Below are 114,941 nucleotides of genomic sequence, written 5' to 3'. Positions count from 1 at the left end.
TGATTTTTTTTTGATCGGATGTTCACTCCAACTTGTGGTATAGCTATTTGTTCATCTGATTGTAGACTTTATTTGGAGATAAAATGATTTTAGATTACTAAAAAATTAAAATGTTTTAAAAATGTGGAGTGTTTAATTTCATTTATAGTTTCGGACATTTGTGTTATTTATAGAATTTATTGACCTTATGATGATATGAAATTTTTGGAATATTATTGCCAAATTATGTAATTTGAATATATAATTCCACTGGCCGACTTGAAGGATGCATAGTGGTCGACTTATGAAACGGCCGACTAGAGAGTACCTTTACCTTATGAGAAATTGGAACAAATATGGAACTTTCTCGTTAGAGGGTCTATTAGATTTTTTTTGGCTACGAAAGCATATGGAATGATCGTGAATATCATAGCTGACTACATTAAATTACGATAATCAATAATCCATAACACAATATAGTGTTTACGTAAACATAAAACATGTAATTTTGGTTGCCACCAGTTCCACGGGCCAATAGTATTAAGAAAACAACAACAAATGGTTCAATGTGTCAAAATCAGTCTAATACATCATAGTAAGGTATTCCATAGGAAAATTTTAGTTAAAAAGTTCCTCAGATAAGTCGTGACTGAGTTAGAAATAGATTTTGAATAGCGAATTTGAACAAATTTTCTTTAAAATGAAATGTGAAAATTATCAACAAAATTTTGCGCCCAATTTAAAAAGAGCCGATTGAGCAAGAGTCTACTGTACTTGAAATAAATTTTGAGTTTAATACTTAATTAACTTTTTAAGTAATATTCTTCGTTTTTTTTTTAATTTTTAAATATTAATTTTTAATATTTACATCGTAGTGAAAAGAACGATTTCAAAGCTTTCGAATCATTTTTTTTTATATCTAAACCTGAAGTGCATTTAGTTACGATTAGTAAGTCTAATCTCACACTATAGATAGTCATTGCTAGTTACTAAAATTTAAGAAAAATAGCAATATTTCAAGATATCTAATCGATTTTATTGTAGAAATTAATTTTATAAATTTTGACATTATGTAAATTGTGTTTTTGTAAGAATTAATACACACAAAATTAGAAAACCTGTAGTGGAATTCTGTAATTTTTGTAGCATTGGCACAAGTGAGCTCGAAACCTGACAACGCCAATCCAGCTTTTTTCCCATATCACATGAGCTCGAAAATGCATCTTATTGATCTTTTATTGAAATCTGCGATGCTTATTGAGGATATTAGGCAAATATATTCCGTCTTGGTTTATTTAATAAAATTCATTGTCATTTGAATTGCCAGAAACTCGGCCAGATATCTTATTATGTGACTTCTGATAATGTCACGTGATCTTAACTGACATTGTCACGGATACAGAATTACATTTTTGAAAAAGCTCTCCTCAGATTCGAATGCAATTTGTAATATAGTATTGCCAGAGGTTACAGGATTCTTCTACTGGGTCTTACAGTAGACTCTCACTCAATCGGCTCTTTTTCAATCGGGCGTCAAATTTTGTTGACAATTTTCACTCTTAATTATGAAGCTAATCTGCTCAAATTCGCTGTAGTTCTTCCTATTTTATCGTGATTCTTTATAATTGAGCCTTTTTTGTGGAATTTACAAAGGCTTTGACACCCAAATCTATCGATAAACCGGATGACATTTCGCCCCATATTCCCGATTGAGAGAGACTCTACTGTATTTTCCAATTTTTGGGAGCTTTTAAATCCCATAATTTCAATTTGAATGCTTATAAACAACATTGTTCCCGCCATAAGAAGCGCACCAAATACAATGTCGCTCTGTTTAGCGCTCTACTGGAATTGCGCAACTCCTCTGTCCCAAACTTCCGGCGTGACACTTTCCTACTCCCTTATTTCAGGATGTTCATTTTTAAAGAAATTCTTTTATTTTTTTTATTAATAAAATATTGTTGAACACTTATAAAGTCCTTCAGAAATGCTAATTTACCTTTTCAAAATGTTTGAAAAAAGAAAATGAAAAATATTAAAAAGGAGAACCAAAAATTTTAAATTACATTTTAATAATTTTGCTCTACGTCTTGCTCATTGTCAGCAAGCTTTTTTAAAGCTACAGTAGACTCTCGCAAATTCGGCTCTTTTAAGATCGGGCTACTTTTTATTTCGGGCAGCGGTTACATTTGAAAAATGTTTGTTGTCATTTTTCAAGTTTGATTATGATTATCAAATGAATCAAATATGCTCAAATTTAGCATGCTTTGTCTTAGTTTTGATGTGATTTTGCATTATTGAGGGATTTTCATGCAATTTACGATATATATGAGTGTGTAAACTCAATATCTATAAGCACATTTCGCCCGAATTTCTGTCTAATTCGGCTGACATTTCGGTCCTATATGCCCGAATTTGAGAGAGTCTACTGTATGTTAAGAAAAGTACATTTTCATACAAATAGTATGATTTTTTTTATATATAAAATATGAAGTGAGTACTGATATTGTGTGCAGGGTATAATGGCTGCATGTTCAGCCGGGGTGACGAACAAACACGAGAAAGCGACTCTGATGAAACGGGCTGACGTCGACTGGACAGAATGAGAATATTGTGATTTTCAGTGCTGATCCGGCGAGTGTTTGTGACAAACGGTGCTCTAGTGCTTGCAGTAGTCTGTCCTGACCTGCCTGAGTTGGTGCTGGTGCCGAGATTTGCTGCAAAAGTCCAGGAAAACACAAAGTGGAGAAGAAGTTCATCAAAACATAACCTCCAATTGTGTAACTGTATTTCTGTGGGTGTCTCTGTTTGTCCGGTGGAGAGACTCCTGGAGTGTTTGGTGTGTTGTGAAGGTCGAGCAGGAGCCTGGAGGAAGACACGGGGATGGCATCGTGTGTTGGTGAGGAGATCCGGGCACCGCTCACGGTGGACACGGAGCTGACCCAGAAGGCGAATGGGACCCAGACTCCCAGATCACCATCTTCTCCGGCTGCCCTCATGAAGATCAAGACCTATTTGCTGGCTCTGCGTCCGTGGTCGCTTTCAGCCAGCCTCGTGCCCACATTACTGGGCTCAGCCCTTGCATATCGCTCATCGCATGTCCACGACTTCAATCCCTTCACCTTCCTCCTCACCCTCTTCACCATCATCTCCGTTCACTGTGCCGGGAATGTCGTCAACACGTACTTCGACTTCGTCAAGGGCATCGACAACCGCAAGTCCGACGACAGGACTCTTGTGGATCACATTCTGACAAAAGACGAGGTAAGTCTTCCCTCTCATTATTTCCATATTCTCCAAAAAGGGTTGATGATCTCATGCTGAGATTTTCATCTGATGCAATAAAGCACATGCGAATCTCAGTGTTATCTCTGCTAATTGCAGTATTAGTTGACTCATTTCTTAGTAAGGATATTTATAGATTTTTTTTTATTAAAAAAAAATATTTGCCAGAGAAAGATAGGTCAAAAAGGTTTTTATCGCCTGTCTTACTTTATTATTTAGAAGACACAAAGAAAATACGGAACTTAATATATTCTTTGTCATTAATTTAAATTATATGTAAGTTTTTTTTTGACAAATATATCTGCTCAATTTTTTTCTTAAATTGAAAATCTTTAAAGAAATTCTAAAATAAAAAAAAAATAGCACCTAATAACTTTTCTTTCGAAAAAGTTCTTAAAATTGAGTTTTTTTTAAATTCTTTTTCAATTCAAAAGAAAAGCTGTATTAGTCTATTTTTATATTTTATTATCTATTTTTTTTCAAAGTATTAAAATAAGATTAATAATAGTTTTGTTGTCATTCAAAGCTTTTCAGGGTATATTAATATTAGGATTTTATTTAATCTGTGAAATAATAACAGATTGTTGTTACTTTGAATAAAATATTTTATTTCCAGAAAAAAAGGAAATTAAAGAAATTCTAAAATAAAATAGTAACCTAATAACTTTTCGTTCGAAAAAGTTCTTAAAACAAAGTTTTTTTTTTTAATTCTTTTTCAATTCAAAAGAAAAGATGTACAGTAGACTCTCACTCAATCGGCTCTTTCTCAATCGGGCGAAAAAATTTGTTTCCAATTTTCACGTTTAATTATGAAGCTATTTGCTCAAATTCGCTGTAAATTCTTCCTATTTTATCGTGATTCTTTATTATTTTGTGGAATTTACAAAGTCTTTGGACGCCCAAATCTATCGATAAACCGGATGACATTTTGCCCCAAATGCCAAATTGAGAGAGAGTCTACTGTATTAGGTTATTTTTATATTTTATTATCTATTTTTTTTTTCAAAGTATTAAAACAAGATTAATAATAGTTTTGTTGTCCTTCAAAGCTCTTTTCAGGGTATGTTAATATTAGGATTTTATTTAATCTGAAATAATAACGGATTTATGTGCCTTCTGTTTGCTCCGTTTGCTCCTTTTTTGTTACTTTGAATAAAATATTTTATTTCCAGAAAATAAAGAAATAGCAAAGTTTCATAACTTTGCGGAATGCTCGAACTAACAATATTATAAAGCTATCCGTAAATTATTTTTCTGCATAACCGAAAATATAATGGTTTTGGAAGGGACAGATGGGGGTTAGAGAGAAAAAGAAAAAGACAGTCCGAGATAATGTTGATTTATGGGGGATCACCGAAGATCGAAAGTCGATATCTCTTACCGTTTGACCTCTAGCTAGGTCAAATAAAAACATAATTTCCGAAAGAATGGTTCAATTGTCGGTACTGAACCGATTCATTACCGATGAAGACCGATGCAGCCGGGTTTGAAATTTCTATACCTTTTCAAAAAATCCAAATTTATCCAAGTCGATTGCAAAATGGTCACTCCAAAGTAGTTGACCCTAGACCTAGACCTTCAGTAATTCAAAATGGCGAATTTTCCGGTCAAAGGTATGTTTGGACGAAATGTTCGCCTGGACTAGCTCTAAAACTTATCCAAAAATCATTGAAAAAGCTTGGGTCAATTTTAGAAAAATCCGGAAAAACGTGGTTTTCTGAAGGGTTAAGGAGAAAAAGGAAAAAACATCTGGAGATTAAGTTTTTTTTATTGGGGGTCATCGAAAACCGGAAGTTTGATATCTTTCAGTCTTTAAGTTCCAGCGCGGTGACAAAAAAGCGTAAAAAAGCGGATTTAAATTGCCCTCTCTTTGAGTTCGAGCAGTAATAATACAAACAACTAATATTTGATGTTAGAAGGACATATCGTTAGTCACAATTTTACTTAGAATGGAAGAAATTATAATTCTTTCCTCCCTACAGAGCGAAAAAGTAAAGAATAGGGAATACGGGTATAATGAAAACTCTTCTACACTAACTAAGAAAAAAAATCTAAAAAGTTGAAACAACTCTATAGCAGTGTTGAATTAACTCTACGAATATCGATGTATAATTGTTACTCGTTTTCGTTGTATATTTTAGTAAATAGAGTTGAAACAACTCTTCGTGCGAGTTGAATTAATTCGTCGGATATCGATGTATATTACTCTTTTTCGATGTAAAATTTCATCTCGACTGAAGTATATGCTTAAGTGTTTTCGTTTTCAGAATATACTTCAGTTAAGAAGATTTTCGTGTGACAGAGTTCATATCGAACATCACTTAGAAATATGCCTAACAGTGTTTCATGAAGACATATGCGTGCATCTTATGTGATATTTCGCTCGGAACATAGGGAACTTGAGGTCAAGAAAATATTAATAAAGAAAATTATAAAATAAAAAAAACATAAAATTGCAAAACATATTTATTTTGGGATTTGAAAGAGTTATTTTAACTGTAAAAAAACATTCTTTTAACTCTTGAAATGAGTTATTTTAACTCCTAAAACGCGTTGTTTTCAGTCTTAAAAAGAGGTATTTACACTCATTTGTCATGTAAATTTTGGGAAGAAAAAGTTAAAACAACTCTTCCGAATATTACACCTAAATAGAAGTAAAATGAAATCTAAAATATAGTTAATCGAAAATCACAACGAAAAAGAGTTAATTCAACATCGATTCGAGTAAATTTTACTCGATTATTTTTCTGAGTGTTTGCGGTGAGGGTTTTGTGTCCCTGCTATTTTAAAAGAAGAAAATAGGGGAAATATTTCTTCAAAATGTTTAAGTAAAATTGAACACGAATATACTATTTAAAAAAGGATTTTTGTTTTTTTTTTTTTTAATTGTAAAGCAACTCAGTGAAAAGTTGGAGAAAAAGTGATATTACTCAAGAAAAAGAACAAAATATATATACAATTGAATAAAATTCACATTTTGTTTTGAGTCGCAAAAACAGTAATTCGAATAAAATTAGAGATGACAAAGCGTTCCAGCACTTTGTGGAGTGCTTGAATTCACGAAATAGAGCACTACGTGAATTATATTTTTCATAATTCACGGATTATTTCATTTTATTCAAATTGCATTTTTTTTAAAAGAATGTAGCTTTTATTAATTAAACATTTTTAATACATAAAAGTTTTGAAAAAAATTGGAGTTACCTCACCAATTAATATTGGAAAATTTTTTCGGTCATAGGTGTTTAAAGGTTTCTACACACTAGGAGTAATTTCTTTAAAAAATGCCTTTTTAAAGAAAATTTCCCCTATCCTTGTAGGCAGAAACGTCAGAATAAAAAAAAGGATATTTTTGACGAAAATTGCTTCTAGTGTGTAGACACCATAATGTGAAAAAAAGTCTTGTGATATTAATAAGACAAGTTCGTCAAGAAGATGTTCTTCCATACAGAATATGGAAAAGTTTTGTCAAATCGCAGATAACTGGATCTTGTTAAAAGTTTGTCAAAAGGGTGTTTTTGCATATAAAATGAGAAAAGTTTTTTCCAAATTGATAAATAACATACTTTTGTCAAAATTTGAACAAAATTCATTTGTTCGTTTAACAAGAATTTTTTTTCAGAGTAGGGGGAAGTGGGGCATCTTTGAAATTGGGATTTTTCATCTATTTTTAAATAAAATTGAGCCATATTATAATGTAATTTAGCTTCTCAATCAGTTTGTGCAGATAAATTATATCACGATAAGGCTGAATTTTATTTAAAAATAGGTGAAAAATCCCAATTTCAAAGGTGTCCCACTTCCCCCTATACTGACGGGATATTCACCTGAGTTATTTCAAATACATGTCCGAAAACTAAAAAAAAAATCGCAAGAGTCGTTTTTACGAAATAAACTAAAATAATATGGTTTTGAAGGGGAAGGACGAAGTTAGGGGAGCGGTGAAAAACATCTCGAGATAATATCGAATTATGTGAGGAAAGAGGTTCACTGAAAACCAAAAGTCAATATTTCTTGCCATTTGACCTCTAGTCTTGCAGCCAGCTTGGAAATTTCAAGACCTTTCCAAAAAATCCAAATTTAAGAAAATTGGTTGAAAAATGAGCCCTCCAGTAAGTGATTAAAACTTTAACTTTCGAAAATTTAATGTCGAAAAGCTATCGGTCATTGATAGGTATGAACGAAATGTTCACCGGGGCTACCTTCAAAAGAGCCTTAAGTGGATTAAGTTGATAGAGTAGTGTTTCTATGACTTTGAGATACCGGATCCAAAGCTGAGCAACAGTAGAATATTTCTCAGAAGAATATTTCTGAGAAATATTTTATTATTTTATTTATTTATTTATTTGGACTCTCATTAATCCAAAAATTCATCAAGATGAGCTGCTGTGATATAAAGCGGTTACTCGTATTGGGGAATAAGGTTAAAATAGGAGTGGAGAAGCATAAGGGTTCCAATTGTGGCCAGTAGAAGAATTCGTAATACAGTAGAGTCTCTCAAATCTGAATCTCTCAAATTCGAACGCCGTTTGGATTCAAAATGTCAATTGTTGGGTTATGTTAAAAAATTCGTGTTGTGGATGATTGAAAATCATATTTCTGTGCTGTTTTCTGAATATTTACTTACATTACGAGAGAATAAAATGGAAAGGAAGTTCGTCACCACGAAGATTTGTGAGAAATTCTGGGCATTTGATTCAAAGTGCAATTTAATCTCACGTAAATTCCGTTAGTTTTGAAAATATCGTTCGAATTTGGGAGGTGAGAAATGTCAAAAATACCCCCCAATCGTTCGAATTTGAGAGACTCTACTGTATCACCAAGAATAACTCTATTGAATTTTGCAAACTTCAGTGAAAAATATTCCATCTTTTCTGACATAGCTGTCTGGAAAGTCTGGAATGTAGAATAATCTACAGAAAATCGGTAAAATATCTACAGAAATTCGTCAGAGCGTGCACCAGGATTCGTCAGAAAATCTGCAAAAATTTCTGACGAATTTTGTCCCAAGTCCAAATGAAATTCGTAGGAATATCTACAGATTTCTCAGCAGATTTTCGGCAGAGGTGTAGATATTTTCTGCAGAAATCTTAAAGATATCTGACGAAATTATTTGACGGTTTTTTTTATTGAGGATTATCGAAGAGCAGAAAATGATATCAGAATATATATCTCTTATACCTTTTAAGCCTTTTAAGCTCAAGTAGGGGATTTCTACAATATTCTGGCAATGCTATATAAAGTGTTCTGTAATCGTGACGTGACATTACCATGTCTCATTCTCAGAAGTAATATATTTGACACTTCTGGCAATTCTGATGAATTCTGGAATGATCATCTGACCTATTCCGATCGGTTATGAATCGGTAATGAACAGATTCATTACCAAAAACTAATTTTTATCCGAATATCACCTATTTTACTTTTAAAACTATTTTGGGGGATCTTTTTTTAAGTGATTTATTATAATTTCGTTCAAATCGGTCGAGTGAGAACCGGTAACGGTAAACGGTATATAATGCGGAAGGACTTTTGTAGTATAGTATCTAAGTTACGAGTTCGAGTACTTCGCAAAGTCTGGGATGCTTTGCCACCTTTTTTTCTTAAAAAAATTGTTTACTTTAAATACGAGACTTCCGAAAAAAATTACAAAATATATATATACAGGTAATTACAAAACAAATAAAACACATAATATACTTTATTATTATACAATTAATTTACAAGAATTTAAAATTTACTTTTGATCAATCAAAACATCTTTCTCATTTTCATGAACATTTTTTTATCAATACACTAACGTAAAGTTGCTTAAAAAGATTAAATTTGAGTGTTGAAATTACAAAAAAAAAATCTTGTGAGAAGTATTTAAGTTTCCAGTACATTGCAAATCGTCTCTGCATTCATTCATTTTTCTCTGTTTTCAATACATGCTGTAAGTTCTCTTGAATGGACATAAGTGAGAAAAGAAAACCACTTGGAGTGTGTACCTTATTTTTAGACAATTCATCTGAAGATGTGGGAAATTTCATCTTCACATTGCGAGAAAAGGATGGGGAGGGGGTGGGGCAGGGTGGAAGGTGTTTGAGGAATGTGCATGTAAACAGAAACCTTAATTTATTGTTTAGTTAGGAATAATCTGCGGGAAAATTCCAGAATGGGGTTGAATTCTCTTGCTAACAAATTTTTGGCAAATTGCTGTGAATCTTTGCCTTATGGTCAGAAAGATATGAAACATCTGGCTCCACTGAGAGAGAGAACAATCAGCTGGAAATAGTGCGAAATTTTTACTTGATACAGAGAGGAAGTCCGATGAGTCTGTGTTTGAGAAGAAGCTCCCAGGGTCATCCAGAAAGTATAGAGAGTTCAGATTCAGAACAATACCGTATAGACACCTTTTTGTGACTTTTATCGTGACAATTTTTGTGCTTCAAGCTTTCATTTGAGTTATGTTCGGAAATCCCGCAAGTGGTGAATATGCAAAAGTTCCAAAGGCAAATAGAATTGGGCAGAAGACCGCACAGACAGAGATTTCTGGATATCTTAATTGAATCGTAAATAAATATGCCGAAAATCAATAACATTTTCACGAAATATTTGTATATTGTTGGCAATATTTGTAGACCGCTGCAATAATTGTTATTTGTAAATGGAAACGTGTTTCTGTAAATATTTACAATGCAGTGAAAAATCTCTTTGTATTGTTTATTAAACGATACATTCTACTATATTTACAAATTGTTGTTTAGTTTGGAAATTTATTGACAATATTTTTAGAATCTGAAATATTGTTGATGATTTTAGTAATTTATTTATACAGAAATGGGAGTATAGAAGGAGCATCTCAATTAAAATGTTGCGATCATGGGCAGTTCCTTAAAAAGCTGTATATTTTTTCCCTATAAGAATGACAAGAATAATTGACTAAAGAATAAACTTACAAAACTTGACACGATTTGTATTAATAATACGATAATATTTTTTAATTATGACCTTTAAAAACCCTTAGTAAGAAAGAGTAGAGATCATTGATGGATTTTCTAGATAAAACATTGACTTACACACATTCGAAATTTCCGGAAAAACACAAAAAAAAAACTATATTTTTGATTAAGAGCAGAATCACATTGACAATAAAATGCTCGCTGTAGTCTCACCGTATTTCGTTAATTTACGCATTTTCATTGCAATTCTTACGGAAATTTTCCTTTATCGTATTACCTTATCTTACTCGGTGACACAATGTGAAAATAATACAAGAAAATTGAAGAAATAAAACGAAATTCGATAAACGGTGAGTAAAAAAACTGTGAGATAAATTTATCGTATAGTTTTTTTTGCTCACCGTTTTTCGCATTTTCGTTTTATTTCTTCAATTTTCTTATATTATTTTCACCTAGTGCCACCGAGTATGAGATAAGGTAATACGGTAATCAAGAATTTGCGTAAGAATTACAATGAAAATGCGTAAATTAACGAAATACGGTGAGCATTTTACTGTCAATGTGATTCTGCTCTAATTGAAGAGATGGAACGCACCTTACTTGTCCCAGGAACGACATATACAATTCTCCCGAAAACCAAAAGACACTATTCCTTACCGTTTGGCTACTAGATCTCAAAACGAATACACAGAGTTACTCCGGTTACTCCAATTTTTACAAAACGTCAGTGTTGAAAAATCGCATCAAATTATGAGTCTTTGAAGGAGAGGAATGATACTTTCAAGGTTTCTAAAACTACTGGGACTCCGTGATACGGAGTAGAAACCAAACTGTTAAAGATTGCAACTTGAGTTTACAACAACGGGCAAAAATATATGGGAGCTTGTCCAACCCTTCGCCAGAGATGGGACTACAAGAACAAAATATTTCCAAAAATTGTTGGTAAATGTTTGTGAATTCCGACTGAGGACTTACGAAATGTTCGTAAATCGTATAACCCACTAAAAAGTTTTTAAAATTTCGTATTTTTTTTTACTAACATTGTGCGTAACATGATCACTTAACAAGCATTTTTTATTCGTATATTTTTGTTTGTTTGACAAAACTTTACAAACAAATGACAAAATTTTGCAAACATTTTACTGTGTGCTTACGAACATTTACCCGTTTAACCGTTAATGAACAGTTTTTATAAGAGATTCCACTATATTACTCACAAGGTGTACTGTGAGCAATACTTCGAGTGAATTATAAATCGATTCAAATCAGTTGTAAGCCGGTAATGTACCGATTATGAACCGATAAGTAATTTTTGTCCGAAAATCAATTTTATTACTCTTATTATTTTGGACAATCTTTTAAGTGTTTTATGAATCGGTTCAAATCGGTGTAACATTTACACTCAGCTCTTCGTTATCCGGCACTTCGTTATCCGGGTGACAGCTGCCAAACACTGGCGATTGATGTATTCAAAATTATTTTCACTAAACATGAAGTTTGTCCAGAGTGAATTAAAGTATTATTATCATTGTATCGAAGTTTTTAACACATAATTGTGATAAAAAATGAAACATAAGCACACCATGAAGAAAATTCTCTTGTTCTTTCACAGCAGAAAATAAATTCACACAGCACAAAAGAGAAAAACCGTTGATAATTCAAAAAAACCTAAAAACCTTCATTTTGAAGAGTCGAGTGTAAGTGACGTGTTCGAGCACCGCAAGGCCTGAGACGCTTTGTCACTCTTTATTTTATTAATAATTCACTAGTCAGTCTTTTGAAAGTTTTGCAATAGAAGATTTCAGATTCAGAGATTTCCATTCATAGGACTGGTTACGATCTGTACCAGTCCTATGATTGGTCCGTCCGGCTGTCACCAGCTCTAGAGGTTAAACGGTAAGAGATAGCGACTTGAAACCTTTGGGGGACCCCCCATAAGTCGACCCAAGGATCGTTAACATGCCCCTCCCCTTCCCCTCCAAAACCATGTTCTTTTGGGATTGCTCGAAAACGCGTCGTGCGATTTTTTTTTTCATTTTTGGATACCGTCGTTGCGGGTGACTTTGCACGTTTTTTCGCTATTTTTCAACTTTGCTCTCTAAAAGTGGATAGTTAAAGTGAAGGGAGGGGGGTTTTTGAGTAAAATTATTTGTATTCAGTTGTTAATGAATGGATTTTGTGCCACTAGCATTAATTTTATAAAATTTTACTATGTTTAAAAAAATCAAGAAAAAAGGCTTGCACTTGGGATAAGGTGCGGGTGACTTTGCACTTTTTAAGAAATACTAAAAAATCAACAATTTCTGATAATAAACGACAATGAAAATCTTTACATCTAAGGGTAATATGCACGAGATCTACAAGATGACATGATCGCCATCTTGATTTGACGTTTCTGTCCGCCATTTTGAATGACTGTCAAAACCTAAAACTGGTCCGATTGAGTTGAAATTTTAGTATGTTGTAGCTGATGTCAAGACCTTTTCAGAACGTATCTATGTCCCAGTCTACGTCAAGTATTTACCTAGATACATAGGCTCAAATTTTAAAAATTTGACATATTCATATTTTGGCGATCTTTATTTACTAATCCTTAATTTTAAAATCTAAATGAAATGCCTCAGTAACCGTTAAAAATGGTTGAGGCTTTTATTTTATATATTTATTTACTCTTACATAATTAAAAAAAATAAATGAAAAGTGCATTTATTAATTTTTTTTATTTTTTTCATTTTTGCGAAAACAGTTTATAAGATTCTCAAATAATGCGCTGTTATAAAGAAAAACATTACTTTTCTTTTTGTTTGTTATTTAGATCTCATCGCCTAACGATAGTACTGTCTTTTTTGTGATGATTTCGATAAAAGAAGCTCTCCGTAGTTCTGTATTCATGAAAATGTCAAAATTTTGAACTTGGAGCTCCTGTATCCAGGCAATCGCTTGACCTAGGTCGTATGTTATATATGTTCTGAAAAGGTTTTGACATCAGCTAGAACATACTAAAATTTCAGCTCAATCGGACCAGTTTTAGGTTTTGACAGTTATTCAAAATGGCGGACAGAAACGTCAAACCAAGATGGCGACCACACCATCTTGTAGATCTCGGTCACTTTATCTTAAATTATCAAAAAATTGGATAATTTTTAGCCAAATACTTTTATAATAAAGCTTTAGAAAGACCATTACATGCAATTTTATAACATAAATCATGCGTTCTTAGAAAGATAATAGGGAAAAAAATATTATAATAAAAATAATCAACAAAATCGAAGTGGATTATTCTATCCAGATAAATTTAGAATAGATTTGGGCAATTTACTACTCTGAAATCGATTTTAAAATTGCACCTTCAGATAACTTTTTCACGGAGCTGTTTTTTGACAAAATACCTATATTAGCATTTCATTGACTATTACTGAAGCCACAAGAATCCTTTTGAGGATCATTGTACCTTACTTGGTACTTAACATATCCCTATATACTTTGACATGGTAGACCGGATCGGCGAAGACTATCAATAAGTGCTAGAATTGTTCAAAGTCTCACGAACAGCAGAGTGCAAAGTCACCCCCCGAGTGCAAAGTCACCCGCAACGACGGTATGTTTTAAAGATTACCCAGGCGAACATTTCTCTGGTGTCTACACACTAGTAGAAATTTCTTTAAAAAATGCCTTTTTTAAAAAAAATTCTGACGTTTCTGCCTACGATAGAGGAAATTTTCTTTAAAAAGGCATTTTTTAAAGAAATTTCTACTAGTGTGTAGATGCAAGACGAAAATACCGTTGAATCATTCTTAATAACGGTTTTTCAAGACCAAAGGTTAAAAAGACGCAAGAAAGAGCATTTATCAAGCGAATGAGGCCATTTTTGGGTTCGTTGGGAAGGTCTTCGAATTTCCTATAAAACTGAACCGGTTCCAATCGGTTTTGAATCGGTAATGAACCGGTTCATAACCGATAAATAATTTTTATCTGAAAATCAATTCTATAACATTTAAAACTATTTTGGGGGATCTTTTGAAAAATGTATGAATCGTTTTAAATCGGTTGAGTACCGGTAAACGTTAAATGATGCGAAAGTACCTTTTAGGTATAGAATCTAAGTCACGAGTTGGAGCATTTCGCAAAGCCTAGGACGCTTTTCCACTTCTTTTATTTCTTTTTTTTATTTTTACGGCTATTAAGAGATAGCCAGACTTTCCGGTTTCTTTAGGCCCGATTGTCAAATATTAATTTTCGTAGAAAGCCGCTGGGAATTCTGAGCGTGGAATTTCCATCACGCTGCTTATGCCCTAGACACACTTACGACTTAAGCCGAGAGATGACTTAGTGGAAAATGATGGAAATGTAGCTTAATTATTATTTCGAATATAATTACGCTAAGTCGTCTTTCAGCTAATCCTCAGGTCTGTCGAGGCCCTTTACTCGCCTTATCCCCTAAGGATTGAGGCTTGGGGTTTGTCTGATTAAGAAATTGTTCAGGAATTAGGAAGTGGTTTCTACTTTAAGTCAAATAGAGTTGTTTTAAAAAATCAAGACTTCTTGTGGGCGTGGTTTTTTTTTCAAGAGGGAGAGGCCTACATTGCTCAAGAATAAAAGGAAGATAAGATTACGGGGACATAGTTGTAGTTACTTTTTTACAAAACATTACAAAATATAAAAAAGACAAATTTAGTTGGTTATTGTCCTTCAAGGGGCGTGGCCTAAAATTGTTTAAGGGCAGGGCGTAATTAAGAAGTCAATCAGGAAGGATTAAGAGTAATAGGAAAATTTTTCAGAGCAGATTTGCAGAGATATCGTGTAAAAACAAAACCTGATAAATTTTCAGGTGGTGTCTCTGGGCGCTGTGCTGTATTTGGCAGGATGTGTTGGCTTCATCCTATTGGCGATGTTTAGTCCGGCCCGAATGGAGCACCTAGCCCTGGTTTATTTTGGCGGATTGAGTTCTAGTTTCCTGTATACTGGAGGAATCGGTCTCAAATACATCGCCCTCGGAGATGTACTGATTCTCATCATCTTCGGGCCTATTTCAGTATTATTTGCGTTCATGTCACAGACGGGCTATTTTGAGTGGACCACAATCTACTATGCAATCCCATTGGCTCTCAACACCGAAGCCATTCTCCATAGCAACAACACGAGGGACACGGAATCGGACAAGAAGGTAGGAATTGTGACATTGGCCATTCTTATTGGTCGAACAGCATCACAGGTGCTGTATGCCCTGCTCCTCTTCACACCATACAGCATGTTTGTTGTGCTGGCGGTGAAGTATTCAGTGTGGTATCTCCTGCCCCTGGTCACACTGCCACATGCCTTCCGGATCGAGAAGCAATTTCGCAATCCGACCAGCATGCACAGCGTCCCACGACAGACGGCAAAGTTGAACCTCTTCTTTGGGCTCCTCTTTGTCCTCACGATATTCTGTACGCCCCATTTGCCCTTCATCACCAGGAAGTAACTGTACTACCCAGAGATATCCCTCCTTTAGCAATTATAATGGCTCCCTTCCCATCCCAAAAACTCATCTACTCTCATTCTTATGATACTTTTCATTTTTTTTTAAATGTTACTTTTTGTTAAATGTAATGTTTTCACCAAGAGCAGTTGAGATTTTTATTGGGAGTTTTTTTTGTCGCTGGACTCCTCATGAAAAAAGTGAATAGATGGAAAAATATAAAATTTACTATAAAGAAAAAGAGCATCACATTTAATTAATGAACTTTTTGCAGGGTTCGAGCGTTTTTTTTTGGTCTTCTGAAATTACTAAGAAAACTGGGTCTTAATGGTCTTAATTATCAGTTTTTATTTTATTTCTTTGATAAAAACAATAAATGTTGGTTGATTTCTCAATAAATTAATTTATAATTCAACTCTTTCCGCCGTTTTAGCACAGCTTTTGGTCACGTGGTTACATTTAAAATACTCAAAAAACGGTATACTGTTTAATACATTTTCTGTTATTTTTTGATCTGCAGGGGGATTCTGTATCAGTACGACAATGTCATATGACAAATTTAATTTTTTAAGGGGATAAATTCGGAATATTAATTAAAAATCCGTCTCATATCAATTACTAAAAGCTTTCTAGAGCTGTTTGCAATGGCTATTCAATAAAATATGGGATATAATGTTGTCCTACTTCGAATTTACTACAAAAAATTGTCATATGACATTGTCATACTGCTACAGAATACCCCTCAAAGTGACGCAAAGTTGTTATTATTAATCATATTGAGACACTTTATTTGGTATTACATTGTAATCATTACAATGAGCCTTGTGTTGGAAGAATCGTCTGATCGTAGATCGCCCAGGAACGCCTCCTCCGTGGTGAATGCTTCTTCCGTGCTCCTGAAGGTTTTTGGGCAGAGGCGGTGCATTTAGGTGTGATTCCTTCATAATCACACATATTGCAATCCTCGGATTTTCTCAAAGTGCTCCGATCGAGCTGAAATTTACAGGGTATATGTTTTGAACATCCCTGATGCCGAAAATGGTAGGGCGGCATTTTCGGGTCCGGCGGGTCGTCCGGTCGTCCGTAGTACGCAATATCTCCGGTTTGGAAAGAGATATCTTCATAATTTTTTTTTAAATATATCTACTTGCGCGTACGACGATTTCTATACTATTAGTTTTTTGAAAAACCGGTTCTAAACCGGTTTAAAACCGGGTTTTCTAGGTTTTCTCGAAATTGGCCTATGCAATTTGAACCATTTTATGTTCATGTTGTAGCGCTATTGGAGTAGACCAATTGAAAAAAAGAATTGGAGATTGCTCCATGATTTCTCGAGATATTTCAAGTTGAAGATTGCAATTTTAAGAAATTTCGTGGATTTTCCCGGATTGCAAAATTTTTCGCGGATTTTCGCGGGTCGCGAAAAATTTCGTGGATTTTCCCGGATTGCGAAATTTTCCAGGATTTTAACTGTCCGCGAAAGTTTTCGCGGATTTTCGCAGGTCATAAAATTTTTCGCGGTTTTTCGCGGGTCGCGTATTTTTTCACGAACTTTCGCGGGGCGCGAATTTTTTCGCGGATTTTGCGGGACGCGATTTTTTTCGCGGATTTTCGCGGGGCGCGAACTTTTTTCGCGGATTTTAGCGAGGCGCGATTTTTCTCGTGGTTTTTTCACGGAATGTATATTTTTTCGTATAGATTTTGCCGGATTGCGAAATTTTCGAGGATTTTCGCACAAGCTCTACTTTTCTATGAATCAAAGAAATAAACATTCGCGTGATAAAATTAATCATTTTACAAGTATCATAAATTTTCTAATAGACAGATTCAATCAAAAGTTCAATTTTCGATTTATTAAATCATTGAGATCAATGTCAGATAAGATTTGGATTTCTTTTGGGTAGTGCAGGCAGGAGATAAATGGATTTTATAGAACGTGGGGCTATGAGTAACCATGTTGATAATTTAAAATTTTGATATTTTCCAAAAAAAAAGAGAGCGAGGCGTCAGAGTTGTATCCTAAATAGTCTCTTCTCAGATCTCTTGTAACGTTCAAAGTTTTTAAGAAGGCATTCGAGCAAGGGCAGTGGAAAATAAAATAAATAAAAAATGTTAAGTTCTCTTTTCAGCTTGTAAGACATTTTTGTCAAAATGAAGCGTTCTTATGCATTTACAAGATATTTATGTGCACATTGCACATCTGCAAGCGATTTACTTCAAAATGCTTTTTTTAATGGACTTTTGTGAGGGAGTGATGGGTATTATCGTAGACCAGAAGACGATATCTTCTACCGTTTGATTTATATAATCGGTCTTCCGACTAGAAGCTTACCCCAGTTCCGAAAGGTCTCAAAATCTAAATAATATTTTTTCCAACTAATCTAAATTGTAAAAAAAAATAGAGCAGTTAAGCCATATGGTTAAGCCTTAGGTCTGAAGCGTCCGTATCAGATTAATAACAATTTTTTGTACTTATAAAATGGAAACTCGATGCAGCCGGATTAGAAATTTCAAGCCCAAGAAACAGTAACCTAAAAAGAAAAAATTATTTCGTAAAATTGTTCGTAAATGTTTGTAAATTCCTATTGGGGACTTACGAAATGCTCAAAAATCGTATAACCCACTAAAAAGTTCGTAAAAGTTTGTACTTTTTCACAAACTTTGTTTGTAACTTAAGCACTTGACGAACATTATTTCTAAATTTACAAACATTTTTCGTCTGACAAAACTTTACGAACAAATGACTAAATTTTTCAAACTTTTTTTGTGTTTACGAACAAATGTTCGTAAAAAACACAAAAAAACTGTTCGTCCAAGTACAAACTTTTATGAGCTTCTTTGTGAGTGATACGATTTACGAGCATTTCGTAAGTCTCCAATAGGAATTCACAAATATTTACGTGCGTATTTGCTTAACGACAGTTACCTCTCGGTAGCGCTCATTGTGTAGGCTCCGGAATCGTCCCTCCTCGCATACGGGGCCAAAAATCTATCGTAAAATCCTCCTCTCAAACGTGGCTAAGAGTCTGCAATTCTGTTTGCTGAGGACCCACGTTTCAGACGAATACGTGAATACTGGAAGGATCATAGACTTATACAGTAGTAGCTTAGTCTTCATTCCTAAGGTTCTGGACCGGAAAGGAAATTCATTAGACATACTAAAATCAATGAAATTGCAACAGAAAAAACGACATGGAAGTTTCTGATCGAGTCGATTAGTTTCCAAGATCAGCAGATCACGCTGATTAATCACCATGATTAACTGATTGCACCAATCAGTCTTTATGAATGGCTAACTTTCAGTTAGCCGTTTCCAAATCAGCTGATCACGCAGATTAATATTCAAAATCGATTAATCACGCAGATCAGATTTCATGATATTTATCACTCCAATCAGTCTTCATGATCAATTGCTGATTGCTGCAATCAGTCTCCTAGATAGACTGATCGCATCGATCGGTCTTCAAGATCAGATGATTTCGCTGATTAATCACCCTGATTAACTGATTGCACTGATTATTCTTCATGAACGGCTGATTGCACCGACCAATCTCCAAGATAGGCTGATCACGGAGATTGATATTCAAAATCGATTGATCACGCAATCAGCCTTCGTGATATACTTATCACTCCGATCAGTATATTCATGATCAATAGTTGATTGCTCCGATCAGTTTCCAAGATAAGCTGATCGCATCGATAGGTCTTCAAAATCAGATAATTGCGCCGATCAATCTTCATAATCAACTGATTGTATTGATCGGTCTCCATTAACGGTTGGTTGATTGCACTGATCAGTCTCCAAGATTGGCTGATCACGCAGATTGATATTCAAAATCGGTTGATCATGAAGATCAGCTTTTATGATCAACTGATTGTACTGATCAATCTTCTTGAGCAATTGATGATTGCTCCGATCAGTCTCCAAGATAGACTGATCGCATCGATCGGTCTTTAAGATCAGCTGAGTGCGCTGATTAATCTCCCTGATCAACTGATTGTACCGATCAATCTTCTTGAGCAATTGCTGATTGCTCCTATCAGTCTCCAAGATAAACTGATCACGCAGATTGATATTCAAAATCGATTGATCACGTAGATCAGCTTTTATGATCAACTGATTGTACCAATCAATCTTCTTGAGCAATTGCTTATTGCTCCGATCAGGCTCAAAGATAGGCTGATCGCATCGATCGGTCTTCAAGATCAGCTGATTGCGCCGATCAATCTCCATGATTAACTGATTGCACCGATTAGCCTCCATGAACGGCTGATTGCACCCATCAGTCTCCAAGATCGGCTGATCACGCAGATTGATATTCAAAATCGGTTAATCATGTAGATCAGCTTTTATGATCAACTGATTGTACCGATCAATCTTCTTGAGCAATTGCTGATTGCTCCGATCAGTCTCCAGGATAGGCTGATCGCATCGATCGGTTTTCAAGATCAGATAATCGCGCCGATCAATCTTCATAATCAACTGATTGCATTGATCAGTATCCACGAACGGCTGATTGCACCCATCGATCTCCAAGATCGGCTGATCATGCAGATTGATATTCAAAATCGATTGATCATGCAGATCAGCTTTTATGATCAACTGATTGTACCGATCAATCTTCTTGAGCAATTGCTGATTGCTCTGATCAGTCTTCAAAATAGGCTGATTGCGTCGATCGGTCTTCAAGATCGGATAATCGCGCCTATCAATCTTCATAATCAACTGATTGTATTGATCAGTCTCCAAGATCGGCTGTTCACGCAGATTGATATTCAAAATCAGTTGATCATGCAGATCAGCCTTCATGATCTACTTATCTTTCCGATCAGTATATTCATGATCAATTGTTCAAGATCAGATAATCGCGCCGATCAATCTCCATGATCAACTGATTGCACCGATCAGTCTTCTTGAGCAATTGCTGATTGCTTCGATCAGTCTTCAAGATCAGCTGATTTCGCTGATTAATCTCCCTGATCAACTGATTACACCGATTAGTCTCCATAAACGGATGATTGCACCGATCAGTTTCTGAGATCGGCTGATCACGCTGTTTTATATCCACAATCGGTTGATCACGCAGATCAGCCGTTATGATCAGCTGATTGTACCGATCAATCTTCATGATCGATTTATCGCTCCGATCAGTCTTCACGATCAAATGCTGATTGCTTCGATAAGTCTCCAAGATAGCCTTATCGCGTCGATCGGTCTTCCAAATCGCGCCGATCAATTTCCATGATCAATTGTTTCCACCGATCAGTATCCAAGATCAGCTGATTGCACAGATCAATCTCTAGGGTCAGCTGATCAGTAGTCGATCAGTCTCCATGATCGACTGATTGCACCGGCAAGTCTTTAAGCTTTACCTATCGCGTCGATCTGCCTCCATGATCGACTTATCGTGGCGATCACTCTCCAAGATTAGTTGATCGCGCCTATCAGCCTCCATGATCGGCTGATTGACACTCTAAGTAAATCGAAAGTGGCAGATCTATTCACCCCACAATCTTTAAAATTTTAATATTTCCTTAAAGAGGAAGGCTTCAAAAGTACCCTTTATTTCATAAAATAAAAAGTCTGTCATTTTCCGTCTGCAAAACTTGAACTACATTATAATAAAAGACTATAATTGATGGTTCAATTGCTGTAATTGTTATTCCAAATACCAAATGTGTGCGGTTTAGTCTAACTTCGATCACTTTGAACTTTATAGCTTTGATGAAGGTTCTGTAAATCGACTGAGACAAAGTAATACATCAATTTCTCATGATAACACTTATTATTAATTGAAAGAACCTTAAACTGATCAATGTTTCTTCTTTTTATTTTGTGCTATTGTGGCATTTTTGTAATAATTTCGCAATATGTTGTAATTTTATTTAACTTGACGGATTTTCTTTAGTTTAGAAACTAGTTTTTTGTACTATGTTGTTAAATGTTTTACGTAAAATAATAAATAAAATGAAAGACTTAAGTTTCCTCTTTTCATCTAAAAAGAATGTTAAGAAAAGCTCGAACTTTGAAAGATTAGGGGATAAAATGGGAAATTTACGGGAATTTACTTGGGAAAAAAGGGGAAAAAGTATCTTTTAGGATTTGAGTAGATTATTTTTAAGAAAAAAAAACAAACACAATAACCTGCATTTCTCGTACCTTTAAGTACTCACAATTATCTGTAATTTGTTAATTTTCTCTTTGTTATTACTTTTTTTTGTGTCCCTCTATTTATTTGCGTCGCATTGAAAATATCTCACCCCAATTAACTTATTTGCACAAATTATCATTCTTTTACCCTCATCAACTTTATTTGTTCTCCTTCCGCCTCCGCAGATGAAAATCAATAAAGTGTTTGTCCTTTAGGAAATCCTCCCACGCAGAAAATATCAAAAAAATAATGATAAAAAAAACAACAAATAATATCGACAATATCTGAAACTTTAAGAATGTTTCTTTCTTTTTTATAAATCTAGGAATCAAACATACTCATTCCTCAAGTTGTAAACTCCTGTCGCCCCATTTAACTATTAAAAAAAAACAAGAAATATATCTATTATGGAGAATTATTACCCAATTTTGCTACTTAATTTATTAGTTGTTAAGAGAAAATGAAGAGAATAAAACAAAACAAAAAAAAAACTTTATATATTTTTTAATAAAATAAAATGAGAAAAGAAAATCTTCCCAGATTTGGGGCAAAATACAAAAAATGATACTTTAGAAAAATAAAATTTTATGCATTAAAATTATGTAAAAAAAATGAATAAAAAATGTGGTTGGTTCAATAAAGAATTTCTTTGTACAAAAGAAATAAAACAAAAGACTTTTCACTTATAAATTTTCTCTGTGTATTTTCTCTCCGTAAATATCGCAAAAATTCATTTTACATTATAGCGTTTTAATTACAACAACTTATTTATTTATTTTTATTATTTTTCTTTTTGTCTCACGCTCAAAATTTCAAGGACTCAGCATCTCTTGGAACTTTCTCCACCAGAATTTCCCTTGTCGCGCTTCTCTCGCTTCCAAGCCTGGATCCTCTCTTTCAGTTCAGTTGCTAAAAAAATAAAAAAAAAAAAATAAAATAAAATTCCAAGAGCTTTTCAACACCTCTAAATTAACTCACCAGATTGCAGCATATCTTCAGTCAAGGGTTGCCGATTGAAGGGATCGGTGCTGCTGTTGAGGAGATGCCTAGTGATGATAGAACGATCCATGATGGCACCTGAGGGCAGAATCACAGGGTCACTCATTAGAGTATCCATCAGAGGATCCTTAAACTCGTCCGGAGCGTCGGCAAATTCATCTTCACGCTGTTGATTTGTTACTAAAAAAAATAAATTAAATTATTTAACTGGCAAAAGCTTAGAATTTGCAAAATCTACCGTAAATGTCATGGGCTTTAGCCAGAAGAGCTCTAAATTGTTCCACTTCAACTGTCGAACGGATTTGAAGGCGTTCAATACGATCGGCAGCGTCATCAAAGAGGTGCTTCTCAAATGATCGCTGAAATAAATTCATTGCAAATTGGAATTTCAAAATTAAAATTAAATAATAAAAAAGGGGTGACACATCGTCCCAGGCTTTGCGGAATCCTCGAACTCGTGACTTATAATTATACCTCACAAGTATTTTCGCATGATCTATTATTTACCGGTTCTCAACCGATTTGAACCGATTCATAAATACCGGTTCACAATTGATTTCAACCGATTTAAAAATCACTTGAAAATATTGTCCAAAATACACATTAAGAGTAATATAATTGAATTTCGGATAAAAATTAGTTATCGGTTCAGGCTCGTTAAGAATTCCAAGACCTTTCCAACGAACCGAAACATGATACCATTCGATTGAGAAATACGTTCCCTAGAATCTTTTAAACCTTTGACCTTGAAAAACCGTTATTAGGAATGAATCTTGAGAGTAAAGAATCGCGTCGAGTAAACTGTTCCTGGCGGGTTAAATGGATAAAATTGATTCGACGCGATTTTTTATTCCCAAAAGTCAGCTCAAAATCTAATTTTCACGCATTCAGAGTTGCAAGCACTCCGATGTTATCTGTAAAGAATCTCAGCTACCATAAGCTTATCTGGACATATCGCTAGTCAATTTTTATTTAAAATAGTTTGAGTCACAGAAGGTCAATAAAAGAAAAAGAAAGTTCCTTGAAATCGGTTATTAAACATTATTAGGCATGGGAGAGATAGAGTTCGGTCAATTTAGGTATAGTAAGGGTCAGAGTTTTGTTCGGGATGCCGAATTCTCCCATGGCTTCGTACAGTTTTACCCTGACTATGCGATTAGACTGACTAGGATGACCATGACCGATGTGAGGAGTAAAGTAAAGGCGAACGGATCACTGTCACGAGAGTTTTGCGTGAACAACGGATTTAGACATGGGGACGGACTATCGTGCGTCCTCTTTAACCTGGCACTGGAGAAAGCGATCCGTGACTCCGGCGTGAGCACGAGGGGGGTCATGCTCTATAAGTCCACGCAGCTCCTAGCCTATGCTGACGATATTGATATTATGGGATGCAATCCCAGAGCTGTACAAGAGGCCTTCATCCAGATTGAATATGCGGTACGAAATCTGGGGCTACAGATAAATGAAAGCGAAACGAAGTACATGGTGGCCTCGTCAGCAGCAACTCCGGCAACATCTACGGAGAGCATCGGTCAAACAGGGCTCCCGATGGGGGACTACAACTTTGAAGTTGTCAACTCCTTCGTGTACCTTGGGTCAACAATCACAACCGACAACAACATCTCAACAGAAGTCCGCGCACGAAAGCCAACAGAGCCTACTTCAGTCTATCAAGAGTTTTCCGGTCCAGAAACTTAAGCATTAAGACTGAGCTACTGCTGTATACGCTGTATAGGACTATGATCCTGCCAGTCCTCATGTATTCGTCTGAGGGAGACGTGGGTCCTCAGCAAACAGAATTGCGAACTCTTGGCTGCGTTTGAGAGGAGAATCCTACGACGGATTTTTGGCCATATATGTGAGGAGGGATGATTCCGGAGCCTATACAGCCATGAGGTGTATGAGCGCTACCGAGAGGTAACTGTCGTCAAGCAAATACGCCTCAATAGGCTCCGGTGGGCTGGTCATCTGGTTCGCAAGGATGAGGACGGCCCAGTCTGGAAAGTCTTTAGGGGCGGACTCTATGCTACGAGAGACGAGGTCAACCCAGCCTCAAATGGACCGATGGCGTGGACCAGGACGCCAGCTCATTAGGGGTGCGGAATTGGAGAACAGTGGCGCGTAACAGGCTCGAGTGGCGACGGGTCCTGAATCAGGTCAAGACAAGACCAGTAATTGGTTATAGCGCCGGATAAGAAGAAGAAGAGAAGGGTCAGGGTAAATTGGGGTGGGGTAGGGAAAGATGCGTCCTATCGTCCTAAAGGTTTCAATCTCAGAACATCCTAAAAATTCATCGAAATCGCTTTATGAACAGTGAAGGTATGGTCTGGTCTCTGGTCAGGATAATTTCAGTGATACCTCAGGTCAGGGTAGACTGAGGGCAAAGTTCAATAAATCCTTGAAAAGCTCTTGACTCGACCTCAGCAACAACACATACTAAAATTTCATCAAAATTAAAAATAGAAGTTCTGAAAGATATTCGACATCGAAGTTTCGAAAATCGATTTTTCGAATAATCGAAAAATCAACATTCGAGATGTTGATCTTTTGTTTCGTTTGGTAGGTTACAGTCAAGACAGGAGTGTTATGGTTTTGTTAGTGTTAGAGATATTGGTTCCGTTCAGCAATAACCCGAAGCGAGGGTTGGCGCGATACTACGGGTACCTCGTCCAATCATTAGAAGCCCGGGCTTCACAAATTGAAGGTAAAAACTCGGTTAAGCTAAGAGGAACCCTCCCAACACAAGCCTCCAAGATAGACGACCTAGTAGACACTGAAAGTACCAGACAGCGCACAACCTAAGAAAGTCCCGCCGCACATGGATACCCGGAAATCTACCGGTACAGAACCATGCCGGCGCGCTAGAGTTCAATGGTTTCCAAAGCCGAGAGAATCCTCTCGTTCAGTAATAACCTTCCCGATTTGAGAGTTCTCTCCGGTTGAGGTTTTTCGAGTTTTTCCATTACCGATTCGAAGGTAATATCAGAGAGAACTAACCCAAAAATCCGTTAGAAGTTCGAACGTTTAAACCGACGAGTTATACAAAAGCGAGAAAATTAATCAAAAGGACATTTCTTTGAATGAAATTGCAATTAAGACGTTCTACCATCCTGAAATTCCACAAAACTACACAAAAAATCACTTTTTGCAGCAAAAGTTTGCACACTGTTGCTGACATTGTTGACGATTGAAGTGTCAAGAATATCAAAATTCGAAATGGCAGAACAATCAGTGCTAAAGCGGCGGGTATATGAACTTGTACTTTAGGCTTCCGGGAGATTTTCGAATAGGCTTGGCTTGGCTTTGGAGTGGCTTTGTCTTTTCGAAATGTTATTACTGAACGGAGTAGAGTTTCGAGCTTGAAAAATTCAGAATTTTGAATTTTCCAATTGTAGATCAGCGGTATCGGTATAATTGGTTTCCAATAATGGACGAAATATTCGTCAGGGCTACCTCCTAAACATGTCCGAAAATAAAAGGAATCGCTGGAATCGATAAATCTTAAGGGTTACCCATGCGGGCATTTCGTCTTTATACGAAAAAACTGAATCACTCCTAATTACAGTTTTTCAAGATTACAGGTTAAAAAGGCTGTAGAGACCGTATTTCTCAACCGAATGGTATCATATTTGATTTCGTTGGAAAGGTCTTGGAATTCCTGACAAGCCTGAATTCAATCGGTTATAAATCGGTAATGAACCAATTCGTAATAGATAATCAATTTTTATCAGAAAATCATTTTTAATATTTTTTTAAAACTACTTTAGGCAGTTTTTTGAGTGATTTATGAATCGGTTTAAATCGGTTGAGAACCGTTAAAGGTTAAATTACGCGAAAGAACTTTTGAGGTATATATAGCGTCTAAGTCACGCCCGTCAAATCATTGCTCTACCTGCCGATTTTACTCGGAGGTTTTTTTGAATTTTAACGGTATATTCTAGTACATTCAGAGAAAATCTGCAGATTCTCGGCAGAATTTCTCCCTAGAAAATCTGCATAACCTCCATTACTTCACAAAAATATTGTTGATTTATGAAGAAACTGTAGAAGTTATAAAGAAAATTGTATGCTCTGCTTAACAAGGATTACCGAGTACACATTTTAGATAAGTAAAAAAACTGCGAGCAAAAATACTAATTTCTTAAAAATCGCCAATCGAATGATACAAAAACACGAAATTTTGGTCGACACTCTGTTTAAAGTTTTCACTTCACTTTTCTCTACTTGTAACACGGCGTCGCAGAATTCTTTATTTTATATAAACACCGTGATATCACTAAGAATAACTCTATAGAATTTTGCAAACTTCAGTGAAAAATTTTTCCATCTCTTCTGACACATCTTGTCTGGAAAGTCTGGAATGTAGAAAAAATCTACAGAATATCTACAGAAATTCGTTTAGAGATTCGTCAGAAAATCTGCCGAAATATTCTGACGAATTTTGTCCCAAGCCCAAATAAAATTCGTAAGAATATCTACAGAATTTATCTGCAGATATTCTGTAGAGGTGTAGATTTTCTCTACAGAAATCTTAAAGATATCTGCAGATATTATTTGACGGGCGAGTTCGAACACTTCACAAAGCCTCGGACGCTTCACTATCCCTGAAATTCGAAAATTAATAATTCTTCCTCGTTTTGGATACCCAATTTCTAAGCCTACTTGGTAAAATGATATTCACTTCGGATGATTTTTAAAGTTACAAAAATGTCTTGACTTACCTCATCAGCCGCAAGGGCTGCTGCGAATTCATCGCAACTGAGATGCAGGTAGATGTCAATAATTTGTCCGAGTAGTCTTCTTGGTTCCCAGCCATACTTCACAGGAGTCCTGACCTTGAGATTGTTGCACTTCGGCCCACAGAGCTGCTGCAAGTTGAAATTGAGCATTGAACTGAGCCTGTCCACCAATTCAGGTCTCAGGAAAGGTTCCTTGATGTCCACAGTGAGATAATGGAACATATCCACGGTCTCCCTGGCCAGAGTCAAGTAACTCTTGCACTGTCTCTCATCCTGTGACAATTGCCTCTGTCTACTCTGTTGTATCTCCTCCGACAACTTTGCCCACTCTGGCTCATCCAGCATCAACACTTGAGTCTCATGGATTCGCTTGAGGTACTCCAAGCATTCGTCGAGCAGAAAAGTCGTATCATTCATCAACATATTGATGAACTTGACAAACTGTTTGCCCGTCTTGGATTCATTGATCATGGCCAGACGATGCACTGGACTCTGCCACATGCATTTGAACAAATGACTGATGTGGTAGCGAATTGTGAATTTATCATAGAACTCTGTACTCTGGCCAGTGGTTTCGATATCCGTGTAGAAGCGCATGAGGGCAGATGGGAGTACAGACAGGGAGATGTCATGGAACATGATATTGTTGTGGAGACTTTGGGAGGTGGTTTGAATGGTTGGTGTGGTGACAAAGAGCACCTCCACCAATTTGGCAGTCACATAGGGATTCTTAATGCAATGGGGAGCACAGACGCTCGTCAGCAGCCATGTGATTATCGAGTGATCCATATCCTCAACAATCACATCCGTTGCATACTGCATACAAAACAGCAGGAAGTCCGCAATATCCTCCACATACCTTTACGAATATTGTACAAGGTCAGAATTTGCGCCTCTAACTTGCCTTATTACTTCATTTATTAAGAGAAATTCTTAAAGATAAGTTAAGCGACTATTCAACTTAGACGTCTTCTTCATCTTTAGACAACTTCAGAGAACCTACAATTCAAAGACCGTAACATACTTAACTTCCAGTGCAATATCTGAGAATTTTGAAGTATTCGATAGCGAAATTTCGAAAATGTATTTTTCGATACTCCATTTCACGAAACCTATGATTGAATTCGAAAATTTAGAACAGGAGTACGCCCTAGGATCTATTATAGCCTCAAAGATCCGTTTTGGGGCGAAAATTGCAGAATATTAGCTTAAGAGTCATTTTTATACTTTAGTCCTATACTTCGGGAGAGCTACACATACGCGTTGACATGACAACGAAGCTATCATAAGAAGGGACGATTGCATTGCTCTTTGCTGTGTCTGCTGTGACACACTTATAGATCATTTGCCAATCCTTCCTCTGCCAGATTTTCTGGTAGTTTTCCTTGCTTGTGTCCTATTCTACAGTCTGTGATTCTTTGCATAAACGCAAAGAAAAATCATGATTTAAGTGCGATGAGCCAGCTAACGCTATCGACAAGCCAAGATTAACTATCAAACAGGATTTCTGTATGTTTAGTGAGATTGAAAGAAAATCATCCAGTATGATCCCCTGTTCAATGGTCAAAAACTCACTTCTGACTTCTACTATCAATAAATAGCTAGAATGAAGCAAGTGATCGACCAAAAGCGCCCAGAAACAGCGAATAGGAAAGGTGTTGTATTTCTTTGAAATAGCGCCAGGCTAGGTCGAACACATCTTCAACGACGGTACTAAAAGAAAATCTTCTTTGTGATGTTTGTGTAATATTTAAATGTGATGTCCTTTGTATTCAGGAGACCTATAAGGGCCCCACGAAACGTCGATCAAGGATTAATGGCGTGAAGTTGGTTATTGAGAGGGCCCATGAGAAGTATGGTAGCGCCGTTTTTGTAAAATCGGACATTGATGTCAAATCGGTTGCGCTCACTGACTCTAAAGCCTAAAATAGACACAAGGATCGACTTAGGGATCAGCGCGAAAAAATGAGGATTGGTGTCGATACACTCAGGGATCAGCTGAAAATTTGGGGGATCAGGCTGATCTTCTAAATTCGTGAGATCTTGTGAAATTAAGGGGATTAGGTGACCATCAGCGCCAGTGCTGAAAATAAAAAGCCTCACCTTGAGTGTTTTTGGATGCTTTTCAAAATGTCAAGTGGGTGAAAAAACATGGAGAGTAATGGTATGCAATTGTCGCAAAATCTTAAAAAGCATTAAGATTGGAGTAATGGGAAGGTCATAATGCATCTTTCTGTACGAAAAATCCATTGATATTGCACTTAAGAAGTCTTTCAGCAATCAAAGTGTGGAGATTTAATAGAAATTTACGCTGTAAACGTTAATCCTTGATCAAAAATCCTCAGTGTATAATAGTTTTGGCTGATCCTTTACCGTCAAATTTTTCGAGCTGAGTATTCTTGAGGATCAGCATGTGTCTATTTTCGGCATAAGTTGTTTCCATCTGCGTCACAAGTGGACCAAGACTCGCTTGAATGTAAGATGGGAGGGGAACCTTCTGAAACACAATTTCACGCCTAAGTACCTTGGATTGTATTCTCGGTCTTTGGTGGATAATTTGGAGTTAAGAAACACGGTATAGACCTTTTTTAAAAACTTCTCTATTTCCTCCTTCTACGACGTTTCGGAGATTGGTTGTCTCCTTCCTCAGGTTTACAATGTTTAATATATCCTAATTTTGTCCATAGAAGTTTTTAAAAAAGGTCTATACCGTGTTTCTTAAGTACCTTGGAGTCATTCTCGATCGAACTCTCACGTACAAGACCCACTGCAGTAATGTTAAAAACAAGATCAAGACACGAAATACTGCGAAAACTTGTCAACGCTCAGTGGGAAGCTCAGCCGAACCTGATGCGTACGTCTGCTCTTGCGCTATCATTTTCTGTAGCAGAGTACGCAGCTGAAGTATGGCAGAGATCTGCGCACGCCAAACAAGTTGACGTCGCTCTTAACGATACCGCCCGTATAGTAACAGGGTGCTTAAAGGTCACGCCAGTGGGCAAACTCTATCCCTTAGCAGGAATTACTCCACCACGGGTGAGGAGACAAATCATTTCCAGTAGAGAGATGTCCAAGGTTCTTTCTGAACCGAGGCATCTTCTCCACGGTCACAGAAAACCAAGAGCAAGGCTGAAATCTCGCAAGAGCTTTTACCACTCTGTCAAACCACTTGACCAATCTCCAGAGGAGACCAGACTCAATCTGTGGAAGGAAGTCTTTCCACCAGATTTTGTCGAATTAAGGGAAGGCCTTCCTCCTGGTGGTGACCAAAACTAGAAGACATGGAAGTCTCTCAATCGTTTGAGAAGCGGCGTAGCGCGCTCGAGAGGCAACAGACGGCGATGGGGTTTCTCCAATTGTGACGTTCTTTGTGAATGTGGGGTGATCCAAACCACCCCGCACTTCTGTGTTTGTCCGTTGTCCCCTGCTTCATGCGGAACAGGGGATTTGATGTCGGCAAGTCCGCTTGCCATTGACGTGGCCCGTTTTTGGGCAAGACAAACTTGATTTTAGGCCTCGACGCGGTTAATAATAAAATAACTGCGAACACGTGGCAAAGTTGGCAGGCATGGAAACTACTAGAAAACTGCCCGAAACACAGTTGGCACTCATGGGAAATTCCTCAAAGTGCTTTTATGGTTCAGAAAACTAATACGAACGAAAAATATCTTACTGATTGTATTACTCCAAGTGCACCTTTTCTTTACACGTATTTTTTCATTTAAAAATTGGCATACTACTCCTCTCCTATCTTAATAAATAATATAAATCTTATGGTGATTATAAAATAATAAATAATTGAAGAAAAACTCACCATTCGGGCAGTGCTGAGAATTCTGGCGTGGGCGTTAGAAGTGGCGGTGAGATACTGGTGATAAATGGTCCTGAGATCTTCCTTCCTTCCATGTGATAGAGAATAAACTCACAGACAGTGCTGTAGAAACGCATGCACTGCCTCAGGAGATTCTCATCGAGCAACCCAATGTCACAGCAAGCTTTCGATCTGTTCAGCTTCATCAGTTGCAGTGTCCATCTGGTTCTCACCTCTTCATTTCTGGCTGCCAATCGCGTAAATTCCCACTGAGCCTTGGTATTATTGAGTTCTGCCACCAGTCGCTGCAGCTCCTTAATCACCCTCAAACGCTTGTTGTAGCGCTGAATGGCCGGAATTATGGCCACATGGTGGGCATGGAGAGTTAGGAACCAACACTGTGTCTGGAAATTTGTCGGTTCCCAGACATGAGTACCTCTGTATTCCTGCAGCCATTCACTGTACTCCTCAGATTCATATCGAAGCTTCGTATCCTTGACAATGTGAATCAGTGAATCCCAGTGAAACGGATACATCATGTCTACACGTTCAAGTTTAATCTTTGCCGCCAATTTCTGCAGTGTACACAGAAAATTGAGCATAAAGCCATCTCTGGCCAGAACACGCTCATCCGTGTGGATTTGTGCCCTCTTCTCATTAGCCTTGAGAATTGTGGACATGTACATGAGAACGGAGTTTCTGGACTCAACATTCTTCAGTAGTGCATGAAATATCGCATGTAGATAATTCCGGATGCAACCTAAACCAGCTTGAAGGCTTGATTGAAGAGAAGCATCAACCAGGACATTGTCACTGGTGAAAATTGTATCAACCAACTTGGGATTCTCCTCCACGAAGATTGTGGGGGAGAGAAATGGACCCAGGAAGCTAACTTTGGCAATTTCCCGCCCAGGAGCCTTGCTACACGAGATCGGGAAAAAATTGTACTGCTTGGCAATAAGATTGCAAATTGGCCGAACATTCCCCTCAATTGCAATAGCCGTCAATTCATCCAATTTGGCCAAAATCTCCACATTCAAATCCTTCGACACAATTGCCTTTTGCATATCCGTGAATAAATCTCGGAGAAGTGGCTCAAAAATATCCCGGAATACTTCAACATTTTTGTAGGTTAGGGCAACAAAAGCCTGCAAAAAATCACTTTCCACCGTCTTTTCGTACATCAATTGCAGAAGAGGCGACTTTTCTGGCTTCTTTGACACTTCCACTGCATCTTTGCTACCCCTAAATGTCCCATTGAGCACAAGAATTGAATGCTGAAGAATCTGCTGCTTCACCATCTCCAGAAACTGCACCAATTCCGCGGTATTTAATCTCTTTGACGAAGTCAGATTGTAACATTCTCCCCTAATGACATCGTAGCATCTGATCAAGTAGTCCAGAGCAGCAGTTCTACGTTCAAAAAACTCCATCTCCTGCTTACCCTCCCCATCCTCCCCAGCAGCATCATCCGAACACCCAGATGATGATGGCATAGTTACATCAAAATTCGAAGAACTCTTCTTCAGAAACCCCTCCAAATAGTACTGAATCACATTCAACAGAACCCTAGATGTGAAATCTTCAATATTTGACACTTCTTCGAAGCTATCCATATACTCAGTGGCTACTTCCTTAACAATAATCGCCCCCTTGCAGTGCTCTGCCCATGTGGCATTGAGCACCTTGGACAAATAAATCTCCATTTCCAGTTGCGTATTGCCCCGATTGTCTAGCAGACATTCTGCATTGGGAGCAGCTTTGGTGCTCTCAGAACAATCTTCTGTCTCCATATTCTCAATTCCCGAATCACAGTCACCTAATTTGTCTGTGTCCATACATTCATCTGTCTCCATTTGCTGTACCTCCACTTCCTGATTGTTATCTGTCGTAGAACTCGCAGAAGCATTCTTCACATCATCTCCTGCAGGAGAAATACCTCAACTGAAGACTTTGCTTGTTTTACATTTGCAAAGTCAAATTTACAAAGATAACCCGGGTCAATACACATTTTCATCGCTAAAACTAGAAAACGGTAAGCCGAGACACATATCAGGCGTAGAATGATAACTTTTCGACACTTATCGAATCGATAGTATCGATAAATCTATATCTGTTAGATTAAGGGCCTTGACAGACATGAGGATTAGCCGAGAGACGGCTTAGCGTAATTATAAAGTGTGTCCCGAATTTAAATGATAAGTTTTCGACATGAAGTTAGTCACAATAGGAATTGAGTTTTGTTTTGAGTTTTTTTTTACGTTTCAAGAGAACTTCGTCAGCTTTTCATTTCTGAAAAAAATATTGAAAAAGGTTGTGTTTTGGCTGAGAAAAGTGATAAAAATGGAGAACCTGCACAAATTGATCGTGGACACGTACCTAAAGAAACCAAAAGCGAGCTATTCTGAAATCGGAAGGATCACCGGAAAGTGTCCATCCACGGTGCGAAGGGTTATATTACGCTTCAAGGAACTCAAGACTGTTGTTCGAAAGCCAGGATGTGGCAGAAAACCTGGAGCTGTAGACAAGAGGATGGAAAAGAGTGTTGGCGCTTTTCCAGAAGCAACCAGAGTCAGAGTTGACTTCAGTCAGAGATGTGGGCAAAAAGCTTGGTATCTCTAAGAGATTAGTGCAGGGAATCGAAGAGTACAATTAACGTATTGACAACGTACAAAGCTCAAGCTGCTACCCATCGCACGGACAAGCAGAGGCAAAGTGCCAAAACGAGGTCGAGAAATCTGAGTGATCGAGTTTTGAAATGCTTTCAAGGATGCATTTTGATGGACGACGAAACTGTCGTAAAAGGTGAATTTACTCAGTTGCCCGGCCAACAGTTTTACACGGCGAAGACTCGTACGGGTGTAGCCAGCAAGTTCAAGTTCAAAGAGTACGACAAGGTCCCGAAGAAATATGTGGTTTGGATGGCAATCTGCTCTTGTGGACGTCGCAGCGAAGAATTTTTCATGACAGGGACGATGAACGCGGATATCTACCTTAAAGAGTGCCTCCAAAAACGACTTTTGCCACTCTATCAAAGCCACGACATCCCTCCTCTATTTTGGCCTGATTTAACATCATGTCATTACGCGAAAACCACCCTGGAATGGTTTGCCAACAACAATGTCAAATATATAGATAAGAATGTCAACCCGCCCTGCACTCCAGAAATCCGCCCCATTGAGAAATACTGGGGAATTTTGAAAGGAGACTTGAAGAAGAAGGCTAATCCAACCAAAGATTTGCAGGACTTCGCACGAAAGTGGAAGAAAGTCGTCAGAGATCGTGGGAAGACCTTGTCCAGAGCCTTATGAGGGGAGTAAAGAAGATAGTGCGAAGATTTCGCGGAGAAACCGCTTGAATAAAAAACCATAAAGTGGATTTGAATCACAATGAAATACCCTTTCAAGAGATATATATAGTATTTTTATATATACTATAGTTTTTTAATGAGAGTCATTTGTCTTCTTGTCTTTTAAATTCGGGACACGCTTTATTAGAAATAATGGTAAAAGTGCATTTCCAACATTTTCCACTAAGCCGCCTGTCGACTTAAGTCGTAAGTGTGTCTAGGGCATAAGTGAATATCGACTTTTTATGAATTGTTGGACCATTCTTTGTGACATTCTTAAAAGAATGAGACTGTTGATAAACATCTATATTAGTTTCAGGAAGGGCAGTTATCGTTTAAATTTTTCAGAATCGACAGTCGATAGTATCGAAAATGAGTTATCATGTCACCCCAGGTCTATCATAATAATCATAATAAGGGTGGCAATCTTCATCGTCATCGTCAAAAGTCTTCACCGTTTTTCGAAATTTACATAATTAATTCGAAGGATCCAAAGCTAAATCTGAATGAAATATTCACGGATATGTCCTGGTATTTTTTCTCCTTTATCTTCTCCTACGACGTTTCGGAGGGGTTTTCCTCCTTCTTCAGGTATGAAAAATTTGAAAAAAAAAAAAATGTCAAGAGTTATAGTTGACCTGATTGGCAATTTTGATTCTCTCACCGACACTCTCATCTCAACCTTCCCACAAAGAAACAAAGATCAAAGCTAAATCATTATAGGGAACTCAAAACGTTTTTGTCGAGGAAACCCTGGGAAGGGTTGGAAACGTTTAGGAAGCCAAGGAACCTATACACTTCCTTTGAGGACTTGAGGAATCCATGGCGAACTGAAGAAACCCACAAGTAACGTTTGGGAATCCAGGAACCTACGGGAAACCTATGAATAACCCACGGGGAATACGCTAAAACCAGAGGAATCCACGAAAAAGTTGAGGATCCTGCGAGGAGATCACGGAGAACGTTTCGAGAGGCAAAGATTGTACGGGGAACGTTTGGAAACAGAAGCGCCTCATGAACAATTTGGGTAAAAAGCGAGCAACCTTAGTAACACATGAGCTAGGTTTTTCAGGACAATCTGTCCTTCCGGTGAACTGAAAATTTCGTCTCCTGAAAAGTTATCAAAAGGAAGTTACGACAAATGCTGATTTAACTGACGTATGTAATTTTGTTTTCCAATTCATCCGAATAACAAAGCGGGCACTGTAAATTGAACCAAGTTTAGCTCAAAGGGTTGTTACGAATTCGATTTTTGATCTTTATCAAACTTAGTATAATCTCTAAAAAACAAAATCGTACAAATTAAACTGGATTTCCACCTTTCTTGATATGTGTCTTGACTTACCTAACACATTTTAACGAATTGAATCTTTCGTTAAGTTTGTTTTTTTTGGGGTTTTGTGTTATATTTCGTCATATTTTCAACTAATTGCTTAAATAATATCGTATTGTTTTTGCGAAAAAATATTTGGTGTTTTTATGGTAAATATTATTAATTTAAATTACTCAAGGAAGTATCACATTAAACAATGTGGTTAAAAAATTCAGAATGAATAACTGACACGATAAATTTATTTAATTATTATATTAACGTTTTGAATATCACATTATTTGTACTAAATAAGAAAGAATTAAATATATATATTTTTTATTTTTCTTGTTTTTTTTAAGGAAGTGGTTTAATTTTAAAGATAACACCACACTATTTAATTTATAAAATGAAATAATGTAAATTAAATATGAATTTTAATGAATTATTGCTTCTGAATGGGGCGCGGCTATAATCTTTTTCTTTATTCATTTATGATTTTAAAACGTTTTTAGAGTATTATTTCTGTCTTACAACAAAATGTAGAATTAATAAAATTTTTAATGATATTCTTGTAATATTGTATTTGGAATAAAAAAATTTGCATTGAATTTCTTTCAAAATAACTTAAAATTGTAATAAGTGTCATGAAATGAGGCACTGTAAAAATGTTTGCACATATGACAAAGCATTGCAACTTTTGTGGAACAGACCATTTCAGAACACCGTGTTCAGAACAACTTCTGCAAATATTTTATAAAACTTTCGAGAATTGATTCAGCTTAGGAAATTCGAACCAATTTGCCAGTTCCCAGTAAAGGTAAATATAACCAGGAGGTAATGTGACTTTTCCTGATGGGAAAACTTCTTTCATTTGCCACGGAGGTCATTGAACAGGGGAAAAAGCAAATCATGCCCATAACTCACCAGTCGCCTCAATGAGATTTCCCCTGTAGTTATTATTAACTCTGTGCTGATCCACGGATGAGGTGGTGAGGACTTCATTGCTGAGTTCTGTGTCAATTTTCTGCTGTTTCTGCCTATGCTCCACCAGCTCCAGGCTCGATTGACGCGCCTCTGAGCTTCCGGACACCTTTTCCGTGCCACTGCTTGAGTTGCTGCTCTCCGTGGAGGAGGACACAGTGGGCCCCTTGGCTGCTGGCTCCTGCAGAGCCCCAGCTCTCGTGGGGTCCACTCCCAGGCGTCTTAATCGACGCTGGCGTATCTGAAGAGAACAAAAGTTCAATTCCATTTCCCACTATTCTTTCCACCCTTTCCATATGCTCACCTCCTCGGGAGTCAGCTCACTCATCTTCCTCTTGGATTCCAGGACTTTCTAAGCAAAGGAATCTCCTGGATTTCCGTCTCTTCTCGGAGTCTCAAACACGGAGAAAATAAAAAAGTGATAGTCAAACTTCCACGTCAAAAATCATCCAAATTCACAGTTTCTGGATCTCCACTAAACGCTCTGTTCACAGCATCAACGGCACTAGTCACTATTAGCTCAGAAAATGCACTTGGATCGAGAGAAAAAGGATTTTCAGAACAAAATTTTTCCACTAGAACGCTTTTCTTCTTTGTGTGTTTTTTTCCGCAATGATGATCCAAAATTTGAAAGCAATCTGGCAGCCCGATTTTAAATGTCAAAAGGGTATAAATTACGCGTATAATTATAAAGAGGGTACTCATTAAGAAACTCAGGGCTTTCTTTTTTAGATTTTCATCAACAAAAACGCATTTTTATGTAAAGGTAATTGGTAAGTTTCATTTTTTGTGAAAGTTTTCACGGAAATTTTATAAAGCCTAAATGGGAATTCTGTAACAATGAGAATGTCATATGACAAAATTTCCATTATAAATCCGGGAGCAAGATAACATTAAGAACAAGATCCTATAAAAAGGTGTTCTCACGGTGTCGTACGAAATTTCTTAGGATAAAATATAAAGAATGTCACCCAACCCCAGGGGAAAATTCCTTTTCTCGTACCTGGTGAATTCTTTGGGAGGTCATCAATACAAAAGCTGTAAAGGAGAGAAAGCAAAAAAGGCTATTGTAAGTCTAAAATGCAACTTTTCAGAAAGTAGTTCAAACAAAAAGATTCAACTGTTTAATGGAAATGCATTAACTAACTGAATGAATTTTCGGTCTGATGAGATGTAGCAGATAGTGGACGGAAAAATAGACCTCTCATGATTTTTACTCTTTAATTCTTCACGACGTTTCGAGGATGAATGTCCTCTTCATCAGGTTTCGAATTGGAGGAAAAATCACGTACAGGTGGGAAAATTTACTGCTTTAATTTACAAAATTTTTCTGTGTCAGCCTTTTTGATGGTGAACATCTCAGTGAAAAATTGCAAAAAAGTTCAAGGGAAGTGCAGCAGTATATTTTCCCACCTGTACGTGATTTTTCCTCCAATTCGAAACCTGATGAAGAGGACATTCATCTTCGAAACGTCGTGAAGAATTAAAGAGTAAAAATCAAGAGAGGTCTATTTTTCCGTCCACTATCTGCTGCATTAACTAACAGTACTTTTTGGCCGGAGTTCTTCAATAAATGGTTAGAATATTTTAAAAAAAATACCTTAACAAAAGAAATTAAAGTTTTATTCTGAAAAAGTAGAAAATTGTTTTAAATTTCCCACGTCGCAAAGTAGTATACATTCAGGAGTATTTCAAAAATGATTTCATAAATTGACTCCTAATGGTAAGCAAACTTGCATAATTGTATGTGATTAATTCCGTCAGGTGCATAATTCCGAAGTACCTAATGCCGGGACTGAGTGTAATATTGATTTTAATTCCATCGCAATTAATAAGTATACTTTCAACTTTCAAGTTCTGAAAATATTTAATATCTTCTGGTTAACGCTATTTTATTACCAATTATAATAAAATTATGTTCAAAAAGTTCGATAAATGTGCCGAGTGATTTTAATTTTTTTTAAATAAATTTTGCAGAAATAACTTAATCAATATAATCTTTTTTGGTGTGGTATATTTAAGGTTTCTGCATCCAATGATATCATCTTTTTATACTATTGTAAGTAGACTTAAAATAGTCTTATTTGGATCCGACGACTAAAATAAGTGTCGAAAGAGAAATTTTTTTTGATTTTTTCTTTTAAAATATTCCGATTATAGTTTTATAGCACTTTCATTTTCATTTAAGAATTAAATTGAGAGTATCCTACAAGCACTCACTGGGTCAAGTGGTAGAGCACTCGCTTTATGATGCAAGTGTCCCGGGTTCGAAGCCCCTATAGGTCACCAGGAATTTTTCTGCCATTAAAGGTGTTCGGATTGCATCCAGTGAACTTCACTGCTTTTGATCCCACGGGGCATGGGACTGACAATCTCATCCGGTATAAAAAAAATTAATAATACATGTCTAGAAATTCTGTTCTGTAAGATTTTCTGATTGAATGCTTTTCTTTCTTTAGCTGTATAGCGTAGTGCTTAAAGAATTACTGACGCTTTTTAAAATTGCGCCACATTTACATAATAAGGGCCTTTACGACCATATTATGTAAAAAACCCCAATTAACCGGAGGATTATTAATTAACCACGACCGAGTCACCAACGTGTATTCTAGAACTCGCGGGAGATTTATAGTTACCCATTGGAGGGCTAACCCCAGCGCAACCCCAAACGCACTCTTTGACGATCGGCGCGAGACTGACTGAATAGAATAGACATGCGCATAGCCCTCCTCAAGACGTCACACCTCAAGTGACGACTTCTATCCCAGCGAGCATAGATACGAAGGTGACTATGATACTACTCTAGAGGAGACTAAATTCAAATTCAAATAAAGCCGTTGAGCGATGTTCTACATTCGGCCATTCCTGACCACGTTGCCGTCCCCTGGCAACGGTCAATGGCGAAACTACGTTTGGTTAGGTTACTGTTAAGGGCTCAATAAATTTAAACTTTAAAAGTATTTTGAGTGCTTCTGAAAATTCAACAATTAAGCCAATTAACAAAACTAGTAGAACAAACGCTGCAACTCGTAAGGTAATCCAGCCGTAAAATCCACGACTGCAATAATCTTTGATGCCGGTTCTTGCTTTTTATATACAGCAAAACCGATTTTCCGCATCATTTTCCAGTGATGCCGGTTAATACAACCGATTTTCCGCATCACGTGTCCAGTACACAAATATCCGTGTACTGTCCAGGCCTGTAGGAGCTCATTTTCGTTGTCCGGCGCCGGATGTTCTGAAACGATACAATCTAAATTTGACATATAAATTTAAATATTTCCATCGACCAGCCTTTTCCCTTCCAAGCTTAACCAACTGACCAGTCTGCTTAGATCCAGACTTAATAAACCGGCCAGCCTATTTGCTTCCAGGCTTCCGAATCAGCTAACCAATTTACCAGAGTACCAAAATAAATATTTTCAACTCTGAATTTATGACATGAATAGTTTTTCATGATCAACGACATCAATGGACATTTTTAATGCTCGTCAATAGATGTTCGCCGACCAAGACATTGAACACATTCATAGATTCACATCAACTTCAACCAACAGTTTATTTCATCACTTCAAACTTGATTCAAAGCATACATGTTTATCAACATTTTCCTGGTCTAGCCTGTAAACTTAACCTCTGAACTAATTCAACTCAGAAACAATAGTTTAAATCTTAGGAATATAAGGCCAGGCAGATATTCAAATTAAACATATCAACAGAAATTTCAACACCTTCTGTACTCACACACCAGCATAAACTTCCTGTTATTCTTGGGACTTCATCCAAATTTCCAGATTCAATGACTTCACTAACGATACTATCCTTCATGTCTGTATCCATTCGAGGCAAAGATTCGCATTTTAACAAGTTCAAAACCAAGTTGAAAGTTGCTGGTGACAACTTCGACAGGACATTTCTCACCAATCTGACCAGTGAATATTTTTATATGACACCCATAAAATATTGCACAAATACAGAGATTGGTATAGAAAAATCCTCCAACTTGTTTCCTTAACTTGTCTTTCACGTGAATCTTAAGTCCATCCAGAATTTCATGAACGCCCGGGCGAGTATTGATGAGATCATTCCTCAAGACAACATCTTCTGGTATAGCAGGACCCCCAACCATCAGAAAAGTCATTTTACGTCGGATATTGTCGAAGACCACAACCATCACTTTACAGCTCAACAAGATTGCACTACCATGTCCGAATCTTTCCAGCGTTTCTGATTCTGCATAATCTACCCAAATAAAGTCTTCCTTACATAAGCTCCTTGTCAATGATCTCAGAATATTCATGCCAACAAAATCTCCGGAAACAACAGTTGTCTTAATTAGTTCTGAATTATTTTTGTTACGGGTGGCCAGAACTCCCATTACCACCCTATCGTGAAAATCCCTCCTTCCATTTGCTTGATTGAAACAATCCTTCTTCAAGTGACCTGCTTCTTTACACTTGTAGCAACGACGCTTTTCGGAATTGTCAATACGTTTCTGGTTATCGCCGTCGATTTGTTTAGCATGCGGCTTCGTATTTCCCTTCAATCCACATCCGCCATTTCGTGCCTTGTCAAGCTTGGGTTTCTCATCCTCTCTTTGCTCAGAATTGTCACCTGGAGCAGTCCATTGCTTCGATCCTGACTCTCGAGGATGAGATCTGTCAGAGTCTTCGTCAAAGTCTTCAGAACTGTCGGCCATATTTGATTTTTCCAGATCATCATCATCCTTTTCAAGTTTAAGCATGTGCCTCAAAAATTCCGGGAGACTGCATTGAGGGACTGCACGTAAAACTTTGCGATCGTTAACGCCTGGGAGTCCCTTGATGAGATATTCTTTTATTGTCTCATCCCCCAAGCGGATCCTTTTTGACATCCTAACCATGTCATGATAATATTCCTCCAATGCCTCATTATACCGGCGCTTCCTGTTGCTCAACTGCTCATGCACCACGGACTCACGGATATTCTGGGGAAAATTACCTTTCAATTCGGCTTTAAAAACCTCCCAAGAGATGATGTCTCCCTCAGATGAATCCAACCAATTTAGTGCTGGCCCCTTGACTCTCAAAGAAGCATACAACAACATTTGGGGAGACGTCCATTTGTACACCTTGCCGAGGGATTCAATTTTATCCAGCCACTCGCCGGCAAATATACATTTCTCGTCCTTCTCAATTCCATGGAACTCCGGAATCATCAGTTCAACCTCTTTGATACCAATGTACGAGGAATGAGCTTGTGTGCTCGAATCAAGGGAAAGATCAGTGTCAATGGAGCCTCCTATATCGTATAAAAAAAAACACAAAGGAAACAAGAGACTATTAGAGACTTTCCATGTCTTATTTGGCCCACCTCATCAGCAAAATCACCATAAAAATTCAAGAAAACTGATTGGAAATATATGGACACTGATTTTAGATTTTTGGGGACATTTGAGAGACAAAATAAATTTGATCACATACCAGAACCTGGAGTTTCTCTGCGCCTGGGCATTTCTCCTTGTCAGTTTCCTCAGATGTTGAGAAAGACTCCTGACAAACCTTTTTCTAGGAATGTGACACAATAACTTGCTAGTTATTCGCCCCTCAACACAGGACAAAAACAGCCACTGGATATGGATCACAATCAATCACTGGATATAAATTTCACTCAGAATTGTCACTTACACACCTCTGCATTGACTTTAATTGACTTTTATATTTAAAAATGTAAGAATCACTTAAAATTAGAGCTTTAAATCTTCCACCAAATATCAAATGCAAAATGTGACGCAATTCTCGCAAAAATGACACGATCAACGCGATCGATAGAGAAAAAGAGATACTCCCTTCCCCTTTCCAGAAAGAACAAACCTCTCATTCTCACAAACACTTACTCATCCTTGGGTGCACCCCTTTCACTCCAACACATTCAATCCATTGTTTCACTCACACAAAATCATTCATTTTGTAGCCAAACTATGAACAGTTTTTCACTGCAAATAATATCAATGTCCCCCAAAATGATTAAAAATTACCATTTCTTGGTACCGGACATTATTATAGCAATTTTCTCTTTTTTTTTTTCGCCGTATTTCACCATCGCGCGCGCGTGTGTTGGTACTTACGGCACAAACCCCCTTTTTCTTTCTTCCTTGCTGTGCTATCCCGCTCGCTCGGTGATCTCTTCAGCACCATTGCCGCTGCCGCTCTCCACGTCTCCATGCAGGTTCACAGTAGTGCATTGGTGTGATTTTTCCCAAGCGGCTGATTTCTCTTACCCCTGCCGCTTTCGCTCACCACCACACAACCACAGCAGGGGCTTCTCCCCTTATTCACACACACACACACACACGATCGCGATCGCGACACGTCGTGACTCGTTTTCCCTCCTTCGCTTAACCACGATTCAGGGAAATCCCCGCAATACATGGGACACGATGCTGCAATCCAAAACCCACAAAAGATTTTCCCAAACGGATTTTTCCAACATTTTCAATGCACTGAATTAAACAATTCATCCTCTACGCTATCACTTCTCACGTATTTCTATAAATTCAATTCCTCACAAGCCGCCCTAACATGGCTACCAGAGGAAAATTCAGAATACCGCGTTTGCACACTTCAAATGGGTCTTTTAGGAAAAATCCCACTTCTGAATGTAAAAAACCCCAATTAACCGGAGGATTATTAATTAACCACGACCGAGTCACCAACGTGTATTCTAGAACTCGCGGGAGATTTATAGTTACCCATTGGAGGGCTAACCCCAGCGCAACCCCAAACGCACTCTTTGACGATCGGCGCGAGACTGACTGAATAGAATAGACATGCGCATAGCCCTCCTCAAGACGTCACACCTCAAGTGACGACTTCTATCCCAGCGAGCATAGATACGAAGGTGACTATGATACTACTCTAGAGGAGACTAAATTCAAATTCAAATAAAGCCGTTGAGCGATGTTCTACAATTAGCAGTTGTATAGGCGTTACTTCAGAAAATTGCGTTTCTATATTCTGTACTTCGTGAATTCTTCAAGATGAATATAGTGAAGAAAATGCTGGTTGGGTCGCCAGAAGCGTTTGAACTATGTAAAAACGGCTGTCCGGAGAAATCAGTTTTTGGTGGGTATGATATTTTTAAGAATTTGGAATCAGTGAATGAAATTCGTGTCTAGGAATCCGATATTTAATGAGTCTAACTCGTGGAGATAAAGTCAATGAAGGAGGTGTCTTTCTTGGTGAGCTGTGAGTAGCGAACCCTTTCTTTAAATTCTTTAAAATCAATTAATTTTTGTTTAAGATGAGATTTTCATCTTAAGCTAGAATTCATGCGATCAAACTTAAATATCTTACCAAAAGTGTGGAGCTCAAATCCATGAATTGAATTAAACCAGAGTTGGTCAATTCCTGCAGGGTAATAACCGTTCTTTGGAAAAGGAAAGTGTGAGGCTGCTTGGACCTATTCTCCCCATTCTAGATGAGAGGGTGTGCTGCCGATATTACTCTCTGTTCTCTCCCCAGAAACAGATAGTGTCCTTTCAGCCCCGTTTAAAATTATTTTACTAAGTTTTCCAATTATAATGTTAAAAAAAATATTTTGATATTATGAATTTGCTAATAAGAAACTGCTTGTTAAGAATTTAAAATTTAAATCAATCAAAATTGTATAACTTTAGGCTTTCTGAAGTTTCCTTTAGGGCCATGTGCTCTTATCAAAACAAAAAAAAAACCACTAGATTCATCATCACTTTTCCACAGTGGATACTTCCGTATGGGAGAGAGAAAAAAAAGTACTATTGGAGCTCTCTTGCAAAAAGTCCATGTGAAGTGAGGTTGAACAAAAATCAAAGTGAATAAAAAGGTTGAGTTTTTGGGAGAAATCCTGTAGTGTTTTAGTTTCCAAGGGATACAGTGATCCTGCCAAGTGACTAGGAGCAGCCCAGAGAAAAAACTTTGATCCTATTCGATCGGATCTCTAAGAATTGTGTATTTTTCTTCAGGTGAGCACGTCTTTGAGGTGGCCAAAGGGCATCTTATCATTCTGACCACCGTATTTCTTGTGCATTAAATAGGTGAGCACGTCTTTGAGGTGGCCAAAGGGCATCTTATCATTCTGACCAGCGTATTTCTTGTACATTAAATAGGTAAATCCTCATCACTGCTTATTAAAAAGAACAGAAGAAAAAAAAGTATATTTAAGCTATTCGTATATACCAGGATAATTCTAAGAAAAATTGAGCAAAATCTCTAATCAATCACACCACTATACGAAGTAACCTTGCATAAAATCTTTCACCAACAGGATTTAATTAATTCGCTCTAAATAGTATGTAATAATCTCAAATAAGTTATAAGTGTCACAATAACGATATTTTAACACAGGGGTGTGCAAGAACCGTTTGAAACCGAATAAACGTCAAAAAAAAAGTTTATTCAGGTAGCGTTTTATTTGACCATTGACGCACAAGTTTCATTTGACGTTTGTTCGGTTTCAAACGGTTTTTGCACACCTCTGTTTTAACAGTTCATATTTTAACCTTTGTCTGCATAATTCACTGAAATTTGAACCTAATAAATTCTGAACTATTTTTATGCAATAAAATATTTTTAAGGGTATTTGATTTTTTTAAAAATTTTATTTCATTTGTAATGTAAAATCTTTTAGCAATTGTATTTTTTTAAATATAACGACTAAAATCCCAAATTCCTACTCCCTATTGGAAGTTAAAATAAAGGAGTAATAAATACTAATTTTTACCTGGTTAATTTGTAATGTAATAAATCTAAGCTACGCGTAATAAAATAATTATGAAAGTGTTGCCAGTTGGCTAGTGTCAATGGCTGCTGGAAAAGTGAATAATTTTTTTTGATTGCTTTTTTTGTACCAAAAACATGTGGTATATGGCCTTATTACGGTTCATCCGTCGCAGACTGGTTCTGGCCATTATATTCCTCCTGTCCCTCCTCTATTTTGTCGTAAATCTCTTTGGTTTTGTAAGTAAATCAGTTAATTTTTTAATCCTAACCCCACTTTTTGATGCTGAGTTTGTACAAAATTTTCCTGTTTTTCCAGTCCGGAACGCTGTCCATTGATTCTGATGCTGAATTTGAGGTTAAGAGGGAGCACCCATTGATCTGGAGAACCCTCCAGGAGCAACAGAATACCAGCTACAACGATCCGAGTGTGAAGTGCAGGAATTCTGTTCAGGGGAGATTTCTCATTGTGGACGATAGAGGATTTGTTTGCTCGAGATTTGATCTCCTGCCCACGGGATGCTGCAATTTAGAGACTCCATCGACTACGCATTATAGCTGTGACACTTGCACAGAGAGTGGTTGCTGCTCAATCTACGAATACTGCGTGTCTTGCTGCCTCCATCCGGATAAGGTAAGTAGGGGATTGGGAAGGTTGTCGCTGAGGGTATTGCATTGGGGTTCTATTGAAATGCAGAAGGAGCTGCTGGAGCGTGTGATGGAAAAGGCCACGGGGCGTCAGAAGGCCGTCTTTGCTTCTGTCCAGGACAACTTCGAGCTGTGCTTGGCCAAGTGTCGAACAGATTCCCATTCAGTGCAGCACGAGAATAAGTATCGTGATCCAAAGGCCAAGCACTGCTACGGGGAGACGACAGCTCATGAATCTCAACGAGATATCAGTGGAAATAATGTGCTTTAGAATTTAGTGACTAGAAAAAAATAGTGACTCCTGGACAATTTCCAAAGGACTTTCCGGACTTTCTCAAGAGTGTTGTGAAAATTGATTAGTGAGTGCAGTGAGTGGTTTAGTGAAAAAGATGAATATTCCATGCTGGGGCTCCAAAATTTACCAGCAAATCAATCAATGGCGCTACAGAACGTTGGCGCGCTACAAGTACGCACCCCTCCACGGAGACACCCTGCTCAGGTGAGTTAAACTTTCTTGGCACGCGATTTAAATTTAGAGCAAATGAACGGAATTTGAGTTCAGTCTCTCTGGGGAACATTTGGGTCAATGACATAATCGATTTTCTGGCTCTGGCTTTAAATTGCATTTTGTTGCATTTAAAAGGCACAATGTTAAAGAGAATGAAATAGTTTCTGAAAGCAAGAACAATGGGAAACTTGCCAAGAAAATTATTCTTTGTTTTCCATTTGTCAGATAAGGCGAAAACTGTTGATGAATGATAAGGTTCTTTTTAACGATGTAGTAAAAATTCTTTGTGTGACTAGAAGTTATCAAAATCATGAAAATTTTCAAGCGAGGAAAGGGGGAAAAGTTAGGTAATTTTAACAAACCTTTAACCCTTTAAGGACGATTGGAACACCGGTGTCCCATAAAGAAAATAATTTTTTCTGACTACCTAAAGTTATTTTTTTCTTATGTCTGTACATAATTGTAAAGTAGAAGATTGAAGGAATCTAGAATATTTTTTGCAAGTCTCTACACTGAGAGAAATCCGAAAAAGTTAAAATAACATTCCGGAAATGTTTATTTTACCCTGCAGTATTGATCCGAAATCGGTGTAAATATTATGCTTTTTAGATGTATTAGGGGTTAAAGTTACCCTTTTTCATGTTACCCTTAAAAGGTGTAAAATTAACATTAAAAAATGGTGATATATTTTTACACCTAAAAAGTGTTAAAGTTACAAGGAAAAAAAGTTAATCGTATCCCCGTTTTTTTCTCAGTGTAGCTATTTGCTATGTAGTAAATATTTAAGCTCAAAAATGGCGAATTTTTAAATTCTCAAATTCATAATTAATTTTATTTATTTTTTATACTTCCAATTTTTTTTTAAGCAAAACTCTTTTGGCAATAAAAACTACAATACTCATACGTAATATTTTTCATTAAAGCGAAAAATATTGTTCATTGGTATTGTCAGAAAATTACTTAAATTTTTGGGATATTTTTGTCCCTATCGTTCATAGAAGCACAAAATACACTGAATCAGACTCTGTTGGACTTTCCAAGGTTAGATGTAAGACTTATCATTGATTATGTTTCTCAGTTTAATTTTTATTGTTGATTTTCAGTCCGTAAAAAGTGTCTCGTCGTTAAAGGGTTAACGAGCAAACTGTTTTTTTTTAAATATATTTTTTTTCATAATAACTTTTAATGTTTTAATTCCTTATTTCATAAAGGGATATCACCTATTGATATTTCGTAATAACTGAAAAAATATTTGTAATAAAAGTAACAAGAGTTTTAATCTTTAATTTTATTTATTTTTTCTATTGCCTAGTACAATTATAAGAATGTCCTAATCTAGGATAACTTTTGTAGGAAGCTTAATTAATTCATAAGCTAAGATATTTTTGATTGGAAAAATTGAGAAATTGGCTCGCTAGAAATAATACGGGCCGAAAATAGGTAATGGTCATTGAATTTAAATTTTTTACATTACTCTTTTTCAAATTACATTTTTTTATAGTGTAACTATCTAAGAAAAGAATTTTACGTCCAAAATTTAAATCAGGAAAGAGAATGAAGGAAAATATTATAAAATCGGCGCGATGTCCAATTTTCTGTACTGTACAACATAACTGAAACAAACAACTGAAAGCTTTGCACGGCTTTCCGAAAAGAGAGAAAAGATCTGTTAGTTAATGATTTACTAATGCAGTGAACTTTTACTGCTCGACCTTAACCCTTTAAGGACGATTGGAACACCGGTGTCCCATAAAGAAATAGTTTTTCCTAATTATCTAAAGTTATTTTTTCCTTATGTTTGTGCGCAATTGCAAAGCAGAACGTTGAACGAATGTAGGCTATTTTTTGCCAGTCTCCAGTTATTTGCTATATACTAAATATTTAAGCTTAAAAATGGTGAATTTTTAAATTCTCATATTGAAAAATGATTTTATTTTTTTTAAACTACAAATTTTTTAAGCAAAACCCTTTTGGGAATAAAAACTACATTACTCATGCGTAATATTTTTCATTAGACTGAAAATTATTATTCGTTGTTATTGTCAGAAAAAATTACTTAAAGTTTCGAACTATTTTTGTCCCTACCGCACATAGAGGTAAAAAAATACACCGAATCAAACTCTGTTGAACTTTCCGAAGTTAGATGTAAAACGTTTCACAAATTTTGTTTATCGGTTTAATTTTTATTGTTAATTTTCGGTCCGTAAAAAGTGTCTCGTCGTTAAAGGGTTAAAGAGGGAGCAATAACTCGCTTTTTTCCCAACTTGTCACCACTGTGGAGCCTAAACGGGAAAAGATAACAACTACCTCTCTTCGGTGACCCCCAATAAAAAAAAAAACAATATCCAGACGTTTTTTTTTCTCTTTTTCGGTTTACCCCACTTCCAGAACCATGTTTTTTTTTGGGTTTTCTCAAAATTAGTTCCAGCTTTTCCAGTGATTTTCAGATATGTTTTAGAGATAGTCCAGATGACAATTTCGTCTAAACGGTCCAAACATAGCTATGACCGGAAAAATCGGTTTTTTGAATTATCGAAGGTCAAAGGCGAATCACTTTAGAGAGCTGATTTTGTAACTTATTTGGTTCAATTTAGATTTTTTTAATTTTAGATACTTTTGATGCTTTTTATTATTCGGCTATACCTTCCCAATCCGTAATGAATTGGTCAAGTAATCGTATATTTGATTTATTTTACTCAAATATCCTTTTTTGCACGCAGGCATATTACTATGGATAAGAACATTCTAAAATGCTCAGTTTTTAGCCAATTTTCTAGTTCAGAATCGTTTTCCAATTTGTTAATAAATTTAATCGGTAATAGAACCGGTATAATACACAAAAAAAAATGCAAAAAGATAATTCACGGATAGTTTTATCTTGTGAGTTCAAGCATTCTGCAAAGCTGGGATTTTTTCCCATATCTTTTTTTGATTTTTCTCAAAATTGGTCCAAGTTTTTTCAATGATTTTCGGGTATGTTTTAGGGTTAATTTAGTCGAACATTTCGTCCAAGTATATCTATGACCGGAAAATCCGCGATTTTGAATTATTGAGGATCAAAGGTCAATCACTTTGGAAGGCTCATTTTTCAACCGATTTGATTAAATTTGGATTTTTTGGAAGGACCTTGAAATTTTCATCCTGGTTACGTCGGTCTTAATCGATAGTGAATCGATTATGTAATCCTAATTGATTTATTTTTATCGGTTATTCCCTTATTTGTTCGTAGGCATGTTACTAAACAAAAAACAATTTAAAAAAATGTTTAAAATCATGAAGTTAAGAAAAAACGACAATTACACTAAATATACTCTAAATATGCTTTTTTTCAAACTTAATTTTGCTTTTTTTAATCAAAGACGTTCAGAATATTTATTAATAGGATCGAAAAGTTATCATACCACTCCTGTTTAACATTAAGTTTAACGCAGTAATATTTTCCGTTTTTGCTAAGTTTTTCATAAATTTAGACAAAGACAAATAAAAATTAATTAATTAAAATTAAATATAACGATTATTTTAAATTCGAAAACATATTTTTATTTTTTATTATAAACATTGTTTCTGCCATTTTTAATTACAAAAAGATTTTTAAACATTTTTTTAAATCTGTTTTAAGGGTTGGCTCAATAAGCTTTCCCTTAAGAGTGGTATATTTCGGGACAGTTGGGTATTTCGGGACAGGCAAAAATCGCTATTATGCAAATAAGTTTCGTCGAGCCTGATTATTTACCTTTAAGTAGAAGTTCTAAACTTCGCTGTTTCATAAAAATTTTGTTTAAGTTTCACTTTTAAAGTGACTTAAATCGAAAAAAACTAAGCACTCTTTGTGTTGACATCTGCAAAATTGACCACACTGAAGGTCTTGTAAAAAGTGAAATGTGACACTCTCAATTCACGCATATTTCACGCTTTAAATTAAATAAAATTTCAGAAGTTTCATGTTTATCTGATAAAGAGCTTACTACAGTGCTGTCTTGCTATATGCACAGTTTGGGTACTTTTTTTGACAGTTCTCTCTCTGAATATGCACAACTTTTTTTGAAATTCCCAACGGTTTTTTTTCTTTCTTTCAATAAATTATCATTTTTTTTGTTCTAGAATTTCCCGTGTTATTTTAAATATAATATGAGACAGAAAAAATAAAATTAAGAAAATTTAAAACAAGAAAAATTAGTTACCAAGAAAATAATTTTCTTTATTACTTTGTCAAAATGTAAACAAATTGATTTTGAATGCAACCGACACAAAAGCTGTGCATATAGAGAGTGTGCATATAGAGAGACAGTACTGTATTTCATATAGAACTTAAAAATAATTAGAAAAGAAATATTAGATGAGATCATATATTCTGTCAGTAGAAGAGGTAAAAAGTTTGGAGTGGTATATCTCAGCTCCTGATGAACATAATTGTATGAGTGAACTATTGTTGGAAAGCTTGGTTCATTAGCTTTTAGAATCTGGTATACTTAATCTGATATGGATAAACCATGGTCATCCAGAACCATTTATGTCGAAGAAAACACATTTTGCAACGTCTTTTTTGGCCATCTACTTCTGGGACCAGGAGTGACCCACTTTTCTCGCACAAGGACTATTTGTTAGAGGAACTCAAATGGTACAATTTGTGGTAGAAACTTTTTTTTGGACATCTTACTTTTTTTTATTCATCGACTTTTGCAAGAATTTTGAAGTGTTAAACGCAAGGAAAAAATTACAGAAATCCTAAAAGAGTGGTTTCTGGAGGGGAAAGATAGACGTGGGGATGAAATTGATGTGATATTTGTATTCCTTGGATCAACTTATGGGGGAGTACTTAGAACATTCCAAGTCGATATCTTCATTAGTTTGTCCAGAAAATGAGATAGAAGGATTTCTGTCATTTTTTTCTGTGCGTGTAAAATGTTAAAATTCTTGCAAAAGTGGATGAATAAAAAAAAGTAAGATGTCCAAAAAAAAAGTTTCTTCCACAAATTGTACCTTTTGAGTTCCTCCAACAAACAGTCCATGTGCGAGAAAAGTGGGTCACTCCTGGTCCCAGAAGTAGATGGCCAAAAAAGACGTTGCAAAATGTGTCTTCCTCGACATAAATGGTTCTGGATGACCATGGTTTATCCATATCAGATTAAGTATACCAGATTCTAAAAGCTAATGAACCAAGCTTTCCAACAATAGTTCACTCATCCAATTATGTTCATCAGGAGCTGAGATATACCACTCCAAACTTTCAACCTCTTCTAGTGACAGAATATATGATCTCATCCAATATTTATAGAATTTTTAATGTGTCCTCCTAATACCCATATTATGTCCCGAAAAGCACCTTGTCCAGAAATACCACACGTTGCCCTATGACGAATTTTTAAATTCTCAAATTAAAAATTCATTATATAATATAATTATTTTTCATATTTATATATTTTTTAAGCAAAATCGTTTTGTTATATCAAACATAATATTTTTCATTATGGTGAAAATTACCAGTCATTGGTATCGTCAGGAAAATTACTTACATTTTTGGCTTATTTTTGTCCCTATCGTTCATAGAGGCCTAAAATAAACCAAATCAGATTCTGTTGGCTTTTCGAAGGTTAGATGTAAGACGTTTCACAAGTTTTGTTTATCGGTTTCATTTTTATTGCTGATTTTCGGTCAGCGAAAATTGTCTCGTCGTTCAAGGGTTAATCACCTTTTTTTAATCATTGTAATTTTTCCTTTTAAATAAATTAAAAATATTTTTCTCGTAAAATATTTCACTTTTGTAAGAATTTTTTATAAAAATGGAGATTGAATGCAATTTTTCAAAAGTTTTAAAGCGCTCTATAGGTTTCCTATTAGCCCTATGAGAATCTCATTTTGTACCTTTGAAACATTCCAAGCGAATTGTTTCATTCTAATTCTGGAATTTGTATTTATAGAAAAAAAAATACTTAATAGTTAATAATTTAATGAATAATAAAATCTCAGCAATGCTTGGAAAATAATTTTCCTGCAGTTAAAAAAAGTCTTTCAGTTGAAGGCATTCAATTTCCAATCTCTTAGAATCATGTAAAAGTTTTAAATTATTTCTAAGCTCTGGGAAATGGAAGATCAAGTGAAAAGTTCATCTTCTTCGAATTCTGGGTAAATGAAAAGAAAAACTTTAAAAAATTTCTAAAGAGTAAAAAAAAAACACAGTTTTAGGAATTATTAGTAAAAAAAAGGAGTTTATTGAAGTATTTCTTGAAAAAGATTGGATTAATTTAAATTTTATGCTTTTTCTGCGATGCTTTCCCCATGGCGAATGCCATAGAAAAGATCGTCTCCCTTCTGATAGGCCCAGGACATTTTTTGGGATGAGAAATAAATCCCTACATTTCATCTTTGTCAATTGTAATGGCTCCAGCAGTTCCTCCTGTTACCTTTGTCATTTCTTTCACGGATTCTTCGGTGGCTTTCTGGGCATTGGCTCCTTGAAAGGCAATTCTGTTGATGATATCCTTGGCTAGGACAAATTTCATGATACTTTCTCCATGACCAGTGGTTGATACTCCGCCAAAACGGTCATCAGCATAGGTGCCACTGCCCAAGACTGGGGTATCTCCAATTCTTCCAACGTACTTTCCTGTGATGCCTCCTGTGGAAGTTGCTACAGAAATTCTTCCTTCTCTGTCAATGGCTACGGCTCCAACAGTTCCAACCTCCCCAGGAGTAGGGGCTTCTTGGCCAATCTCTGTTTTTCCTGGCTGAAAAATTCCCTGATTGCGCTGCTTCTTGAAAGTGTCCAGGGCTTTTCTTGCAATTTCTGTCACCAATTGTCCAGATGGTGAAAGAATTTCAACTCCCTGCTTAGCAGCAAATTCCATAGCTCCTTCGCCCCCCAGAAAATTATGCGGAGTCTTCTCCATGACCATTCGGGCCAGACTTATTGGATGCCTGATGTCTTTCAGGAGAGTTACACATCCTGCTTTGATGTCAGATCCTCTCATAATACTAGCTTCCATTTCTACGGTTTCATTGAGCGTGAGAACTGATCCGTAGCCTGCATTGAAATTTTCATCCAATTCCATGGATTTTACGGCCTCTTCCACAGCATCCAGGACAGAACCTGTTTCCCTTAGGACTCTGTATCCAATTCTTGCAGCTGCTCGGGCTCCATTATGCTTTCCCTGATCACGAGAATCTGGAATGTCCCCGGCACCACCGTGTACGAGAACAATTGGCTCCATTGTCTATTCAGAGATTAAATTATTTCTTATCAGTTGTTAGCTTTCTCAAATACGATTAAATTACAGATTTATTGATAACGAACTTTTTCTGCTAAGATTTGAGGGAAAAAAATAAAGTTTAGAATGAAGAGAACTGTGAAAATGCCTTTAGAGAGCATATTCCGGGAATTAAAAGACTTTCCAACTCACCAAAAATGAAAATCTGCAGGATGAGAAACAGTTAGAACCAGAAGTTGTAATAAAAAGATGCACGGAATGACAAACACAGCTGATTCTTTTATTATTTCTCTTGATTTAAGAGGTGATTATTGAAATGTCAAGTCATTTGATAAGGAAATAAGAGGTTTGTGTCATGGGTATTGAGTACCTAAAGCTCTTTAGAGACTCTTGGTTTAACTTTAAACCTTGTAAAATTAAATAATTTCTATAAATAGAAAATACAGTAGCTCTAGGATATTAATAATATATCTCTAATTTTTAATAAACTAATTAAACAAATTTTGATTAATTTTTAAAGATTCAAAATGGAAATTTAATCATTTATTGATATGTAGTAAATTATTCATTTAATTCCTTTTACAAGCATTTCTTTTTTCTTCTTTTCATTAAACTTATTTTTCATTTTGTAATGTACACTACTCTGAAAAAAATATCTCGTAAATAATCTCGTAAAAAATTTGTAAAATAAGTCAATTTATGTGGAAAAGTAACAAGATGTTTGGCTACCCCTGTCGCCATAGGGATTCTCGTAAAATCTTTTCATTTTCAACAAGATTTCTTGTTAAAACCGAATCCACCAAAATTAATTAACAAAATTCTTGTAAAAGTTTTTGCAAAATCTGGTTTTCATGGGAATTTCTCAATAGATGGCGTTGCAAAATATATCGTTTTCTCTTTCATTTTGATCCCTTTCTCTCAAAATGGTCTTGGAATATTTTCTGTCAAATTGTTTATCAATTTGGTGGATATAATAATCACGATTTTCATGCTTTATGTTATATATAGCAATTATACGCCGGTATGCTGTGTGCAGGAAATGGTTAAATAGGACTTTAGAGACCATTTCCGACTACAAAATCGTCATTTTTCGGTGAATAAAAAAAAGAATACTGACAAAACTTTTACAAGATTTTGTATATTATTAGTAAAATATGTGCAGTATCCGGTATCAACAAGATATCTTGTTGAAAATGAAAAGATTTTACAAAAATCCCTATGGCGACAGGGGTACCCAAACATCTCGTTACTTTTCTATATGGGGCAACGAGATTTTACATAACTTTTACGAGCGATTTTTATCAGAGTAACCACGAACATAAACCTGTGTAAAATTATACGGTGCTAAAATGCACCTAATGTGAAAAAATTCACTCACTGAAATTTGTATTAATAAATAATTCTTTTAAAATTGTGCTAAGGCAACTTTAAAACACAAATGTCGTGATAAACTTGTTTTAAGTAAGGGTAAAATTCGGTATCATTCAAGACAAAAGAGACTGTAATTTAAATGCTTTTCCTAAAGAAACCTTCATGAACATCCCTATCTTAACTAATTGTAATTAACGTTATCATTAATTTGTGAATAGGTAGTAGTTGACCATAAATATTGACCATAGTAATAGGAATGAATCGAAGCGTTTGCCATATACGAAACGAATAAAATATTTATCTAGATATTTTTTTTAATTAAAGTCAAAAAATGTTCGAAAATAAAACAAATCTAAAATGTTGTTTTCGAAATAAACCAGAAAAACATAGTTTTGGAGGGGGTGGAGGGACGTTAGGGGAAAAAATAAGAAAAACCTATCCGGATAATGTCCACTAATAAGGGGGCATCGAAGACCGGAAGTCAATATCTCTTACCGTTTGATCTCTAGTTCGGAAAAAAATTTAAGGTCAAGTAAAAAATATAATTTACGAAAAAACTTATTTAATTATCAATACTCAACCGATTTATTGCCGATAAAGATTGATGTAGCCGGATTTGAAATTTAAATACCTTTCCAAAAACTCCAATTTTAACTAAATCGGTTAAAAACTGAGCCTTCCAAAGTAATTTACCTTTGACCTTCAATATGGCGACTTTTCCGGTCGTTTCTACCAAATATTCCTCTAGGCTACTTTCGAAACTTATCCGATAATAAAAAAAGATCTATAGTGGCGTGATGTGAAAAAGAAAAAGAACGTCTAGTTAGAGATAATATTTTTTTTTTATTTGGGGTCACCGTAAATTGCAAGGAAAGGGGGTGGAGGGTAGATCTGACATTAGCTACTTCTAGCCGCCCATCGACATTTAAACTTTTCCGAAAACCACTTGTCAATATCTCTTTCCGTTCTCTCTCCAGAGGTAGTTATACGACGGACAGACGGGCCGGACGGACGGACGTCCACGAGAATAAATTGTTTAGCACATATTTGATATTCGTAAACTATTAGTGACATATTATTGTCAAAACGTGTAGATCCAAAATTTGGGCACTATCTGAATAGGTCAATTTCACTTCGGACCGCAAAAGTTGAGATTGTAAAGAATCTTAGCTAAAATCAAATGTATTTTCGGAAAGATAATTTTATTGGGAATTTTTCTATGATTTTGATTTTTTTAGTCCAATGGCTTCTCGCCGAATTCTTGCACCATATTCCTAATTCCCTTCTTTACTGTGTTATCACACTTGCACATTAAAATTTTAATATGATTCACATTAATTGTCGCTGGTGAGAGTCCTAATGTGTATTTTGTGTGTTTGAATCATTTTATATTCAAAATTTGATCAATTTGTTGATAAAAAAGTAGATTTGGCCCGCAAAATTTGATATAAATTGATTTATAGCATTAATGCGAAAAATTAATGCGATTTTCTCTTTAATTTTTCAATGTGAAAAATATTTATGCTTTAGGTAAATTTAAACTTATTTTTGCAGGTTAAGTCCACTTCTTTATCAATAAATAGAAAAACCCCAAATATTAAGTGACTCAAAGACACAAATAACATATTTGGACGCTCACAAGTGACAATTAATGTGAACCACATTAAAATTTTAATGTGCAAGTGTGATAACGCCGTTAGGGGCTTGATAAATCCGTCTCCACAGTCTCAAACGGCTTTCTTCTCAAACCCATAGCCTCTTAGGCTTTAATGACCCTTTATAATGGACCAAATTCATTTATAACACAGATAACACATTGTTTGAAGCTTAAATCGTCTGAAGGTAGCGCGCTTTTCCCTAATTCAATTTTTTTTAGGAGTTTAATCTTGTTAGATCTTAATCATTGACTAAATTAAATAAGCTAATTTCACCTATTTATTGAACCAAATACTTTCTTATCTGTTTCTTTATTTCACTTTATTATTCTGAATTGTAATCGTAAGTGATTTTTTACAAAGCTACTTCTCTAGCTGTTTTAAAATTTACAAAGCTGCTATTTTACTTTACATTGTGAAAGCATGTTAAATTAATATTTTATGCTTCCTCGGTAAAATGATCTTCAGGACGAATGCCGTAGTGAATTGTATCCCCTCTTTGATAAGCCCAAGACATTTTTCCAGAAGATGTATAAATTCCGGGATTCCCTTGAGAATCTAAAGCAATCACTCCAGCTGTATTGTCTAGTAGTTCTGTCATCTCTTCAACAGAATACATTGAGGCATTCTGAACATCCATTTCTAAATAGGCAATTCGGTTAATGATATCCTTGGCTAGATTAATTTTCATGATACTTTCTCCATGTCCTGTTGTTGAAACGGCTCCATATCGGTTATCTGCATATGTTCCACTGCCCAAGAGGGGAGTATCTCCTACACGTCCAGAATATTTGCCTGTGATACCCCCTGTTGATGTAGCAGCTGCTAGATTTCCAAAAGCATCCATTGCTACTGCTCCGACAGTTCCTGGTTCGCCAAAAATTTCTGTATTACCTGGATTTGCTGCTTGACTATCCAGCCAATTTTGCAGCGATGCCTTTGCTCTCTCAGAGGCCATCTGTCCAGGTGGATAGAGAATGTGGACATTTTGTTTCCTTGCAAAGTCCAAGAGGCCCTCACCCGAGAGGAAAGTGTGTGGAGTTCGGTCTTTAACCAATCTAGCTAAGGATATTGGGTGTAGAATATCCTGAACACCTGATACACATCCAGCAGACAAATCTCTTCCATCCATGATACTGGCATCCATCTCCACTGTCCAGTTCATTGTGAGTACAGCTCCGTAGCCGGCATTAAAGCCTCCATTCAATTCCATACTCCTTACAGCTTGTTCTACGGCATCCAATACCGATCCCGTCTCCATTAGGGCTTTAAAGCCCATTCGGGCAGCTAATTTAGTCCCTGCAAATTTCTCTGGGTCTCGCTCATCTGAAGTAAAACCTGCTCCGCCATGAACAAGAACTATTGGTTCAAGTTCCTGCAATATAATTTAATAAAGATGAATTAATGTCGAATAGTGAAATATAATACTTGTTAATTTATTTATAAATTAGAAAGAAACAGCAGAGATTTATAATTTAAACTTTGGCGGGATGTTCAGCTCAAAGTTCTTTTATGTGAAGCATATTACTGCTAGAATTTAAGGAAAGAGTAGGGGAAAGTCGTCTGCCTTTAAATGCAACAGCCTTCAAATGTTGCGATTTTTTCGTTGTTTTCAAAAGCATAAATTATATTCTATTAACTATTAGGTAGCTATCCATCATCCTCACAAATCATCAAAAAATGGAGAGCCTAGCTCCTATTTCCTAGATGCTAGATAAAAAAAATGAAAATGAGCTCTAAACTGTAATTTTGATGTTCCACAAATCATGTGATTTTTCATAGTAAAAATCATTTTACAAATAAATCTTCCATTGTGACACATAGAAGGTTAATCAGGCTTAATATTTCTGTTAATACATTTTGGTTCAGATCACACAATTTTTGTGGGTGGCAAAAATTTGCAAATATCACCCTGCAGCAGCCTTTAAATGCTAATGTCATGTGCCTTTAAATCCTATCTTTCCATACATCAAAACATGTGAAATCGAACTCCTACTTTTCTCTGACGAACGTCATACAAATACTTATAACCTGCTATCTTGCTCCGGCCGGGATGTTTCAAGTTGACAATTTTCAACTTCAATGGCTTTTTCTTCCAAATTTTCATGTGCAAAACAGTTTTTCAGAAAAATGTGAAGAAAAGTTATTGTTTAATGTCTTTTGACTGCAGTGATAATTTTAGTGAGTGCGTTAGGCTTCAATCTAATCATTTATAGCCCATTTAGTTTTATTGATTCAATATTCTCACTGAAAAAAAAACATTTAAAGGCAGCTGCCTCGCGTTTGAAGGCAGACTATGCCAGCTGCCTTCATACAAATCGACATCACTTTTTTAATTTCCTCAGAAGGAAAAACTGAGGACTTGCAAGTGCTAAATAAGGTAATCATATACGCCGAATGAACAAGAGAATTTTTTGGTGTAGTAGAAAATAAAATCCATTTTGTGGATTCTTCAGAAACAAATTTTAAATTTGGAACTCCATTTTTCGTTTGAAGGCAGACGACTTTCCCCTATTTATAATCGTCGTTTTTTCAACTTGTCACCGTCCTGGAGCTTAAACGGTAAAAGATATCAACTTCCGATCTTCGGTGACCCTAATACATAAAAAAAATATCTCCCGACTTTTTTTTCGATAAAAAGACATGTTTTAGAGGTAGTCCAAGCGAACATTGCGTCGAAGCATATCTATGACCGGAAAATTCGCCATTTTGAAATATTGAATTAAAGGTCAAAGATCAATAACTTTGGAGGGCTCATTTTTAAACCGAATTGGTTAAATTAGGATTTTTGAAAAGGTATTGAAGTTTCGACAGCTGCATCGGTCTTCATCGATAAATGAATCGGCTAAGTACCAATTTTTTTGATTTTCGAATGCTTTTATAATTATCAATTTGATTTCTAATAGACCAGTGTTCACCAAAAGATCATGCGAGAAACTAATTCACGGTGAGCTCTATCTCGTGAGTTCGAGCATTTCGCAAAGATAGGATGCTTTGCCATCTCTTTTTACCAGGTTTTCTTACTTCGAATTCTGGGTGGAAAATCAGCGTTTTCCTTCCCTCTCAATATATTTTGCAATAAATATCTATTAATCGGCAAGGAACAAGTTCTAAAATGTGAGCGTTTTATTCTGCTCAGTAAGTTTAATGTAGTCTCTATAGATGGGCTAACGAAAACTTATGGGGCGTGGCTTAATTTTTATGTTGGCGGAATCTTATGTACTGGACAGTTCTATGGCTTAAACCGAGGGACGGTTTAACGTAATTATAATCAAATTAATGATTAGACTAGGTGAAAGCGCGCTACCTTCGGACGATTAATACTTCACACAAATAATTTTTTTTTCTATGTGTTATAAATGAATTTGGCCCATTATAATATTATATTTTAATAGTTAGTCCGATGACTCACATTTTCAGAAAAGAACTAATGGTTGAAATCCGTTGGGAACATAGAGAAAAAATTGAATTGTCCAAAGGTAGCGCACTTTCCCCTACATTCTTATCACTTTCCCATTAAGCCTTCTCTCGGCTTAAGCCGTAAGTCTATCTAGGGCACTACAGGTTCGGACTAGTTTTATTTTAAATTACATATTTAAGCTAAAAATCACTAAGATTCTCAAAGTTCAAACTCGTATTAAGAATAATTTTACCAATAGAACAAGCTAACAAGGCACTTACTTGGCACAAGGAAGATGCGATGAGACACAGAAAAGCGAGTAAAAGTTTCATCTTGAATGTGCGACAACTTCTACACAAGTAATTTCTCAATTGGCTCTAACTTAAGCTGTTGATCAGTATGAAGAGCTTCTATTTTTCCCAAGGTAGCTTAATGGATTATGATATGAACTTTAATGCAGATTGGTGGATGGACATCTAATCAGGCAATCAGTCATTTCAGGTCCAATTACCGGACTGATATGAGTTTATTTAGTGATAATTGTCACATTGTGTTTATCAATTGTTTATGACTACTTTTCAGGAGTTAAGACGTGGAAAAAATGTGTCTTATCTCTATCATGAAATGCCGTGAGAGATTTTTCCAATTTTCTTTATTGTGTAGGTTTTGATATTCGTCTTTACATTATTGTCTTTAAATTTTACACATGATTGATTTTAGGTGAAACTTTTTCTGGATTATTAATATCATGCAACCTTCAGGCTTTTCTAAAACAAAGCACGTGACAATTTATTATTCGATGAACAATATTTATTTTATGAAATGCTCTTGACACGTAAAGAGTTTCAAAGGTATAAATATACTTTGCAATTTCTTGGAGGATTTTTCTTGTTTATAGTTCCTGGTTCAATAAATTGACTAGAAACGAGTCAAAGACTCGTTTTTATTTGTTTCTATTTTAGAAAACATGGATACTGGATCATTGAAGGTAAAAATATTGTTAATTATAGTCTCTAATAAGCAAAGAATTTAATGCGAAACAGAACAAAATATGTCTGGCAAGTTAAGTATTTAATTAATTTGATCAACTGGACTGCTAAACGTAGACACTTTTTTTCTGTATTTAGCACATAAGGTAGAAGAAATTTTAAGTGGCATTATGTCTACGTTGGCAAAAAAAATTAATTTACAGAAATATTTGGGGGTCTTCCAGGCTAAACAAATTGAAACACGCGCGATTGTTAGAACTGTTAATTTCCACTGACGTTTTCTGGACTGATACTTAATGACGTTTATCACATGATGGGATTAAAGGGGGGTGTTTTGTTAGAACTAGAGTGAGAATTATACTAAATTGAATGAAATGCATGATTAAGCATATTTAAAACTGACCTCGCTTCAAAAAGAAGTGCTGAGTTTGATCATGCATTTCACTTTGTGATTTAAAGGCAGAAGCACATGTTCATCATTATTACATAATCTTATTTAAATAGTTCAAATGGCTCTTTTAGAGACCGGACCTTTCGCACAACTCTTTTTTAGTCCTGGCGACTTACATGTCAATCTCTCTAGTACCTTAGGAGCTCCTGCTTATTTCCTTCCGGTCCGTAACGTATCCCGCGAGTACACTATTTTTTAAATAAATAAAAGTTCAGAAGTTAATAGAGCCCCTACGAAAAATACCCTCGATATAGACATCCTTATAGATTGTAATCATTGAAAAGAATCGGATTTTTATCGATTTTGAACAATATCTTATAAACACTTCTTTTTCCCAGAATATCCATATATTCTTATTGGTACTCAAAGTTCTAACAGATACGAAAGAGTTAAGTATACTTTTCACTACTTCCTTTCATAGGTATTCTTGCTCGTCCTTTCTTCTTCGTTTCTTCAGATTTACTGTTTTTTCAGCTTTCCGGACTACCCGGACATTCTCTCAACTGGCTTTCGGTAAATATGAGCGTACAAGCTCGTCTTCTCAAGATGAAAGTGTTCTAAGTGCATTTGTTTTGTATCAGCGTTTGTTGCTAATGACGAATAAGTTATAGCAACAGAAGTTTTCAATTAGGATTGATTAAACGATTTAACGTTTGGAAGAATGTGACGCATTATAAGTAACAATGGGCCTCACTATGATTTTATATTATTTCTTAACTTTTGGTCTTCAATTCTTCATGACGTTTCGACGATGAATGTCCTCTTTATCGAGTTTCAGATTTGGAGGGAACATTTGCTGCTACCAGAATAGCGACATTCAGTGTCAGTCCGCTGAATGCTGAACTTAAATTTGAAAGATTGTGATTAAGTCCAAGTGCAGTGCAGCAGCAAATTTTTCCGCCTGTATACACGATTTTTCTTCAAATTTGAAACCCGATGAAGAGAACCATCCATTCTTGAAACATTACGAAGAATCAAAAAGTCGATTTAAAAAAGGTGCTATTCCATTCACTACCTGCAAAATTCTATTGGACAAATAATTCAATCGAATATGATATTGATCAGTGGGAGTAGTTATGTCATTTTTAAGACTTCGGCATTTTGACCGGGACTCGTATTGGTATCATCCGTATAAGCAAACAACTTCGAGACGACTTGCAGAAGATACGGAAGTTGGTTGTACTGAATTTACGCTGAAGATCCCAAGTTCTAGCATATAGTGAGCTCTCCAATATCCAGATAATTAGGAGGTTAGGACTGAAAATAATAGATAATAACCCATACGAATGGATTCTCTTTTTTTTGAGTTACTTGAGTGTTTGACAGTTGCCATCCCTCATATGGATATCGGAGAGCCGGATATTGGAGAGCTGAGTGTGTTCTGCCGCTTTGAATATTCACATAATTAACAGCAGCATAGCGCTTATAACGCTCACTTGACAATATGACTGGGACCTATCTCCGTTCACTGTATCATAGACCTTTATAGGAAAAAGCGCGGAAGTAGTAAACGTGGGATAGTTCTAAACATTGATTTTTATGTCTACGTCTACACTACTTGGACTTATGTCGATAATTTTTTCAGTTCGAAAGGATTCCTGTAGTATCTACAAATTCGTATAGGCCTCGTCCTCTGAAGATTTATATCTAATTAACTGTCGTATTTTCAACAGCTAGTTCTCTGTTGATCTTATAGGCCTAAAGTCTACATGGTTACACCTCGTTCCACCCCAATTGCCTTCTCAGCATACAGCTTTAGCCTGGTTAACATTAAGTTCGATAGGACTTTACACGGCATCTGAAAGAGCGATCCTCCTACAACCGTTGCAATACAGTCCTTTTTCCACCATATTTTCACTGAGAAAAAAAAACGGGGGTGCGATTAACTTTTTTTGCTCATAATTTTAACACTTTTTAGGTGTAGAAATATATCAACATTTTTTAATGTTAATGTTAATGTAATGTTAATGTTAAATGTTAATTTTACACCTTTTTAAGGGTAAAATTAACATGAAAAAGGGTGAAATCGAACTCGAATATCTTCCTGAAGTGGCGCAGGGACAGGTGTGGACAGCTAAACTAGATGTCATGGGCCTGCGACCCAAATAGGGATAGGGGAAGTGCTTATAATTTTGGACAGTCTGCATATAAGCATCGATATCCTAAGTTTGAAGTGCCATATTTTCAATACTAATTGACTTTTCTTGTTACTCTCTTTTCAGAAGGATTGTTTAGAAACTTGGCAAGCTATTTATCATCTCATTTTTACTAAAATTAGTTTTAATACGTTTAAAAATGAATTGATATGTAGAGGTGAATTTGACTCTTATTTTGGACAACTTGGTTATTAATTTTTACAACTTGTCTGTAAATTTGGACAGATAATCCGCCTCAACAGGATGCCCATTGTTCTTCATTTGATGAACCAATCTTACCAAGTCCTCTTCCTGTTCATGTAAGGGAAACGTAGAATGTCACAGAAGCCCGGAAACTTTCCATATCATTAATTAAAGTGAGTTGACTTCGATACTCCAAGTACGTGCGGATTCGCTCATTCCCTGCCCTTTCCGGGAGCCTTTCAAGGCATTTCTCACTGCATCTCTTTCGTAGAGATGATGCTCCTTCATTTCTCCAGGCATTTGTCCAACCTAGTCATCACAAAAGCTAAAACTTCACGAAATTTCGTGAGAAAAACACCTGTCCAAAATAAGAATCATCACCTCACTGGTGAATGTCTTAAAAAATTTCCCATTTTTCACACGAAAAATATAATTCACAAGGCAAATCTCACTTCAGGTCAAATGTACAAATCATCAGTAACGTGAATCAACACAATATTCAATGAATATTCAATAATATCACTCAAAAACAGCGAACAAACTTTGTTAGTACTTCACCAAAACTAAATAAGACTGAAGTAAGCCACGAAGTTCTGTCATATTTCTCGTAAGCAATTGCTCACACTGAATTTTCAACAAAGCAATTTCAACTCAAATCATATTCAAATTTTAACGTATTTAGTGTTAAAATATTCCAAAAGGAACAAATATTTAGATAGAATTCATTATTCATCAAATATTGGAATAAAAATCCATCATTTTAATCAATTTATTTTTAGTGTCCAATGTTATCCTCAAAGTGTCCAAAATAAGAAACTGGACAAAATTAGAAGCATTTCCCCTAAGCGGTTGAAAATTATGATGATAAAAAATCAAGTACTGACCACAAATGTGTTAAAGCCTTAAAATAGAAATTCGTTTCCTAAAGAATTATATTCATTTTTTTTAACCATATACCCCAAGTTTTATAAATATTTTTCCCTCCAATTTGGGAAAAATTTTAAATTATAATTCACACGGCTATTACTTATCTTTTGCAATAGTAATTTTTTTGCAAAAAAAATGACAACAAATGGAAAAGTGTTAGAGATGAAATGCAAAACATTCACAAGTGGGAAGGTAAAAAAGTATTGTTATGAATTTCAATAGTCATCATTTAGTTGAGCTTTAGTGCTTTCCATTTACGGTTGTATTGGTGAAAAACGCAATACTTATACATATAGAGTCTTTAGTTTGATCCACCTGAAAGCGTTCGTTATCGCTAAAACTGCTAAACGTAGCAATTTTTCCTCATCAGTTTCATTTCAACCGTCTCACCGTCAAGTCGTGATTGCGGTGTGACTTGTGCAGTCGGTGAGCTTTTTAAGTATATAGTAAAAAGTGCATTTATTCTACGGGTTTTTATTTTTTATTATTGGCAATAAGCTGAGAAGGTTGGCTGCAATTTTAGCTGTGAATGGTTGCTTTATAGTGAAAGTGATCAAGGATTTACTGTATTCTTACGTTCTTTTTGGTTTAAACTTCAAGGAGAGTGGAGAGTGTGTAAAAGTTATAGATAATTTTTTTAATTGGGCAAAAGTTTACATGACCTAGAGGTGGATTAGAAAACAAAAGCGGGTGATAACAATGATGTAAGTTTGCTGTGTGATCTAAGAAAAATTATGATCATAAAATTGAATTTGATCTATTGCCTTGGTTCAATAGAAGTGAATTTTGGGAAATGCTGGAAAAATAGTTCGTTTAGTTTTTTTTATGATTATTTGAGGTGCATATTGTAAAGTTTATTAACATTTTTTTTTTCATCTTTTACTTACAAGGTTTACTATTAAATTGTATAATTTATAAGCGATAGATTTGTTACGTGCAATGTCAATGTAAGATCAAGACGAGCCAGACTAATTTTATTTTATTGATGTTCCTCAATGCATAAATTTTATTGTCAAATGGTAAAATCTATTCTTCATTCATAATATTCATTTTCAATTCACCACGTTCTTAAGAAAATCTATCACCAGAGTCACGTTTTAATGACTGCAAAAAAGACACTGTAAAAATATTCCGATTAAAATTATGAAAATGCGAAAATATAGAAAGTATTGGAGATATGAATTGCAGTCTACTTCATTAATATTAAAACAAGTTCCAAAATTCATTATCATAATGTAAATTAGGATTATTTTATTTTTATCTTTTCATTTGTTGCGTAATTTGTATTTAAATCCTACTATCTCACACATGATGTTGAACTTTTCAAGCTTAATTGATCAAAAAGTTTTTTTTTTGATACCCAAATTTGTATAACAAAAACAAAGAGTTCAATTGGACAATTTACAATTTTTTATCGTACACCATCTTTATTTCTATTTTAAGCATTGCGATGCAAAAAATGGTCAGGCAGGAAATTAGCAATAATAGTAACAATTTCAGTCAATTCTTTATAAGAATTGATATTACAATGGGGAGATGCCTTCAGAAGATTCAGTTGCGAGAAAGTCAGATGAAAAGATTTGCGCAATTTTCGTTTTTTTTATTCACCATGCAATTTATCAATTTGAGAAATGGGAATATGACAGGGATATATCGTGCACTTGGCATTTGATTTCTGTGTCATATGGAAATATTGCGATATTTGTGAATCTACTTGTTAGTCAAATTGTCTTCAAGTGTTGTAATCAAATTAATACACTTTGGAAAATTTGTTGAAATTGGTAAAATATTGTGAAATTCTCAAGTGCCATGTTAAAGTTCTATGATATTTGCCATGATCGGAGCAAAAATCGGTTATTTTCATAGAAAAATGTATATGTTTTTAACTCAAAGAAACTCATTTGATTAAGAGTCTTTGCCCGAATGCAAACACATTAACATAGGATGTTCCGAACAATTTTGAGTAAGGATTGCCACAAAGTATGGCTTTGAAGTATAAATCTGCACACATAAAATTTTGACTCTAAATTTAAGAATATATAAGATCCTGGGAACTTAAATTGGACATGAATCCCCGAGGCGTTTAAGTTTAGAAGCTCTAAGCGAAAAAGTTGGGCTAGAATCCCTAGCTCTTTCTAGTTAAGAGATTGGGAACTTAAGTTCAGCATTAGCTGGAAAATGAAAAATGTCTACATAGTTTTTATTTTTAAGATACCGGTGTCCTACTTGTCCATAAAGGGTTAACGAAGGCGATTTTGAGACTGGCGGTTTCTTAATCGTATCGAAATATATTCATTACAGAGGCAATCATTTTTACAATGTCCATATCCCGTGTTAGAAGAATCTACTAGTCCGTTTGCAGACTCGCCCAGGAGCGTCTTCCCGTGGTGTGGATGCTTCTTCCATGTTCCCGGAGTTGTTGGGCGTAGGCGGTGCATTATATTACGTTATTAACATATGAAAATTGCCTAAATTAGACATTCAGATCTTTGCACCGGGCGGGACTCGAACTCACAGTAAGTCGAGCCGGGGAACCGATCCGCCCAAGAGCCAACGGTCTTGCCTATTGCGCCACTGATTCCCCAGACTAGCAGACTGGTGGTGACTACAGGGGGTTCCGGCTTAAGTGAAAACGAACTGAACGAATTTGATATGCATTTGTTTATTTTTGGCAGCTAATGCCCCTAAATGCATGCAAGTATTTTTCACGCGTTAAATTTGGAATACATTTTTTAAAAAAATGTTTTGCATACATCACGGCGTTTCCGTAACTTTTTACAAAAACATCCCCTGGGGGTATACAATTTTTCTGTGTCACTGAAGTGAATTCTCGGGATTTATTTCGGTCCCGAGAATTGCTTTCAAAGCGGAACTCCCTGTAGTCGCTTAAAAGGATTATCATATTATACTGTTCTGTGAATGGTAAAATTAAGGTATTACTCTTTGACAATAATCTATCTATTAATACATATAGTTAACGTTCTAGGTCTAGCTCTTAACTGAGATAAATGGGAATTATTTGAATTAAAGTTAAATTTATTTGGAGGCATAAATCAATTAAGAATACAATCTAATGAACAATTTAATCTTAATCTATAGTCTTAAGATAATCTGATTTGCTTGCCTACCGGTAATGAATCGATTCATAACCGATAACTAATTTTAATTCGAAAATCAATTCTTTTACTTTTAAAACTATTTTTGGATGACCTTTTGAGTGATTTCACTGAGAAAAAAATGGGAATGCGATTAACTTTTTTTCCTCATAACTTTAACACTTTTTAGATGTAAAAATATATCAACATTTTTTAATGTTAATTTTACACCTTTTTAAGGATAAAATTAACATGAAAAAGGGTAACTTTAACCCATAATACACCTAAAAAGCATAATATTTACACCGATTTCGGATCAGTAATGCAGGGTAAAATGAACATTTCCGGAATGTTATTTTAACTTTTTCGGATTTCTCTCAGTAGTGTTATAATACAGTTCAAATCTATTGAGAACCGGTAAACGGGAAATGATGTGAAAGTACTTTTCAGAGATAGTATGTAAGTCACGAGTTCCAACACTTTGCAAGGCCTAGGACGCTTACCATCCCTTGTGTCTTATTAGATTTCATTACTTACTTCTAAGACGAAGTTATGTTAGTGTGTTTCGATTATAAGAAATCTTCTAAACTTTTCTTGAAAGTTTCTTTTACCAAATTTTTTCTGAGTGTAAATTAGGAGAACACAGAAAATTTCTTGCACACATTTTGACGCAGATATTGCTTCATATTTCCATTTAGAAGACAGTTAAAAAGTATATGAAGTAGTATGGCAAATGTGCAAATATTGGTCAATGAAATTGTCCTCGCATTCGGAGGAGGTTAAAATCTTGCAAAAGTGGGCCATAGGTTTTTTTTACTCCCTTTGTAATTACATTATAATAATTTTTAATAATTGAATACTGCCACTCCGTGGACCAGCTGAAAGATTGATTTGCAATTTTTTCGGCATCAGCTGTGCAAGAAAATCCACTTTTTTTCTCTCTTCATCGTTCATTCATGTATTCATTTTCATTCATTAAGAAGTCAACATAAACTACCTTGACTCTCACTCTCGTTGGAACGGGCATCGTGTGCGGTGAGATTTTGGCTAGAGAGGTGAATATGCAATGTGGAAGTAGCAAAAAAGAAGCATAATTTACCTGTAACAGTTTTTTTTAAAGCTTTTTAATTTTACAAATGTTGAATTGAACCTTCAATTAGTCACAGATAATTGTTTTTTTTTACCACTTATTTTAAAATCCATTATATTCAAATTGGAATACTTTTGATAATGATTTGTGACAATTCTTGAATATGGTCATTAATTCATTACATTACAGAAGATTCAGGGACCCTTTTAGAAATTTTTACTATAAACAAAAAGTTTTTTTTTGATTTTCTTTATTTAGAAAAGTAAAAATCGTAAAGGTATTACATTTTTTAAAGATGCCTTTGGCAGTCTTATATCGTAGTTTTTCAAGTTGTTTGGTTGTATTCAAATTGCTTTTATTAAATCGTAAGGTGGGAGAGACACGTGTTAATCGACTTATTAGTAAATAATAAATCACGTGGAATAAATAGCTGTTGGTAACATAACAAATCCCGGTAACATTTTTGTTTGCATTTTTTAATATAACTACAAGAGTTGGTATTATTACTTTGTATTATTACTATGAAATTACTTTGAATTTACAATAAGAATATTTACCTATAACTATGTTCTTGATAGTTTATTCTTGTCCAGTTATATTTTCTATTATTGTGGTATAAAGACAAAAATTTAACAAATTATAAAAGCATTACAAATTACTTCCGGGCCTTTCATTGAGAAATTTCTCAACAAATTTGTTAGAAAATTTTTAAAACCATCAAATGTCAACGAAATGTTCGGATTCAAAACTGGGCTTTATTGCGAGCTTTTGTGTGAATTGAGAATTACAAAAATCTGAATTTCTTAATGGAAATTACCCATTAAAAGATATTAAAAAACATAAATAAAATCATTCAAATAAAGAGAAAAAATTATGAAAAGAATACTAATTGGAAGTGTAAAAAATAATATCAAGATTGAAATAATTTTATAGGTTATCCTGGAATTAAGCACTATTGGAGTCTAAAAAAACTGCTCGTACACTCTTAGAAAAGTTTAGACATGATTACTAATGTATAATAGTAGAATAGGATATTATTGCCATATTAATTTAAAATGATTATAATAATCATAAAATATTTTTTTCATAACAATTTTATTAGTAATAAGAACGAAAGGCAATATCTAGGTAGATAAGTTATGGCAATTATTTCATATAGATTTCACAAAATATTACATGGTTGTGTTAATTAAATTAAATTGATAATTGCAACTAATATCAGTAACGAATTTCATTTAGTCATAACTACCAATATAAATACATGAGCCTATATTTTTATATAGTTCTGTCAACTTTTGCAAGAGTTACGCAGGGTTATTCAACTAATTCTGGTCAACTATTTCATTTAGTTACCCGAACTACATATGAAGTTGGGTCTATATTTACTATATTTTATAGTTCTAATAACTGCATATGAGCTTCTCCTAACTAATTTTTTCTAAGAGTGTACTCCGCAATTATAACAATAAAATCCATAGCATACTTTTATTAGTATACAGGAAATATCTTTCGAATATTGAAAACATTTCCGAAAATATTTTAATTTTTTAAATATACCTATAATGTGAAAAATGAAGTTCTTGTTTTGCCCTGAGTCCTTCGATAAATTGTTAGAAAAACGGTTTTTAAGTTTTCCCTAATAAAGGACGGCAAAGTATCCTATGCTTTTCCAAATGCCTGAACTCGTGACTTCTGTGCTATACTTCGAAAGTACTTTCGTATCTTTTACCATTTACCGGTTATCAACCAGTTTATAAATTTTTCAAAACATCGCCCAAAATAGCTTAGGATTAATAAAAATAATTTTCGGATTAGAAGTAGTTATAGGTTATGAACCGTTTCATAACTTATTGAAATCGGTTCAGGTTTGTCAGGAATTCCAAGACCTATATTAACGGTCCTTAGGTCGATAGGGGTATTCCGAAAGGTTCCAAGTTTCTATCTCGAACCGTTTGGGCTTAGACCTGGTGACAGCTTTACAGACGGATAAACTGCTTGACGTCGTTTTTCAAAAATCCTTTGAAACGTGGATATGTCGAGAAAAGTCGTTCCCGTGGGGTTGAAAACGGACTGAAAATCAACAGTAAAAATTAAACTGAGAAACATAATCAATGATAAGACTTACGTCTAACTTTGGAAAATCCAACAGAGTCTAATTCGGTGTATTTTGTGCTTCTATGAACGATATGGACAAAAATAGCCCAAAAATTTAAGTAATTTTTCTGACAATACCAATGTTGATTTTAAGGGTAAAATCAACATGAAAGAAGGGTAACTTTAACCCATAATACACCTAAAAAGGGTAATATTTACACCGTTTTCGGATCAATACTGCAGGGTAAAATTAACATTTCCCGGAATGTTATTTTAACTTTTTCGGATTTCTCTCAGTGTACGATATTCGATGTTCGTACGATGTTCGAATAATGTGGATTTCTTTTGCTTTTCCTAAGAGATTTCCACATGATCGTCACATATAGTTATCAATAATTGATAATGAGCTAGCTAATATTTAAATGAAATGTTTAAATCTCTTAGGAAAACTTAAAGAAAATTCACAATATTTGAAGGCATGAACGCTCGAAGGGAGGGTATACTTTTCCCTACAGTCTAATGAAGCGGAAGTAATTCAAAGTAACTATTCTCAGTAATATCACAATTTCCTATCAGGCATTGCTTAATTGATTTTTTTTACTTAAAATATTGTGTAGTTTTACTTATCAATATTATGTCTTCTTAATTATTTACAAAGACTTGATTATCAAGTTACGTTAACGAAACCTTAAACATGGTGCTTTGAAGTGCGTTGTTAGAATTACATGTGCCACAGCAATGAATCAATTTTAATTGATGTCACCCAACTGATAAGGCACAAAAAGAGTATTTGCTTTTGAAAAAAAAAAAAATAATTATATTAGTTAAATCTTTGAAAAATAGTTTATGTTATTGAAGACTCTGAAGACGCATTTTCTAAGAGGCATTGACGTGATTAAATATTTACGCAGAAAATGAGTGAAAAAACATTCTTGTTGCTGCATATCTTTGCAGATTTCCAGCGATAACAAAGAAAAGGGTGTTAATTGTTGCAATTTTGGCAGCAATTGTCGTGGCTGTGGTATTGGTAACTGTGTACTTTACTGTTTGGAAGCCCAAAGATGATAAGGAGCCAAGGAGGATGGGAATTGTGGCGAATGGGATTGAATGTGCGGATATTGGAATGGAGATTCTCAAGAAAAATGGAACAGCAGCAGATGCTGCTATTGCAACGCTTTTTTGCGAAGGAGTCACTTGTCCGCAGAGTATGGGACTTGGGGGTGGATTTGTCATGACGATCTACTCAAAGAGCAAGGGAATGGTAGATTCGATGATTGCCAGGGAAGTAGCTCCACTGGCAGCAACGACAGATATGTTTAAAAATGGAACAATTGATTCAGTTGAAGGTTAGTTGGGCAAAATGATAAGAAAACTCATAACATTTAAGTCCCTATCTTATATTTCAATTCATCGAATCGAAATCTTTAGCTATTGTCTTTCTTTCTAATCTATTTTTTTTTTTTTGAGTTTGTCTCTTCGGAATTTTGAGAATTTTCTCACATGATTGTGATAGTAAAATCTTTTTGATAGGTGGTCTAGCAATTGCCGTTCCGGGCGAATTGATGGGTTATTGGTCGGTTCATCAAAAATACGGTTTATTGCCCTGGGAAGACCTTATCAGGCCCACAATTGAGCTCTGCCGTCAAGGTCATGTTGTATCGCATTATCTCGAACGTATTCTTAGTGGTAGAGCATCAAAGATTTACGGTGAACCAAGTCTGAGGGAGATTTATATCAATCCCGAAACTAATGATACTTGGCGATATGGAGATCGTATCAAGAGACCTAAATTGGCAGAGACTCTGGAAGTTATTGCCAGGGAGGGTGCGAATGCCCTGTACAATGGAACACTTACTAAAGCATTTATTCAGGACATTCAGAATTTTGGCGGAATTGTCACGGAACAAGATCTACTAGAATATCGGTAAGTGAAGATAGCTTTTTACATTACATTTCTCTTTTAGATCTCTGAGATATAATTTTTTTTTAATCTTGGCAGTAAAGTTCAAGTAAAATCACCGAAAAGTTAATAAAAAGAAGAGTGTTACTTTTATCAGTTTAACATTAAAATTCTACATGAAATTTTAAGTAAAGGGTAAATTCCTCAAAACATTTAAAAAGTGAATTATTGTGTTCTTTTTTTTAATAATAATTTTTTTTTTATTTTACAAAAATAATATTTTTACTGAAAGTTTTCATGTTGTTGGTTATAAACTAATAAAATATGCTAACTAAATGCTTTATCATGCGTGATTTTGAAGCTAATTCTAAAGTGTTAATGTTTTCAGTAGAACTCATTCTTTATGATAAAATATCCTACTTGAATTTACACTTATACACTAAAACAAATATGTGAAAAAAAACCTTTAAAAAATAAACCCTTTTTGACCTACCCAAAAAAAGTTAGAAAAGGTCAAAATTCAAAAATTGATCGACCTGTATCTCCGTTCTAAATTATCATTTTGACTCAAACTTTTGTCTGCAATTTGTAGTTTCAGTTTACAGTTTCAGTTCTTCCCAGTTTCAGATAACGGTTAAAAATGGATGGTAAAGTGTTCCAGGCCTTGCACAATGTTAGAACTCGTGATTTAGAAGTTATACATCAAAAGTACACTTTAGTATAATTTTTCTATAAAGTTCTTTATTGGTTCAGTTCATGAGAAAAAGAGCAATGATCACTTACGAGTTCAAGGATTTCGTAGAGTTTCTCCTACTGGACAATTTCTTTTTAATTTTACCGGTCTATAGCTTATTTGAACCGATTAAAAAATCACTCAAAACATTGCCCAAAATAGCATAAGAATTTTATAACTAATTTCGGATAAAAATTAATTATAGGGTATGAACCGGTTCATTACCGGTTTCCGGGGGATGGAAAGTGAATATTTGGGGGGGGGGGGTGAAATTCTGAATTGAAGTCCAGGTTGAGATTAATACCAGAAAATAAGATAGAATTCAATAGAACAGGAGATATAAGCGATATAAGGGATCAAAGTTCTCGAATTTAATACAGTTACTCTCCGAACCGAAACGAATTTGATGATTTAGAGGGCTTTCATTACGTCTTCTAATTAAGTGAGATTCTTAACAATCTCACCTATTATGATCCTCCCATCAAAATTTCATGTCTTTTGATCGGGTTCAAACTTTGCCAAAATGTGTTTCGCCACTACCTGCGGGCATATTCTGCTATTCGGGAGTTTGTCACATGAGTACCATGAGTACATAAATCGAGAAACACACTAAGTTCACTAAAGAAATGTCGAGTCAACCTCACTAAAATAATGCGCATTTCTCCATTTTCGTACTCACGTGAAAAACTTCCAAATAGCAGAATAATGCACCCCTGATCACAAATATATCATATCGATAACTAAAAAACTTTTCCGTCCATCCGTCCATTGTAGGGTGTAAGTGTGTTTCGATGAGCACTTTCAGATGATAGTTTACCACTGGTGACGCTGTGATGGCGTAAAATTCAAACTCGCTTTCCTCAAAAATGCAGTGGTGCTACTTGATCAAATTTTAGGGTGTTGTAGTCTAGACCATGAAGTTTCAAGAAGGTAGCGTGGATTCGCTGTGATTATAATAAAATCAGAGATGTGAGGGATCAAAATTTACGAAATTCAAAACACCATATCTCTGGTTCTATTTGATCGATTTTGACGATAATGCCACAAATGAAAGGTCTCGCAAAATGCTACAACTTTATAAAACACTTTAAAACACTTTTTGGTTTGTTTCTTTTATATAAATTATAAATAAAACAAATTTGAATAAATTCAAGTATTTTTTTTTATTATTTTCTTCTTTGGGAACATAATAATAATTGAAGATGATGAACGATGTAATATCCACTGAAAACGCTCCTTACAAGCATTTTGTATGGATTAGTGGCCCGTTGTCCATACAAATATAACGTATTCACAAATGTCCTTGTCTAAAAAAGAATAAAAATTGTAAAGAAAAAAGTAAGATATGGGAAGTTATGTAGTCATGTTACAAGCATTATAGTTAAGTCTTAAAATAACTATTTTATTTTAAGGGCTTACGTGGGTCGCACATACTTGGAAAAAACAGCATATTATTCTTTGACGTCTTTCTTCAACATAATAAACTGAAAAATAATTCGAGCTCATAAGCATAAAAATGTATAACATTTTATATATATTTTCTGAAATTTGCAATTAAAAATCTTTAAAATTCACCTATTGGGACCTGATTTTCGGAGACTTATTTTGAAAAACATGCTTTTCCTTGGACAAGATTTCTCATAGTGTCAGAAATAAAAAAAAAACTAAATATTTCCTGTTAGCTTATGAGTTAAGCTCGTACTTGAACAGTAGTATTTTTTATCTTGATCACAACTTATTTTACAAGAGAAAACGTGGTATAAAATACGACAAAAATTGTATTTTTTTATCTAAAATTCTACCAATAATACAAATTTTATTTTAAAAAATCTACCATTCAAGTACGAGTTTACTCGTCAGCTAATAGGAAATATTTATCTTTTTGATTTCTGATGAATACACTCTGAGAAATCTTGTCCACGGGAAAGCATGTTTTTTTCAAAATAAGTATCCAGAAATCTGGTCTCAACAGCGGAATTTTAAAGATTTTTAATTTAAAATTCCAGAAAATATTGTTTAAATGTTGTAATTTTATATGCTTAACAACTTAAATTATAATAAATATTTTAATATCGAAAAAAATTACAGAAAATATGCTATTTTCTAATCTTTTTGACTCATCTACTCTCTTAAGTGTAATATTAGCAGATTGTTAGCATAATTTATGTCTATGTTTGAAATTTTACGTGAAATTTTTAAAATTACAGTGCTATACTACTAAAATGCATTTACGAATCTTATAAAGCAAAATTCAGTGATTACTTATGTCTCAAAACGATTTTAATACCAAGGAAAAATTATGCACAAATTTAAATTAATTGAAAACACAAATTTAAATTAATTCATATCAATAACTCATATCTCTACAACCATAATGCTTGTAAAATTTTGATTCTGCAAACTTACCTAATATTTGTCTGGATGGTGGCTCACTGCTAAAGATAAATATTTTTTAATATCCGTCCCCGCCTGTGAATTAAAATAAATTTAAAAAAAATAAAACTAACACCCTATGTTGATATCTGAATAATAAAATATGGATGGCAAAGCGTTCTAGATTTGCGGAATGCTCGATTCGCGAAATACATATTTCCTTGAATATTTTCATTTTACATGGCTTGATACATACCGACTTAATACAGATTGAATTAATTATTAAATAGCAAAAAACAACAAAGAGCAGTAAAAAAATTTTGGATGGCAATTAATTAAATTTGGTTAAAATTTAAAAATGGATAAACCTGAGAAAACTTTTCACAATAACTTTAATTCTTAAATTTTTTTTTATATAAGACACGAGGTCGAGCATTTCGCAAAGCTAGAACGCTTTGTTTCCCTGTTTTGCTCTCTCAGGAAAAAAATATGTTTTGCATACTTTTTGTCTCCCTTAATTCCATTTTGAGGCTTAAGGGAGATATGTTTGGAGCACGAGAGTTTTCTTTTGGCTGGATTTGTTTATTTTGGGAGCTCAGACAGTCAGATTCAGATTTCTATGCGTGGAGCTGATTGATGTCGAATGATTCAAAGAAGTCCTCATTTTTTGATAAATTCGTGAATTTCTCAATATTATGGAAATCTATCTGACTTCCTGTGTCCCTGGGTTTAGGAAAATTGTCAAAAACTTACCGTAAAATAGTGAAAAACTGTTGAGATTGTCTGCTTCCTTTTGCACTTGTGCTGCACAATGACACCTTTGTGAACTTCTAACGCCGCCGCCGCAGTGGGCTTTTCATTACAACGATAATTGGTTGAAAATTCAGGTAAAGTTGAATTTTACAACGATAATCGTTGAAAAGCTCAACTCAAGGTTTAAAATTGCCACAATAATCAGATGAAAATTTCAACTTTCAGTTGAATATTCAACTAAAGTTAAATATTCAACTGATAGTTTAATTTTCAAGTGTAAGTTGAATTTTAATGCAATAATCGTTTGAAATTTTAACTTTTTCTTTTAATATTACTACGATTATCGGTTTAATGTCGGGAATTCAACTAGAAAAATTCATCTTGTTTTTACTGTGTATGATCAGACGCTGTTTAGAGGTGGCTGAACGACCCTCTCTGTAGAACAAATTTCTGATTTTACCGGATTTTACACTACAGAGAGGGTCGTTCAGCCACCTCTAAACAGCGTCTGATCATATGGTCGTAGAAGAAAAACTTTCTTGTCTCATCATGTAGAGCACCCTCAGAATAGTGCCAAAAAAATTTTTTCCTAGTTGAAACGCCCTAATGTATAAGCTTATCAATTCCATTTTTTAAGGAAGAGCCTGTTTTTTTTAAGAAAGCTCGCAAGGTCGTTTTTGACAGCTTGAGTAGAATTCATATTTTTGCACACCAAACTATTGTGCAGAGATTGGAACAAATGATATTCTGAAAGGTCAATATCTGAAGAATATTCCAACTTCTGGAGAATTTCCTACATATTGCAACTCCTGTAATTTTCGCAGCGTTTGTTACTAGTCGCACGATTTAGTGTTGTCATTTTGGAAGATCATTCCCTTTCTTTTGACCAAAATCGGATGTTTCTATTAAGTAAGCGCATTGAATCTAACGAATTAGGCACAGTGCATATCTTCTGTGATTGTTTTATCGCATGGGAGTAGCTCAAAGTGATTAATTTTCTAGGAATCCCATCAAATTTTCAATTTATGCAAATAAGCTTTTTGCAAAAAGGTTGGCTGTTTTTTTTTCCAAGACTTTTCCACTGCATATGGTTCTATTACAGTGAGTGTCAATAGTTTGTTGCCTAATGGATGTTTGAGAAATCAAGTGAAAAAAATGATAGAAAAAAATACTTTTCCAAATTTTTCTTTTTGCAGATGAGTTCCTTGTAATCCGTAGATATTATTTGTAGTTTTCAAAAAAAATAATTAATTTTATTTCATATCAAAAATAATTGTTTTCCAAAAGTTGGTCATTTTTGAAAAATCAAAAGTTTGTTGCCTCATTAAAAAAACTAATTCAAAATGGTGAAAACGTGCAACCAACTTTATGTAAACCGGTTACATTTTGAGCTTATGTCATTTGATAGGCAAATGGTGGATTTGTACATTTTTAAGGCTGTCAATGTTAAATATATAGGTGTAAGAGTGATGATAAATAACAAGAAATAATCAGTTTTTTGATAATTCATAATTTAGGTTATAATGGCAAATTACAAAAAGTTGAAAGGTGGGATATTGTCCAGAGATACTGCTGGAAGGAATCGGCGTCGCTTAATTGCCAAATTTTATGGAAATTCATGAAAAGTTATACATAAAATGGTCAAATATTATAGTTATGAGGCACGAGTACATCTGAAAAACGCTACTGGTAGACCCAGGGTTTCGACTCAGAAAGTTGATAACCGCATTCTAGGTATCTCTGATAGTAACCCCATGATGTTTGCTTCAAAAATTCAGAGTCGGCTGGTTACAGAAGGCATACAGGCTTCAAAACCAACCGCAATTTAATGAAAGTGGTAAGAATAATTACTTGGTTTGCAGGTTTCCATTGGTAAACAAAACCAATCTGGTTAAAAGGTTGTAAATTCACTTGGAGCATGCTAAAAACGTAAAAATACAACCTCTTACGCAGTTTGGTTTTGCTTACCAATGGAATCTTGCGAGCCAAGTACCTATTCTTACATTTTCTTTCATTTTGAGTTTGATTTTCGAAGCATTTGAAGCCTGTATGCCTTCTGTAACCAGCCGACTCTGAATTTTTGAAGCAAACATCATGGGGTTACTATCAGAGATACCTAGAATGTGGTTATCGACTTTCTGAGTCGAAACCCTGGGTCCACCAGTAGCGTTTTTCAGATGTACTCGTGCCTCATAACTATAATATTTGACCATTTTATGTATAACTTTTCATGAATTTCCATAAAATTTGGCAATTAAGCGACGCCGATTCCTTCCAGCAGTATCTCTGGACAATATCCCACCTTTCAACTTTTTGTAATTTGCCATTATAACCTAAATTATGAATTATCAAAAAACTGATTATTTCTTGTTATTTATCATCACTCTTACACCTATATATTTAACATTGACAGCCTTAAAAATGTACAAATCCACCATTTGCCTATCAAATGACATAAGCTCAAAATGTAACCGGTTTACATAAAGTTGGTTGCACGTTTTCACCATTTTGAATTAGTTTTTTTAATGAAGCAACAAACTTTTGATTTTTCAAAAATGACCAACTTTTGGAAAACAATTATTTTTGATATGAAATAAAATTAATTATTTTTTTTTGAAAACTATAAATAATATCTACGGATTACAAGGAACTCATCTGTAAAAAGAAAAATTTGGAAAAGTATTTTTTTCTATCATTTTTTTCACTTGATTTCTCAAACATCCATTAGGCAACAAACTATTGACACTCACTGTAGATCCATTTCTCATCACCTGTAACTAATCGATTCAGAAAAGTTTCTTCGTCGCAACATATCAGGAGAGAAATGGCTACATTCCCTGAATTCATGAAGTTTCCTTTATTCTTTTCTAATAGCGAAATACGATGAAATTATTGTTGTTCAACATCTTAACAATGTCTTTAATTGTTATTCACAAATTTTCTTCGGCTAGGATACTCACAATATTGCCATGAATGTTAGAGGCCGTTTAAAATGGAGTCGATGTTTCGAAGGATAAATCCCTATTTTGAAATTTTCCAGAACACCTTTTAATCATTCTAAGAGCAAGAGCATGATCTATATAAATGCCCAAAATGCTTTACCGTGAAAGTCTATCACTTGGACCTTTCCAAACTTCGCTTCTCATTAAATGCTGAAAATTACACCCTTTTTGTTCCATATTTTTGAAAAATCCTACAAAGGACACATCGACCTATTTGAAGGATACTTGGCATTAGAGAGATATAAGACACTATAATCTTTTCAGTACAAGCAAAAAAGTAAACATGAATGGTGTGGACGTAAGCTACGGCATACCCCTTAACGATCTGGATGAAAAAGTCCCACGAACTTATGCAATCATCCAATAAAATAAATATTTATTAATTTATAAAATTAATGTAATTCCAGAATTAGGAAAATTGAAAATTCAAGTATGCTACGAATACTTTGAAAGTACGCCTACTTTGTGTTATGTTGTAAAATATTTCTGAAATATTGTCAAAAATGCTGGAATAACAACATTTTCATTTTCAAAGTTTGTTTTGCAATAGGCTTGGAATATTTTTTCATAAAAGGGGCTTTTCAGTTACCTCTTCTTCTCAAAGGGGCGTGACTTAAAATTTGTAGTAGAAAAAGCTTTAAGAGGAGGTCAAAAAGAAGAGTTTCTGTGACGTTAGAGTATTATCAAGGAGAGAGAGAGGAGTAATATTTTAATACAATTAATATTTTAATGCAATTAAATACTCGAGTGAGAGAGCAAATGTAGTCACTTTATCTTGTGGACTTTATTTTTACAATCCCTGGTTGTAAATTAACTAATAAAATTTATTGTATTGTGCTATCTCATGCAGAAAAGTAGGATATAACTCTATCAATGAGCGTCAATTTATTTTCAGTACAAATTCCACAAATATTTGTTTTTTTTCTCTGTATTACAACAATTACTCTATTTATTTGTGTGAACTTAATAGAAAAAAAGGCAAATAAAAATCGAAAGTGCACGAGAAGTATATAATAAAAAAAGAGGTGATGATGTTACATTGAATTATTCAATGATCTTTAAGCTTGACGACAATTTAGCACGTTCAATGGCATAACAAAAATACCTTTTATTCTTAAATTGATTTACCTTTTTTCTACACTTTTCAATTAAATTCCGGATCATGCGACATGTTAAATTTTTGGTTGAACTTGAAAATGAGTTCAATGTCAGAGGTTTTGCTTGAATGTTTTTATTTAGTTTTTTTTCCATGGAAAATGTGTGGAAACCCCCAGAAAAAATGTATCTTAATTGAAATTGATTGACGGTTTTTTGGGGGTTTGTGGTTAATATTTTTTAGGGTACGATGGCATAAACCTATTGAAGCGCATTTAAAAAGTGGATATAGTCTGTATACTACAAATGCTCCAACGTCTGGTCCCCTATTGGCGTTTATTCTTAACGTAATGGATGGTCATATGGATGGATTGGAATCCCCATTGACCTGGCACAGGGTCATTGAGACCTTCAAATATGCCTACGCCAGGAGGACAATGATGGGAGATCCAGACTTTGTGGCTTCAGTTGATGCACTCGTGGCCAATCTCACGAATCCCAATTTTGCGGACTACATCAGAGGCTTAATTGACGACAGTAAGACTTACAACGACTATCAACACTACGGAGCTGATTTTTCCAATGTCGAGGATCATGGGACGGCTCATATTTCGGTTTTAGCACCAAATGGAGATGCCGTTGCTGCCACAAGTACTGTCAACTACATGTAAGTATAAATTTTTATTATTTACTCTTGTCTCTGTTGAATGTTTTGCAAAAGCTTATAAAGTGAACTTCAGTAACCCAATTAATTTTTATCTCACGGAATTATAAGTTTATGAGACTAAATAAAATGGTTTATGACGCGGTTTTGTGAAATTGTGTATCATTCCGCAAAGCACTTGTACACGGTCTTAGAACAATTGTAATAGAAAAAGAGGTACAATCGAATGGAAATTATTTTAAAAAATATATTTGGGGTACTTAGAAACAAGAAATAACAAAATATTTCAGCTTTTGCGGATTGTTCGACCTCTGTATTTAATTTGGTGGTTCTGTGATGACTAGCCAGAATTTTTTTTATAGAGGGAATTTAAAGCATTGTAGGACAGTGTATCATGCTTGAAATGTGGTGAAATTACTACAAAATGATGTCTCATTTTGTATTTTTGACGATTTGTTAACAAATTTATTATTTCAGTAGGTACCAAAAAGCTTCTGTCAATAAGGGCAGAATCACATTGACAGCACAATGCTTACCGTATTTCGCTAATTTACGCATTTTCATTGTAATTCCAACGCAAATTCTTGATTACCGTATTACCTTATCTCATACTCGGTGGCAATAGGTGAAAATAATATAAGAAAATTGAAGAAATAAAACGAAAATACGACAAGCGAACGATAATAAAACGGAAAACGGTGAGCAAAAAAAACTAAAATTAATTTCTTTCACAGTTTTTTTGCTCACAGTTTATCGCATTTTCGTTTTATTTCTTCAATTTTCTTATATTATTTTTCATCTAGTGCCACCGACTATAAGATAAGGTAATACAGTAATGGAAAATTTGCGTAAGAATTGCAATGAAAATGCGTAAATTAACGAAATACGGTGAGGCTACGGCGAGCATTTTATTGTCAATGTGATTCTGCCCTGAATCGGAAACTTGACAAAGAGGAGAACTTACTTCCCTTACTTTAAAACGCTTGAAATAAGTCATTATTTTTTAGGTGATCCCTAATCTTGATTTTGACATTTCTAGCTGCTAGAATGGCCTCCTATGATTTTACTCGTTTACTAGTTGATTTTTTTAGTCCCAGAGATCCCAGGTCTTAAGACATACGGTATTCGTATTGGAAAAATTATTGCCTCGTCAACGTAAATCAGAGAAAAAATACCCTTACAAATAAAATATTACACATTGAGAGCAATTTTGGTGCCTGCCAAAATCCCGAAAGCTAAAATTCCGAACAGTCACGATCCTGAAAGGGGGAGGATAATGCGTAAAATAATTTCCCAAAACATAGAAAATTTCTGAGTAGCTATAACATTTTTCAGTATTCGGAATTTTGGGTTCAGAATTTTGGCTTTCGGGATTTTGTTGTTCGGAATTTTGATTTTGGTTTTTTGGGATTTTGGCTTTCGGGTTTTAGCGCTTGGGATTTTGGTCCATTCGAGAATTTGGCCTTTTCGGGATTTTTTCATTTTGGATTTTGACTTTTCGGTTCCAGGTTTTGGCTTTATGCGATTTTGGCGTTCGGGATTTTGGCTCATTCAACATTATTGTTTTTTAGGGATTTTGTCGTTCGGAAATATAGACTTTCGGAATTTTGGCCCATTCAGAATTTTAGCCCATTGAGAATTTTGGCCTTTTCGGTTGAAGTACGTGTTTTTTTCGGATGAAGTTTGGATGTCAAAAGTGTTACAGCATTTAATGAGAATTTTCCAAATTACCAAAAATTTTCCAAATCACCAACAATTTTCAAATTCTGAAAATTAAAACCGAAGATATAACATCAAATTTTTGACCCCTTCCAATTCATGGAAGGGGGCTCGGGGTCTCGAAAAATTATAGTCCCAGATATAACATATTAAAATTTAAGATCGATTTATGCCATAGGGAGCGAGTTAGTGAGAAAACAAAATTTTGGGGATTTCCAAAATCGCGTAAAGGTTGGCGAGGGGGGGGGGGTTGACATCATCTACTTCTAGCCACCTATCGACATTTAATCGTTTCCGAAAACTGCTTATCGAGGTCTCTCTCCGTTCTCTCTCCAGAGAAGTGGTTATACGACGAACGGAACATCCACATAAATCGATTTTTAGCGAATATGATATTCGTGATTTATCAATGTCAAAACGTGTGAATCCAAAATTTCGGCCCGATCTGACGAGGTCGGATTTCACCTGTGATCACAAAAGCTGAGATTGTAAAGAATCTCACCTAATACTGGTATTCAAACTCTGATCAAATACTACAATTCTTCAGAACATTCCAACTTCGTACAACCACCACTATAGGGGCTTTAAAATCGAAAAATAGATTTTCGAAAATTCGATGTCGAATATCTCGAAATTTCAAAGCTTTTTTGAGTCAAAAAATCAAGAGGATTATTATTATTACTTATTGCTCTCTCAACAGAGTTCAAGAAATAAATAATATAAAAAAACCGCCTAATTTAAATATAGTGCCTCCACTTTTCTGTATTCGAGCTGTTGTTGCAGGTATTGAGAAGCGATTGATTATAAATGATTGTACACAGTAAAATATTTCGCCACATATTTGTACCAAAAATTAGCTCGTCCACGGACATAATAATTTTTGGTACAATTTTGTTCATTTTACGAAACTCAGAAAGATATTCAATATTAATAACGATTTTTTTTCCAAAACGTAGCTCGTCCACGGACACCGAAAATTTTTGGAATGAATTTGTACCTTCTAGGAGAAACAAAAAGATACCCAAATATTTTACAGATGTAGGAATAATATAGTTATAAAAAAATCTACCAATTTGTTCCTGATAGTTGGAACAGCCGAGTGTAATAAATTCTATTCCAACTTTCAGGAAAAAAAATTGTATAAAACAAAATCAACTCAAATTTTTAGACATTCCACCGTATCAAAACGGTTCCAAAAGAAAACTCTAACAAAATTGTAACTGTATTTCTTAGCAAAACTGTAAAGAGAACTTTTTGGAACAAACAAATATCTTCTCTAGGTACAAATTTATTCCAAAAAAATGTTCCAAAGAAAACTTGTTCAAATATTTTGGTCGGTGTCCAAAAGTTTTTACCGTGTATAGTAATGGCTCTGGTACATCTTAATGGCTGCGGCACACCTTTTAGATCAGAAAATTTCATGAAGTCGAAATTGGAATCCTTATTTTTCTCATGCGTTTTGCATATGTATGTCTCACTTTTTTGCCCTCTTCTTCATCTTTTAAACATAACTCTAAATTCAATTTAGCTCAATCGGACTTGGAGTGCAAAGAGTGAGATAGACCTAATGCAAAAGTGTGAGAATGAGAAGGATTCCAATTTCAACTTTATGAAATTTTCCTAATTTAAAAGGTTTGCCGGAGCCATAAAGATGAGGAGAATTTCATGAAATCGAAATTCACATCCCTTTCTTTCTTAAAAGTTTTGCATATATTTATCCTACTCTTTTGCACTCTTCTTCTTTTTCTTTTGAACATCACACCAAATTAAATTTAAGTTCAGTCCAATTTGAAGTCGAAAGTGCAGGATAGATCCTTCAAATCTTTTGAGAAAGAAAGGAACGTGAATTTTAATTTCATGAAATTATATCGAGCTTAAAGGTGTGTCGGAGATATAAAAAATAAAAAATAAAGATCAGGAAAATTTCACTCAGTCAAAATTCACTTCTCTTTCATTCTTAATGGCTTCAGCCAGGGGACTGACATTAGCTCTGAAAAATGCGACCAGTTTTAGTGCAAATTTTTCCTGTTTTCGTACACATTTCACAAGATATCTCCAAAACTGCGTAGGTTGCCAATTTGGGGTTTTCGGTTGCCTTTTCGCTATTAAATTGGCTTTTATTTTGTATTAGTATTTTTGCTAATTCATTCTACAATGACAGAAAATAGCTAATAAACTCAAAAGTTTTTTCAACACGCTAGAAACATGTGGGAAACTTGGGAAATGTCATGTCCCTGGCTCCAGCCCATCTTTTAGATCAGGAAAATTTCATGAAATCGAAATTTAAATCCCTTTCTTTCTCACACGTTTTGCATATGTCTATTTCATTCGTTCGCACTCTTCTTCTTCTTCTTTTAAACGTAATAACAAATTTAATTTAGCTCAACCGAATTTGGAGTACGAAAGAATGAGATAGACATGTGCAAAACGTGTGAGAAAGAAAGGGATTCAAATTTCGACTTAATGAAATTTTTCTGATTTAAAAGGTGTGAAGAAGGGCTTTATCAAATTTTTTCATGAATCTAACTCAAATTTTCAAATGGTATCAATCTAAATTGACTTTACTGTTATGATATTCAAGAAAAGTAGAAGAGGGTGAAAGAGTGAGATAAATATATGAAAAATGTTTGAAAGAAAGGGCTGGGAATTTTGGTTTCATGAAATTCTCCTGACTTAAAAGGTTTTCTGGAGACATTACAGACCTTACAGACCATTTTGAATTATTTATTGAAACTTTAATTTTTTATTAATTAATTTTCTGCTTTACTTTACAAAATTGTTTATTTCTGTTGTATTTAAGTGATTATTTTGTCCAATTTTGGTGTGTCCAAATTAAGTGAGAATCTCTATTTTATGGCTCGTTGATTTTTTGGAAGATACGAAGTTTAAATGATGAAAAATATGTCTTTTCAATTGTAATTTGTATTTAAAATGTGGTTTTTGGGCAGTTTTGGTGCAATGAGACGCTCACCGAGCACTGGAATCATCCTGAATGATGAAATGGATGATTTTTCCATTCCCGGAAAGGACAATGTCTATGGCATTCCCTCTTCTCCCTCAAACTACATCTCACCTAGGAAGACTCCCATGTCTTCGATGTGTCCAGCAATTATTGTTGATCATCAGGGGAATGTCCGGATGATTGTGGGCGGAGCAGGAGGTTCCAAAATCACAACATCCGTCGGCTATGTGAGTCTTTTTCTGCGGGAATTTCAGGGTTGAAGATTCTAATTGGTTCTTTTGGGGCTTTGCAGCTGATTATGCGACATTTGCTGTTCGATGAGGACGTTTACGATGCCATGCATGCCAAGAGGCTTCATCATCAATTGGCTCCGATGCGAGTGGACTTTGAGAATGGGCTCAGTGAAGAGATCATCCAAGGATTAATAGAACGCAATCACAGTATGTATGAGGTGAGTCCGGGATCGGGATTTGCAGCTCTGACAGCAATAAGTTCCGATGCCAAGCAAAGCAGAATTGAAGGTGTTTATGATCCAAGGCGCAATGGGTCAGTAAATGTTGGGGAAGTGTAATAAAACAAAAACAAAAAAAAATAGAGGATATTTTGTCAAGTGACTTTTCGCCCAGTTTTGTCCACCAGCAAAAAGAAAAACTTTCTTCGTTTAGATTTAAATAATTACTGTGATTAACAATATAGAGAAAAAGAAAATTTAATATTAGAATTTAGTGTTAAATTTATACAAAAGGTTATAAAGAGGAGGATAATGTAGCAATTTTTATTTTCTAAGTGCAACATGATAGAAGAAAAATTCAGGAATAAAAAAATACTACAAATGAAAAATTGAAAATGCGCTTTTTTCTATAACATAAAAATTCACTTTATTTTTTTTTTCTTATTTTTTCTCTCTCTTTTCACTTTGGTATACGACTTAATCGAAATTTTTCTCACATTTTCTTTTATATGTGAATTTTACAGTGATTTTTTCAGCTGTTTTCGCCTTCCAATTGAAACAGAACTTGGCCAAAAATAATGCATCAGTGCTTTTCATTGAGAAATATGTTGATTTAAGAGTTAATTGGAATACAGTGCACTCCCAGATTTAGTAATTACGTGGAATTTATAAAAAAAAACTTCTGGTGTTGTGACTCTATTTTTTAGATTCTTTAAAATGAAAGCACATTTTAGTAAAGAAAAGTTGGAGGAAAACACTTGGAGAAGGTGAGTTCAAAAGTCACATTGCACATCTCAGGAAAGTACTCACCAAGGAACCAAAAGTAAGACTAATGGTCTCTACACATTAGAGAAAAATATGTCCATATTTTAGAGATTTTCTTAAACATGCGTAGGAAATTTGCTTTAATATGGACATAAATTTCTCTAGTATGTAGAGACCATAAGACTAAAGTAATTTTTGGAATCTGTGTAAAAAGCAACTTTTTGATACTGATATTTTTCTGTAGAACAATTAAAATTCGTGAGAACGCTTCTCGAAAATTTAAGAACGTGCCTCTTGCAGAAGTTATGGCTTGCTAAATTTGAAATAATTGCAATATTTAAATTTAAAAAGATAAAAATCGATTTAGACAATTCAGTCATAAATTTCTGGGTAGGGCATGAAGGTCCTTTTTCTTGATAAAGAAGCCCCGTCTCTGATATAATTTGTAGGATAGTATTTGAAATTTAAAACTTTGGTAATTATTAAGTAACAAAAAAATCTACTGAACTTTAATGATTGTATAATTGGTTTTTATCAAATTTTAAGAGAGCTATTACAACTCTAAATTAATTTGTCCGATATATCACATTTCAAATTTGTTCCAAATTTTAATAAGCAAGTGAATATCGTCGACTCCGAAGAAGACTATTGCAAGTCTACTTACAGTAGTATAAAAAGATGGTATCATTGGATGCAGAAACCTTAGATCTACATCCCCACAAAATTTTATATTGATTAAGATATTCCTGGAAAAGTTACAAGAAAAAAACTGGATAAGTATGGATAAGCATGCATACTGCATGGATAAGCGAGAGTGTACTAGTAGGGGAATGCGCACTACTTTTGAACAATTCATTTTTCAATGTATTTTAAATTAATTTTGCTCATTATTTCATTAGCTGGTCCAAAGCTTCAAATTTTCAGTAAAGAACCATGGGTAAAATATATTAAGGATATAGAAAAACATTGGCCTCAATTCTGAGACCAAGATCAAGATCCAGATCAAGAAAATTTCAAGATTTTGGTATTCTGAAATCAAAAAATCAAGATCAAGATGTCAAATCTGTCAAATGTCTTGGAATCTTGAAATCCAAAACATAAACCGTGTGGATATCAAGATTTGTAATTCTGAAACCAATATTTCAAGAATTCAAGACGTCAAATTTCTTATTTTCTTGTAATAATTCCAAGAACCTCTCGGAGGTGCTTGGAATTTTTAAGATACTAACAATTTGAAGAATTTCATACGGTAATGACTATTGATGATAAATATTTTTATAAGAGATGGTACAAAAATAGAATTACTATGAAAAATACTGAGTTTGGCTTTGTAATTTAATCGAAATAGTACATATTTCTAGATGTTTGTATACAAGTACAACACTCTGAGAATACCTGAAAAAGAATCACATCTTGCATAAGAATTTAAGGTTTATTACAGGTCATAAGTTTGGTTTGCACTTTCTGTATTCCCGTTCATGGGCTCTCATTTATCCTTTAATACGTCCTATAATTCATTTTCATAATGTATATGACCAAATATAAACAAATTCGGCAAAGAAATTAGGATATTTGTCAGAAGTGAGGTTTCGTTAAGTGTGGAAAATCTTGAAATCTTGGTTCTTAGCTAAGACATTTTAAGTTCCATAAATGCTTTGCGTCAGAATATGAAATCTTGATCTTGGAAAAATTTGACAGCGAGAAATTTTAATCTTGATCTTGATCTCAGAATTGAGGCCATTGTGTTATCCGAAGCTTGCGTCGTTCAAAGGTAGTGCGCTTTCCCATAGAAGAAAACGATTTTCGAAAAATTTGTAGAGTAGAAGAAAATGCCTATGCCCTGTATGATCCTAAGCTTCGTAATGACTAATTTTTTTATGTTTCTCAATAAATATGACTTTGCAATATTACTTTAAAAAAACTGGGCAGTTTCTCTTAGTTTTTAGTGGGATGAATCACATTTATTTAAAAAGATAAGAAAACATTAGTCATTATGAAGCTTTGGATCGTACAAAGCATGAGCACTTCACCTAGTAAATTTCCTTTCTTTTCCCCAGATTCTCCAGAACTGTAATAATCAATGCCTGTGTTAGTTATCTCGTTTATAAATATCACTGCCGCCACTTTACTCATTAGAAGGGAGTGGGGCACTTATAAATTAGGGTACCTTTAAAATTGCGGGCTTTTTTCTCCTATTTTTAAATGGAACTAAATCATATCATGATATAATTAAACTTTACAAACAATTGAAAAGTTAAATTAAATTATAATTCAATTTCATTTATAAAAACTTTGAACTTTGTTTAACGGAAATTTGTATAAACGTTGTAATTCAAAGGATTTCACTTTTAGTTGTAGAAAATTAATTGTTCGATCATATGTCAGACAGTTTTAAACGAATTTCTTTAATGCAAAATTTGGAAAAAGAATTCCAAAAGTCAATAAATTTGTAGAAAATGACCCAGAAATTTACAATAAAATTGCATTAATACTGTTAGGAATGCATTTCAGTTTATTAAATTTGATGAAATTCAATTGACGAAAACTTTGTTTTTTTTTTTAATTTTCTTTTACGATTTGTTATACAGTGTTAGAGGCGCACTGTATTTTTTGACGCATTGTTTCATTATTTTTGGCTAGGAACTGTAATAAAAAAAATCATTAGAAAAAATTTGAAATGCATCATTTTCTTTCAATAGAGAACACAAAATTGGAATATTGATTGTTTGAGAGACCATTATTAAAAAAAAACTTTTATATTTCTCTCCTTCTTTCGTCCAATAAAAAAACAGTTGCAAAGAAAATTAATTTCTTATCACATAATCACAAAACTACAATCAATTCAGTGGCTTTTACAAGAGTTGTTTTAAGAAAGGTAAATACACTGTTTAATTATTGTATGACGCTTACACATTTTTTTTGTCTATTATTCACTTTCATTACAACTATGCTTTTCTTGTCCTCTCTCTCTCTCAATGTGATAAATTATTGCCTGATTATTTATTAAAAATCTTATATCGTTTCTCAATTGCAGATTTTTCACATTTTTTTGTTTCACTTTTAGAAGCTTCTGTAGCTCATCTCCATTTTCTTCATTTTTTTTTCTTTAGGACAGCTAGAGGGGAAGGAAAATTTTTCATTCGCGCAATTTGCTTGTTTTTTGTTGTTGTCATTTTTGTTTTAAGATTTACAAGCATTTGACTGATTTTAAATGAATTGATTGAATTTAGGAGAAATTCTACTACATTAGAAAAATATACACAAATAACTATTTATAAAACATCTTGAGCGATATTTGTTAGGAAAGTTGCAGTCTGGAAACTGTGTGCTTTTGCTGCATTTTTCGTGTGAAGTTTGTGAGATTTCTGATTAAATTAGTCCTCAGAGAAATTCTATTAGGCAATGAATATTCGAAGTTTTAGTAGTTTCTTGCGGTTGGTCTTTCAAGAAAGTTTGAAAATCTGATTTTGAGCAAAGATGTATTTTAATGAGATTTTCAACAAATTATTCTATTTTTAATTAACTTATCTGGAATGTCCTTAAATTTTGTTTGCTCTCCTTTTATCGTAAGATATCGGAAAAACTTGCAGCTCTTTCGAAGCTCCTTCGATAGGGGAGCTAAGGGTGATATAATCGAAAAATCGATTATCGAAAATTAGTGCACTCACAAAGTGGAGTTTGGTTCTCCAAATTAAAGGTAAGTGGAACTATATTTGCATAAAAGAGCGTTGATGTTCGAAGACTTAAACGAAATTTCGAATTTTCGAACTAAAATTTTCGCAAAACGGGCAAAATTTTATACAGACAAAAATCATAAAGGGTTTCAGTTATTTGGAAAAAAAAATAAATCACAGTTTATCACTTGAGCACTTCGACATTCAAACAGGGACGTACATCAGCAACTTTACGGAACTATCATGAACCAGAGGGCTAATTTTTGAAACTGTTACTCGCATTTGGCAGTTATTAGAACCGGAAGAAGTCGGCTACCACATTCCGCAGTACGTGTAACGACTACTTTATGTTATAAAGAGATCCTTGCAGAAGGTTTTGAATCTACGGGGTGTGCGAATCAATTTCACTCGGCCACTAAAGAGTTGGCGGGTGCGAGTGCGAGCGACAAAAAATTGTCAGAATAAAACTTTAATTTCTCTTATTAAGGTAAAAATTGTAAATATTCTAATCATTTATTGAAGAACTCTGGCCAAAAAGTACTGTTTGTCGATAAATGGCTTTTAAACAGTTGAATCTTTTTGTTTTGACTACTTTTACTCTGCGCTAAATTCGTTCTACGGCCGACTTATTCAAAAAAATCTCCTACGCATATGCAAATTTTCTCGATGCATAATGCCATTTTCCACGTTTTTTCGGTCCCGAAAATGTGCATAATCTCGGGACTGAGTGTAGCAACAACTGAAGTTTCTCCAAAAGAAAAAATATTTGAAGATCGGTTTCGAAAGCCAAAAAAAATACAGGGAGTTCCGCTTTCAAAGAAATTCCCAGAATCGAAAAAAAACCGCAAATTCACTGCAGTGACACAGAAAAATTGCATACCCACAGGAGAAGCCTTTAGAATAAATTATGGAAACGCCGTGATGAATGCAAAACATTTTCGGTGCTAAATTCTCGACTTATTTTCAGCATTAACGATTCATAAGAAATGTATTTCAAATTTACCGTGTTAAAAATATTTGCATACATTTAGGGGTATTTCAAAAATTATTTTATGAATGAACTCCCAACAGTAGGCAATTAATATCAAATTCTTTCAATCCGTTTTCACTTGTGCCGGAACTCCCTGCACAAGTTCCGTCCGCAATTTGTGACTTTTTGCCCCAGTCTCCCCTAATGATTCGAACAAAGCCAATCCTATTTATTTCGAACATTAAGATCAGTATTTTCGGTGCGATTTATTCCTTACATTCAAATTTATAAGCATTTCTTGGCTACCAGTAAAGAATCTCAGCTACTATAAGCTTATCTGAGCTTATCACTTTTCATATTACTTGGAAATGGATTAAATTAGAAAAGAATATTGTAAAACTAAAAATTCAACTCAGGTTATTCATTTCTGAAAAATTTCACTTGAAAAAATAGCGGATATTCGAACAAGTGCAATCAGCGATCCAATCGATAGATACGTGAACTTCACTTAACTTTTTTTGATCTTCGAAAGAAAGTTCGAATGGTCAGTAGTGAATGTGAGTAGGAAAGGATGGTTCAGTTTCATTTCACGGATGCATAACTTATGAAAAAAATTAAACATTTATTTAGAAAATGAGTCTTAAAAAACACTTCAGGGGCGTAAAACTTCCCAATTCTCCCCTATTGATTAAACTTAAGTTTCATCTCAAGTGCATTGATATTTTCTCAGATTTTCAAACTTTTCTTGAAAAAAATAGCAGGACATTCAGAATAGGAATGGAATGAGATGGTTTAAACTTTATTTTTTCTCCTAGCTTTGTATTCTATTATGGTTTTTTTTTCGTCTATAAGATCTTCCTGAGATTGTGACACACAGCGTCAGCCAATAACATTCACTTAATATTGCATTTCCCTCAATTCGCTCTTATTATCACTTCATTGAGATTTTCCTCAAAATGACAATAGTTTTATGCTCTCTTTTTTTCTTCTACGATAAACACCCTGTTTGTAATTCATCAATTCACTAAAAAGTTACTCATCTACACTGTTTATTTATTTACTTTTGTTTTGTTAACACCGAAAAAGAAATGGTATTTCTTCATCTTTACGAAAATACTCCCTTGTTTCTTACAATAAAAATGCATGAGAAAGTCTGCTTAAAGTGGAAAAGTTTAAATATTTATTAGAATAAAAAAATTGAAGGAAGAACTATTTTTCGAGAAATTGCAAAAGAATATATGCTTAGTACAGGAACTTTATGAGTTTCTTTATTGAATATTTTGTTAGAGAATAAATTGCTTTCTGGTTAGTTTCGATAGCATTTTTCTCATGCATTTCACCCTTGGAAATAATTTCTGTGAAAAATTCATTTTGAAGAATAAAAAAAAGTATACTCTACATTCAAGATGTAATTTTTCATATTATCTCTGCTATTAAATACTTCTTCTTTTACTTAATGACTAAAAAATACATGTCATTCACAATATTGTCTCTATTCTGGAACAGTCTGTTGCATAAATCTTCCCCCAGCTTCCGAATTTTTCACAATTAAACGCTGTTTTTTTTTTTTTAAATATCTCCATGCCTCCGGATATCAGTTTTTTTTTCACTACTAAATACACACGATTTTATTCTTTCGCACGTTCCATTCTAATGCTTACGTATCAATTTAAAACTGTAAAATACATGTAGAATGTGAGGACTAGAAATTATGTTTTTTTTTGTTTTTGAAAGTTCATTCTCCCTCAAAATTACATTTAGGCAGAGATTTTTTTTTAAATTTCTTTTAAATAAGGTTTAGTACTTGAGGATTAAATACTCATTTTTGCTAAATGTCTTTCTGCTAACATAGTGATTCCATTAATGTTTTCTTCTTCGTTTTGTCCACGATTATAATGGGATTTTAGTGTCTTGATTTGGTTTCTTTCTTTTGCGCTAAATAATCTCTTTCTCTCTCTTATTAAATCTCACAATTTACCTTTCATCCATTGATATGTGATTCATATGTAAATGGGATTCTCCTGTCCGGTCAGGAGTCTGAACATCGACGTCGGCATTGTCTTCATGAGAATCTGAAAGAAAATTAGAAAATAAGCAAGATTCTAACCAGAGAAGGTCGATTTGCCGTACCTCTCCAACGGAAGTGGCCAGCAAATTGACGATTTTCTCGTGAGGAACAGCCACAACGCTCTGATTGTTGATCTCGATTATCCTATGACCCACCCGGACTCCTCCTCGTTCAGCAATTCCTCCTCTCAGCAAACTACAAATCTACGGAGAAATTATATGACTTTACATCTTGTTGTAGTCAAAAATGGGGGAGGTATGCCAAACGATCAGCTAATCTTGGAGGTTAATTGACGCGATCAGCCGATGCTGGATACAAACCAACAAGGTCAACCGGTCCTGGAAACTAATCAACGCGATCAGCCAATCTTGGACAGTGATCGACGCTATTACTCGATTTAGGAGACTGGTTGACACGATCAGCCCATCCTGGAGACTAATCAACGCAACCAGTCGATATAGAACACTGATCGACGCGATCAGTCAATCTTGGAGACAGATTGAAGCGATAAGCCAATACTGGAGACTGATTGACGCGATTAGCCGATCCTAAAGACTGATCAACGAGGTCAACCGATCCTGGAGATTAATCAACGTGACCAGCCGACGCTAGACACTGATCGATGTAATCAGCTGATCCTGGAGACTAATCGACGTGATCAGACGATCCTGGTAACTAATCAACGCGATCAGCCGATCCTGGACAGTGATCAACGCGATCAGTCGATCTCTGAGACTGGTTGACACGATCATTCGATCCTGGTAACTAATCAACGCGATCAGCCGATCCTGGAGACAGATCGACGAAGTCAGCCGATCCCGGAAACTAATCAACGCAATCAGCTAATTCTGGATACTGATCGACGCGGTCAGCCAATTTTGGAGGCTGATCGGTTAGATCGGAGACTAATTAACGCAAGCGCCAATCTTGAACAGTGAGCGACGCGATCAACCGATCCCGGAGACTGATGGATGCGATCATCCGATCTTAGAGATTGATCGATGCGATCGATCAATCCTAGAGACTGATCGACATAATCAGCCGATCGTGAAGACTGATTGACGAAGTCAACCGATCCTGTAGACTAATCAACGCGACCAGACGATTCTGAACACTGATCGACGCGATCAGCCAATCTTGAAGACAGATTGAAGCGATATGCCAATACTGGAGACAGACCGACACGATTTGCAGATCGTAGAGACTGATCAACTAGGTCATTCGATCTTGGAGACTAATCAACGTGATCAGTCGGTCTTAGACACTGATCGACGCAATCAGCTAGTCCTGAAGACTAGTCGACGTGATCAGCCGAACCTAGAGACTAATCAAAGCGATCAGTCGATTCCGGGAACTGATCGACACGATCAGCCAATCTTGGAGAGAGATTGACGAGATTAGTCAATTTGCACACTGAGCGACGCGATTGACCAATCCTGAGACTGATCAACGAGGTCAACCGATATTGGAGACTAATCAATGTGATCAGCTAATCCTGGAAACAGGTCGACACGATCAGCCGATCTCGGAGACTAATCGACGGGATCTTAGGAACTGACAAGAGTGCTATCAGCTGATCTTAGATGCTGATCGGCACGATCAGCGGATCTTAAAGAATGATCGAGACAATCATCCGATCCTAGAGACTGATCGAAACAATCAACCGATATTGAAGACTGATCTACATGATCACCCAAGCAACTGATTTTTCAATCACTTTTAACTCGCTTATCATACGTTTTCACCCCCAGTCCCGGTCTGAAACTTACCACTCCGTTTTGAACACTGAATCCCAGTTGATATTTGGTGTTGGGTCTCTTGATCTTGACTTCAACGACAGGCGGACAAGGCACAACTGTAAACTTGACTGCAGTCTGTGTCTTAGTATTTCTGATGTACGTCTGGCATGTGGAGAGTGGCAATCCGACGAGACTGAGTCCATTGATGGCGATGATCTGATCACCGATGTTGAGTTGGCCACAGCGAGCCGCAGCGCCAGAAGAAAGAAGATTGGCGATGACAACTGTGGGCAACATAGATCCCCAGCCTGATTCCACGATCACCACGCCTAGAATCTCTCCCTTGGCCTTGGGTACTACCACCTCCTTCTGCAGCTCCTTCTTGGCGAAGATCTCCAATTCGTCTCCGAAGATCTCCTGACTGTTGAGCACCTCCTGGTAGTCCATTTCTTTCACGAAGCTGTGGTCCTCAATGCCATTGGCTTTGAGGAACTCCATGTAGGCCACCTGGAAAGCCTGACCGATAGACTGAGCGATGAACTGGGCCTCGTCACTCTCAAAAACGTGGCAGATCATCTTGGGCGTCCGGTTGGGCTTCGGTCCGTCGTCCACGTCTTGCGGCACGAAGCGTCGACGCGCCATCAGAACAACCAGGTCGCCGATATCCGCGATGTACGAAATGGTGCGCAGGGCATGGTCCATCATGATCTCCTTAAGATCTGTGTTCAGCACCATAATCTTCTCCGTCGAAATGAACAGGTCTACTTCCGTACTGGGTTGGTTTTCACCTTCAGGTGCCTACAAAAATTAACTTTGAATACCAAATTTCTTTCTTCATCATATTCATTACTATCTATGATAAGAAAAAAAATCAGATGGCCGTTCTTGTAATTTTCATGGGAAATTCAATTGCAGAACATTCATCACAGTAAACAAATTAATTTTGGATAATTCTACGCTCTTACCAATGCCTAAAGTTTCCATTGGAAAAGCAGCAAAAGTTTTATTGAGAAATTGTTCTGTTAGAAGCATTGAAGCATTAAAGTGGAATTGAAATTAAAAATCTTGCCTTTATTCGAGAAACAGCTTCTTCTGCTTGAATCATCCTCGTTGACTTTGTAGGTTGACCTTCGCAGACGAGCTGGGTGGAGCCTAAATATCGGGCTCGGAAGAGAACACCTTCGATGAGAACTGCGGGATCGAGATAACCTACAATCCCATAAAAAGAAAATAATGTTGACCTGTGTTGCTCGAAAGGGGAATAGTTATTTAATTAAATGCTAAAACTAATGCATCAAATATTTGTTATCAATAATAATTATCTTGTAATAAAATCGAGGTCAGATTTGCAACAAAAAGTTATATAATTTCAAAGTATGATGGCGTTAAGAAATCATATAAATTTTCGTGTGTACAAATTCGAAAGTAATTAAAATCGTTTTTTTTTTGTATTAAAATGCAACACTGTGTTTCCTTAACTCTTTATACTTCAGTTCTATTAAATTTATTTTCGTAGACGTAAGTCTAACTATTAGTATTAAAATTATGACCATAATGGCATCCTCAGGGCCTTGATAGACCTGAGGATTAGCCAAGAGACGGTTTAGCATAATTATATTTGATAATGGCCAAACTCCACTTCCATCATTTTCCACTGTAAGTCATCTTTCGGCTTAAGTCGTAAGTGTGTCTAGGGCATTATCATTACGTTTAAGGGCCAAATATACTCAAGATATAGGAAATTTGCGCAAAGAACCTCTAACCCTCGATCGTAAATTGATACAGTGACTTATAGTTTAGATAGGAGGATCCTTTTTCACCAAATTTTAGTAAAATATTTGAGGATCAGTATATAAGAGCTCGATTTAATTAGACTGAATTCGTAATTGAATTGATGCATCTGTTTCAGTTGCAAAAGGAACATTTATCCAATTTGAATGAGTTTCTGTGCTTTTGGATTAGGACTTTGCGGATATTATTAGCAAGATAAATGTCCCTTTTGCCGTATAATGAAGTGAATGTTTGGAATCACTTACAGCGGTAGACAATCCAATGGATATGGTAAGTGCATAAATAGCAATTAGAAAGGAAAATGTGAGAGGGTTTTTTTTCTTCATTCTCTTGGTCTCAAGCAAATTCACAGTGTTCTCAAACGAAGATATTCCTCAAGGAATAGTGATATTTCCCAAGGGGCCAATTAACAAAAATCTAATAGACATCTACACAGCAACAATTCATGAGTTCAAATTACAAGTGAGACAACATTACAATAAATTATTGCATTAAGCACACGACAGGGTCAAACACAGGGAATTCACCTGGAGAAGTTTGTAAGTGGGAACAAGACAGCTAACAATTAGAAACTTTGCGGCCATAAATCAACTAAAGTTACAACATGTGTAGCACCTTTAAGAATATCTGCAGCATCTGCACTTGCACTTTTTTTGCTTCACTAACAAATGTCGAAGAAAAGTTTCCAGAAAGTTTACGCAAAGTACAAACTCAAATAAATGTATTTTCTCATTTCTTCACCAACCCCTCAGCTTTTTAGTAAAAGTTTAATTACAGACCTCAGTGGGAATTCAATGAGAATTTGCAGTTTTGCACAAAATAAATTGAATTTTATTTTTGAGTCGAAGTCACTACAACTGTTTTTTAGACACTTAGAAAAATCTTTCAAATAAGTGAAAAATTCATCTAATGTTTGAACGGTAAACCATTAATTCAGTTTTTGCCACAGAATTCTTATAGCCTTCGTTATTACATGATCACAACTCCGACAAATTTGTTATCTAATATTCTCTTCCTAGAGCTTTGAGTAATTTGAATGCTTCAAAGCTCTAGTAAATAAGAGATCACTATAGAACTAAAATGTTTAATATTGTATTAAATGTTTAATAACATTTATCGGAGATAGTGCCCTTGGGCCCATAGTGAACGACACAGATTAGGTAATATAGAATAAATATGAAAAAGATGTTATTATGTATAATTTCTTATTTTTGTTTTGAATCTGAACTTAAAACATTTTCAGACCAAAAAAATAATCTACGTAATTGATCGTATCAAGATCTGAAATAGAAACTGCTACTAAGTTAACAACACGGTACAACCTTTTGGACACTGACCAAAATATTGGAACAAATTTTCTTAGGAACAAATTTGTACCTACAAGATACATTTATTTGTTCAAATTATTTTTTCACAGTTTTGCTACGAAATATAGTAAGAATTCTATAGGAGTTTTCTTTGGGAACCGTTTTGATACGGTGGAATATCTGAAACTTTGAGTCGATTTCGTTTTATATAAATTTGTTCTTAAAAGTTGGAAGCGAGTATCTTCCTGAGTTTTGTAAAAGGAATAAGATTGTACCAAAAAATTTGGTGTTCGTGGACGAGCTAATTTTTGGAACGAATATGTGCCGAAATTTTTTATCGTGAATACTAAACCGATTTTAATAATTTTGAGTTCTCTGAAAAGATAATTTTGAGTTCTAAAATTCTCTTCAAAATGATTAACAAAGCTCTGAATACCTTTCTTAAACTTTAGTCATAGGATTTAGAGGTACGGAACTTCATTGTCATTTACAAAACTTTTGCATAACCCATCCGGAAGTAATGACAAAGCTGCACTGGTTTTTATAATCTTTCCCCTCACTTTTTTCTCTATTAATTGAGCCTATATGGCATGGATCGGTCTCAAATTTTAATATGATATTGCTGGACCTCAAAGCTTTCGATTAAAAGCCTTAAGTCTCCCAAACCCTCTGACTTGAACTTAGAAATGATCAAAAAATGAATTTTGAAATGGTTGTAGTTCCGGTTACAATTTGATTTTTTGGTGTTTTGGAAAACTCTAGTGAAATACTACAACTATTCTGAACACCAAACTTTCATAGGATATAGGATAAGGATTTAATCGAAGGTCAAATTATTCGCAAAATCGATTATTGAAAATTTGATGACGAATATCTCGGAACTTCCAGTTAAATTTTAGTATGTTATAGCTAAGATCCTAAGAGTTTTCAAACGGTGAGTCGTACTTTACCCTCGCTCTACCTTGGTCCGAGCTAAATTAAAATAATCTGACTGGACCTCTATATGAAGAGATTTAGATGAAATTGTGATATTTTGTATCTGAGATCGAGATCTTTCTGACGATAGTTAGCGTTTATCTTTACTCCACCCCATTGTACTCCGACTCTCCTACCTCTATCTATAATGACTCTATCTCATCTACTGACTCTATCTATAATGTTTATTAAGCGATTTCAATGATTTTTTCCTTTGATTTGCCTTCTATATTCTGTACTCAAACTATTTAGATTAGAAAATTACCAGTGTTAAACCCAAATAAGCTTATGGTAGCTGAGATTCTTTACAGGCAACTCCGGTTGCTTGCAATTCGGAAAACCTGAAAATTCGATTTTGAGTTGAATTATAGGGGTAAAGAATCGTGTCGAGCAAATTGATCTTGGCGGTCGAAATGAATAAAAATTCGCTCGACGCTGAACCGATAAAACTTAACTGGGAATAAACTGGTTCATAACCGATAACTAATTTTTATTAGAAATTCAATTATATTACTGGTAGCCACAGTCCCGAAAGCCAAAATCCCGAATGTTCAAAATCCTGAAAGTGATTAAATAAATTATATGGAGGAAAATGTATAGAATAATTTTCCAAGCCACAGAAGATTTCCCTTTGCTTCCAGCAAGCGTGGGTACAATCGTGGGAGTAGCTATGACACTTTTAAAAAATCGTGATTTTGGCCCATTCGGGATTTTGGCTTTCGGGATTTTGGCGTTCGGGTTTTTGACCGGGACCCAATTTAACATTAATACATATTTTTTGCAACTTCCAATCTTCTTAAATAATCTTCCCCTCTTCCATCTTCGTTCAGAATTTCTCCTCTATCTTCCATCCCTTTTACATCCCTGCAGCACCCTACTAATACATGTCTTAAATCGTCTAACCCTGTATTACAAAAAGTACATTTTTTGTCTCCCTCCTTCCTCCATCTCTCTAATGCCTTTTCCCCATTTTCACATTTATATTTTGCAAGTATTTTTATTGCAATTCCTTTTTTCAAGTACTTCGGTATCCAAGGGGTCCGTAAGAGCTTGTATTCTTCTGTCAGTGCATTACATCTTTCCTAATCTATCCATTCGCGATCTCTTTTTTGTAACTCGCACCAGATAGACATTCCTTCTTTTAATCTTGTATTGACTATCTTTTCAGCAGAGTAACCAACTCTTTCTAAGAACTTCCTTCTACTTTTCTTCCATGTTGATTCCGGTTGATCATTTCTCCTCATCTCTTTTATACACTCTTTCAACACCTTGTACGGACTTCTTCTAATATTTTCCTCGAACTTGATTGCTCTGCTAGCGTGCTAGCTGCTACCGTTGCTATCCTTTCCATTTTAGTTTCCGATTTTAAAATTGCACTTTTTGTACTCTGTTTAAGTCCTAGTACCCATTTAAAATATTTCCTCTGAATCACTTCCAGCTCCCCGCAATTTTCGTATCCCCAAATTTCACATCCGTTGTAATATTGATATTGACTTCGAAATTATGTGAAATTATCAAAGCATATTTATTACAAGAATTGAAAATCACGTGAAACCTCTCAACATCATATAATTCCTGCTGGAGCTGCGTATAAATAGGAAAGGTTTATTGGATTTAATTCTTAATATTCTTGCAAATTTTTAGATTTTAAAATATTTTGTTTTATAGACAAAAATAAATCTTTTACTGAAAATCAGAGTATTCTTGGTACCCTTATGAAGTCTGTGAATTATAAGAAATGCATTTGCGGATGAGTGTATTGTCTTAATGATTCCGATTCATAAAAGCTATGAATAAGTTGTATTTGTGGTTTATAGCCTCTATAATTTTGCACAAAGACTTAATGCGATAGTGATGACCACTTATAGCATTCGATACCATTAAAAATGAATAACTGCACATCTATAGGGAGGAACATCTTGTCTGAGTCACAGTGAATCACAAAGGAACATTAAAATGAGGAAGTTTTGATGGGGCATTTGTGACTTACCTTCTTTATTTCTGCTTTTGCCCTTTCTGCTGTCGTCTTTCTTGGAACCGATGGAATCCGTGGGACTTTTGTCTGCAAGTGTAACTGGTGACATCCGTCCGCCAGATCCGCCGGAAACCGGTGATGTTGGTGACAGGGCTGTTCCCACGCCCTGTCGGATTGTCGATTGTGCTAGTTGACTCAGTGGAGGAGATTTTGAGCTTGACGGTGACTTGGCCAGTTTTCCTTTCCACACTCCACTTCCTCTATCTTCATAGAATCCCTGATCGTCAAGTCTCTGTTGCCCCAGGAGTCTGTCAGTCTCGAGATCTGTATCTGCCTCTTCGTCTTCTCCACTCATAGCCTTCGAGGGATGCTCTGAGCTTAGACTCTCCCTTGACGCTGCATTATTGTGATGCCTGGGCACCCAGACAGGTGATTCTTGTGCATCCTTTGCACCTTCCGAAATGCCCTTGGGGACAGTTCTGTCAGCAGTTGGAGGCGGGTTTGAGGTGGTCGGAAGGGTCTTTGTACGCTGAAGGGTAGACCGGATGTCTTTGAGCGCAGCCTGAACATCTTGGGTAAGTACCTGAGGCGGAGGTGGAGTTGAGAAGGTTCTAGCCTCCTTGGAAACATTATTCTGACTTGGTTCTGCCTCTTGACTTCCCTCGATGCATCTCTTGGGACTTGAGCATTGTTCCAGGAAGTTTCCACCAGTGATGACTCTCTGTCTCATATCTACCCCAATTGCTGGATTATTATTCTCAGTATCTGAGGCATGTCCACTTGATAGCCCATCCTCCAGTACCGGCATTGATGTATACAGCCTATTAAAATCCGGAACAATTCCATTGATGTCATTGGATAAACTATCGAGATCTCCACAATTAGAATCGTAATCGGTGGTTTCTGGAGAGAGAGTAAAATTCCTCGAGTGCCTCCTGACATTGTGCTCCAATTCAGTGTCCGCCAGTTCACCGCTACTTCTGCTCCCAGAATCCAAATACAGCTCAATGTCGTTGTGATCGAATTCTTCCTCGCGGATTCGTCTCGTTGGTGACTGACTCTCTTGTGTCTTCTGAGCCAATCTCTGCCCAATGTAGCAATGATCCTGAACACTGTCCAGTTGATTGTGATACCCATGTGGAATAAATTCGCTACTGCTGCTCTTGGCACGCTCACTGTCACTCTCCGGACACTTGAAGAATTCTTCAAGAACCTTCCGAGTCTCCGAGAACTCATAGAGATAGTCAAAAGTTGTCGGAGGCTGTGTCTTCACCTCTTCCTGACCATCTTCCTGGCAATTCCCATAGGCACCTCCACTGGGAGACGGTACAACCCTATGTGGAAAACCCGGACGTGGAAATACAGCTGGTGATGCAAGAACTGTCCTCCCACTTGTTGTCCGGTTTGCTACAGGAGAGTCATACTGAACATTCCCAAAACGCCTTGGAGATCCTTCGTATTCAGCTATTGGAAGGCCCCCTATCATCTTTGTTACTCTACTACCACTTCCCGGAGACGATGTACCATCCGGTCGTGGAGCTGCAGCTCCTTCGACGTCTGATGTTGTTGGGGAGTCAAGAATCATTCGGCCACCATTCCAACTATCACCTATATCGTCAAACACAACCATCTCACCATCAGTTACGAGAGCAGCTCCACCAGGAGGAGTTACAGGACTTGCAGAGTCCGCATGACTCACCTGAATTTAGTTCAATTTATTTATAAAAACTCTTTTATTCTGGGCTATAGAATATATTGACCATCAAATTAGAAAATAATTAGGCGAAACACATAAATGTAAAATTAGTTATGATTTGCTGTTCGTAGGATAATATTTTTATTCTGCAAACAAATTTATTATACCTCTTACATTTAAATTTCAGTTTTTGTGAAAAGATAGTATACAACAACCTTAGATTTGGTTGTGTGAATCATAAAAAATGGTTAATATAGGACAATCCATTTTTTGGTATTGATAACTATTTGAAAAAGGTGCGCTATATCGGATGAAGTATCTATTACCATTTTGGTTATCACAACCATTATTAATTGTTTTCACAACCAGACTTCATGGTTAAGTGTCTAAATTTATGGTTTTCAGAACCATAAACTCTGGTTAGGAAAACCAATGTCTGACTGTGAAAATAATTAAGTTGAGTTTGAACCATTTGCTCTTGAGTAGTATTCTATGCTTTGATAAGATTATACTGGTAAATTAGCCGAGACACATTAAAAATGAAAATGAAAAAGTATTTTAAAAAAAATCATTAACATTTAAAGTAATTAATTGACCAAATCGGGTGAAAGTTAGGCCATTTGATCTTAAATAATTCAAGATGGCGATTGAACCGGTGAAAAATACCTAAGGACGAATATTCAGTTGGACTAACTACAAAACATATCTGAAAATTATTGAAAAACCTAGGACCAATTTTGAGAAAAGTTAAAAAGAAAAAGACACTCATTTTTGACTTATTTTAGGCACGTGACAATCGAATTAAAAAAGAGAAGGGAAAAGAAAGAGATTAGTTTCAAAATAATGTCATTTTAGTGGGGTCATCGAAGACCAAAAGTCGATATCTCTTACCATATGAATTTTATAAAGATCAGAAGACTAAAAAAACGCGAAAAACAGTACAGTAGAGTCTCGCTATAGTCCATATTTGGTTTCAAATTTGACACTTGGGTCGCACTATAGTCCATGTAATTTTTTAAAATTATCAACGATTTTTAGTATTGAAATTGCTCGACGGCTTCCACTTTCTTTGCGATTCTGGTACTTGTCCTCGCTCTCTTCATTATGGATCACAACTACTCAATAAAGTTTGCCAGAAATATTAAAATAATTATGCTTGTTGCGTACAAAAAACATAACCTAACATAAAATCAGTGTTTTGAAATCAACGGTCGATAAATTGTGGACTATAGAGCGATGGCCTATAGCGAGACTCTACTGTATTCCACGTAAGGGCCAAATCGGTTGAAAAATAGGTCCTCCAAAGTGTTTGAACTTTGACCTTGAATAATTCAAGATATCGTTTCTTTTTCGGTTGAACGTATGGAAGGACGAAATGTTCAACTGAACTACCTTCAAAACGTAATTAAAAGTTAACATAATCGCCAGGGCCAATTTTGAGATAAATCAAAAATTCATATTTATGGAATGGGTGGATGGAAGGGGTATGGGGTTAATTTGGTTAAGTTAGCTAGAGAATGTTGACTCGTAGGGGGTTACCGAAGACTGGAAGTCAGTATCTCTTACCATGTGGCGACCAGAATGGTGAAAAGTTGAAAAAAATTGCCCTCTCGTGGAGTTCGAGCAGTTAAAAAGTCAGATTTATTAAAAGAATATGGGAAGCCAGAATGTGTGCAAAACCTGAAATCTTCGACGGTCTTCAGACTAGAGGTTTATCCCAATTCCCGAAGGTCTCAGAATCCTAAATAGCGAGCAATTTTATTGCTTTTTGAGAACCTAATTGGCCAGTTATCTTTAATAATCCAATTCTAAGTTAATTTTTTTTCCAAAAAATTGTGATTGATCAGAAATTAGATTAGCTAAGCCATATGGCTAAGTCTTAGGTCTGAAATTCGTATTCCCCTATTTAAAAAAAAAAGCTTCGTGGATATGGAAAAGTGTTTTGAAGAGAAGAAAACTTGAATTATCGCTTAACAATTAAAAAGTTTATTAAAAAATTCGACTTGATTACAATATTTCTAAATTAAAAATTTAAAAAAAAATTGTAGATTATTTGAAATTGCAGTATTGTTTTAGAAATTAATTTTCTAGAAAATAGAAACTTAATATTTGTAAATTCGTTGAGGATATATTCGTATGTGTAAGTCTTTCAGTCAAACACTTCTTATTTTTCCATATTGCATTAATAAATATGATTAAAAATACCGTAAGGGCAGAATCACATTGACAGTAAAATGCCCCCCGTATTTCGTTAATTTACGCATTTTCATTGCAATTCTTACGCAAATTCTCGATTACCGTATTAACTTATCTCATACTAGGTAGCATTAGGTGAAAATAATATAAGAAAATTGAAGAAATAAAACGAAAATACAATAAACGGTGAGCAAAAAACTGTGCGATTAATTTCTCTCGCGTTTTTTTGCTCACGTTTATCGTATTTTCGTTTTATTTCTTCAATTTTCTTAAATTATTTTCACCTAGTACCACCGAGTTCGAGATAAAGTAATACGGTCAATACGGTAATGGAAGATTTGCGTAAGAATTGCAATGAAAATTCGTAAATTATAACAAAATACGGTGAGGCTACGGCGAACATTTTATTGTCAATGTGATTCTGCCCTAAAGTTGTAAAAAATATATTTTCAGGCTAACGATAAACATTTGACGGTCAATATATTCGATCTCTAAAAGCTTAAAACTTACCGGACTTCTTCCCAATTTAATGGGATACTGATGATGATGGTGATGATGATATCCATGCCTCGATTCACTTTCAGTGAGATCCGGAGAATTTAGCACAGTGCTAGCGGGAGTGGTATTGGGAGTTCTTCTCCGCATCTCCCAGAGATACCTCTCAGAAACAACATTGTTGATCTGATGCAACTCTGGGCGTGTGGTTTGCTTTGTGCTGGAAATTCCTCGGACAGAATGTTTGGTGGTGCCAAAGCTTGAAACACCCTCCTGCGACATTTCACCCGTGAACTTTGTGCACTATTCTATTTCTCACGTGTGCCTCCTTAGAGATACACTACTCCACTTTCTTGGACACTCCGCATGTCAGACGTGTGGCTGAGAATGCTGGCTGTAAAATGAGTAATTACTAATTTGCATTCTGCAATCGTCTTTGGAATATTCAATGAGATCCAATGATGTCATCGTAGCACAAACTACTACAAAAGCGCAAGGGAGTAGCTCTTCTCAATACCAAAAGTATCATTATCTCATTCCAATTAAACTTTCAGGTCATAGGGCAACTTCCAATAACCATTTGTTGCTCTTCCAACGAGAATTAATTTATTTTCTATATTCATACTAAAATGTACCTCAAATATTCTCCTTTACAAGGAGACCTTTGTCATTTGGATTATAGAGGCGATTATTTCACTAAATAAATGGTTTTACGGCACATTTTTATTGCCCATTATGAATGTAACGTGGTTGGAGAATATCTGCACTTTAAAATCAAAACATTCAGTGAATTAGGGCATCACTATAGCTTTTATGTCTTTTCCTAAAGCCCATTTGCTTAATATTGATTTCTTGTGATGCATTTAATGATAATGGGACAAACACATCGTCAATAAACATTTTGTTCCCTCCTCTTGGGTAGGGAAATTTCTTTTATACATCTATTTTGGCTGATAAAATTCCTATCCCTCTTGGGTGGAAAAGAAACTCCCAATGTTAGGTTTTTAACGATCTGAGATAGTTTTTTTTTGCAATCTTCGCAGCCTTATTTCTCTCTATATCTCATGAGATTTTCTATATGCTTTTAAGTAGTTGAGACTTTAGGGAATACTGAACTAGACTCTATTAGACCACGTACTTTTTATTAAAGTGGCTTGGGATATACTGTCCTGTCCCGAAATTTCTTTGTGCATTCAAAATAGAGATTCAATTCATATAACTTTATAAAGCTTTTTTTTCGAATCTCACTACATTTTTTTAACTCCTCATATAGGGTTAAAGGGACACCTATTGGCACTTTAAGAACTTGTGACCTATTAACGCAGTATTTTGTACCATTTTGGATAAGAAATTTGAACATTTATACATACAGGAAAAGGTAGATTTGTGAAAATCGTCATATAGGGGAAGTACTCTCCCTTCGAACGTTCATGCCTTCGAATAATGCGAATTTTCTTTTAGTTTTCCTAAAAGACTTACACATTTCTATTAAATTTTAGTTGGCTTATCATCAATTGTTGATAATTCCGTGATAATTTAGTGTAAATCTCTTTCGAAAACCAAAAGAAATTCACATTATTCGAAGGCATGAACGTTCGAAGGGAGAGCATTTTCCCCTACTTGAATTTTACTACATATTTCTAATAAATTACACTATTTTAATGAGATTTCCAATAAGTGTTTTCTGCCGAACAGATATCCCATCGACCCTATGCACCCTACGTATATCTTTTTGTTAACCGTTTTTCATTCTTAAGAAAAACTACTAAAATATCATATTTGAACATAATGAATTATTCTAATAAATTAAAATCCGGTGCTAGACACAATCCCGAACGCCAAAAATCCGGAAAGCCAAAATCCCGAATAGATCGTAATCCAAAAAGCCAAAATCTCGAATTTGGCTCATTTGGGATTAAAGATGTTTGGAATTTTGAGCCTTTTGGGATTTTGGCTTTCAAAATTTTCTCGTTTGGAATTTTGGCTTTCACAATTTCGACTGGGACTCATTGAAATTAACTTGATTGGAAAGATATTATCCTTTTAATTGGAAAATTGAAGAACAAGAAAGCGAAGAATACCCCGATCAGATTAGAAAGATCTCTGAGATTACCCTAATTCTGGAGAATGTTGAGAAGTAATAACTGGTCAGAATGGTTTATGTATGATATTGTATTCTCGTTTGTGTATCTAATTCCAAAGCAAGCTGGAAAAAATCTTTCCAGAAAGGTTTTTGAGGTGTTCTTTCTTGAATTCCAACTATGTTACACTATCAGAAATGGGTAATAGATTCTTTTTTACCGCTCAACTTTACAGAATCTTTTTGTGACCACAATTTCTTTGTACTTCTTTTACATTGAAACTATTTCTTTTTCTAATCAATTGACAAATTTATTAAAATCTTCACTAAAGTTTGCTCATGGGTTGATTGAATCACTACTAATAATGTTGTAAGGCTCAGCTATTCTTTTTTAATTTTAGATGCATCTGGGACATTGCGTCCTATCGGAGGTATTAATACAAATTGGCTGTTAACCGGTATAAGTATACTAAAAATTATGAAATTATGATTTGTAGGGAAAGACTTTCAATCTTCGCACACACTTTGGCTTCGAACACTTCATATTTTTCCTATCTTCTCCATATTTCTTTTATAAATCCGACCCAATAGCAATATATTTCAATAGCCAGTTTTAAGTCACATTATTTCATTAAAAAAAATCAGGTCAGATTCATTAATCCTTTATACAGGCTTCAGATCTACGACTTAGACATACCTATGGCTTAATTTCTCTAATTTCTTAACAGTCAAGATTTTCTGGAACATTTTGACCTGGGATTACATAATTACTCTAATGAACCAAAAAAATTGCTTGTTATTTATGATTTTGAGACCTTCGGAAACTGGGCTTTCAATCTTTCAATCAAAGCTTTAGTCTGAAGACAGCTTTAAAGACGATTGGGTTACCGGTGATCCAAAAATGAAATTCTTCCTACGGCCATATAGGGGAAAGCGCGCTACCTTCGGACGATTAAAGCTTCGGACAATTCAACTTTTTCTCTATGTTTCTTTTGGATTTGACCCATGACGTTTTTCTGAAAATTTGAGGCATTGGACTAGCTATTAAAATATAATATTATAATAGGTCAAATTCATTTGTAATACATTCAAAAAAATAAATTGTTCGAAGCAAAAATTGTCCGAAGGTAGCGCGCTTTCCCCTTAAGATGTATATTTTGCTGTAATAAGTCTTAAAATTTTTTTTCTGACCCTCTATTCTTGACCCTCTCGTCCTTAAAGGGTCAAAGGAATATGATAAAAATATAAAGTTTTCAAAGCTAGAGTGTGCGAAGCCTGAAAGACATCTTGCTATGCTTGATACAGATATAACATAGATATCTGTTTCATGATATCTGTAGGGGGAAGTGCGGGGAATTTCTGGCATATTTCTAAAGGAAGTTTGTTCCTGAAGGCTGGCATCAACGCTGAGACGGCGATGAGCGCATAGGAACTGTATTGAATTCATTATTTTATATAGATTTAGAACTTTTTCGAGCATTCTGCGAAGCAGAGATGCTTTGTCACCTCTACAGAAAGGGAATGCTTCTGTTTTCGCTCCGATAATTTTTAAAACTTTGTGTGACCATAGACAAAATGCCTTGGAACTTTGTAAGACTGCTTAATTAAGAAAGTCTGTTTCTTAAGAAGCAATATTACGTTATGGTGAGGATTTTGGTATTCTTGGAATATCATTCCTGTTCACCTTTCACAGGTAAAAAAAGCACTAATGACTTTTTTTTATGAGGAGTCAGTTCGGTACCTGTTCTGGAAAAAAGAACCATGCTGTCAGAAATGAAACCCATAGCTTTCTGTCCTTGCTCCTCGTTTTAGAAGGGAACATTTTGAAAGGAAGCTTATTCTATATAGGGCCCATCACCCATTCTGCACTATGAGTTTTCTGATTATGGAATTCTCAAAATAGCTATTAGTGTAGCACTTATAACCCAAGCTGGTGCTAATCCTCATTTGGAGTTCCTCACATACATAACGTGTACTAGAGAGATTTTAGAGGCCTAGGAGGAACGTCAAAATTGACAAAAATTGCTTCTAGTGTGAAAACGCCATAATCCTTCGAGCCTTCGTAACGTAACAATGACTACATATCCATGTTACCTTATACACTCTAAATGTTCGTGCGAAATGATTCCAAAGGAATTACAGTAGACTCTCTTAAATTCGGGCATTTGGGACCGAAATGTCAATTGAATTAGAGAGAAATTTGGGCGTCAAGTTATTTGAAATGTAACGATTTTTTGTTCATTTGCATACTCATATTGAGTTTACATGCTCATTGCTGTTATAAATTGCATGAAAACCACTTATAATGCAAAATCACATCAAAAATAAGATAAATCATGACAAATTTGAGCATATTTGCTTCATTTGATAGTCATAATCGAACTTGAAAAATGACAACAAACTATTTTCGAATTTAACTGCCGCCGGAATTAAAAAGTAGCCCGATCTTAAAAGAGCCGAATTAGCGAGAGTCTACTGTATTATTGTTAATTTTCTTTTGGTTCCACCCTTTAATCTCCTTGCTAGGCCTTAGGCCTTAGACCTATTTTGACCGATATCCTGTCCAATAAAATATTTAAAAAGGATCAAACTATCAATAGCTTAAAAGATAAATAATCAATAAATAACAGAAACGGACTACAACACACTTAAAATCCACTCATATGAGTGAATATAGCCAGACCACATTATTATTAATCGTATCGGAATATTTGTTACAATGTGTATGGAGTAAATCATACATTTAATATTTACAGTGTAGCGATTGATTGAAAAATGCTGAATTGCAAATACTGTATTATATTTTGCACTGATTTTGGAAAAATAAAGTAGTTAAGTTGGAGAAGTCAAACTATGCGTTTCACTGGAAGCAATTCACTGGAAGAATTTGCTAAATCCATTGTAGTAGAGCGCCCAGGAGCGCCTTCCCCGCAGTGTGGATGCTTTGCCCGTGCTCCCGGAGTTGGCTCTATCCCATCACCTAAGATATCTAATAATAATAATAATGGTAGCACAAAGCACAACGTTCCATTGAGGAACTTAGGCCTTCCCGTAAGGGAATTTCGGAACACCCATTATTATTTTTTCTTATACAAGTGCAGTGAAGCTCACGGGATGTAATTCGAACACCTTTAACGCCAGAGAAATTCCTGGTCACCTAAAGATGATTTGAACCCGGGACCCTTGCATCATAGAGCGAGTGCTCTACGACTTGACCCATTGAGTGCCCACCTAAAAAATCTAATAAGAACTAAATATTAATTATAAATTTTTATTTAAGAAACTTAAATAGAAAAAACGACTAAAGCTAGATGTTACTCTAGCATCTAGGAGAAAATACTCTTCCTTCGAACGTTCATGCCTTCGAATAATGTGAATTTCTTTTATTTTGCCTAGGTGCATACACATAATTCTCACTAAATTTATCAATAATCGATAATAAGCTAACTAATATTTAGTTGAAATGTGTAAGATAAAAGAAAATTCACATTATTCGAAGGCATAAACGTTCGAAGGGAGAGTACTTTCCCCTATATTGAAGGTTTAGAATTATTTTATGTCTTCGAAGTGATACATTTTACAATTGACCTATTGAGCCCTAACCACGTGGTTGTATTTATTCAATTATTTTGTAACAAAACCGATTTAAAGACATTTTAGCTTGCGAATACATAATATATTATTTTTAATTGAAATACATTTTAATGCACTGCAACTTGCTTGCACATTTGAATAATTAAGGATATACTCCAAAAGGTTAAGCCTGGTTCGAAATCTATATAGCAATATATCAGCTAATAAAAGTTATAGTACTACTTTGATAAGAGAGAATACTTTAATATTTTTAATTAAAAGTTCTTCTTTCTGAATTTCTCGTTTGGATATACCAGGGTGCTTTTGTTTAAAGATCGATTTTGCATAAATTTTCTTGGAATTTTCTTTAGAACACTTTACAAGTTCGTGACACTTTTCACACGATTTCCGTCATATATCCGGGAATCGTAGTCTGCATTGGCCTTCTTATGTTTTCGGCACAAATGCCTAAATGGAATATTTTTCAAAGTAAAATCAATCGGCAAACCTTATAATGTTGGTCAAAAGATAGTTGAAGAGTGATTTTAATTGATTACTGCTCTACTTATCACGATAAATCGCACATTTTCCACGTTGGAATTTTTTTATTCACTGAAATGCATTGACCGACAGCCATGAGCTGCAACTTTCACTGGGATTTTTTTTTGCTAAAAGAAGGGTATTTCCTTTAAAATTCTTTACTTTGAATGGTTAAGGTAATTGAAATTAAAAGGTTTTGATAGTAAGAATACAATTTGCACTAGTATTATCATGAAAATTCGCGGAAAATGATTTTTTGTCTGATCCAGACAGTTCAATGACAAGTTCCAGGAGACGACTAAAAAATCAATATTGCTGTCTTAAGCAATATTAATAAAGTAGATTAATCGCAATGATTAATAATTGTACTCACCGATTAAATCTTCTAACTCATGTTTAGAGTGGAAAAACACTGAGAATGATTGCACTATTTCGATAATTAATCCGGAAGATTGAGAGCAAGAGTGCGCTATCAAAAACAATGTAATGCGAACTATTTCCAATGCTCACCGCCAGGGCTATCACTCAAAAAATTCAAATGTCAGTCATAATGATTGCAGAGACATCTAGTGAACTTAAAATTGCAAAACCATTCAAATCACAAACAATAACGAACACATGAGTTTATCAGCAAAGCCTATATTCATCTTTCACCTTCCCATTATAATTAATCTGCATCACAAAATTATATACTTTCACTTTACATCACTACATTATAATACAATTGTTCTAAATTTATGTTCCAGGTAAATCAAAAATAAAAGGTAAGTTCCTAAATAAATTTTGATTTTCCACATTTTTTTTCATAAAAGTTGTTTAGATTGGTTTTTTGTTGTTGAATTTGTAATGCGATAAATTTTCAACACGACTTTATACTTTTCATCCTTAAAATGCAAATACTCTGGGCAATGTATTGGAAAAGAGACGAATAGAATGCTTATTTTAATATTACAATTTCCTTTCTTTTTTTCGGCCAAGCAGTTATATTCAAACTCAGTTAAAATAATGACAATCCATTAGAGATTAATATATAGAGAGAATACAGATAGTAAGAGGTTCAATGCTTTTTCTTAATTCTTGTTTTTACAGTTTAAGAATTTTCTTTTGTATTCTTTACACTTTTTTTCATTTGTCTTTCTTTTGGGAGACATTCAATTTATTCAGTTTAATGCAGATGGACTTTTTTGTATAAGTTTTATGAATTACGTTACGACAAGTTAGATAAATGGTCCGAATGCGCCTTATTAAGTAACATCAAAGTAAAGGAATTTAACGAAATTATTACCTGCATTTTGATTATTTTATGAATCAAATAAACAAGAAGAAGTGAAAACTGTTTGCCTATCCTTTCGAGGATTTTAATTTTTATTATTAACAAATATGCAACAGTTTTGTTCTTTGTTTTAGGTTCTTAAGCCATTTTTCTTGTTGCCTTTATTCAAATATTACGAAAATAATTTTATTTTGTCAGCTACTGTTTCTTGCGCCTGTAATATAGGCAAAATGAATTTTCTCATTTTTGATCTTTAATTAATCGTAGCTTTGGTTTTACTTAAATGATTTCTATAAAAGTTTGAGCAAATGAAAGGTCTTTAAAAATCCTATAAATAAAAAATACTCTGAATTATAAAAGTAAAACCAGAAGCACACAGGACAAAATAAATGTGTAAAATTGTGTTTTTAAAGCACGATAAACCAAATATATTTTGCGATTATAAAAATAATTTTAAATAAGGATAGGGTTAAGTGGAGTATTCCCTTTGAAATACCTTTGAATGTAACGCACCCTTGAAATTGGGATTTTTCACCTATTTTTAAATAAAATCGAACCTTATTATGATATATTTAGCTGCAAAAACAGATTGAGAAACTCAATTACATTATGATATGGCTCAGTTCCACTTAAACATAGGAAAAAATCCCAAT

At 35.0% G+C, this 114,941-nt stretch overlaps 7 protein-coding genes across 11 annotated transcripts; 3 read left to right on the top strand and 4 right to left on the bottom strand.

The window, feature by feature from the left end:
* The first annotated feature begins 2,515 nt into the window (after positions 1-2,515).
* LOC129807079 (ubiA prenyltransferase domain-containing protein 1 homolog) lies at positions 2,516-15,907 on the top strand. Its single transcript, XM_055856103.1, has 2 exons — positions 2,516-3,243; positions 15,037-15,907. Exons 1-2 carry the CDS (start codon positions 2,863-2,865, stop codon positions 15,667-15,669), a joined length of 1,014 nt encoding a protein of 337 aa, XP_055712078.1. The 5' UTR covers positions 2,516-2,862; the 3' UTR covers positions 15,670-15,907.
* Positions 15,908-22,494: 6,587 nt separating this feature from the next.
* Positions 22,495-37,667, bottom strand: LOC129807032 (ubiquitin conjugation factor E4 B). Its single transcript, XM_055855984.1, has 7 exons — positions 37,317-37,667; positions 36,956-37,253; positions 31,374-33,294; positions 27,542-28,418; positions 23,056-23,176; positions 22,797-22,997; positions 22,495-22,727 (listed from the first exon to the last, which is right to left on the bottom strand). Exons 1-7 carry the CDS (start codon positions 37,338-37,340, stop codon positions 22,639-22,641), a joined length of 3,531 nt encoding a protein of 1,176 aa, XP_055711959.1. The 5' UTR covers positions 37,341-37,667; the 3' UTR covers positions 22,495-22,638.
* Positions 37,668-45,827: 8,160 nt separating this feature from the next.
* Positions 45,828-46,666, top strand: LOC129807093 (SREBP regulating gene protein). The gene is made up of 3 exons (XM_055856132.1): positions 45,828-45,987; positions 46,067-46,381; positions 46,445-46,666. The coding sequence occupies exons 1-3, from the start codon at positions 45,886-45,888 to the stop codon at positions 46,664-46,666; spliced, it is 639 nt and encodes a 212-aa protein (XP_055712107.1). The 5' UTR covers positions 45,828-45,885.
* A 111-nt stretch (positions 46,667-46,777) lies between these two features.
* Positions 46,778-87,567, top strand: LOC129807050 (glutathione hydrolase 1 proenzyme-like). Of its 2 annotated transcripts, none has more exons than XM_055856032.1 (6): positions 46,778-46,894; positions 72,474-72,865; positions 73,050-73,443; positions 81,620-82,042; positions 86,707-86,947; positions 87,013-87,567. In XM_055856032.1, the coding sequence occupies exons 1-6, from the start codon at positions 46,785-46,787 to the stop codon at positions 87,289-87,291; spliced, it is 1,839 nt and encodes a 612-aa protein (XP_055712007.1). In that variant the 5' UTR covers positions 46,778-46,784; the 3' UTR covers positions 87,292-87,567. The 2 variants fall into 2 exon arrangements, with proteins under 2 accessions (XP_055712007.1, XP_055712009.1); XM_055856034.1 differs by lacking the exon at positions 46,778-46,894 and adding an exon at positions 65,606-65,944.
* On the bottom strand, positions 53,081-54,420 carry LOC129807088 (probable isoaspartyl peptidase/L-asparaginase GA20639). The gene is made up of 2 exons (XM_055856126.1): positions 54,301-54,420; positions 53,081-54,114 (listed from the first exon to the last, which is right to left on the bottom strand). Exon 2 carries the CDS (start codon positions 54,109-54,111, stop codon positions 53,254-53,256), a length of 858 nt encoding a protein of 285 aa, XP_055712101.1. The 5' UTR covers positions 54,112-54,114; positions 54,301-54,420; the 3' UTR covers positions 53,081-53,253.
* Positions 57,431-61,825, bottom strand: LOC129807081 (probable isoaspartyl peptidase/L-asparaginase CG7860). The gene is made up of 2 exons (XM_055856106.1): positions 60,816-61,825; positions 57,431-58,509 (listed from the first exon to the last, which is right to left on the bottom strand). The coding sequence occupies exons 1-2, from the start codon at positions 60,864-60,866 to the stop codon at positions 57,574-57,576; spliced, it is 987 nt and encodes a 328-aa protein (XP_055712081.1). The 5' UTR covers positions 60,867-61,825; the 3' UTR covers positions 57,431-57,573.
* Positions 87,568-87,572: 5 nt separating the features above from the next.
* On the bottom strand, positions 87,573-113,524 carry LOC129807034 (uncharacterized). 4 transcript variants are annotated; one of them, XM_055855995.1, is made up of 8 exons: positions 113,389-113,524; positions 106,838-107,216; positions 102,451-104,134; positions 97,457-97,596; positions 96,418-97,185; positions 94,711-94,851; positions 94,559-94,652; positions 87,573-91,051 (listed from the first exon to the last, which is right to left on the bottom strand). In XM_055855995.1, exons 2-7 carry the CDS (start codon positions 107,102-107,104, stop codon positions 94,581-94,583), a joined length of 3,072 nt encoding a protein of 1,023 aa, XP_055711970.1. In that variant the 5' UTR covers positions 107,105-107,216; positions 113,389-113,524; the 3' UTR covers positions 87,573-91,051; positions 94,559-94,580. The 4 variants fall into 4 exon arrangements, with proteins under 4 accessions (XP_055711970.1, XP_055711968.1, XP_055711967.1 ...); XM_055855993.1 differs by lacking the exon at positions 87,573-91,051 and adding an exon at positions 94,009-94,255; XM_055855992.1 differs by lacking the exon at positions 87,573-91,051 and having other exon boundaries at positions 94,009-94,652.
* Between the last annotated feature and the right edge of the window lie 1,417 nt (positions 113,525-114,941).

The sequence above is a fragment of the Phlebotomus papatasi genome, chromosome 3 (genome assembly GCF_024763615.1).
Source record: "Phlebotomus papatasi isolate M1 chromosome 3, Ppap_2.1, whole genome shotgun sequence".
Classification (NCBI taxonomy): Eukaryota; Metazoa; Arthropoda; class Insecta; order Diptera; family Psychodidae; genus Phlebotomus; species Phlebotomus papatasi.
Note: the sequence above shows the minus strand (reverse complement) of the source record. Positions and strands in the feature narration are given on the sequence as shown.

Excerpts from the sequence above, each read along its gene's own strand:
- LOC129807079 (XM_055856103.1), top strand. The coding sequence starts at position 2,863 with ATGGCATCGTGTGTTGGTGAGGAGATCCGGGCACCGCTCACGGTGGAC. Across the intron at positions 3,244-15,036 it reads ACATTCTGACAAAAGACGAG|GTGGTGTCTCTGGGCGCTGT; the intron begins GTAAGTCTTCCC and ends ATAAATTTTCAG.
- LOC129807034 (XM_055855995.1), bottom strand. The coding sequence starts at position 107,104 with ATGTCGCAGGAGGGTGTTTCAAGCTTTGGCACCACCAAACATTCTGTC. Across the intron at positions 104,135-106,837 it reads TTAAATTGGGAAGAAGTCCG|GTGAGTCATGCGGACTCTGC; the intron begins GTAAGTTTTAAG and ends AACTAAATTCAG. Across the intron at positions 97,186-97,456 it reads AAGCTGTTTCTCGAATAAAG|GCACCTGAAGGTGAAAACCA; the intron begins GCAAGATTTTTA and ends TAATTTTTGTAG.
- LOC129807093 (XM_055856132.1), top strand. The coding sequence starts at position 45,886 with ATGTGGTATATGGCCTTATTACGGTTCATCCGTCGCAGACTGGTTCTG. Across the intron at positions 45,988-46,066 it reads TCGTAAATCTCTTTGGTTTT|TCCGGAACGCTGTCCATTGA; the intron begins GTAAGTAAATCA and ends CTGTTTTTCCAG. Across the intron at positions 46,382-46,444 it reads GCTGCCTCCATCCGGATAAG|AAGGAGCTGCTGGAGCGTGT; the intron begins GTAAGTAGGGGA and ends ATTGAAATGCAG.
- LOC129807032 (XM_055855984.1), bottom strand. The coding sequence starts at position 37,340 with ATGAGTGAGCTGACTCCCGAGGAG. Across the intron at positions 28,419-31,373 it reads TTCTCAGCACTGCCCGAATG|GTATGTGGAGGATATTGCGG; the intron begins GTGAGTTTTTCT and ends ATATTCGTAAAG. Across the intron at positions 22,998-23,055 it reads TAAAGCCCATGACATTTACG|TAACAAATCAACAGCGTGAA; the intron begins GTAGATTTTGCA and ends TATTTTTTTTAG.
- LOC129807088 (XM_055856126.1), bottom strand. The coding sequence starts at position 54,111 with ATGGAGCCAATTGTTCTCGTACACGGTGGTGCCGGGGACATTCCAGAT.
- LOC129807050 (XM_055856032.1), top strand. The coding sequence starts at position 46,785 with ATGAATATTCCATGCTGGGGCTCCAAAATTTACCAGCAAATCAATCAA. Across the intron at positions 73,444-81,619 it reads CAAGATCTACTAGAATATCG|GGTACGATGGCATAAACCTA; the intron begins GTAAGTGAAGAT and ends AATATTTTTTAG. Across the intron at positions 86,948-87,012 it reads TCACAACATCCGTCGGCTAT|CTGATTATGCGACATTTGCT; the intron begins GTGAGTCTTTTT and ends GGGGCTTTGCAG.
- LOC129807081 (XM_055856106.1), bottom strand. The coding sequence starts at position 60,866 with ATGAAACTTTTACTCGCTTTTCTGTGTCTCATCGCATCTTCCTTGTGC. Across the intron at positions 58,510-60,815 it reads TCGCATCTTCCTTGTGCCAA|GAACTTGAACCAATAGTTCT; the intron begins GTAAGTGCCTTG and ends ATTATATTGCAG.